General features: G+C 36.8%; 2 protein-coding genes and 1 pseudogene across 8 annotated transcripts; 1 reads left to right on the top strand and 2 right to left on the bottom strand.

Moving 5' to 3' along the window:
• Nucleotides 1-10,883: 10,883 nt before the first annotated feature.
• On the bottom strand, nt 10,884-18,994 carry LOC140518088 (leukocyte cell-derived chemotaxin-2-like). Its single transcript, XM_072629874.1, has 4 exons — nt 18,685-18,994; nt 15,771-15,870; nt 14,055-14,200; nt 10,884-11,322 (listed from the first exon to the last, which is right to left on the bottom strand). Exons 1-4 carry the CDS (start codon nt 18,728-18,730, stop codon nt 11,156-11,158), a joined length of 459 nt encoding a protein of 152 aa, XP_072485975.1. The 5' UTR covers nt 18,731-18,994; the 3' UTR covers nt 10,884-11,155.
• Nucleotides 18,995-49,314: 30,320 nt separating this feature from the next.
• Nucleotides 49,315-92,169, bottom strand: LOC140518089 (leukocyte cell-derived chemotaxin-2-like). 7 transcript variants are annotated; one of them, XM_072629880.1, is made up of 5 exons: nt 92,147-92,169; nt 61,814-61,930; nt 60,293-60,389; nt 57,051-57,196; nt 49,315-49,638 (listed from the first exon to the last, which is right to left on the bottom strand). In XM_072629880.1, the coding sequence occupies exons 2-5, from the start codon at nt 61,857-61,859 to the stop codon at nt 49,472-49,474; spliced, it is 456 nt and encodes a 151-aa protein (XP_072485981.1). In that variant the 5' UTR covers nt 61,860-61,930; nt 92,147-92,169; the 3' UTR covers nt 49,315-49,471. The 7 variants fall into 7 exon arrangements, with proteins under 7 accessions (XP_072485981.1, XP_072485982.1, XP_072485980.1 ...); XM_072629881.1 differs by lacking the exon at nt 92,147-92,169 and adding an exon at nt 91,914-91,953; XM_072629879.1 differs by lacking the exon at nt 92,147-92,169 and adding an exon at nt 83,704-83,727.
• On the top strand, nt 72,756-73,317 carry LOC140517513 (splicing regulator SDE2-like; annotated as a pseudogene).
• Nucleotides 92,170-144,179: the final 52,010 nt, after the last annotated feature.

The following is a 144,179-nucleotide window of genomic DNA, read 5'->3' as shown; positions in this document are numbered from 1 at the left end:
GTAATGAAGTAAAGATATATTTCTTGAAAATAGAAAACAAATTAGTGTTACTCAAGTCAAGAGAACAGGTGGGGTAGGAGCACAGAAGATTCTGAATTGTACTTTAATCTGGACTGGGAAAGGAAACAGAATGAAGAAAGAGACCACTAATGAGAGGAAAGTCAAGGAACTTGTATGTGGTCAGGGTATTGGGACATCAGGGATATCTACGGGAGGAAGCAGATCAAATTAGTGTTAAGCTATTCGAGGGCTTACTTAAATGAAGAAAAGGGTATTGGAAAGGATATGAAGGAATTAAATGAATCAAAATGAAGTCAATGAAGTAAAATTTTATATTCCTTATATAGAAAAGTAATAAACTCCTCAGTAAAATCAAATATAATTGCAAAATTGACAAGAAGACAAAACACGACAATTTGCTGTATTAAAAATATACACTTAAAAAATGAAAACACATATAGAGTAAAAATAAAAGGTTAGAATAAAATTTACTAAGCTATAGGTGATTCAAAAAAAATATCAGAAGTTGTAATAATATTTTCTGATAAAACAAACACAATTCACAACATCAATAGATAAATTGAAAAATTACATTGTACTTAAAAGGAACCCAGCTCCCAAAGACAATTTCATTATTAAACAGATATACCAGAAAGATTAATATCTAAATTATAAATGCAAAAAATTCAGAAATTGCAAAGACACAATTAGCAAGGAAATTGTAGGCTATCTTAATGCTTCTCTTTCAGAATTGAATAAATGTAACAAATATAAACAAAAAGGAAAATATATGCTTCCAAGTAAAGTGGTAACGTCAAAAACTTTAAAGGAGCCTCACTCTCCTATATAAATCCTGGCAAATACTTGGAAAGGGCTCCAAACAGAGTAATGAGAAACAGTAAGCTAACTAAACCAAAGAAAAACAGAAGCTCCTTTATTGCATAAAAGAGGCCAGAATCCATTGGAGGCTGGGACAGGGGTCATATAAGGAAAACCAGTGTGAACTCTGGTAAATGGACCAAAGGGCAACAGAAGCTAACAGATGAGCCATGCCAAGGAAGCCAGCATAAGATCTCATAAATCCTAAAGTCAGTCTGACCCTTGAAGTGATGGGTGGGGTTGAAAGATACTGCAAGTTTCAATATCGAAGAACTAAATTAATGGTAAACCACACCAGCATCCTTGCCAAGAAAACCCCATGGACCATAGTGACACTATGGTCCATGGGGTCATGAAGAGTTGGATACGAATAAATGATAGAACAACAGAATTCAGATTCCAGGCATGGCCTGTCAGAACAGAAGTGGATGTCCCCAGTGGTCACCACTGAGGGAGAAAGGAAAATACACTGTGCAGGTCATTAGGATTACTTAACTCTGACACATTCACAGAGGAGGTAAGTGGGCTTCAAGGAGAACTGAGACTATCATGATCTCCAAAATCTACCTGTTAGATCACAATACCACAGGAGGAGACAAAACCTATTTTAGATTGGTGAGTGTGAAAGTAGATGAGATTGAGTGAGATTGAAACTCTCAGTGGGTACCCAGGAGATTGAGAAAGCACAGGGAAGACCATTAATCCATTCAGAATGTCAATAACATCTAGACCACAACAGGGTCATGATCAAACAGAACTCATCACACACATTCAAAACTGTTGGATAGGACTGATCTAAGCAGAAAACCCCAGTCCAAGAACTGAGATTAGAAATGCAAATAAACAGGATACAACACTGAACTTTTTGTTCAGGCCATCTCCTCTGCATTGGCTACTCTCTCTTCTTTTCCCCATCTTGACTCATTGGTGGTCCAATTCAACTCTACCCTGCCCTCCTCTCTTGAATCTCTAACCCCGTTAATCATATTGCCCATTACACACAGTCAAACCTCTGCCTTGGATCACTCCCACCATTCACCATCTCCTCTCCTATGCACTTGCTGTTGAACAAAAGTGAAGAAAATCATGCAACTGTTCTAACTGGTTTCACTACAAATTTATGCGACATAACCTCAACTGCTGCTAGCCATTCCTACTATACCTACCTTGTCAACTCACTCTCGAACTCCCCACAACTGCTCTTCTAAACTTTTTCATTCCTCTCAGAGCCCCCTTGACTCCCCATCACCCCACCATCTCAGTCAAGAACTTTTCCTCATATTTTGCAGAAAAATTCAAATCATCCACAATGAACTCCTCCCCTCTTTCTTATCCCCTGTCACTCAGGTGCTTTTTGCTACTTTCTCCTCCTTCTCCTGAGTGTCATGTGATAAGGTGACCTTATTCTTTATACCAAAGCTAACCTTCATCTCCTCTAATAGCTTGCTTCCTCTGTCATACCCATTCTTTCACTTATTTTCAATTTCTCCCTCTCCCCTGGTCCATTTGCAACTAACTACAAAGATACCCATGTCTCCCCTGGTCTGAAAAACCTTTCCCTTGATCCTTCCATCCCAGCTAAATATTGTCCTATATCCCTTCTGCCCTTTGTAGCTAAATTAAAAAAGGCTGAATGCAACAGGTGCCTCCACGTTCTCTCCTCTCACTCTCTTCTTAACTCCTTACAGTTTGGTTTTTGACCTTATCATTCCTCCAAACTTGTGAAGTTAGCAATGATCTGTTAATTGGCAAAGTCAATGGACTTTTCTCAATCCTCATTCTCCTTGACCTCTGCTGCCTTTTACACTGTTAATCACTCTCTCTTTTCCTTGATATTCTCTTGTTTCTAGGTTTTTGTGTCTCCACTTTCTCCCATTTTCCTCCTACACATTTGACTGCTTTTTTTCTGTCTCTTTTGCTGGATCCTCTTCCAGATCATTCCGTTTAACCATAGGGGTCACTCGGTGATCTGCTCTGAACTCTCTACTATTCCCTGCATTTACTACTTCATTTGGTGTTCTCACCAACTTGTATGGATTTAATTACTATCTCTATGTTGATGACTCTCAAATGATAAAGAAGAAGAAAAAATTAAAGACCTGAATAGAATTTCAAAAATTTAGACAGCACTGATATTTAGGAAATACTAGATAAGAATGGTATTAAAATGCTTATTTCTTACTTGTATGTTCCATCTTCACTTGTTTGCAAAAATAGGGGAAGGAAGGAATCCTATGAAACTTCTTTCAAACAAATTAATTTTGTTATCTAAATCATATAGAGAGAAATAGAGAGGGGAAAACCCCTTTAAAACAATATCTCCAAGGATTGATATAAAACTGCTGAATAAAATATTAGCAAAGAGGCTACAACAACATATTAAAAAAATTATAGTATTTTAAGGTGGAAATTATACTAGGGATGCAAGAATAGTTCAATCTGAGGAAAACTATAGATAATAAAATACATTAATAACAAAACAATAAAAATCACATCGATTATTTGGGAAAACATTTCTATAAAACATCTTTTTATATTAAAAAAACTAAAATGAATAGTAATATGTAGTCCATTTTTTTAACATGGCAAATAATTTCTAAACCAAGAAAAGGATTTTTGAGGGAATGAGAATATGTAAATGAAACATAAAATTCTCTTTTTGCAAATGATATGATGGTTAATTTAGAGAAACGTAAATAATCAACAAAACTGATTAGCAATTAATAAATAATTTCAGCAAAGTAGCAGCATACATAATAAATGTACAAAACCATCAGCCTTTTAAATATCACCAACAAAACATGGAAAGAAAAAGATGAAAAAGAAATTCTATTTAGAAATACTACAGAATACTAAAAATATTTGGGAATTTATATATCAGTATAAATAAAGTAAAATATTTTTTCTGGGGTAGAGTCAAGATGTCAGAGTAAAATAAGGGACTCCCTTGAGCTTTCCCCCAAACCCCTCCAAAAACCTGTAAAAAAATGACTCTAAACAAATTCTAAGCAGCAGAACCCACAAAAAGACAGAAAGAAATGAAATTTCCATTACAAAACAACAAGGATGGTCACTGGGAAAGGTCTGCTTTGCTGGGCAGAAAGAGAGTTGGCACTGCTGGCACAGAACAGGCTGCAGCAAATCTACAGGGGACTGAATCACTGGCAATTGAGGTGGTTCCCAGACTTCTCAGCCAACAAATGCCAAACACAAGTTAGAAGGTCAGTGAGAAAGGTCTGTTGGACCTGGGTGAGAGAGGAGAGCAGATCAGGCCTGGTGGTAGTGGTTGGCACTAAGGCAAGATTCTGTTGTTTCCCCAAACTTAGGTGTGTGTGGCAATCCTGGGGCAATGAGGACCATTGGCATAGCAGAGATTGTGGCACCAGTGGAAAAGGAACCTTCCTCAGAGTTCCAGGGCAGAAAAGAGTGCTCGTGGTCACTCATGGACCAGAGAACAGAGCAGAAGAGTAGTAAGCATACCTCTCTTTAGAATACCATAGAAGAACTGAAAGCTTACAGGTCTCTAGAAAAAAAAAAACACCAACATAAAACCCTGGAAGCTTGGTACAGTATGCCTTCCACACTGGAAACAAAACACTACCTTAACAGAGACTTAAAAAGTCAAATAATTGGCTGGACAAATAAGTAAACAGAAAAGACTCAAACTACAGAATCTTTCTTTGGTGACAAGGAAGATCAAAACACACAATCAAATGAAGACAACAAAGTCAAAGTTGTTACATCCAATAAATTGATCTCAGGCCATGGAAAAGCTCCAAAAAGGATTTTGAAAACCAAGGAAGAGAAGCAGAGGAAAAATTGAGAAGAGAAATGAGTGATACAAAAAAAAAAAATCATAAAAAATGAGTTAACAGTTTGCTAAGGAGAAAGAAACTGAAGAAAATAACACCTTAAAAATAGATTAGATTAAATTGCAAAAGAGGTCCAAAAATCAAATGAGGAAAAGAATTCCTTAAAAAGCAGAATTGGAGGAGGAGACAAGATGGTGGAGTAGAAAGATACACATATGTTAGCTCCGAACCCACAGCCCATAAAATACCTGTAAAGAAGAACTCCCAACAAATTCTGGAGCAGCAATAGCCACAGAACAACAGAGTGGAGGATATATCTGCTCCAGAGAGATGTGAAAAACTGACCTGAAAGGTCTGTCGCACACCAGACCTGGAGCAGATCCCAGCAGGCTTCAGGGACAGAATCTCCAGCAACAGTGCAGGTCCCTCTACCCACAGGTGCCAAAGGTCAGTGAGAGGGTCTTTGTGGCTGGCCACGAGGGGAGCAGGGTGTCCCCATAACTCCTCCCATCATTTCAGATGAGGAAGAACAATGCTTACCATCAGGGAAAGATACAGAAGTCAAGGCTTCTGTATCCCAAACATCCAAAATAAATATTCAATGGGCTCAGGCCATGGAAGAGCTCAAAAAGGATTTTGCAAATCAAGTTAGAGAGGTGGAGGAAAAACTGAGAAGACAAAAGAGAGACATGCAGGTAAAGCATGAAAAGCAAGTAAACATCCTGCTAAAGGAGACCCAAAAAAATGCTAAAGAAAATAACACCTTCAAAAATAGGCTAACTCAATTGGCAAAAGAGGTTCAAAAAGCCAATGAGGAGAAGAATGCTTTCAAAAGCAGAATTAGCCAAATGGAAAAGGAGGTCCAAAAGTTCGCGGAAGAAAATAGTTCTTTCAAAATTAGAATGGAACAGATGGAGGCTAATGACTTTATGAGAAACTAAGAAATCACAAAACAAAACCAAAAGAATGAAAAAAAATGGAAGATAATGTGAAATATCTCATGGGAAAAACAACTGACCTGGAAAATAGATCCAGGAGAAACAATTTAAAAATTATGGGACTGTCTGAAAGCCATGATCAACAAAAGAGCCTAGACATCATCTTTCATGAAATTATCAAGGAAAACTGCCCTGGTATTCTAGAACCAGAGGGCAAAATAAGTATTCAAGGAATCCACTGATCACCACCTGAAAGAGCTCCAAAAAGAGAAACTCCTAGGAATATTGTGGCCAAATTCCAGAGTTCCCTGGTCAAGGAGAAAATATTGCAAGTAGCTAGAAAGAAACAATTCAAGTATTGTGGAAATACAATCAGGATAACACAAGATCTAGCAGCTTCTACACTAAGGGATCGAAGGGCATGGAATAGGATATTCCAGAAGTCAAAGGAACTAGGACTAAAACCAAGAATCACCTACCCAGAAAAACTGAGTATAATACTTCAGGGGGAAAATGGTCTTTCAATGAAATAGAGGACTATCAAGCATTCTTGATGAAAAGACCAGAGCTGAAAAGAAAATTTGACTTTCAAACACAAGAATGAAGAAAAGCATGAAAAGGTAAACAGCAAAGAAAAATCATAAGGGACTTACTAAAGTTGAATTGTTTACATTCCTACATGGAAAGACAATATTTGTAACTCTTGAAACTTTTCAGTATCTGGGTAGTTGGTGGGATTACACACACATACACACACACACACACAGAGCACAGAGTGAATTGAATAGGATGGGATCATATCTTAAAAAAAATGAAATTAAGCAGTGAGAGAGAAATATATTGGGAGGAGAAAGAGAGAAATGGAATGGGATAAATTATCTCTCATAAAAGAGGCAAGCAAAAGACTTTTTAGTGAAGGGAGAAAGAGGGGAGGTGAGAGAAAAATATGAAGTTTACTCTCATCACATTCGACTAAAAGAAGGAATAAAATGAACACTCATTTTGGTATGAAAACCTATCTTACAATACAGGAAAGCGGGGGATAAGGAGATAAGCAGGGTGGGGGGGATGATAGAAGGGAGGGCAATGGGAGGAGGGAGCAATTTGAAGTCAACACTTGGAGAGGGACAGGATCAAAAGAGAGAATAGAAGCAATGGGGGGCAGGATAGGATGGAGGGAAATATAGTTAGTCTTACACAACATGACTATTACGGAAGTCATTTGCAAAACTACACAGATATGGCCTATATTGAATTGCTTGCCTTCCAAAGGGAATGGGTGGGGAGGGAGGGATGAAGAGAAGTTAGAACTCTAAGTTTTAGGAACAACTGTCGAGTACTGTTCTTGCCACTAGGAAATAAGAAATACAGGTAAAGGGGTATAGAAAGTTATCTGGCCCTACAGGACAAAAGAGAAGATGGGGACAAGGGAAGGGAGGGATGGTAGAAGAGAGGGCAGATTGGTGATAGGGGCAATCAGAATGCTCGGTGTTTTGGGGTGAGGGGAGGGAACAAATGGAGAGAAAATTTGGAACCCAAAATTTTGTGAAAATGAATGTTAAAAGTTAAATAAATAAATTTAAAAAAGAAAAAGAAAAAAAAGCAGAATTGGCCAAGTGGAAAAGAAGGTCCAAAAGCTCACTGAAGAAGACAACTTCTTAAAAATTAGAATGGAGCAAATGGAAGCTAACGATTTTATGAGAAATCATGAAATAATAAAACAAAAACAAAAGAATGAAAAACTAGAAGACAACATTAATTATCTCATTGGAAAAATAACTGACCAAGAAAATAGATCCAGGAGAGACAATTTAAAAATTATTGGAACACCTGAAAACCATGACCATGACCAAAAGTAATGTGCCTAGACATCACCTTTCAAGAAATTATCATGGAAAGCTTCTTCTAGAACCAGAGGGGAAAATAGAAATTGAAAGAATCTGCAAATCACCTCCTGAAAGAGATCCCCAAAGGAAAACTGCCAGGAATATTACAGCCAAATTCTAGAGTTCCCAGGTCAAAGAGAAAACATTGCAAGCAGTCAGAAAGAAACAACTCAAGAACTGTGGAAACACAATCAGGATAACAGAAGATTTAGTAGCTTCTACATTAAAAGATAACAGGTCTTAGAATATGATATTCTGGAGGTCAAAGGAGCTAAGATCAAAACCAAGAATCACCTACCCAGTAAAACTGAGTTTAATCAATGAGGGGGGAAAATTGATATTCAATGACATAGAGGAATTAAATGCATTCTTAAGAAGTCAGAACTAAATAGAAATAGATTGGCTTTCAAATATAAGACTCAAGAGAAGTGTGAAAAGGTAAGCAGGAAAGAGAAATTATAAGGCACTTATTAAGGTTAAACTGTTTACATTTTTACATGGAAGGATGATATTTGTAACTCATGAGGCCTTTCTCAGTATTAGGATCATTGGAGAGAATACCTGTATCTATCTGTCTATCTATCTATCTATCTGTCTATCTATCTATCTATCTGTCTATCTATCTATCTATCTATCTATCTATCTATCTATCTATCTATCTGTGTGTGTGTGTGTGTGTGTGTGTGTATGTACAGTGGGCAAAGGGTGTGTTGAATATGAAGGGATGATATCCAAAAAATAAAATTAATGGATGAAAGAGGAATGTCCTGGGACAAGGAGAAAGGGAGAGATAGAATGGGATAAATTAACTCATATAAAAGAGGTAAGAAGAAGGTTTTACAGTGGAGGGGAATAGAAAGAAGGTAAGAGGGAACAAGTGAACCTTACTGTCATCAGATTTGGCTTAAGGAGAGAATAACATACATACTCAGTTGGGTACGAAAAGCTATCTTATCCTATAGGAAAGTAGGGGGGAAGAGGATAACAATACAGGGGCAATAGAATGGGGGGGGACAAATGGAAGGAAGGGGTAATCAGAAGCAAATACTTTTGATGAAGGACAGAGTAAAAGGAGAGAATAGTACAAATGGATGCCAGGATAGGATGGAGGAAACATAGTTAGCCTTTCACAAGATGACTATTATAGAAGTGTTTTGCATGACTACAACCTATATCAAATTGCTTGCCCTCTCAATGAAGATTGGTAGGAAGGGAGGAAAGCAGTGAGAGAATTTGGAACTCAAAGTTTTAAAAAACGAAAGTTAAAAAGTGTTTTTACCTGCAACTGCAAAATAAGAGGCAATGGGATATAGAAATCTAACTTACTCATTAGAAGGGAAAGGGGATAAGAGAAGGGGAAGTGACAGAAGAGAGGGCAGATTAGGAGAAGGGGTAATCAGAATTCATGCTGTCATGGGGAGGGAGAAGGGGAGAGATGGGGAGAAAATTTGGAACTCAAAATCTTGTGGAAGCGAATGTCGAAAACTAAAATAAATAAATTGAAATGTGGTTAAAAAAAGTGGGAAATGAAGGGAAACAAGATGGTCAAACTATTAGTCATGTGAGGACTTTGGCAGCTTTGGGAGGTAAGGTTTGTTTCATTTATATTTTCAATATGATGTGTCATCTTTATATGCACATATATAAAGAAATCAGATGTAGAAAGGTACAAATAATCAACATTTATTTTTCAGATCATCATATAACAAAATGATAAATGGAAACATATTTTTAAAGAAATAAAGGCTAATTAATACAATAGGAGAGACAGCTATTGATCATTTTTAGATCATATCAGATAGCAAAAATGATAATACTTGCTAAATTAACTTACAGATTTAGTGTCATACCTACAACTAAATCTCCAAAGTTTTTCTAGTTTCTAGAACTAGGAAAATAGCAAAATTCATCTTGATAGGGAGATGGTCAAGAATCAAAAGAAAAATTTTAAAAGAAAGTAATAGGGTATGGATAATACCAGATCTCAAACTATGCTGCAAAGTAATAATTATCAAAAGTACTGGTCAAAAGACAAAATAGGCTAATTAGTGTAATAGGCAATCTACACAAGACCCAGAAGCAATCATATATAGTATTAGAATGTTCACAAATCCAAGAATAGCAAATAGCGGGGACTCAACAAAATACTGAGAAATCAAAAAACAAATTGACAGAAGTCTAAATCATACCATATACCATAATATATTCCAAATGGATAGAGACAGAAAAAATATATCATAAACAAATTAGAGGAACAGGAAAGGAAATTCTTTTTTCAACTATGGATAGGGGAAAACCTATTGTCCAAATAAGAGATAAATAGGATTACATGAGATAAAATGAACAGTTTTGATTGCATATATAAACCCATCCATGTGATTGGGGAGAAATCTGAAGATGCCCAGGAAAGCCCCTTTAGGTGACCTAGGTATAGTCCAAAAGGCCCCATTACACATAAAATCACAAACTAAGTCAGTCATTATAATCAGAAAGGAAACAGTTAACCAGAGGGGAAAAATCTTTGCAGCATGTTTTTATAATAAAGGTCTAACATCTTTGATATAAGTGGAATTGATATATAATGACAAGAACCATTCCCCAACAGAAAAATGGTCATGAACAGACATACCTCAAAAGAAGAAAGGCAAGTAGCCAACAATGATATAAAAATGCTCCAAATCGCTGACAAAAAAAGAAATGCCGATTGAAACAGGTTGCTTAGTTCGAAGGAAGTTGTAATGAATTGGACCTGACAGTCCCATTCCCTCAGATTAAATTCAAAACTGGAACAAAATGAGATTCACAATTCCTGTAACAGCTAACAAAAGGGAGTTTACTCGGCCATGCAGGTACATATTCGGAGCGGGGAAGGGGATTTTATCCAAGATAAACTCAATTGATTCAGTTTAACAGTTTCCCATCTACAAATTACTTATCTATATGCATCTACGTATTCCCTGGTCTGTGAAGTTTGGATTCAGTCAAAGGGCTGCACTTGAGGACCTAGAGGGCCACATGTGGTCTTGAGGCTGAAGGTTTCCCAACCCTGAACTAAAGTAACCAAGAGTGGCTTTGGTTAGGAAGTTTGCTTCCTGCTTTTATTCTACATTTTAATAATAATCAGAGATACAATTATCCATTAATTGAACACAAGGAATCTTTGATCTATCCTTTTTATTATCATTATTAAGTGCATCGATAAGGGGCAAATAAATGCATCTTACTGGCCACAGTGATTACACTAAAGGTTGGGAACTTGCGGGGAGGGGACAAGGAATAGAAATATAAGACATCTAATATCCATTACAACAAACAAATGTAGTCCTAATGAAAGTTCTGTTTCAGATTTGATAAAAATTCACAACAGATAAAGTGTGGGCAGTATATTTATTTCATAAATGCCTTGGGAAAAAAAAAGAAAGAGTAAAGGAAAGCCATCCCAAAATCCCATCTGTGGCAAATAAATAGGATAGAAAGTTTAGGGGGGAAAAGGCTTTCCCAACAGCACCAAGGGAACAAAATGTTAATGCATTAAGACCAGCTTCTTATATGACCATGAGTTCAATGAAAAGCAAACAGATTGCATGGGGGAAAGTTTAATAAGTTGCTGCTAAAAAAACATTTGTCTTCATCTTTTCATTTACAAATAACCAGTAGGATCACTCAGGTCACAATTCTGGATGTGTACATGAGACTGGATACCAGGATAAACTCTCTGAACAGGCAATAGGACTCCTAGTTTTTCTCCCTTTTTGATTGAACCACTATATTTAATTGGTTTTATGTGGAATACTTTGACACAGAAACCTAAAAAAAAAATAAGAAAATTTAAATTACTCAATTTTCATGACTCAGTGGGATTAGTCAGTACATAGAGTTGGATCTGTTTGCTCTGGAATTTGGGACACTTTAAAGGAGAAATAAAGCACAATTATTTATGAACCATAGACCTTTGGGTTTGCCTTGAACTTCTAGCAAAATTCTATACTTTATTACCAAAGCGTGCGCTCATTCTTCGTTTCTGAAGAAGATCACACCATTAGAGAAAAAAGACTTGCACTTGACTTTTTTTGAGTGAGGGAGGGCTGTGCAGGTCACTAGCCTCACTTCTCTAGAACCATCTAAATCCAGTGACCAGATATTCATCAGGATGACTGGAGATGACCCAGGATGAGGCAACTGGGGTTAAGTGACTTGCCCAAGGTCATACAGCTAGTGACTGTCAAGTGTCTGAGGTGAGATGTGAACTCAGGTCCTCCTGACTTCTGTACTGGTGCTCTATCCACTGCACCACCTAGCTGCCCCTATTACCAGAGAGATAGTTAGTGAATACTAATTCATTGGATTCTAGCTAAAATACCTTGAAATAGCCTAAAATTGGGGTGCCTCATGAAAGAATGGAAAAAATTCCTTGGAGGAGGAACAGGTCAAGAAGTCTAAAAGTCAGCAAAAGCCACAGTTCAGGGGAATGAATGTTGGTTTTGAAGTTGAAGGACCTGGGTTTGGATCCTAGTTGTACCTGTCATGTAACACCTCTGGGCCTTGGATTCCTCAGTTGTGAAATGGTAGGTTGGTCTCAGGGACGTAAGGTCCATTCAGACCTAAGTCTATGATTCTGTGATCCTAAGTAGTAAATTAGAACTAGATCTGCGGTCACTATAGGTAAATGCATTTATTGTTCTATTATTATAGGGGGAAAGAGAATACTCGTTATAAGAAAAGGTCAGTTGGCTGGGGTTGAGGGCATCACACTTAGAGTTCATTCATAATGAATACTTTTTAAATGAGCCATCAAAATGGATAATTCAGTTCAATGTGTTCTGTTTTCAGAAGGACAGAGAAGTGTGTGACTCATTTTTAAAAATTTCCATAAAAATGATTAAAACAGTTTCAGTGTATTAAGAAAGAGATGAACCCTTAGAGGTCCTCAGACTTAGCTCTGTGTTTACTGTAGATAAAAGGGAACATAAAAGCCTCAGAGAACCATGCAGTTCTTGTAGAGACATTAGCATTTTCAATTGGAGAGTTTTGTTCAAATATTAAGGTTATAGTTATGATTGCTGAGTGATCCTTATGTATATATAATTGAGGGACATCATTTCTAAAGAAAAATAGTCACCTATATTGGAACAATTCAGAATGAAAATAATAACCTGAAAAATGTAATGCTTTACAAATTATAAAATGCTTTCAAATATTGTATTTCATTTGATCTTCGTAATAGTGAACTAAATAAAGCAGACATCATCTTCATTTGACACTTGAGGAAACTGAGATGCAGGCAAAGTGAAATGGCTTATTGGGGGTAACACAGGGAAGGAATCGAAGAGCCAGGACAAAAATTCAAATCTTTATTGGCTGTTTCCAGTGTATAATACTACTATTATGTTAAAGAAAATGAATAAAGAAAGAGCATAAAACCAGTTGATTTCTCAAAGGCTTAGTATCCTATATATATTTTATTTTATTTATTTTACATCATAGATTTTATCATTTGAAGAAAGTAGAAAACTCATTTCTACTAGAAATCTACTCCTCTGTCTCCTTATGACATAAAAGTGGGGGCAGCTAGATAGTATAGTAGATAGAGTACCAGTGCAGGAGTCAGGAGGACCTGAGTTCAAATCTCACCTCAGACACTTGGCACTCACTAGCTGTGTGACCTTGGGTAAGTCACTTAACCCCAATTACCTCATCCTGGGCCATCTCCAGGCATCCTGATAAATACCTGGTCACTGGATCCAGATGGCTCTGGAGGAGAAGTGAGGCTGGTGACCTGCACAGACCTCTCTCACTCAGAACAAAGTCAAGTGCAATTTATGTCATCATTTTGGCATGGCATGGTCTTCTTTGGCAATGAAGGACGAACACACACATGACGTAAAAGTGAACCTGCATCTTCAAAGTTTAGGCCTAAAATGGAAAGCTCTGATAGGTCCTACAAAGCTAGAAAGGCTTTAAATATGGGGTTAGTAATGGATTGTGTGTCTGTCATTTGAGGTCCTGCTTATTTAAGTTCAGAGTGCCCAGTTTGGCCTTGGAGTGAAGAAATCTGAGAGCACTGAAACTCTCAAAGACAACCATGACATTGTAAGGTTTCAATCATCACTGTAGGTAGTCCCACATCAGTAATATCACAGGTCCTTGGTGTGAACCCTCTAAGTATAGCTATGCTATGTACTCTAAAATAAGTAAAACCATAGAATGCCAGAGTTGTAAGGAACCTCAAAGACCCTGTAGTTTAACCCATACCTGGGCAGGAAACCCCTCTGCTTTATCCCTGAGTTGTGGGATAAAGCTTCACTTCACTACAGTGGAGGTTAATATGTATCTAACCCTAACCCTATCCACTTTGGATATTCTGTGTTGTCACAAAATGTTTTCCTTACATTGGAACTAAGTCCATCTCTCTAATTACCAACCAATAGTGCTAGTTCTACATCCCTGGGCAACGCAGAACAATTTGAAATTCATTTCCAGCCACAGTCCTAGTTTCCTTAAGGAAAAGTATTGATTCATCAGTACTTTGGTCCACTTACCTCCTCCAGATAACATTATGCCATTATTAATTGCATTGTTTTTGCTATAAGGTTTCACTTGACGAACAATCTTTCCAGTGAAAGGGGCATACACAGTTGATCCATCTGTGCATTCTACATCTACTCCATCATGTCTTTTTTGGCCTCTGGAACAGAGATAATACACAGTTTGTAGTCAAGTCATATCACTGAAATCACACTGTTAATTAGCCCCCTGACGAGTGTGTCACAGAAAATACATTCCTGATATATTCCTCCATCCTGCATTTCTTCATTTTGGTTTGCTCGTTTATGATCCCTTCTGAAGGTGTTGATAGCCATCATGGGGAGGAAGGAAGATGACTGGTGGTATAATTATACAGAGTAACACTTCACATTTCTAGTATTTGTGAAGGTATTCTATATAACTTTCCAAATAGCTTTTACATGGTCAAACCCTCACTCCCCCTTTTTGTAACTGAAAATTTATTAAAACTTTCTTCTTAAAGATGACTGACTATAATTGAACGCTTTCTTAATGACTTAGAGTCATTGTGAATGTCATTTATTATGTTGTTACGTAATCATTTTTAGTCGTGTCTGATTCTTCATGACCGCTTTTGGGGATTTTCTTGATGAAGATACTAGAATGGTTTCCCATTTCCATTATATTCAGTCCATTATACAGATGAGGAAACTGAGGCAAATGGGATTAAGCAGCATTTGGTAAATGTCAGAGTTGGATTTAAGCTAAATCTCCTTGACTCCAGACCCGACACTATAGCTGCTATGCCCACCTGCCCGACATTTATTATACTATACTGTAACATGACAATGGCACTCAAGAGATATAGGACTCTCTTCTATTTAACTAAATGGCCTCAAATTGCTATACTTGTAAATAAAATTTCATTCTTCTCATTGAAAGATTGTTAGTGTTGTACCTGAATTTATCAAGAACTCTTTTCAAGATTAATGACTTTAACCTTCAATAACTTGAAAAACAGTTCAACAGGTATTGTCTCTTTTATTTATTTATTTATTTTGCAAAATGTCTAAGTTGGCTTCAAGTAAAAGCTTGAAAAGGTCTCTTGGAAAAATGCATGAAATTAATCACAGCTGCTTTGGCTGTTCATGAGATAGTTCCTCCTTTCAGGTATTTATATAAGTTGTCTATGGTTAAGGTTGTTAGCTAAGTAACCTGTTGTTCTAAGCTGGAGGTAATGGATATGAATAGACAGATGACTTGATGTATAGCAAACTAGATACCAGGAAAGTGCCAATCCTTGTGAGTCTTAGTGCATTATAGAAAATTCACAAGAATTGTATGGCTTGAAACTTCCTGTGTCCAAATTAAGTCAATAATATAGCTGACATTCTAAAGTTCATAATGATCATTATGAATAATTGTCCATATGAGTAATTACCTGATGTAGAAAAGTAAACCTCTGATCTTATATCTAAGGTGTACTTAGCTATTCAGAGGAATTGACACCTCTTTCTTTATCATTTCCTTTACTCTAATCTGAATTTTATGTCCGATCTGGGCATCACAGTTCTTGAAATTTGCCCCAGGATCAGCAACACAGGTAGCTACATCTCTGAGTATTACCTCAGAGTCCAATAGCTTCCTAAAAATGGAACTAAAGGAGATAAATTTTGTGGAAATGAAAGGTGATGACAGCATGAAGGTAGAGCTGAGGACTAAACATCTATTGCAAATCTGGCAGAGCATACCTAGTGGAAGCACCATAGTGTCCACATCCATGACTATCACAGCTTCTGACAGTATTAGAGGGATTTCCAGCACATATGCTACTCCATTGTCCTGCCAAGGCTGAAAAGGAGAGAAATGAGACATTTATTTTCTTTGTTTAGGATGTTACTTTCTTGGGCTCTTTGGCTCAAAGATTACTTGTAGGTAGTGACTGCTGCCATGAAATTAGAAGATGCTTGATCATTGGAAGAAAAAAAAATGTAGCAAATCTGGACAGCATACTAAAAAGTGGAGAGATCAAGTTGCCAATAAATTCTGTTTAGTCAAAGTTATGGCATTTCCAGTAGTGATATATAGCTATGAGATTTGGACTATGGTTGGACTATAACGAAAGCTGAGCACCATAGAATTGAAGCTTTTGAGTTGTGATGCTGGGGAAGATTTTTGAGAGTCCCTCAGACAGCAAAGAGATCAAATTAGTAAAAAATAGTTAAAGAAATTAACTGAGGTTATTCATTGGAAGGACAAATACTGAAGATGAAACTTAAATAGTTGAGCCACATAATAAGTAGACAGCACTCATTAGAAAAGACCCTGATGTTGGGAAAGATTTAAGACAAAAAAAGAAGGGGATGGCAGAGGATGAGATGGGTAGATAGTGTCATGGGAGCAACAAACATGAGCTTGGTGAGAGAAATGATAATTTCTCTCATGTTAATAGTCACTTACTACTGAGTTTTCCATTCCCATTTCATCATTCTAAGTCCATCTTTCAAGGAAATCTCTGACCTTGCCCAAAATTTTACCTACCGATACCATCTTATCTATCCAACCAACTGGAAAAACTTTACACAGAATTTAATCTGGGTGGATTCTGATCCATTGTGTTCTACTCAGGCTTGGATCAAAGATAGATCCTTTGTCTAGATTACCCAAAGCTGAGATTAGTCTGGGAGTAAGTAATGTAATCACAGTCATGTCCCCCAGCCCTTCATTAGAATAAGTATATCTTTCATTTTGACATTCATTCTTGTCATTAATAGTTAACAAATCAGAGTTGATTGTCATTTGTCAGGAATATCCACTCTTCCAAAGGCATAAAAGCATCAATAGGTCACTATTTTTGGTCCATAAGAGATGGACAAATGAAGAATTCTTTTTATTAATTACTCACTAGTCATAATTGATAAAGCAATTACCCCAGAAATTAAGTCCCTCAAACTTTTCATATGTCACATTGGACAGGCTTCAGGAGATAATGGAGTCCAGAAGGTCTTGGTGCACTACAGCCCATGCAGTCATTAATAGTTAGGCACAGCTGAATGACTGAACAACAAATGGATGTTCCTTCTTTCTCACCTTGCTTCAGTCATTCGAAGAAGTGTTCAAATTCTATTTCCTGGAAGAATTGGTTGGTAGTTCACAACTGACTCTGGAAAAAATTTTTGCTTTCCAAAATTTATAAAATTCAGTAAAGACACATCAATTTGCCAGAGTTTTTCTGATTGTTTGTGAAGTTTCATCTTTTAACCATTTTTCTTCAACATTATATTTTGTCTCAGATTATAAATGGTACAAACTGTTTGATCTAATGAGCGCTGTTCCGTACCCTAATCTAAAGAGTAATGATAAAGAAGAAACAATTTTGAAATGTTTAGATAGCTTTGGAATGCTACATTGCTATATCCTGAAAGTGAAGTAAACTAAACATGTGAAGTATGAATTTATAAGGAATAGTAAATCCTGGACCAATAAACAACTTCACCAGCAAAATGTACTGGGCAAAAACTTACGGATCAATTTCACATAAGGGACTCCTTGGTAAACTAAATGGAAACAAAATGCACTTGTCTACTAAGAAGATGCACAAATGAACTATATGAGCTACATGTAAATCCAAGGGGTAGAGGCTGGACTGTTACACTGATAGGAAAATCTCTTGGAAGCATGGCCTCAATGAAAATAATCAGCACAAAGATTTCAGCTTAATCACCACCCAACATGATCTATTTTCTAAGTGTCAAAAGCTAACAAGAAAGATAAATGAATTTTACAGTTCTCATATTAAAAAAAAGATAACTTTTCTCAACACTGTTAAAGAAGTGCTAGTAATATGGAATACATATGATATGAAAAGAAATGCTTAGAATCTGGTAGTAACAAATGAAAGTGAATTTCACAAATCATATGGAGCCAATGACAGTCAAGGCCCTGAGAAGGTTGTTGTTTTTTTTTTTAAACTGGATGATTTCATTAGACTTCAGGCAAGAAACTTCTTCTACCAGTACAGATTGGTATTTTCTCTACAGCTTAGAATTTTAGAAAGTTCACTGGGCCATTGAGAGGTTAAGTGATTTCACCAGTCATACAGCCTGTATGAGACAGAAGATGGACTTAGACTCAAGTCTTCCTGACTCTGAATCCAGAACACTGTCACTCAGTGATACAACCTTGATAATTGAAAAAAACACTATAATTTAGATAATTAAACATTTTGTTTTTAAAATTAAACCACATATAGGAGATAAACTGCAAAATTAGTGATCAACCCTTCCACCTGTGACACCAAATGATCTTACAGGCTTTAATCTGTTACTTTAATGAACATTCGTCAGCAGTAGTTATTTTTCAAAAGTAAATCTAAAATGTTGGTTAACGAAACATTTCCTGAAATATAATAAAGAAAATTTACTGATTTCTGATTTTTTCTCTTAAATTCAAGGTAAATCAAAAGGATTTTCTGATGCTTTCACACTCCCTTTTCCTCCTTAAAGATCTAACTCATAGATGAAATTCACATATCACTAAGCTGTCCTTATTAACAGGGTAAATTAAAGAGCTTTGCTGTTGCTGTCTCTGTGATTGAAAAAGAAAAATAATAAAATACATTTTGAAAGTTTGAAGAAAATTCCTGAAAATTTCATTTAAACTTACCAGTTGAAATCAAAACAGCCAAAATGAGGGCCTTGAATGACAACATTTTGTTACTTCTCCTTTGCTGGTGTTGCTGCTTATGCTAGAATATTTTTCTTTTTGAGTACTAGTCAAGAGAGAAGGAAGTAATATTTTTCACCCACTTTAGCCTCAAAAATACAGATTGATATTGCTTTTAAGCATTCATTTAGTGAGAGACACTAGAGAGAGGATGAGAGAAAAAAAGAAAGTATGTGTGAGTGTGTGAGAGAACGTCTAAAGTAAAATCCTTCTAGGCTATAAGTGGCTATTTGATTCACTTAGAGAACATGATAAAAGAATTTGTTTGAGGAAGAGACTTGGCAGAGAAAGAAACAAAAAAGCATAAAATCTAAACATTAACAAATGGTTAACAAAGGTGAAGGACATATTGACATTCAGTTATGGAGATCAACTAGAACAAGTAAATGGCCAAAGTTCTATTTCTTGGAATATATTTATATATTTGCTATATTAATTGTTGAACTGCTGAATTTCCTGGTGGTAACTCTACATATTATTTGGAGGAAAGAATTAATAATTTCAAGGTTTCTACATTGTGTTCTTTCCTTCCTTTACTATGCCATATAATAATAATAGCAATCTTTTACAAAATACTTTGACATTTGAAAACTGTTTTACATGCATTATCTTTTTTAATTCTCAGTAATAAAGTAATCCTATATAGTAATTCTATTGTTATCTCTATTTTACAGATAAGTATACTGAGGCTTTGAGATGTTAAATGGACTTCACCATAAGTCACACAGTTATTAAGCATTAGAAGTGGTATTTGAACCCAGGCCTTACTAACTTCAAGTTCAGTGCTGTCTTCTTTACATCATACTACCTTTGTTTTTGGAAATAATATTTCATTCTTTCCAATACATGTAAAGATAATTTTAAACATTCATTTTTACAAGACCTGGAGTTCCAAATTTTTTTCTCCCTCACTCTCTTCCATTCCCTCCTCCCCAAGATGCCAAGCAATCTGATATAGGTAATACACATCTTGCTGCTTTTCATAGCCTGTATAGATTTAGAACTCACTTCTTGATTCTATTTTAGCTGTGTTCATGTATAAATAATTTAAATATTAAGATTACTTTATGATATTTTCCTTTAAATATGTTATTTTCCATACCACTAAGTAGTGGTATTAAATGGTGATCTGTTTGCCAAAGACATCAAAGAAAAGGGAAAAGGACCTATATGTACAAAAAATACTAATAGCAGCTCCTTTTGCGGTGGCAAGGAACAGAAAACTGAGGAGATGCCCATTAATTAGAGAACGGCTGAACAAGTTGTGTTATGTTTGTGATGAAGGTGATAGTTTCAGGAAAAACCTGGGAAGACTTATATGAATTGCTGCAAAATGAAGTGAACACAGATGATAAACTGAGAAAGACTTAGCTAGTCTGATCAAGATAATGATCCAAGATGATTCCAAAGGACCCATGATGAAAATTGCTATTTACCTCCAGAGACGAAACTGAGGCAGTCTGAGTACAGATTAAAGCACATTTTCTAATTTTCTTTTTATTTATTACCTTTTTTGCAACATGGCTAATATGGAAATGTTTGCACAACTTCATAGGTATAATGAGTGGCTATGATATTGTTTGCCTTCTCAATAGCGACAGGAAGTGCTAGGGAGAAGGGGAGAATTTGGAAATCTAAATTTTAAAAAGAATGCTTAAAAATTAATTGAAAAGAATAATATTCAAAAGTTATTTAAAATATGCTATTTTGTTTAGTATAATTTTATCGTTTCTTTTGATAAAAACTTTATGTATGGAGACATGCTTCCATTTTATGATTTAAGTTAGGAGAAAATAGATTTCTAAATATGTTACCACATTTCACTTAACATCTTGCTTTTCATGTCTGTGATTAATTTTTAAAATGACTATATTTTCAAATTAAACAAACTTACTAGTCAAGTTAATATCATAGAAAATGAAATTAAGCAGGAAAAAAGTACCTCAGCTTCCTCTCTATCATGACCAAAAATAGAAAGGAAAATTTTGGAAGGTTTAGGACTAGACCTCAAATTTTATTAGTGTGGGAAACTCTCAATGAGAAAATTCTCTCTACCAGTGCAAAGTGGTAACCATTCTGCAATCTATAGAATTAGAGAGTCATGTGGGGTCCTGAGGGGATAAGTCATGTGGCATCACACAGTTCTTATATGTTAGTCTATGTCAAAAGTGAGACTGAAACTCAGGTTTTTCTAATTTCTAGTCCTGCTTTCTTCCTACTAGCCTGTGTTGTCTTTTTGCCTTACCATGGAGAAAATTAACCCAAGTGAACCTGTAATCGTAGACCAAGAGGCCTATAATTGTTTTAATTAATTGAGTTAAATAAGATTAAAGTTAAGATAGAATAATTGTAATTTTTCATCTATTATAAGGCAAAATAATCTATTTTGGCATTCTGAAAGACCTATCGCAAATGCCGTCATCTCCTATCCTTTACAACATTGGTGTCAAAGTGAAATACAAATAAGAGTCTCTAAACCTCATCTTGGGGTTATTTATTGACTTAGAAAACCACATATCAACTTTAACAGTGTTCTATTGCATTTTTATTTATTTTGTTAAATATTTCTCAATTACATTTCCTGGTTCATACTGGGAGTGTTAGCAGCCACAATGGCCCATGGGCCATGTATTTGATTCCTCTGTTTTACAACTTCACATTCTCTCAGCATCTTCACTGACATTCTCCTTCAACCCTCTCATCTTGCAGTACAAGTCAATCTCCTTTGTTGCCAAGACAAACAATTCTATTTACTTCCTTTATGTGATCCACTTCTATCTTCTCTAATATCTTTCCCATCAGTCATTGAAGTCTTTCCATTGTCTCCAAATGTTTTTTCTTCTCATTTACCTTTAAGTATGTTAGTTTTTCCTATTCTCAAAAAATCTTACTTCTACTGGCACTGAGAATCAAATCAATTTAATTTAACAAACATTTACTAAACATCCCTTTATGAAGAGTGAGCATATAGAGGGAAAAGTAAAACATTCCTGCCCGCAAGGAGCTTGCCTTTCTCTGGAGGATGAATCAATCAATCAATCCATCAATTAATAAACATTTATTAAGTCTTTACTATGTGTTAAGCTGTGGATTTATAAAAAAAAATAGAAGTGAGACTATTCTCTGTCTTTTGGGAGCTTACATTGGAATGAAGGAAACAACACCCATGAATTTAAACATACACAGAATATATCCAATATTAGTACAAGGGTTTTTGAGAATTCTTTTTTAAAGATAGTGAAATTAGCAGGTGAAAAAACAAGGAAAGGCTTCCTGTTGAAAGTGAGTTTTAGCTAAGTCTTGCGAAAAGGAGAGATTTAAAGAAGGAGGTATGAGGAAGCAGTGCATTTCAGGCATAGAGAATATCTGCCAGTTCAAGTCTTACAGATGAGAGATGGAATGTTGTGCATTCAGAACAGGGAGCACGGCATATAAATGGATAGGTGACAGAAGAACATTTGAGGATGGAGAGAGGGCACAGACAACTATAGGCATCAGGAAAGATGTCTTGGGGGGATGGTAAGATGATCTCCACCTTGAAGAAAGCAAAGGAGGAAGCCGGGGAGTATTCCCATAGACAGTAGGTGCAAAAAGTACAAAGACATAAGATGGAATGCATTTGGGGAATAGCCAAAAGGTGGAAAGGAAGATTAAAAGTGTAGAAAGGCACAGAAATAAACAGAGCAATTTTTTCTGCTATTTAAAAATATATAAGCATATATATGTATATATATGTGTGTATATATACATATATAGAGAGAGAGAGAGAGAGTAGATACATATAGATGTGTGTGTGTGCGAGGGTATGCACTGTGTGTGTGCAAATATGTGTATGTGCGAGCATATATGTGTGTGTGTGTGTGTGTGTGTGTGTGTGTGTGTGTGTGTGTGTGTGTGTGTGTAAAACAGTACTTCTGAAAAGGCTTGAACTGACTGCCTTATAAGGGGATCCCAATTGCTAAAGACATTAGAAGCTATATATCTTTCTCACTTGACTCTTATTGTGGGATCAGGATGGGAAGGTGGAGTTTTCTGTTATGTTGGCAGTTTAAAAAAATGTCTTCCTTTTGGGGAATGTGATAGAAGAGTGGGAGTATAAGAAAAAAAACAATAAAATAGAGAAATTATTAGCTGATTTGATTTTTTAAAAGAAAGTAGAAAACCAAATTATCAATATCAAACTAAGATTTCACAAAATGAAGAAAAAATAAAGGAAATAATTATAAACTCTTTTGTCCAATTATATGCCAATAAAGCTGACAGCCTAAATGAAATTAATAGAACAAAAAATAGACTATATAATGAAATATAAGAAAAATCATTTGAACGAGCCATAAAATAAATTCTATCAAACATTCAGAGAAAAGAAAAATGAATTCCAATATTATATAAGCTTAGAAAACTGAGAAAGAAGAGGTCCTCCATTTGAATTGTCTGAGGAAGATTCTGAAGATCACCTGGCAGGATAAGGTACCAGACACTGAGGTCCTTTCTCAAGCTGAACTGCAAAGCATTTACACTCTATTGCAGAGAGAACTCCGATAGGTTATCCACATTGTTCTAATGCCAAACATACATTTACCAAAAAGACTATTTTGTGGAGAACTCACACAAGGTAAACATGCACGTGGAAGTCAGAAAAAAAACAATACAAGGATATTCTTAAAGTCTCTCTGAAGAACTCTGAAATCAGTTGTGAGACATAGGAGACACTGACACCTGACCACCCAGCATAGTACTGTGCTCTATGGGCAAAGCAGAATTGTTCATTGAATAGCTCAAAAGAAATGTGAGATGTGAAAATTTAGAGACATCTCCACTCCAAATGTTCATACAGACTTTGTGCCCAGCCTGTGGTAGAGCCTTCCAAGCTTATATTGGTCTGATCAGCCTCAGTCAGACACAATATACCTTGACCCCAATATAGCAATATCACTGGTTCTCTTCAAGCACAAAGGACAATTACCAACCAACATGCTCTCAAGGATTCTGCTCATCATTCCTACAAGTAATCTATTGAAGAAAATGGTGTAACCTATATTGTCCCCTGCCCCTGGTCAGAAGAAAACAGGAAGACCAACCAGTTCATACATGTCCTTTAGCAAGGGACCAGAACATCTGCCCTTTCACATGAAGCCAAAACATATATGCCTGGTTCCATGAAAGATGCTACGATCCAGAAGGTGGAGGGATGTCCCCAATCATTTTTGTTACACTAGAAATACACATATATTGGAGAGATTGAACAAGGAAATGCCCTCATCAATTTAATGAGCTCCCCAATCAATGTGATAAGCTTGTTGGCCGTGAACCTTTCCTTAGGTCCAGAAAAGGATTAAAAGCATGCTTATTTGGTGACTTGTTTAATTAAATTTATTTTTAAAAAATGAACAATAACATTTTCTCTCCCCCTCCATTGATAAAACAAAAGTAAAAACTTTGTATCGAATATATATATATATATATATATATATATATACTTCAAAAAATGCATCTGCACCATAGGTGCTTTGCTGAGAAAAGAGGTTGCAATATCTTCATGGTTTTTCAAAAACTAGTTACCCTTAGGATGACTGATTGGCTATACCTCAAAAGCTGCACCTCAGCAAGGAGTGAGCCAATACACTTGCTCACCATTTTTTTCCTGGTTCAACAAACAGACAAGCCTATGGTAAAGTAGTTCTGTGTTCAGACAGAGGAGATGGTATGAGGGATTGGAAGTCTTAAGTATCATAAGTCATTAGTCAAATAGAATACTATAAGGCAAATTAAGATAGACAAATACAGGTGTACAAGGAAAGATCTTTCTAAAATAATGCAATATTGTAGTTTTAATGCAAAAGTGGAAGAACAGAATAGATATTGACCATGAGAATATGAGAGGAAATAATGTGCTAAGAATTATTATGGATGGAAATTGAAAAGTGTCATGACATTTTAGATGTAGCCCACCTTTTGGAGTTCCTTCAAAAGTGCTTGGAACTAGAGCAAAAACAGTTTGGACCAGAGTGGCCTGAGTGTGGGTAAGTTCTTTATCCCCCACTCATCTCCTAAACTCCAAAGTTTTTCACACATTTCTTAAGAGAAAACTACCCAGACAGAGTACTGCCTTGTCAGTAGGCTGGACTTTGACATTCCAGGTATCACAGCTTCCTAGCAATAGACACTAGCATTGAGGATCCAGAAGCAGAACCACAGAGCTGGTCAGCAACCATCCAAGACACAGGAATAGGGATATTGCCGGTCCAGCTTTCCTTCATCCTATGCTATTCTGGGGAGGACAGAGACACTCTCACTTATCTACCCCTTTTTGTTGTTTTGCCCATATCTAAAGAAGAATTGAAAGGAAGAAGAGATTGCTGATTTTTCCTGACTCTCCTCTATCACACTTGTGTCCACAGACTGTGGACCACTTTAAAATTCCTTTTTTGTAAACTATTTTTTCACATTTTGTGTTTGCTAATGTATCAAAATTCGGATGTTCATTCAAGTGTGAGCCAGTTCTATTCACTTAAATACTTAGCCATAAGGTTAAGAACCAAAGGACAATGAAGCCTTGGGGAGGAGGTAAGAAGTACTAGACTTTATACCAACCATGATGATGACGATAGCATTTTAAGAGTGCAAAGTACTTTACATATGTCATTAATCCTCATAACACTGTGAGGTAGGTGCTATTTTTAACTCCCTTGAAAGATGAGGAAACTAAGAAAGAGAGTTTGAATGATTTGCCCAAGGTCACACAGCTAGTAAGTACAGAGGGGCAGGATTTGAAGTAGGTCTTAATACCAATCAAGCTTTCTATCACTGTACCACTAAGCTGACTTTATTACCCAAGTTAATGATGCTAGAGCAAAATTTCTGGATTTAAGGATCTAAGTTTTAAGAGACATGATGGTTTATTTGAGTGAGAAAGAGAATATTCTTCAAAACCACATTTTTCTAATACATATGGACTTCAGAGTTAACCCTTTGCTTTGACAGCTTTCAATGGCCTTGAAAGAGGAGACCATGCTTCTAAAAGGATGTGGTTATTAAGTAAGATTCAAAAGAGAAAGAGATAGTTATAGGAATATCTCCCCTTCTACTCCTGGCTCAATGAATGATTGAGTGGAGCTAACTGTGCTCACTAGTGCCACCAGGTGATATATATATATATGTATGTATGTATATGTATATTTGTGTTTATCTTTCTTTTTATTACCAACTAATAATTTTGCACAAATATAAACAAGTGAAATTTTAAAAGAACACAAAAGAGAGTGAAATTGAGAACTTTTAGGAAGTTTGAGTTTTTAATTGCAATTTCATTTAACATGACAGTAACAGAATTGCCCATTTGTTCATTGTACCCTTTCCTTGATCTTTGGTGGCCACTGTTAATTAGGTAGGTGAAGTTACAGAAGAAAGAAGAAGGTATTTTTTTTTTTACTTTAAAACAATATTTTATTTTCCACCAAATACACGTAAAAGCAATTTTTAATATTTGGATTTATTTTTTTTTTTAATTTTGAGTTCCGGGGGCGGAGCCAAGATGGCGAAGTAGAAAGACGCACATACACATAGCTCCGAACCCACAAAACACAGAACGGCAGAGGGGACTAACCCAGGGCGAATTCTGCACCCAGAGACCACGGAATATTGGAGCGAGGGAGATTTCTGTTGCGGAGAGACCTGCAAACCTCTCGAGGGGGGTCCTTCGCACCGTGGACTGGGCGCCGGGGCGAGAAGCAGAGAGCAGCCCTACCGTGGCAGCGACAACGTGGGAAGAAGATCCTAGAGGGCTGCGAGACGGGATCTCCAGCGGCCACGCGGGTCCCCCCACCCACAGAGGGACCTGCAAACCTCTCGCAAAAGGTCCCTCCCGCTGCAGACGTGGAGCCCAGCCCGGACCTGTGGCGGCGGCCGCGGCTCTGAGAGGCACAGTCCTAAGAGGGCTCCAGAGGCGGGATCTTCAGCAGCGGCACGGGCCCCCCCACCAACAGGTGACTGACGGGGGTAGGTGAGAGAGTCTCTTTGGCAGGTTGAGAGGGGAGTGAGGTGCCCCCATAGCTCGGGCCCCCCCGGGAGGTGGGGACTGAGAGGCTGCTGCGGCTGCGGCTGCGGCTGCGGACGGCGGATCCCCAAGCGGGCGGGAGCCTGGATCCATTGTGGAAGGTCTGTGCATAAACCGCCTGAGGGAATTGAGCCAGAGAGGCGGCCCTGCCCCTGCCCACCTGAACTTAATTTAACACTGAATAACAGCCCTGCCCCCGCCAAAAGCCCTAAGGCGGGAAGCAGCATTTGAATCTCAGTCCTCCCAAACGCTGGCTGGGAGGAGTAGGAGGCGAGGTGGGTGTGAGGAGAACATTCAGAGTTCAGGCCACTAGGTGGAGAATATGCCAAGAAAAGGGAAAAGAAATAAAACTATTGAAGGGTACTTTATCGCAGAGAAAAAAACACTTCCTCCCTTCCTTTCTGATGGGGAGGAACAATGCTTGCCATCAGGCAAAGACACAGAAATCGAGGATTCTGTGTCCCAGCCCACCCAATGGGCTCAGGCAATGGAAGAGCTCAAGAGGAATTTTGAAAATCAAGTTAGAGAGGTGGAGGAAAGACTGGAAAGGGAAATGAGAGGGATGAGGGAGAAGCATGAAAAACAGATCAGCTCCCTGCTAAAGGAGAACCAAAAAAATCTTGAAGAAATTGGCACCCTGAGAACTAGCCTAACTCAGCTGGCAAGGGAGGTGCAAGGGGCCAATGAGGAGAAGAATGCTTTCAAAAGCAGAATTAACCAAATGGAAAAGGAGATTCAAAAGCTTACTGAAGAAAATAGATCTCTCAGATCTGGAATGGTACAGATGGAAGCTTTGGACTTTTCGAGAAAGACAGATATCTCAGAACATACCGCGCAGATTCGAAAAATGGAAGATAAGGTGAAATATCTTATTGGAAAAACAACTGACCTGGAAAATAGAATCAGGAGAGACAATGTAAAAATTCTGGGACTACCTGAAAACCATGATCAAAAGAAGAGCCTAGACATCATCTTCCATGAAATTATCAAGGAAAACTGCCCTGAGATTCTAGAACCAGAAGGCAAAATAAATATTCAAGGAATCCGCAGAACACCACATGAAAGAGATCCAAAAAGAGAAACTCCTAGGAGCATTGTGGCCAAATTCCAGAATTCCCAGGTGAAAGAGAAAATATTGCAAGCAGCTAGAAAGAAACAATTCAAGTATTGTGGAAATACAATCAGGATAGTACAAGATCTGGCACCTTCTACATTGAGGGACAGAAGGGAATGGAATAGGATATTCCAGAAGTCAAAGGAAATAGGACTGAAGCCAAGAATCACCTACCCAGCAAAACTGAGTATAATACTTCAGGAAAAAAAATGGTCTTTCAATGAAATAGAAGACTTTCAAATTTTCCTGATGAAAAGACCAGAACTGGAAAGAAAATTTGACTTTCTAACACAAGAATGAAGAGAACCATGAAAAGGCGAACAGCAAAGAGAAATCATAAGGGACTTACTAAAGTTCAACTGTTTACATTCCTACATGGAAAGACAATATTTATAACTGTTGAAACATTTCAGTATCTGGGCACTGGGTGGGAGTACACACACACACACACACATGCACACACGCACACATACATAGAGACAGAGTGCACAGAGTGAATTGAAGAGGATGGGATCACATACTAAAAAAAAAAAAAAATTAAATCAAGCAGTGAGAGAGAAATATTGGGAGGAGAAAGGGAGAAGTTATATGGGGCAAATTATCTCTTATAAAAGAGGCAAGCAAAAGACTTATTAGTGGTGGGATAAAGAGGGGAGGCAAGAGAAAAACATGAGGTCTACTCTCATCACAATCCACTAAAGGAAAGAATATAATGCACACTCATTTTGATAGGAAAACCTATCTCATAATACAGGAGAGTGGGGGACAGGGGCACAAGTAGGATGGGGGGGAGGATAGAGGGGAGGGTATGGGGAGGAGAATGCAATACGAGGTCGACACTCATGGGGAGGGAAAGGACCATAAGAAAATAGAAGTAATGGGGGACAGGACAGGATGGAGGGAAATATAGTTAGTCCTATACAACACAACTAGTCTGGAAATCATTTGCAAAACTAAACAGATATGGCCTATATTGAACTGCCTGTCTTCCAAGGGGAAGGGGTAGAGAGGGAGGGAGCCAAAGAAGTTGGAACTCAAAGTGTTAGGACCAAATGTAATGTTATTACCACCGGCTAACAAGAAATACAGGTTAAGGGGTCAAGAAAGCTATCCGGCCCTACAGGACAAAAGAGAAGACGGAGACAAGGGCAGGGAGGGAGGATAGAGGAGAGAGAAGATAGGTCACAGGGGCAATTAGAAAGCTTGGATCTGGGGGGGGGGGGAGGGGAAAAAAGGGGAGAAAATTTGTAACCCAAAAATGTGTGAAAATAAATGTTAAAAGTTTAATAAAAAAAATAAAAAATTAAAAAAAAATTAAAAAAAAAAATTTTGAGTTCCAAATTCTGTTCCTCCCTCCTTTTCTCCCCTCCTCCCTTTCTGAGATGGTAAGCGATCTGACACATTATGCATGTGTAATGGTGTAAAACATTTCTATCTTTGTCATTTTGTGCAAGAAGACAAGAAATACAGACAGAAAGAAAAGAGAGGGCAAGAGAGAGGAAGGAAAAAAGGAAAGAAGAAAGGAAGAAAGGAAGGAAGAAAGGAAGGAAGGAAGGAAGGAAGGAAGGAAGGAAGGAAGGAAGGAAGGAAGGAAGGAAGGAAGGAAGGAAGGAAGGAAAGGAGGGAGGAAAAAGGAAGGAAGGAAGGAAGGGAGGGAGGGAGGGAGGGAGGAAGGGAAGAAGGAAGTAAGGGAGGAAGGAAGGGGAAAGGAAGGGAAGAAGGAAGGAAAGAAGAAAAAAGAAAGAAAAAATTGTTTGATTCAGTCTGTATTCAAACAATATCAGTTCTTTCTCTGGAGGTGAATAGAATTTTTTCAACAAGAGTCCTTTGAGATTGTCTTGGATTATTATATTGCTAAGAATACCCAAGTCATTCACAGTTCTTCATTATACACCATTGCTGTTACCATGTACAATATTCTCTTGGCTCTTCTCACTTCACTTTGTATCTGTTCATATATGTCTTTTCAGGTTTTTCTGAAATGATTCTGCTTATCATTTCTTTTAACAGAATAATATTCCATTATAATCATGTACTACAGCTTGAAGAAGGTGTTTTTAAAAGTATTTGATCTGCTATTGTAAGTAACTACATTAAGTAAATAGAATATATAGAAATAAATTGACACAAGAATATGAGATGTTACATTCAAGTCAAAAATTGTCTACTAAATTAAGATCATATATTTAAAGTTATAAGAGATCTCAAAGTTCATTTAATCTAAGCTCCTCATTTATAGAAGAGGAAGCAGAAGTCCCCTGAAGTTAGGGGACATGTCTAAAGTCACACAGGAAGTAAGTGAGCAAACCAGGTGAAAAGCCTAAGTCAGTGTGCTCTTCCTCCTGTATCACACTGTTCATAAATATACTCTTACATTAATTTATTTCAAAATCTTGGGTTTTTTTGAAACAGAAATTAAATTATCATTTTATTCCAGTAGTTCTCATAGGTTCCTGATATCTCAGTTCTTGAGATATACAGGTAGCACTATTTTTTATTCTATAAGGTAATGAATTGCCTCAATTCTGTGAGATGAACCTTTAAAAGAGGAATTCCTAATCTTTTTGTGTACGTTATGAGTCCCTTGGTGAAGCCTACCTAGAATAATACTTTTAAATGAGTAAAATAAGATACTTAGGATTTTTACAACAGAAACTAATTATATTGAAAGAGAGTTATCAAAATATTCTTTAAAAACAAGTTTATGGACCCCAGGTTAAGAAACTGTACTATAGAATACTTAAAACTTATGGGAATATTTTTGAGTCAGAAAATTAAGCAATAATAATGTTGCTAGGATTCCCACTGTTTCAGCGCTTACAATTGCCTGGAGCATGACCAGATCCCATCAGCTTGCTTGGCTGATACAACTTCTCTATGTGGAGAAGCTGAGATCATGGACATTCTGTAAGTGGTTCCACTTGACTGACCAAGGACATGCCTGGGAGGAGCCTAAGGAACTATTGGCATCTTCAAAAAGTCCTAAGTTAGTTTCAGCCCTTTCTTTGCTCCACGAATCTTTCTCTTATGACATCCAGTGAGAGACTATGCAGTAAGGAAAAAAGATGGTGGGAGTCTTCTCTCTTGGGGTCATACGTCCTCCAAAAAATGGGCCTGGATCCTTGGCTCATTCATTCATTCATTCATTCTTTTTCACTCTAGGTGCAGGGATGACTCTCCAAACTCAACAGAGCAAGCTAAAAGAATCCAGAAGAATCTAAATTGGATTTTGCAGTCAGCACCACCCTGAGGAGAAAGAAATGATCTTAAAGAGTGATATTCAGAGCCTCAGCCTAGCCAAAGGAGTAATCTGGCAGTCATAATTCTATCGAATATAAATGATATGTAGGAATTGAGCTAATATTTGAACTTACTACCCTAGAGTGGTGTAAGAGAATATACGTCCAAATTTTGGGGGAAATGTTTGTATAATTCTTCTTGTTATATCCATAAAGTAAATATCCCTTTACCAATGCTAATTTATGTTAAGTCCTTAAATAGAATTGGGATGCTAGTCTGTGACACCTAAACACATGGGGAAATGTAAGTATTAGGTCCTTGAGCTGATGGTAATAGAAACACTCCATATTCCTCAGAGTATCAAGGGCCCCATTCTTTCTGAATCTCTCTCTCTCTGTCTCTCTCTCTCTCTCTCCTTCCCTCCCTCTCTCTATCCTTTTCTCTCTCTCTCATGACTTGCATAGGCTAACACAATTTGAAGAAGAAACTCTGCTTATATTCCTCTCTAAATCTCCTTAGAAATCAAGCCCAGTTCCAGCTCCAGATTTTGGTGTAGCCTCTTTGAGTTCAGAGAGCTGATCTTAACTGAAATCTTCTTAAAACTCAGGTGGGTAGGGTTGGTCCATAATAATTAGAGAACTAAACCCATGAGTTAACAGGCATTTGAGTAATGAGTGCACTGTAATACATTTCCTTCTAAAAAATTGTATTTATTGTTAATATTTTTTAATTGAGTTCCAAATTTTATCTCTACCTCCAGGAACTTTACCCACCCATTTGAAAAGGAAAACAATGAAAGTGAAAAAAGTATGCTTCAATCTGTATTCAGAGGTCATGAACTCTGTCTCTGAAGGTAGATAGCATTTTTCATCCTTTGAAATTGTCTTGGATCCTTGTCTTAATCAGAGTAGCTAAGTCTTTCACAATTAATCACAATTAAAATATGATGGTTGCTATATACAATGTTCTCCTGGTTCTGTTCATTTCATTTTACATCAGTTCTTACAGATCTTCCCAATTTTTTCTGAAACTGTTATACTCATCATTTCTTCTAGCATAGTAGTCTATCACAATCATATATGATAACTTGTTCAGTCATTCTCTAATTGATAGGCATCCCTTCAATATCCAATTCATTGCCACCACAAAAAAATGGTGCTATAAATACTTTGGTACATATAGGTCCTTTTCCTTTTTTTTTTTTATTTCTTTGGTCTATAGACCTAGCAGCAATATTGCTGGGTCAAAGTATATGCAAAGGGTACATACCCTGTGGGCATAGTTCCAGATTGTTTTCCAGAATGGATGGACCAGTTCACAATTTTAACAACAGTGCATTAGTGTCTCTATTTTTCCCCATGCCCTCCAGTATCTGTCATTTTCTTGTGACATGTTAGCCAATCTGATGGATATGAGGTAATACCTGAGTTGTTTTAATTTGCAATAGGTGGTTTAGAGCATTTCTTTATATATGACTACTGATAGCTTTGATTTCTTCTTTTTAAAATTCTTTTGTGGTCATCAACTCTTCCCTTATTCATAGATCTGACAGGTAAATTTTTCCATACTCCCCTAATTTACTTATGCTATCACCATTTATGTCTAAATCATTTACTCATTTTTCCTTGATTTTGGTATGGTGTGCTGGTCTATGCCTAGTTTCTAGTTTCTGCCAAGCCACTTTCCAACTTTTCCCACAGTACTGTTCCCAAGCTTTCATCAAATGTTATGTTTATAATTATGCCTGACTGTGACTGATCAGACCAGTACAAACCATTGACTCCAACATAGTGATGTCTTTTTGGTCCTCTTCAAGAATGAAGGTCAGCAACCAACAAACCAATGTTTGTAATTAAAATGGAGAATCCTACTTATCAGCATATGGAAGTCTAGTTCAGTAAAAAATGAATGGTTTAATATTAAACCACCATTGTTTTTAGAAATAAAGGTTAAAGCAATTTTTCATTTACCTATCATTACCCTAACAAAGAATTCTCCAAAATAGTTAGGGTTAGAGCAAGAAGAGTGGAGAGGATGAGATACAAAGCAATAGCCAAAATTGCTGGACATTCACAAATACTACTTTTTCATAAATACATCTGCTTTTTTCAAAGTTCAAATCAAAGTCAATGTAAGCAGGACTAATACAAAGATATGTCATAGGGGAAATCATACCATTGCTAGGCTACATTTATTGCACCTCTTCGGTGTGGATAATGTCAATCCTCGCTTACCTCCCTGCTTTCTATTCTATTATCTGAACTCTCCATGAAGTCACTATAGCACATACTGATACTGATCTGATGTCTTCCATTGGTAAGTAAATAAACACTTATTTATGTTTAAATAAATAAACATAATGTCTATGTGCACATAGACAATACTTAATAAATGCTTTTTGATTGAATGACTTACAAATGGTATGAGTCTGAGGTGAGGAGGTGCTGTACCAGAGCAGAGACTGTGTAAATGAGGAGAAATGTACTTATACAAGAGATGTTAAAATGGTAGACATAAGTAAACTTGATGACAGATTAGATATGCAAAGTGGTGGCCTAAATAGTAATAGAGAATTTGGGAAGAGAAGATGGTTGGGGTGGGAGTGGGGGATACAATGTGTTCTATTTTGTGTATTTTGAATATGAGATGTATATGTTATATCTAAATCATGATGTCCAAGAGGCAGTTGGTAAAGTAGAAATTAGGACTGCATATATTAAAATATGGGAATCATCTGTGTAGGGATGAAAACTAAATATGTGGGAGCCAATAAGATCACCAAGTGGGATAGTACAGAGGAAGAAGATAAGAGGGTGTAGCACCAACACAATAGTCACAGTGCAGATAGCAGCTATGAATATGCTGGCATAGTTCTGAATCACAAAGTATAACAGACTCTCCATTTAAAAGGCAGAAGAAAAACATTTATTCAGAGACTGAAAAGTCAAATCCATCATAGGAACAAAGAAATCCATCATAGTAACCAAGAAGTCTATACACATTATCAGGCCTTCCCACAAACAGGATCCCCTAAGAAAAATGCCCTCTTCTCACTCACAGCCAGCTGCCTGCTTTCTCTGTCCTTCCCAGTTCTAATTTATCTGACCAATTTCCTCTCAGTTCTGCTCCAGCTCTGTCTCTTCCTGTTGCATCCATTCAGTAAGCTCCTCCCACCACAGACTCATTTGACTCAGGCTTCCATGTGACTCAAGCAGATGACATGGGCCTATTAATGGAAGAGAAAGATCTTCCCATTCCATTAAAAATACTTTAATTCCATTAAAAATGCATTAACAATACAGAGGTCTAAGAAAAGGCACTTTGAGAACACATTCAGTTAATAGGTATGATCTGAAGGAAGCTCCAACAAGGAAGTCTGACAGTTAGAGAAGGGGAAATGAAAGAGAGAGTTAGGAAAAAAAAAAACTAGAATAAAGAGTATCTGGAAGAAGAAGGTGATTGACGTTGCCAAAGGCTGCAGAGAAGTCTAAAAGGTTGAGGAATGAGAAGTAGTCTTAGCTGAACGATGAAACAGGTTGTAGAGGATTTAGAACTTTAAGAAAGAGAAAGAAAGTAGAGGCACTAAATGTAGATGACTTTCTCAAGGAGCTTAGCCATAAAGGGGGAAAAGCTATAGGATCATAGCTAGAAAAGATCATCTCTCTCCCTTCTAGAAATTCAAGGGAACAAGTGAGTTTTTAAGGATAGGGAGACATGAACATGTTTATAGACAGCAAAGAGAGACTGAAGAGAAGAAAGTGAAGACTTGGGGGAGGAAATCTGCTGTGGAAGATGAGGTAAGAAAGGATCAAGGATGTTTGTTGAGGGATTTACCTTGGCTAGGAGAAGAGCCACCTTTACATGGAAGACAGGGGTGAAGAATTGGATAAGGGAAGAATGAGTGATATGAGATAGAGAAGAGAGACTTCAGTAATGAATGACCGAAGCTTTTTCACTGAAATATAAGGTGATGTCCTCAGCTAAAAGAATATGGAAAACAGCACTATGAGAGGCTTGAGGAGGGATAAAAAGGATTGGAATGGTTGCTGTGATGAGTGGGATCACAAATTAACTTGGTAAGAGTAAAAAGAATGACTTGCCAAAGTAAGTGCTTAGTTGAGATTATGTAATGTAAATTGTTTTTGGACTCAGTGCAGTTTTGTCACTTCCTTCATTTTAATTCAGCAGCATGTGAATGAAAGCAAAGGCCACTGCTTTTGGTGGCATTAATGGTGGTATTGAGGTTGGCATGTAACCTAAGGTATATAATCTGAAGTATGTAATCCAGGAACTGTGGTAGTAATTCAAAGATGAGTTTGACTTGTCATGATTGATGATTGGTGATAAGACGAGAGAGCAAGAGATTTAGATGAAGAGATTGATATAGAGTTTAATTGATTCACCAATGGGTTGAGATGGAGAAGGCAGAAAAGTGAAATCTGTGCAGGGGTAATAACCTGGGTAAGACCTGAGGGGTAGAGGAAATGATGGACATCACAAAGAGGAAGAAGAGAAAATAAGAAATAACAAGAAGAATTAAAAAGAATGTGATAAGATAAAGAAATTTCAGAGTTCATGAATATAGAAATGGAATGCTTATGAGTGATAACAAAACCTAAGTTTTGATCCATGAGGTGGTGATATCATAAGAATTGATTATTTTGAGGAATTGGGAAGTTAAGGCATTTTACATGTGTTGAAGTCATCTAGTACAAAGGCAGGAGTACATTGGAAAGAAAGACTAGTAATCAAACACTTAAATCATGGAAGAAAGAAAATATTCTAGGGATTGATAAATAATGGCCACCAGGATCTGTACTAGATGATAAATTTGAAAGTGTGAGTCTCAAAGGAAGAGAAGTTATAGAGTGACAGTGGTAAAAGAGAGTTGGGCAGTGACAATAGTTGAGACGAATCTTCAAAGAAAACCAGGATTCCAAGACACAGAGGTGAAGAAGGACTATGGGAGATTAAAGTAATGGAAATGGGAGATGGAGCATCATTTGTGTAATATGATAACATGTAGGCCAGCATGATTGAACAAGATTTCCCAGAAGGGAGGAAGGCAGGGATCAAGTTGAGGCAAACTTTAAATGCCAAGTGAATGAGCTTATATTTGATGTTAGAAGCAATAGAGAACCACTGGAGTTTATTGAGTAGAGAGATGACATGGTGGTCATCTTGGTGACTGTGGATAATGAATTAGAGGGGGGAGAGATTTGAGGAACATGTTGAGTTTGAAATGCCTATAAACTTCTGCTTTGGTAAGCAGTTTGTAATATGATTTTGGAGCTCAGGAGAGAGAATAGGTATGAATATATACATCTTGGAATCACCAAGGTAGAAATGACAATTATACTCGTGAGCTAATGAAGTTACAAAGCAAGAGAATGTAGAGAAAAAAGAGAAAAAGATTCAGGACACAGTTTTAAGGTACTCTCGCAGTTAGTTGGTATTCCATGGATCAAAATCCAGGCAAGGAATGGTCAGATGTGCAGAGAGAATCAAAAAAAGAATCATGTCACCCAAACAGAGGGAAGAGAAAATTTAAGCTGTCCAGAAACTTGGGTATTTCTTTATTCTTTGAAGGTTTTCAGCAATAGAATATTTGAGATGCTAGGAGGTCTACACAGCTGTGGTATAAATGGCAAAATTAAAAATGTAGCTTTTTATGAAACATGTTGAAATATCACATTTAATATTAATTATTTGAAATTAAAATTAAATTAAATTTATTTAAATTTATTATAAATTTAACTATTAAAATATTAAAACTTATTTAAAATTTAATTAATTTGAAGTTAATCACATTTAACATTACTTAAAGTTGTTTTCATTCATGTGTAATTAAGGAATCCCATTTCTGAAAAAATTCATATGGAACACCTTACCTTGGAATGGAGATGACTCTGAATATATGGAAACTATGGAATCAGAAAGGCTAGAATGGATGTAAAGAGAACTTGGGGACATACTAGGCAAATGTTTCCTAAGGCCTGGTCTAGTTTAGCATCTCATCACAATTTGGTCATAAAGAGAAGAATATTTTGAACATCTGTTCAGATGTGTTCTACTTATGATCCCATTGGCCATACTATTCAAGGGGTTTTCTTGGCAAAAATAATGGAGTGATTTGCATTTCCTTCTCCAGTGGATTAAGACAAACAGAAGTTAAGTGACTTACCCAGGATCACACAGCTATGCTGGATCTTAATACAGGTCTTCCCTACTCCAGGTCCAGCATTCTATCCACTGAGTCATCTAGGTGTCCCAAAGACCATCTCCTAAATTGTAATGGGATTACAATATGACCAGTGAAGGAAATGTTATCTCTGACAAAACCACAGAACCTTCAAGAGTTGAAGTATGAATTTCTTCAAGCATCATAATCCTTATAAAATAAAGTCTAGAATTCAGACTTCAAGCAGACCTCAGAGGATATCTCATGGATGAGATATCCAGTCTGTACCTGGATAATCATCGTCCCCACTCCTTCCTCCACTACAGCACCTCTGACACTTCTAACAGGTAATCATTTTCTAATAGAGCATCTCAGGGACAAAGAACTTTTTACCTTCAGAGGCAACACATTTCTCTTTGGGGCAGCTCTAGATGTGAACAATTTACCATGATCACCTCCCTTTTTATCTTCCTCTACTCTCTGTCATTTCATCCCATTGGAAGTAGTTCGCTTTTGTGAGGGGCAATGACATAGAATTCCAATCTCTCTCAATCTGTGTAATGGGAATTATCTCCTATGTGTGTAATAAAAAGGATGTGTTCAACAGCAAGGCAGATTGCAAGGTGGCTATTGTTTTTGTGAAGCTTATCTGACCCATCATGCCAGTAAAAGAGACATTCAAGGTTGATTAATTTGTTCATTCCACAAATTTGGACCTAGGTCCTTTGACCTCTAAAAGAAGATTGAAAATACATGCTTTGTTTTTCTGGTCCCTCCAGAGTAAACCCAGCCCATGTATACTGGTTCACTGTATCACAGAGAAGGTGTTTTTGCTGTTTCTCTTCTTTCTATTTTCCTCATTCCGTTTTGTTAAATTGTGACCTTCCTGCTGTTAATAATGTCCATTTTGGAAAGGAAAATGGATGATTGACGTTCATTTGTATGTGTATTTTCTATACAGTAATATCTCATTTATATAACATTGCTGAGAGTGTGCCCTATAAGTTCATTTTCAAAACAACTGAGATATACCTGTTTAAGGACTAAAACTTATCTCTTGTTTTTACTATTTTTAGTAGAAAACTTTCGAAAATATGTTACAAGTTTCCTTCTCTCTTAAACAGTCTAGAGGATGTAATTTAACTTTTTCTCATTAGAATAAATGGTGACTAGAATCCTCAGTTATAAGCTAGAAGGAACCTTAGAGGTCATTTCTTCTACTGCCTTTCTTTTATAGATAAGGAAACAGTCCCAAAGAGGAAAGTTAGGAGACTTATTCAAGCTCACAAAGGTAAAAAAGAGTCAGGGTTTGGATTTGAGCCTAAGTACTCTGACCTCAAATCCTGAGTCTTTTATCTACCAACCAAACAATCAACAGGTACTCTTTGATGGTCTACTCTCTCTTAGGCACTTGTACTAGCACTGGAAATGAAAGCATAAAGAATGAAATAGCTTTACTAGAAATAGAAATAAACTAACTTTCTAATAAGGAAGCAACAAATATACACAAAATACAGGCAGCACAAATCTAAAGTGAAAAAATACAAATTACACATAAAAGAGTTAAATATGAGATGTTTTAGGAAGGAAGAGATTAGAAGTTGGAGGGATCGAAAGAAGCATCATGAAAATAGTGCTTGAACTGCATCTTAAAGAAAGTGAAGGATTTTATGAGATAGAGGAAAGGAGAGAGTGCTTTTTGAGCATGGAGGATGGAAAGTACAAGTGTATGAAGATGGAAGATGTAGCATTTTATATGAAAACCAGAAGGAAAGGCTGTTTGGTTGTGTGACAGGGTGCAGGAGGACCCTGCCATACACAGGGGGTTCTGCTATCACAGGTCCTTTGATTTGCTTTTCTAAAAGGAAAGGCAACTTGTGAGGGGTCAATAATCACTTTAATCAAGCACATGTGTCATTCACTTAGTTCAGGGGAAAAAGTCAGCACCCTGAACTTCAGAGAAAGTATAGAGAAATCAAAATCAACAGACAGGCTTCCAACCATCTGACATACACCACAGTTCAATAGATAACCATCTGACCACACATACTTAGTTACCAGAGAGGGAAGCACCAATATCTTGGTTTTCAAAGTCAGGGGGCTCCTTAGTGGTTTCCCAGGGTCTCATCTGGTCAAACAAAATACTTCCAGTCAGTAAACCCTAAAGTAAAGCCTCACCCTCAGAGTATTTATATAATTTTTAGAGTCAGAAGGCATCACACCCTTGAGAACCAGTGCCTCATTAGAAACTTAAAAGATATGGGCCTTCCTATAAATCTTCCCTAATCAAACTCCACTTAATGGGCAAGCCCATTAATGGTTGGGGAAGATCTTTAATCATATTAAAATAATTAACAATACAAATATGCATACTGTTTCTAGCTAAAGAAACTTTTGTTTCTGTACTTTACTCCTTTACTCCAGACTCTTGGTTGATAAAGGCAAGATTCAATAAGAGGCACTTGATTATACTAAAACAAAAACACTAAAAGATCTACTTTGCTTGCCATCTCAGGGTGTAAGACCTGATGAGTGGAGGGATAGATGAGGGTCAGGTTGTGTATTGTACTGCAGCATCTCCCAACAATTATTGAACTGTACTGTGTCTTGGGGGGAGGAGGGGTTGTTGTATAGTTGGTCCTTCATTCAGAAGAGGACCATGACATCAAGAAGATGATGACCTCCCTTGCAATTGAATTGGACTTGAGTGAAGAAGGGCTGTACAAAGTCACCAGCCTCACATTCTCCCCAGAGCCATTTGGGTCCAACGGCCAGATATAAATCAGGAGAACTAGAAATGGTCCCAGATGCGGTGGGGAAAACTTGGCCTTTTTAAACTAAGATTTTTTTCTTTCTTTGTTTTTTTTTTTAATCAATTTTTTTAAAAAAAATTTATTTTTAGTTTTCACCATTCACTTTCATATGATTTTGAGTTCCAAATTTTCTCCTCATCCCTCCTCTCCCCACCACCTCAAGATGGTAGGCAGTCTGCTACAGGCTCCCTATATACATTCATATTAAACTTATTTATACATTGGTCATGTTGTAAAGAAGATTTAGAATAAATAGGAGGAACTATGAGAAAGAAGAGACGAGAGAGAGAGAGAGAGAGAGAGAGAGAGAGAGAGAGAGAAAGAGAGAGAGAAAGAGAAAGAGAAAGAGAGCAAATAGTATGCTTCAATCTGCATTTAGACTCCACAGTTCTTTTTCTGGATGTGGATAATATTTTCCATCATGAGTCATTTGGAGTTGTCTTAGATCCTTGCACTGCTAACCAGAGATAAGTCTGTCAAAGTTAGTCATCCTACAATGTTGCTGCTACTGTGTAAAATGTTCTCCTAGTTCTGCTCACTTCATTCAGCATTAGTTCATGTAAATCTTTCCAGGTTTGCCAGAAGTCTGCCTGCTCATCATTTCTTATGGAATATAATATTTCATTACATTCATATACCACAACTTGTTCAAGCTAAGGTCTTTTCAAGTTCTCACTTTGAGTGAAGCAACAACCATTCAGTGATTAGACCTGTTTAAGAAGTAAGTCAAAGGATGGCCCCTATAATGAAGAAAAATCACATTTCAAGGGGAAGAAAAGAAGAAAAAGAGCTCCTATAGAAATCTATTGAATGACCCCAGATTGCTATGCTTTTTTTATAATTTTTCTTTTTTCTTCCACATATCACATTCTAAGCTGATATTTTTAACCATCAATAACTGGAAAACAAACTCAGTAAACATTAGAATTTTGTGCAAAATGAATATAACCTTAGTTAATAGATTGCTAAGGAAACGGTGTGCTGAAGTTTCAGGAACCAGGAAGTAATCACGATGAATTATGTCAGGAACAAGCTTTACTCAGAAAGTCAGCAGACTGGTTCAATTAAGAAAGTATAATAAGCTTTTTTTTTAATAGAAACAAATGATTTAAAATAGAAAACAACTGGTAAAAAAAAAAAGCTAAGACTAAGTAAATATTGGCTAGACAAGAGGTCCTTGTCTGAGCAGTTCTTGCACAAGCTGCAGAAATTTCCTGCAATGTTTGTGACCTATTCTGGGTGTCCTGTTTAGTTTTACTTGTGCAGTTAAGGGCAAAACACTTTTAACTCTTTAGGAGAGAGAGTTGGTTCTCAGAGTCAACTGACCTGGGTGCAAGTTTTGTCTCTGTAACATAGTGATAACGGAGCATGTAGGTGGCACAGTGGAGACAGCATCAGGACTGAAGTCATGAAGACTCATCTTCCTGAGTTCAAATCCAGCCTCAGACATTTACCAGCTGTGTGACCCTGGATAGACCATTTAACCCTGTTTGCCTCAGTTTCCTCATCTATAAATTGAGTTGGAGAAGGAAATGACAAACCGCTCCAGTATCCTTGCCAAGGAAAACCTCAAATGGTGTCAAGAGGAGTTGGACAGGACTAAAACAACTTGACAACAAGCATAGTGGCTATGTAGCTCTGGTAAATCACTTAAATACTTTTGTACTCCAGGCAATTCTCTTAAAATTTAAATTATAAAATATTGCTGATTTACATTGGCAGGTAAAATTTCCTCAGCAGAAGACAACATGGTACAACAGAGACCCAGAGGATCTTGGTTTAAATCTCACCTACAATTATTATTCCCTACATTATTCTGGATTTAACCTCCTTACATCTGTCCCCTCATCCATACAATGAAGGGATTGTACTAGATATCCTTTGAGATTCTTTTCAGCTTGACATCTATGACTTGTTCCCAGTTCAGTTTTTTTGTTTGTTTCTTTTTGTTTTGTTTGTTGTTGAGGTTTAAATGTTTTAGATAATGACCATTTTCTTCTTTCTTTCCTGACCCTCTCCCACCCTTCTGGATGTAGTTCTTAGAAACTGTCCTAGGCAATTAGCTAGTAACATATCTAGTTAAATTTCTGAGTATTGCCTTAATCAAAGTACTTTACCAAAAGAGAGATGAGAGGTTTACAGAAATAACCTGTGAGGACTATGTGAAGACACAACTGGGGCCTTTCAGTATATTGATTTTCTTGTGTTTCATATGATCACTTGTGAAGTTGGAACTTTTAGCTATTTGTCTTGATCATTATAGCTTGTCTCAGATTATAAATGTGGTTTTGTCGCTGTTCAGTTGGTTCAGTCATGTCTGACTCTTCATGATCACATTTGGGGTTTTCTTGGCAAAGATATTGGAGTGGTTTGGCATTTGGTCTCTAACTCATTTTATAGATGAGGAAACTGAGGAAAAAAGAGTTAAGTAACTTGCCCAGGATCATATAGCTAGTAAGTGTCTGAGGCCAGGTTTGAATTCAAAAAGATGACTCTTCCTAACTTCAGGTCCAGCACTGTATCCATTGTACCATCTAGCTGCCCAACTCATTGGCCCCGACTATGAATTTTTCCAAAGCAAGTATTTTAAAAATGCTGATGGATGATAGATTTCCTGAAACAGAACCAAAAATTTTGGAGATTTCTAATTCAGGTTTTAGTAAATTCAGATGTAAATTAAAGAGATTTTCTTATACTTACTTTACATTTCTCTCCTGTAGATACAAATTATAGTTAGGATTAATTTGCATTAAGCTGTTTTATTAGTGTCTTAAATAGCATTATTGTGTCTATCTTTCTAACTTTTAAATTCCCTCAGAAAAATCATTTTAAAAATATAAACTCTGATCCAGAAGTCTTCATTAAAATTACCAGTTGAAATCAAGGCAGCAAAAATCATTACGTTCTCTGAAAGCATTTCATTATCTCTGAAGGAATTAATGCTGTTGGTGGTTAGAATGAATGCCTCCCTCTCTGAACAGTGGTCAAGAAGGATGTAATATTTTCCAACCACTTTGGCCTCAGAAGTACAATTGCCTCTTCTTTCAGTCATTAATTTAGTGAGAGAGACAAAGAAAGCATTTAGAATATAAAGTGAAAGAAAACAAATACAAGTAATATGAGAGACAAGCAAACTAAAATCCTTCTGGACTGCATTGTGAGTGGTTACTTGTTTCACTTGTAGAATATAAGAAGAGCATTTTGCCAAAAGAAACATAAAACCTAATTAAATATAACAAAGAAATCCAAAGGTTAAGGGTATGTTGACACTCAATTAGAAGAGCAGCTGGAACAAGGGCGTGTTGGGGTGAAAAATAAATTTAAACAGGGTGGCCAGTAGGAGTTTGCTTTTATTGTTTATTAAATTATTAAATTCCCAGCAGATGGTGGCAATTACTTTGAACTTTTAAACAAAAGAATCAGTCATTAAGTCTATGAAGTCTTGTGAGGATTAGCAAACTCCTTTTTTTCACTAGGTTCATTTGCAAATAATTTTGAGCAATATGAATTGTTTTAGAATAAAATCATTTTTCTTTAAAAATATAGTTTAAAAGATTTGCTAGTTTTAAAGATGATTTGGTTGCTTCTCAGAATGATTTTTTTTATATATGTGCAGCCAGGCTAAATATAGAAATATAGTTTCATTTTTATGATGTAAGTCAATAGGAAATAGATTTCTTTACATAACATAACATTTCGTTAAATATAGCACTTTTCATGCATACAGCTAATTTGTATATTAAACATATTTAGTAGTAGAGTTAACTGTCATAGAAAAAGACGTTAACTAGGGAGGTCCTCAGCTTTGTCTCTGTAGGTAACTAAAATAGAAAGGAAAATAATTATTTCTTTATAATGGACGAAACCTTGAGAATTAAACAAGGGCCTATAATTGTTCACTTCTCTTTCTTAATTCTTTCCCCCTCTGTTTACTCTTTTTTTTGTTGGCTTATGAGCATACTCAGGTTATTCCCAATCTACAAGGTTCTTCCATTAACTCTGCTGTATTATATGATTTTAACCCTGTATTAAATGAGCAGGCATTATGCTCAGACTTTGCCATTTTGAGAGGAGTTTACCTCATTAAAAAATGTCGTCGTACTTTTCAACCCAGAAATCAAAGTAACGCATCCCCTTATGTGTCCTTGATTTACTTTGGTTCATCAACTGATCAAGAATTCATGGCCCAGCACAGTCTCGAGTCTCTTCAGTTTTGATCATCTCCAATATTCCTTTCTCATTTCTTGGTTCTGAATTATCTACAAAGTTCTTATGAAGAAAGCATGCATCATGGCTCTACTTTTGATCTTTCCTGCTTTGGGGATTCCTGTTCTAATGGCAGAAGAGAGAGGGAGAGGGAGGATTCATTACCTTTTACTTTTGGCTTTAGTATCTGTACCGTGGCACCTTTTGCCACCACACTTTCTTGAGAGTTTTCTACTTTAAACATATGTCTCTGAGCCATTGTGCCTTATAATTAATTAAGAAGACTGTGGGGAAAAAGATAGAGAATTTGACTAATTGTTCTGTCTAGGCAAATTATTTGGAGGCAGCCAGGTGGCTCAGTGGAAAGGGAGCTGAAAGTGAATTCTATCAAATATATTCTTAAAACATTTAGCCTTTATCCTTTATAAACAACAAAAAAAATCATAAAACTGAGATCCTCTTTTGAGATAAATATACCTGATTCCCAAACTAGAGAGAAGTAAAGCAGAGAAAGAAAAATTTTACAGTAATATTACTAATGTATACAAATGCCAAAATGTTAAATTAATAAATTGACAAAGAGGCTATAGAAATGTTTCCAACAAATTTTTTGCTTCTTTCACGTTGGATTTGTGCCGGGAATGCAGCTGGTTTGATATTAGGAATATATTTTAACCAGACCTACTATTTCAGCGATATAGGGAGCTTCTGGTTAGGTCCTTCCAAAATTGATGAAACTTGTTGGCATTTTCTCTGTAATTCACAATGTTAGAGAGTTGTCTTGAAATTAAAATGTAAATATATTAAAGTATATTAGTAATAATCACATGATTATATGGAGATACCAAAAAGCCTTTGATATAATTACATAAATGTATTAAAGATAGCAAAAAGCATAGGAAAAAGAACTATTATTTAATAAGATCAAAAGAACCTATCTAAATTGAAGAGCAAGCATTATTTGTAATAGAGAAGCACTAGAATTTTTCCTAATAGGATCTGGGGTATGGCTTTGTTGTTCTTGTGCAGTTGTTCAATCCCGTGATTCTTTGTTAATTCCATGGACCATAACATTCCAGGCTCTTCTACTATCCACGCTCTTCAAGCTCATGTTCCTGCTTTCATGACACTATCTACCCATCTTATCATCCTCTGTCCCCTTCTCCTTTTTCTTTCAATCTTTCCTGACATCAAGATTTCTTCCAATTAATCCTGTCTTCTCATTATATACCTAAAGTACTTAAGCTTCAGTTTCATCAATAAACTTCCAATAAACAGTCTGAATCAATTTCTTTTTAAGTATTGATTGATTTGATCTCCTTGCAGTCCAAGGGACTCTCAAAAATCTTCTCCAGCATCTCAACTGGAAAGTGTCAATTTCATGACACTCAACTTTCCTTAAGTCCAACTCTTATACAATGCTACTGGAAACAACGTGGTTTTTGACATATGGACTTTTATGGGTAAAAGTAGTGTCTCTGCTTTTAGTTTGCTGTCCAGATTTGCCATAGCCTTTCTTCCAAGCAGCAATAGTCTTTTAATTTCATGGCTGACATCACCATCTATAGTCATCTTTGAGGCCAAATATATAAAATCAACATTGCTTCCATTTCTTCTCCCTCTTTTTGGCTTGGTTGTCAAGATCTTAGGATTTTGTTTTTTATGTTAAGCTTCAAGCCATCTTTTACCCTCTCCCCTTTCAACCTTATCAAGAGGCTCCTTTATTCTTCACTTAGTGTCATCAGAGTGATATGATCTGTTTATCTGAGATTCTTGATATTTCTCCTGGCAACCTCAATTCTAACTTTCGTTTCATCTAACCTGGCACTTCACATGATGTACTCTATAAAGAAGTTAAATAAGTAAGGTTTGCAACATAGAGCCTCATGGGACTCCTTTTTAAAATTTAAACCAATCACTTGTTCCATATTTAATTCTGTTGCTTCTTGACCTGAATACAAGTTCCTCAGGAAACAGGTAAGATGATCTGGTACTCCCATCTCTTTGAGGACTTGCCACATTTTATTGTGAACCACATAGTCAGACGCTTTAGTGTAGTCAATGAAGCAGAAGTAGATGTTTTTTGGAACTTCCCTGCTTTCTCTATAATTCAGTGAAGGTTGGTGATTTGATATTTAGTTCCTCTGCCTCTTTGAAAACCATTCTGCTCTTTTGGTAACTCTTGGTTCAAATATTGCTGAAACTTAGCTTGCAGAACCGTGTAGGTGAGTGAAATCAGCTCAATTGTTTGGTTAATTTGAATGTTCTTTTGCATCATCAGTCTTTAAGAATGGGAAACGATGACCTTTTCTAATCCATTAGCCACTGCTGAATTTTCCAAACTTGCTGGCATACTGAGTGCAGCACTTTAAAGCATCATCTTTTAGAGTTTTGTATAGCTCAACTGGAATTCCATCCCTTCCACTTATTGTTAATACTTCTTGAGGTCCACTTGATTTCATTCTTCAGGATGTCTGGCTCTAGATCAGTGAATACATTATCACAATTATCAATGATGTTAAGATATTTCTTGTATAATTGTGCGTATTCTTACCACCCCTTCTTAATTTCTTATGCTTTGGTTAAGTTTCTACTTTGTATTTTATTATGCCCATTTTTTGCTTAAAATATTATCTTTAATATTTAATTTAATTTGATATCTTTAATTTTCTTGAAGAGATCTCTTGATTTCCTCTTTTCTATTTTTTTTTTTTGCATTGGTCATTTAAGAAAGCTTTCTTATGTCTCCTTGTTATACTCTGGAATTCTGCATTCTGTTGGGTATCTTTCCCTTATACTTTCCTTCTTGCCTTTACTGTTACTAAAACTTCATTAGACAGACACTTTCCTGTCTTACTCTTCTTTTTCTTTGGGATGTTTTTGTTGCTGCTTCTTATCCAATAATGCAAACCTTCTATCCACAGTTGTTCAGGCACTCTATCTGCCAGATCTAATCCCTTAAATCCACCCTTCACCTCCATTTGATACATAAGAGAATGTTATTTGGGTTGTACCTATATGGTTTGATGGTTTTCCCTGCTTTTTTCAATTTATGTCTGAATTTTTTTCAATAAGAAGCCGCAGAAGCTCCAGGTGTTGTTTTAAGTGACCTTATAGAGGTTCTCCACCTTTGGATACAAAATATATCATCAATATGATGTCAGTATTGATCATCTGGTGATATCCATGTGTACGGTTACCTTTTGGGTTGTTGAAAAAGAGGATTTGCTATGACCAGTGAGTTATCTTAACACTCTGTTAGTCTTGGCTCTCCTTCCTTTTGTACTCTCAGGACAAATTTACCTGTTCTTCCAATTATCTTTTGACTGCCTAGCATTTCAATCCCCTATGATTAAGGTGATGTCTTTTGGGGGGTATTACTTCTAGAAGATATTGTAGATAGAATACATACATTACAATACAATACAAACCATATTATAGGTCTTCATAGAACTGATCAACTTTGGCTCTTTGGCAGTAGTTGGAGGGTAGATTTGTATTACTGTGATATTGAATCATTTTTCCTGGGATTTGAACAGATAATCATTTTGTCATTTTTGAGATTATACCTGAGTTCTGCTTTTCTCACCCTTTTATTTGCTATGAGAACTACTCCATTTCTTCCAAGGGATTTTTGCCCATGGTAGTATAAATAATGATCATCTGAATTAAATACACTCATTTCCATCCATTTCAGTTCATTGATACTCAAAATATCAATGTTTAAACTTTCCATCTCCTGTGTGACTACATCCAACTTATCTTGGTTCATAGCTCTTAAATCCCAAATTCCTATGCAATATTGATCTTTACAGCATTGGACTTTTTTTTGGTCATCAAATATATCTGCAGCTAAAATTATTTCCATCTGTTTTATTAGTATTGGAGCTACTTGTAACTGTCCTTTGTTCTTCTCCAGTAGTGTGTTGCACACCTTCTAAGCTGAGGAGCTCATCTTCCAATGTCATTTTTTGTTATTTTAATACAGTCCATGGGTTTTTCTTGGCAAAGACACTGGAGTGGTTTACCATTTCCCTATCCAGTGGATCACCTTTTTGCCAGAACTATCACCTGTATGTCTTGGGGAACCCTGAACACCATAGCTCATGGTTTCATTGAACTACACAACCATGATGGTATGGCTAAGAAGCTCATTATCTCCACTGCTATTTGGCATAACAATAAGATGCTATATGAAGAAGAAGAAAAAGACCTGTCAATTAAAAAAAGTGTATTGAACTCTATAAGAGCACAAAATTAAGCACTTACTCCTGTCATTAGTCATCCATGTTCATGGGATTTTTATTCTATAGAGAGCCATGCACTTGACCCAGGAAGTACTAAAAAAATTAGAAAACATTCCTTCTGTTCTTGAGCTGACAATGTAGTAGTGAATACAGAAATTACATATACTATATATGTGTATATATGTATGTATATATACATATATATGACAAATTCATATTACAGTATACTAGCATGTTCAAATTAAACTCTCAAAGAACTTTGCTGAAATATATTTATTTACAAATAACTATAGAGGTAGGCAACTAAATTCTATCAAAGAAGTAAAAAACCAATAATCTGGTCCAAAAGTAATGCATTCATGTGCCTTAGAGAAATTCTTCAATGAATAATACTTTATTTGTTACTTCTTTCTTTCCTGTTGAAAGCAAGAGTTGGTCAGTCAATTTTCTTGTGTTTTTGTTTTGTTTCTACTTGCTGTTAATCAAAATTATTAGAATGCAACCGTTTTTTCAAAAGGATTTTTGACCTCTCCTGTGGGTAAGTACATTGGGAAGGAGACAAGAATAATGTTATGTGTGGACATTAATGTAGTAAGGAATGAGACTTGAGACTGGGAAAGAATATAAAACAAGGGAATTTAGTATTTTTTAAAACAAACAAAGTCCTGATGAAAGTCCATTTGTGGAGTTGAGAAAAATCCATACCAAACCAATTGCATTGATTTTGTTTATTTCAGATATTCATTGAAAGTCAGGAATACAATTTGAGACAAAAGAGATTAAAGAATATAGTAAAATGATAATCTGATTACAATTTAAAATTTTAAGGTCATTTTTAAAAAGTGAAACTGTAAATTATTATGTTTTCATTCACAGATATGAAGTAGGATTACTCAAGTTACAATTCTGAACATGTATATGCGATGTTATTCCAGGATAAACTTTCTGCATGGGCAACAGAACTCCAAGTTTCTGTCCCTTCTTGACAGGACCTCTATATCTAATAGGCTTTATGTAGAATATTTGGATGCAATAACCTAAAAAAGAAGGTGAAGTAAAATTACTCATTCATCCTATTATTGTCCAGCATACCAACTAAGTTCTGCTCCAAAACTGAAATTCAGGAGCTTTCAAGATATATGTGAATCTCATTTCAATGGAAAAGGATAACTATCTAACTGACCAGTTAATTTATCTGGCTATTTGAAGTAAAACTAAAAATCTTTCTATGTGAGACTTTGTTCTTAGGTCTTTCTATACTAAATTAATATGTACTTGGATACCATGGAAAATAACAACATACTGAAAGTAGAGTGTATCAGTACCATTATTCTGAATGTTATTTTTTTATTGTACTTTTGGTAGTTGTATATATTCTGAGAGTGCTATATAGTAGATTGGGCTGGTCTGGAATTACACTATGACTGTATCATGACCTTATGGATGGGAATCTTTGAAAGCTAATGGAAAACGGAAAAGGTATCACAGGATTGGGCAAACGTTGCTATGATTTTCAAAAAAAAAGAAAGAGGATAATAATACAAACCATAATCAAATGAGCTTGGCTTAGGCTCCTGAAAACATTTTTAGAAATATTTTGCTAAAAAGTTGGTTATTGAACATCTAGAAGAAGCGGTGATTACAAAGGGTTGGCATGACTTTAACAAGAACAGGTCATTCAGACTTCTAGGTTAGGTGAAGGGTGAGAAAGGTATTGGAAGAGTTTGTTCAATCATTTCAGTCGTGTTCGACTTTTATAATACCATTTGGGGTTTTCTTGGAGTTTAGCTTTCCCTAATACCCTTTAACAAGTTCTAAAAAAATGAGAGAAACCTGTTGGCATTCTTGTTGAATATATAGTTCAAGGGAGGAGGAAACTAGAACCACCATCTAGGGCCTAAACTCAGCAAGATCTTGACCCTGACTTTTTGGAACATCAGAGAGGAGAGTTAGCCCCCATGATTCTATGTATGGGGAGTTTCTGCATGCTTTCAAGAGTCCTAAAGCCATCACCTGAGCCATCACCTTGTAGTAGAGCTAGTAGAAGACAAAGCCATGGCAGCACACCAGACAGCCTGTGCATGAACCATATCAGGATATGGGGTCATTGAAGGACAGAAAGGGCAACAGTAATGAGGGAAGTGGAAAGGTGAGGGGGAAGGAAAGCCACAAAGAGGCCTGAAGACAGAGATCAGAGTTGCACTATCTAAGCAACACATGCTAAAGGCACAACAGAAGAAAATTCAGAACAGCATCATGACAGCCTAACTAGACTCATGGGAGAGAGAGTCAACTCAGTCCCTGACCAACTGCAGTGATAGGGAGCCATGCAGGAAACCTCAGGTTAATTTAATCTGCCATATCTGTTTGTGATACATCAGGGATACCATATGGAAAGTGGTCAGATTCCATTATGAAATGAGAAGAAAGAGACAGAGAAGGGCTGAGAGCAAAATATAAGGAGGCTACTAGAAGATGAATCCAGGAGCCAGGGATTCTAGCCTAGTTCTCACCAATAGAACCAGAACTATAGTAGTATCCATACTTCAGAGGAGATGGGACCAAGCATATCCTGATCCACGAGTATGAAAGGAATCAGAGTATGGCACTAACACAAAGTCACAGATTAATAATTAAGGCTAGAGATAGTGATAAACAGAAGAATACAATGAATATTATGAAGAAATATTATGCACCAAGAGAAAACCAAGATGCAAACACAGAAGAGAATAATTGTACAAAAAGTATAAACAAAGCCACAAGGGAAATGCCTAAATAACAAGGGCTCCAAGACTTTCTAGAAGTTAAATAAAAGATAAATCTAAAACAAGATTTGGAGAAAAAAACACTGTAGGGAAGGTAAATAACTTAGATCATGAGGTGTAAAGCTTTTCCCTAAGAATGAAATTCCTGAAAATAGAAAGGGGCAAATAGAACTCTATGAGGTAACAACAAATATTAAAATAAAGTTAAGTGATTGGAAAAAAATAGAAAAAAATATGTAAGACATCTACTATCAAAAATAGTGACTGGGAAAAAAATAAGTCAAGAAGAAATTGCTTAAGCATCATTTAACTCCATTAAAATCATGAGCAAACAAAAAATCTGGATGCTATATTTTCAAAAACAAAAAATAAAAAATCTACCTAGCTCTATTAGAATGAGAGGACAAAATGGGAATAAAAAACATCAACTAATCACTTCTTGAAAGAAATCCCAGACTAAAAGTCATTGTTATCTAGTCACTCAGTAGTGTCCAACTCTTCATGACCCCATGGACCATATTGTACATGGGGTTTTCTTGGCAAAGATATTGAAATGATTTGCCATTTTCTTCTCCAGTGGATTAAGGCAAACATAAGTTAAGTGACTTGCCCAGGGTCATACAGCTAGTAAGTATCTGAAGCCAGATTTGCACTTAAGTCTTCCTGACCCCAGATCCAACACTCCATCCAGTGAACTACCTAGCTGCCTCTTAACCTAAAAACCCAGAAGCTCTGAGTCAAAGAAAAATTACTGTAAGCAGTGAGAAGTAAACAAAAAAAAGGACCAAAGAACCATAGTTTGAATCACACAAGACTATATTGCAACGAAATGAAAAAGAAAATCTTGGAATATGATATGCCAAAAGGTAGAAGATAGAGTTTTACAACCAATAATAACTCATCTGGCAAAACTTAGTGTAATACTGAAAGGGGAAAAATTGATAGGCATCCAGTTCAAATTGATAGGCATCCAGTTCTTTAGAATATGTTGAGGAATTCCTGATAAAAAGACCACTGTTGAATAGGAACTCTGTAATGCAAACATAGACATTAAGGGAAACCTAGAAAGGTACACTACAATTATATTGCAGGGAAATACTTAATTATACTGAAGTGCTTATATTCTACTATATTTTCAAAATTCTACTGACTTCTAGGTTCACTGAGAGACTTAAGGAAGAAAAACACAAGGACTAGGTGTTATTTTTTCTTGTTTGATTGGTTTTAACAAAGGGAAAGGAAAAAGCAAAAAGAAATAAGACAGCAAAAGCACGAAGAAAAAGAGAAAAGAAATTGATCATTTCTCATATTGGGGTACAGAAGATGAAAGACATGGAAGACAGGATATTGGAGAAGGTATCTTATGAATCTTATTTTTAGCTAAACTAAACAATGAAGGATTGAATTCTCTCTCTCTCTCTGTCTCTCTCTCTCACACACACACACACACATACACACACACATACAAACACACACACACACTAAGATCTTGGTATAGAAATATACCAAATTCAACAGGGTTTAGATAAACAAGAGGGGAAAAAAAGAGAGGGAAAGGGGAATGGGAAGGTGGGTGAAAAAGCAAAGTCTTGCAGGCAATGTTACAAGTAAAACAAATGATAGTTTTGCAGTTTGCATTATAAAATATAAATTTGAAAGAAAGAAATAAAATACAAGAACCAAAAATAGGGCTCTGGGTATGATGAAGGGCAGTAGAATTGAAGAAGACTGCTTAATCAATAGTCTTTAATCACCTTTGTAAAGAGAGATATTATGGCAAAGAGAGGAAGAAAGACAAGATATTAAGATGGAGGAAAATGCATAGCATACAATCTTATGCCACTGTATTATGATACAATAAACTCCAGATGGATACATGAACTAGAAATAAAAGTTTATATCATAAACATATTAGAGGAGTAGGGAAGATGAGATCTTTTTCTATTATTTATAGAGAATGAATTCTTGACAAAACAGAGGTTAGAAAGGATCATGGGATATATAATGGAAATTTTTATTACATAATATTAAAAAGTTTTTGGACAAACAAAATCAATGTGGTTAAAATTAAATAGTTAGTGGAGGGAAGGGATTTTTGTGTCAAACTTCTTGGACAAAGAGCTGATATCCAAAATAGACAGTGAATCTATTCAAACGTAAAAGATTAAGATTTCCTAAAAGATAAAAAGTCTCATTACTAATAGATAAGTGGTCAAAGGATATGAACAGAACATTCTCATAATATCAACAATACAAAAAAAAGCTCCAAATCGCCATAAATTTTGTAAATTAAATGTATGTAAATATAAATTAAAAGATTTTTTAAAAGACCATGGCAATTGTTGGATGGATTTGGAAAAGGAAAATCACATTGATACACGAATAGGTAGACCTATAAACTGATCTAATCATTCTGGAAAGTCATCTGGAACTATAGTAGCCCCTCGACCCCAACAAGTCACAAAACTCTGCATATCCTTTAACCTAGCAATGCCTCTATTAAACATATACTCCAAAGTAACCAAAGAATGAGGGAAAGGATTCATATGTATAAAAATATTAATAGCGATACTTTTTGTTGTAACAAAGAACTCAGAACTAAATGGGTGTCAATCAATCAGTGAATGGCTAAAACAAATTATATTGTATTCATATAAAATAATACTATTGCAACACAAGAAATTACAAAAGGGATGGATTCAGTGAAATCTAGGAGGACTTATATGAATTGATGCAGAGTGAAATGAGTAGAACCAGAACAATTTATTTAATGATTACGACATTGTGAAGGAAAATAACTATGACTTAAGAAATGATCACTCTTCCAGAAGACTGATGCTGAATCATGAGGTGCATAATGAAACATATTTTTAATAAACTATAACAGAAGATCAGTTCACATTCAATCTTATTCATATTTGAAATGTTTGTGTTTATTTATAATTAAATTCATAATTAAAAGAATCTTTAAGAGATGAAGGGGAGATAATTGAAGGGGTAAACTCACAGAAAAGATGAAATCAAAGGCACAAAAGAACTTTTGCAGTTTGCATTAGAAAGTACAAATTAGAAAGAGAGAAAGAAAATACAAGAATCAAAAACTGGAGAGAAGTGTCACTTCTTTATCAGAGGAAAGAATGAGGAATGATATTGAGGCATTTGAGTTGTAGAATGGAGGAGAAAACGGAGTTACAATTTCTTTTCTCTGACATAGGGGAGGTTCTCTGCTGAGAAGGAAGTGATGTAGAATGCTAAAAGAGAGAAGGATGGGCCGGGAAACATGAAAATAATTATCTTCCATTGACATTCTAGTCTGATGCCCCAGCAGAAACTAGTAATTTGGGGGGGTAGGGCAAATTAATCTGAATGGTGGCACTGTTGGTGGCTGGGGCACACTTCCGTACATGCTAACAGTACATTGGACATAGAGGTCTTAGGACTTTCATACATTGAGGAAGTAGGAAGCCAAGATTTCCAAAACAGTAAGGTACTGACTTTATTGTAGAAGAAAAGAAATTGACTTGGGGATCCACAGATGATAGAAACAAAGATCTAGACAAGACGGAGGGAACTTTGAAGGAAGGAAGATGGTTATTGAGTAATGATGGCAGAAGGAAGGTATGAAAGTAGCAGTTAGGAGCAAGAAGTATGTCTACTTCTCCTTCTGGTTCCTAGTTAATGATTCTTCTTTAGTCTTTTGCAAAAATGATCAGTCACTGCATTTTTCATATTTCTTAAGTTGTGGCCATTTTCCTTCACAATATTATAATGATTGGGGTGTTGAGTGTGGGAAAGAAGAAGCAACACCAACTGGAGAACAGTAAATAATATTGACTGGAGAGGGTGGCAAGAGATGTGGCTTCTGCAGAAGGAAGTTCAGTTTCAGTGAGCACCAGATCATTGAAGGAAAGGAAGGGGGACAGGATGAAAGGAAATTTGTTACAATAATAAAGGAAAGCACAGATGAGGATAGGAATGGGAGGGAGAAATTTTAATAGAAGAAAGAAGAAGGATAGCACAGCTATCCCTGCACTTCCTTTGCAATTCATTGTATACTAATGTCAAGCATAATACCTCAAAAAGAGTAAGCCCCTAGTAAATATTTGTTCACTGTTTGATCGATGACATGGTAAGATCGTTGTCAAAGAAAATCCACCTCAAGAAAAATGGGTTCAAAGATAGGGGTGATGTCTATTAGATCCTGGGGGTGGGAGGGACAGCCCTCTATTAAAATGGAGGAATCAGAGTTCAATGAATACTTATTTCTGGGGCAAAGCCCTAGTTCCCCTTGCTAGTTCAGGTTATACATCTCATCATGAAGGAGATTTTGAATCCTTAACTGATTTGCTAAGCAGGAGGCAGCATGATACAATGAAGGAGACAAGGGATGAGGTGTTGGAGAACTTAGGTTTAAATCTCAGTTCTGACTCTTTAGGTCTGTATAATTTTGGGGAAATCTTTTTGCTTCTCTGGGCCTCCTCCAATTGCTCATCTGTAAAATGAGGAGGATTAGATTTGTTGACCTTTGAAGTCCTTTATAGCCTTTTATCAATGATCCTTTCATCCTGTGACCAGTTCCAACAGATACCACCAAGCTGGACAGACTTCAAATATGGATATAATGATTAACTCTGTTTTCTAAAGCTTAGCATAGCTAAGTTTAGAGCAACTCATCACTAGATTGGTTATAGGGTAAAATTTTTGGCCACAAAAGCTCTCACACACCACCTACTAAACTGCAAAAGTATTTGGTCCGGGTGCAATTCAACATGACATTCTTCATGAAATAAATAGAATCATAGAATGTTACAGCTGGAAAAGACTTCAGGAAATTTGGTCCAAACTATATCTGAAAAGGAATCCTTTTAATAACAGCTTTCAAAAGTATGCATACAGCCTCTGTTTAAAGACCTCTGCTGAAGAGGAATTCATTGCTACCCAAAATAACCTATTCAACTAATATAAGTGAATTTCTTTTTATGGATTCAAAATCTACCCTTCTTTGACTTCTGTTCATCAATCCTACTTTTGTCTTATAGAACAAAACAAAGCCATTTTAATCCCCCTTTCAGCAACATCCTCAATGGGGAGAGGAGAGGAGAGGAGAGTGGAAGAGAAGAGAGTGGAGGAGAGGAGAGTGGAGGAGAGGAGAGGAGAGAAGAGGAGAGGAGAGGAGAGGAGAGGAGAGGGGAAGGGAGGGGAGGAGAGAGACTGGACTACAAGACTCCACTTACCTAGCGCAGAGTGAATGTAAATACTAAATAGTAATTATTTCTCTTTTACCCAGAAACCCTGAGGGTTTTCCCCTCCCATTTTGATTTTTTTTTTTTTTATTAAAAGGGCCATCCCTTGAGTAACTACTTAAAGAAGCCTATTCATTGAATGGGTGTATCTCACTGAAGTGAGAATGTGTTAAGACCTTAGCCTGAAAGGGCCAGGGTCCCACATTGCATCTTGTGCCATCTCCAGTCCTCCTGATGAATATCAGGCCACTGGACCCAGATGGTTCAGGAGAAGAAAGTGCGGTTGATGACCCTGCACAGCCCTCCCTCAAACAAAACAAAGTCAACTGCAAGTAATGTTATCTTCTTGATGTTATGGTCCTCTTTGAGAACAAAGGACAAATACAACAACAATAACCTAAAGGAAAATAATATTCAAGGTCTTTGTTGTAGTTCACTTACCTTTTCCAGTTATCTGAACACCATTATTAATAGCATTATCTTTTTTATAAGGTTTTGCCTGCCTCACAATCATTCCATCAAAAGGGGCATACACAACTGATCCATCTTCACACTTCACATCCACCCCAGTGTGTTTCCTTCGACCTCTAGAATAGAGAAAAGGACACATGGTTTATGGTCCAGTGACATCAACGAAAACCCAGACTACTATTAACTAGTCAGTTGAGCAACTTGTCTCAAGAGAAGATATTCTCGATCTAACCTCACATCCTATACCTTCTTCCTCTTTTCTAATAATCTGTGACCACCTTATAGTTGGTGATAGTTATTGTGTAGAAGAAAGGTAAAGGCTGGTTTGAATATGTGTATCTGCAGACATATCATCTAAAACTTCTCAGGAATTATAAAAGTTTTGGTGACAGTGGATCATATAGACCTCAGTTAAATGGGAAATGTGTACGGAGATACATTTAGAGACTTCAACTAAATGGGAAATGTGCATGAACATACATTTCCTAGAATTCTGGAGTTTACACTTTCCTTTCTTAAAGAGTCTTCCCTGAGACTTTTTACATACTGTTGAGATGGAGAAGGAGAAAAAAGTGGCTTATATTTGCAGGGAGCAGAGTGAGTGTGCTGACGTCCTGCTATCACAAGCAGAGGAATTCAAAGAGTAAACTAAAATTTCTTTTGTGGAGCAACTGCATAAGCGGAGACATGAAAATGGGCATGTGAGAGAAGGATAGGAGAGAGACTGGAAGAAGTGGGGAGAACAGTCCAGATCAGGACTTAACTTGCAGCTACAAATGCAATAATTAATAGCTACTTTCTTCCCTTATTTTCCTTAATAAGCTTGTTAAAAAAAAAAAAAAAGTCCCACTAATTTGAATCTGCTCATTTCCTTTTCCCACTGACTAGAAAAAAAAAAGTTAGGGAGAAAAGGGGAAAAAGCCATTCAGGCTTTACTGATATCTGCTATTTGAAGTATTATTTCATTTGCATTTTGATGCTATCTTAAGATATTAATAGACAAGTAGGTGGCACAGTGGATAATGCTCTAGGTCTGCAATTAGGAATACTCTTCTTTACAAGCTCAACTCTGGCCTTAGATCTTTAGTAGGTATATGACCATAGGCAAGTCATTAAACCTTGTTTGCCTCAATTCCTCATCTGTAAATTTTGGAGAAGGAAATGGCAAACCATTCCAGTATCTCGCCAAGAAAATTTCAAATGGGATCATGAAGAGTTGGACATGACTGAAAAGTGACTCAGCAACAGCGTGATATCAACAAACTATTTTCAGTGAAAATGTTCTTAATATGTATCCTAAATTTCTCTCTTATTTAAACAGATTTCTGAACATAATTTAATATTTTTCAATCATTTTAGCCATCATTGTGAATACCAGTCATATAGTACAATAACACAGTGATAGAACTATTAAGAAATATAGATAGGGCTGTTTTCTGTTTCACTAAATGACCAGATTGATATACTTTTCATATGATTTTTTTGTGTTTTACTCATTGTTAGGGTATTATTTGTTCTATTTCATTTTTTCAATGTGTCTGCCTTTACTAGTTCCCCTAAATTTTTAACTGATATGTTTAATTAACAATAACTGGAAAATCAATTCAGAAAACATTAGAATCTTATATAAGGAATAAGTTATACAGTTGGAGGCATTTAGGGTTAGAATTGGATGGTTAGAGTCAGAGAAGGACTGCCTTAAGAATAAAGCAGATTGATCTTAGTGATAGAACTTTGTTACTTCGATTTTAGTTGTTTAAAAGCTTTTTTTGCTTACTAGTTTTTAATTCTATTCTCAGTAGGGGAGGCCATGAGGTAAATGAAACTTCACTGTATTGTAGATAATAATAGAGAGTATATATAAACCCATAAGTTGTCATTTTGATGACTGGATGTCAAAAATGGTCCACTCTAAAGTGTTATTGGTAAAAAAAGGTTGAGATACTCTTTTAACCCACATGGAGTTCGTCAATTCATTGATTGACAAATATTTAAGTATCTAATATATGCCAAGAACAGTGCGGTATACTGAATACAACAATATGAGAGAGTTCTTGTCTTCCAGTAGCTTACATTGTACTAGGGGATTGGAGGGGGACAACATTCATTAAATATGAGATCGTTATAAAACACATTCCTAAATAAATTTAGGATCATTATCAAATAGCTATCAAGTGATTAGATGGGAAACACTAACCACAGGAAGAATTTGGAAACGCTTCATGTAGAAGGGCAGCCTTGAAGAGTGTGAGGAGTTCCAAGCAACTAATCTTATATTTTCATGCTGATATTATATATCACTGAGACATAATACATAGAGTTATGAAGACTTTGCTTTACTCTCTACGTTGCCCTGGGAAGATTAATTAACCTGTATGTGCCCCAGACATTTCCCAGAGATACATTAATTTGCCTCAGTAGAGAGAGTTCCTGTATCAGGTGTCACATACTTGGGGGGGGGGGGGGGAGATTGCAAATTCTGTGTCATTCCCAGAAAAAAAAAATTCAGATATGATCAAAAACTTCATATGGAGGGATTTTATCTGTCACTAGTGCTATATCCTAGGGTATTCTACTCTGCACTAAAGGCAAATGGATAATAAACAAGTTTCAGCTCAAATGTTTCTCTACATAATCTTCTCCATTTTTCTCTTCCCTCTTCCCTGTCCAGATGACTGTTTTGTTTTCCATCTGGGAATTGTTTCTTGCAATATGCCTCAGGAACAAGAGCATAACTACTTATCTCAAAGTCTTAACTTGAGTTCAATTTTTGTTTATTGACAACCTGTAATTTCTTTGGCATAGGGGAAACTTTTGCAATGTACAGTATTAGAGATTTATTTTGGGATCACTCAAAGGCTAAGTTAAATTGCCCAGGTAGGACTGTATATAGATATGGAGATGATAGAAAGATGGATAGATAGATAGATAGATAGATAGATAGATAGATAGATAGATAGATAGATAGATAGATAGATAGATAGATAGATAGACGGGCAGGCAGGTGGACGGATGGATGGATGAATGGATGGATGGGTGGACGGATGGATAAGAAGTGGGACTCACACTTGGATTTTCCTGTCTCCAAGGACAGCTCCCCACTACACCATGCTGTCTCTCTTATCATCCTGCTACTTTCTCACAAGAGTGAAAAATAAGACAGACCTGGCAGAAGACTGAGGACTACTTCTGGCATAAGTTAACAACCATACCTAGGAGCACCATAGTATCCACAGCCTTGTTTATCACAACCCCTGATGGTATTTTCTTTTTTTCCAGCACATAGAATACCCCATGGTCCTGCAAATGCTAAAAAGAAAAGGCAAAATATGTTATTTTCTTTGTCTAGGTTTAGGATGCTCCTATCCTCTCAATCTCCAGTCACTTAAAGAATTTTTAAAATTATATCCCTGACTATTTATTTACCTACTGATGCCCTAAGTATGACATAGATTTTAAATTTTCCATGACACAAAAATTCCTACTATTTAACAGCACCCAAAATATTTTCCAGAATATTGAATTGCTGGTGGGCTTTTTTTCCAGGAATTTGACAGCCCTTTGACAGTATTATAGTCAACTTAATTTTAATTGTAATATACAAGTTTCTTTTTTAAAATGCTATTCAATAACAACATCCATAATGAAAAATAATTATTCTGAAATACTAGGTTAGTTTTAAAACATGACTTTCTCATTAAATCCTTAAGATAAAATCAAAGTCAGTATGCAAAGTTGGAACGAGGGTTGGGGTGGGGGAATGTCCTGGATAAGCAAGAAATTTCATCAGCAAAGTTTAGTTAGCATTATATAAACAAGGAGTGGAAAACAAGCAACGTCAGCATCTAGTGGCAATTTATTAACAAAACGACATAAAAATTGAAAATACTGAAACATATATACATAGGCACATATCTACTGATTAGTTTTATAAAAGTTCATATTTCAATTAAGTGTATTACCCCTGGATTTTATTAGTACACAATATATTTGAAATGTCCTAGGTAACTTCCACAAGAAAGAAAAATTATTAAATTCTATTTCCTCTTAAAAGGGATAATTTGTTAATATTTTTGAACGGTTCTTAGTAACTATATGTATATGTATATACAAATATGTGTGTGTAGAAACACACATATGTTGAATTTCATCAAATAGTTGAATTTCACAATATCTTTGACCAAAATGTAACTTGTAAAAACTAACATTTACTTTTAGAACAAAAGTGTAGATAAAAGAATATAGTATGGATTTACTGATTAATTTTTTCCCTTTTCTATGTTAAGTGGACTTTAATCTTTGATCTCAAAACACATAGTCTTTCATTAGGGATTTTTTCCAAGACAAATAGAAAAATGCTAGTGAACAAAATGTTTCCTGAAAAAAATTGACTTCCAATTCTCTTTTACTAAATTCAAGACCAAAATTAAACTGATTTTCTGATACTTCCATACTACCTTATACTCCTCTCCTTATCACACTAAGCTATAGATGGAATTCATTTAGCACTAAACTACTTTTATTAGTAACTTTTATTAGTAAATTAGTAAAGTTATTAGTAACTACTTTATTAGTAACTTATTAGTAACTGAACTACTTTTATTAGTAACTTTTATTAGTAACTTAAAATTAGTAACAGTACTATTTTTAGTTGTCTTCATGACTTTTAAAAACTCCCTTAAAATTAGTTTGAAGACATGAATGAATCTATGCAAGTTTTCCATTTGACTTACCAGTTGCAATCAAGGCAACAAAAATAAATATCTTGATAAGAAACATCTGGTCACCTTTTTCTCTGATGGTACAGATGCTTACAGTTGTTAGAATCTCTCAGTGTCTCTCAGTGATACCTGATGAAGTATAAGAATAAACCATGTTAGTCTCAGAAATATAGTTGTTCCTTGTTCTGAATACTAATTCAGTGAGAAAGATGAAGAAAATGTCTGAAAGACAAAATAAGAGTGTTGGAGAGGGCTGGAAGAGTCATAAAGAAACTAGGTAAAGTGAGATCTTTCTGGCCCAAAAATGGATGTGATTCATTTGTAAAGCTTAATAGGAGCATAAGAAAACCATAATGACTAAAGGCAAACAAAAGAATTAAACCTGACTAAAAGGAAAAAATGAAATGAAAACTTAAGGGCATTTTGGCAAAGTTAAAGACACTTGGATAAGGAATAAGGAAATGTATTCATGGAATAATGGCAGAGTGTAGTTATGTGTACAGAAATTTGTTTTTCTTGTTATATGATTCTTTGAATTGTTGAATTTCCTTAATAACTTGTCACAATTGCATATGTCTTAAAGGTTTAATCCATGACATTTTCCAAAGGCCACAGTCTAGCATGCATTATATTTGCGAAATAAAGAACAATTATAAATGAAACCTATTTAATAGCTGAGTTAATTATCCTAGAAAAGGAATATGGAAGTTTATCTTTATTAAGAGCAAAAACAAGAAAAGAAAATTATTGATGTATTGGAAGAAATCTAGAGAAGTAAATAGGGACTATGACAGCTCTGAGGGTGAACTGAGTTATATAAGAAGATTAAATTTATAATAGAAAAATTATATTTATTTTCAGTTTTTATAAAAGGGGATAGAGTGTGAATCAACTTACTTTGATACACTGAAGTACCTGTCATGAGCCACCTCATCTTCTATACTTCATATCTGAAATCTTTTCATTGTGGCACTTTTCTTCCATGATTCCCAAATAACTAAGAATGCAGGACTAATTCACATCTGTGCCAACAGTATATTACTGTAGCTATGTTACTGAGGTTTCTCCAACATTAACAACTTATTTTTTTTTCAGTTCTGCCAATTTTAAACGTTGCAGTTGCTTTCATTTGCAGTACTCTTACAGAGAGTGATTTTGAGTATGTTTTTGAATGATCATTTAGAAAACTAAGGATATTGAGGCAAGAGAGTAAGGGTGTATTTTCCACACCTGGGGAAAAACCTGTATAAAGATGATGGAAGACTAATCCTGGAAGACAGCAAGTATACCAAAATACTATATGACATATCCTCTGATATGACATATCAGAGGGATAATGTGAAATAATTTTGGAAAGAGAGGCTGGAGTCAGATTGTGAAAGGCTATAAAGACCAGGCTGATGTGCTTAGATCTTATCCTCAAGGTACCACGGAACTACCCTGTCATACGATTATTCTTTCTCCTCTCCTTCATTGTTGTTGTTTGTCCTGCATTCCCAAAGGGAACCATGACATCAGGAAGGTGATGCCATGACATTTAAGTGAATTGAATTTAAGTGAAGGAGGGCTGTGCAAAGTCACCAGCCTCACTTTCTCTGTCAGAGCCATCTGGGTCCAGTGGCCAGATATAGATCAAGATGACTGGAGATGACCCAGGATGCAGTGGGAGACACCCTAAGTTCTCTCTCTCTCTCTCCATCTCCCCCTCTCCATCTCCCTCTCCCTCTGTCCACATTAGGTATCATACCCTCATGGGTGCTCTCCTCAAAGGAATATAAATTTGGATGCTGAAACTTTTATTTCTTAAGTACTGCACCTTAAACTCAATTCACTCCGGTTCTCATTGATTGCACAATGATTGTTGTTGTGTTCATCCTTCATTTTTTGAAGAAGACCATGACATCAGAGAAATGATGACATGACTTGCACTTGACTTTGTTTTGAGTTGAGAGAGGGCTGTGCAATGTCACCAACTTCACTTTCTCCTCCTGAGCCATCTGGATTCAGTGACCAGATATTCATCAGGATGACTTGAGATAGCCCAGGATGCAATGGGAGACCTTGGCCTTTTTAGGTTAAGGCCTTTTTGGGTACTCACTTAGAGGGAGGTAATGCCCATTCAGTGAATAAGTCTCTTTAAGAAGTAGTCAGGGAATGACCCCTTTAATGAGCAAAAGAAAAACATAACTAAATCAAACTGGAAGGGAAAGGGAAACAGTTATTATTGATAATCACTCTAAGCCAGGAGCATCCAGAGAACAGTCATTAAGTGGAGCTTGGACAAGGGCCTATTGTTGTCCAGTCTGTGGACTTCAGATTGCACAGGGTTAAAGGTTTTGGAAAAGGAAAGAAAGAAAGAAAGAAAGAAAGAAAGAAAGAAAGAAAGAAAGAAAGAAAGAAAGAAAGAAAGAAAGAAAGAAAGAAAGAAAGAAAGAAAGGAAGGAAGGAAGGAAGGAAGGAAGGAAGGAAGGAAGGAAGGAAGGAAGGAAGGAAGGAAGGAAGGAAGGAAGGAAGGAAGGAAGGAAGGAAGATGAGCCCATCTAACAAGCCCCCAACTGTGAGAAACATGCTCTCCTTAAACAAAGAACAATACCTGTTGTGAAATCAGGAAAGCTTTCATTAATCTTTATGTCCATTTCCCCTGAATGGACAGGTAGATTCCTCAGTAATATTATACGAAGACTACAATATGTTCAGAATAACTGAAGCTTCTTATACTGTTCCAAATTTTGGATCTCCCACACACTGTCCTTTGCCACATGACTTCACATTCTCCTCTCTCATAGGTTTTCCCTCAAACATCTCGTCAAGCCTGTGCACAAGTTTCTGACCTCTAACCTGACCATGCTAGGTCACAATCCTGATCACCTCAAACCGTGGAAACAGAACTCCCTTGTTTCCCACCAACTCTTCCCTTTTTCTCTTTATTAAAATTTCTGTTCCCATATCTAAGTCCAATTAATACCCCCTCACTTTTTTTCCCATATGAATTCTTCCCTTCATCTATCTCCCCTTTATATGAATATGAGAAGGGAGTAAAGTTGACTGATGCATTGACAAATTACAAGGTGGCAGTCCTCTTTCATAAGTACAGATACAGAGACTCAGAAGAAAAAAGCAAATCAACAAATTGTCTTTTTAGATGTTCCATCTCATGCAATTGTCTAGGGAGGAACATCATCTGATGCAGTTTTCTGGTATGGATACTTGTTCAAGCCTTCTTCAGCACAGCATTTCAGCATCTTCTTCCCTTTATCTTCTTGTAGAAATCCAGATATCCACTCTCCTACCAAACTAACCTTGACACAATTTTAGATTGCCATTCCTAAGCTTTATACTCACCACTCTTACAAAACCAAAATTGGAACTTTAGCCCATTGTCATGTTTAAGAAATTCACATTAGAACCCAGTTTTTACATTCTATATTAATTCACTTTTTTATTTTCCCTATCAGGAGGATGAGATTTCACTAAAGAATTAATAATGGGCTCCAGAACATAACACAAATACAATAAATAACCAATTTTTAGCACAGTACAGATCACGTTATAAAATAGTTTCGACTTCTAGTTGATGCGATGCTTCTTTTAAAACATTTACAAGATAAATCACAAATCATTCTTCTTTTAACATTAACCAATTGAGAAAAATAATAGTAGCTATGTATGCTAACCTCACAGGCCCTCAATCTAACTGTTCCCACACTATTACTTAGAATTAAAGAGCCCTAACTTTTGTTGTTGGTCTAAAATCCTAACCCTAACAGCTTAATTTTAGACTTAACCTCAAATGTTCCCCTACCAACAATCTATTATTAAATAGATCTGGTATTATGCTTACAAAACTTTTGATTATAGCAAATTGTCACGAAGAGTAGAGATATTTCAGGGCAACAACATCTCTCCAACTTCATGTCAATTCCAGGCAAGAGTAGATTGTCAACTATAAAGTCTGTCAGTTACCGATGGGGAAATTGAATTAGGGGAATCCTACCTCAGCTCAGACAGAACAACATTCTTCCAACTTTCCCATGAGGTTACCCTTTTGCAGTTCATACCAGCATCTCATAGACTTGCTGGTATAATGGATCAGTGGCTCAGACAACCTTTCTTACTATCCACACCTGGAGTTAGACTCAGAAGAACAGTCAGTTCCATAAAATCTTAAAATAGCAAACTCCAGCAATCAGTTTCAGATATGACTATAATTTCATATCTCTCAGGAGCATCTTTAAAGAAAGCTGTCTTAAGAAGCTTGCATCTATACATGTTCTAGTTCCTAACTAAATAACAATCATAAAATTGAATTTACCATTAAAATCATGTTATCACTCTAATAGATTTACATCTTCTTCCCAAGCTTCTCTATGTCTTTCTAACCCTGCTCATTCCAAAAGAATGAGCTACACATGTGATAAATTCGAACACTAACTTCAACTTATGTTCCTGAAATGAATTCAAATAAAAAAAGAAACATTTAACTTTTCCACCAATGCAAATTATTAACAGAGGTTACCTGCCTCTAAGAAACTTAAACTGAAATTTTTTCCCCAAAATGAATGTCTCTTAGTTAGTCTCAGTAACTAATTCAATCAATTGTATTAATACATTACTTTGTAACATGTAAAGACCTTATTCCAAGTTGGGACCTTTGTTTCTTACACCAAAAGAGTTTTAGTCCCATTTGTCTAATAGGGCCTTGGAAAACCTCACATTGAAAGGTTGGATTTCTGGCTCTCTTGAGGACCACAAGTTTTTCCCTATCACTATTCCCAAATCTCTGTTCTATTTCCTACCCTTGATCCTATCAATCCAAATCTCCAGGTTACTGGTCACTCCCATCGAGAGCATCCCTGGAACCCCCAGACCACCTGGGGTCACCCCTGAACTCCTTTCTCAATCTTGTTTCCATGAAAGCACTCACTCTACCCAGTTGCTTACACCAGCATTACAAATACTCATATTCCCTGAAAGTGTACCCAATGTTGAGAAATCTTAACAAACTTTGACCTTCTTTAGCTGAAAGAAGGCTTAGGTTGAATTCATTTAAGCAGGACCCAGCATGTGGCTATTTTTGAGTCCCAAATGCCCCTAACTTCAACAATTCCATACAATTACAGTTAATTGTAAATCTCATTCTTGTTCTATGGAACAATGATTTAATATCACATTTATACTTTTGATTCTTTTTCTTTATCTAATTATTCCCATAACATTCAGAAAGAATGCTTTATTTCAGGGATTTTATCCTTCACAAGACCATACCAGAGTACCCATTTACTCAATGAATTGAAAACAACAAAATTCCATTACTTGCATTGTGCTTACATCTTAAACTATCTGCTTTGATTATAGAAACATGCCATGAAAATGAAAAGCAAGGATTTAATTAGATATCATCTCCACTTTATAGTCAGACTCAGAAAGAGTCAAGTAGGAAAACGTTCCTTTTCATAGGAACTCAATGGGGAAATTGAGTCAGAAGAATTCTGTCCCAAGCTGAGGACAGAATTGTCTCCTCAGGCAAACTTCTGCCTGTAACAGTCACATTCTATGAGCAGTAGAACACAATTAGTAATGGTCCCAGAGGCTCCTACCAGATAGCAGATTTCACTAATCAAAAAATTTACCAGGACTTACCTCTTACATCTTAATTTTTTCCTAAAAGTCAATCACTAGAGATCATTTATCACCAAAACAAGTTCCTTGTTTAGGAACTCTATATACAAAAAGTTTGCACTTTACAAAGAGACTACAACTTTAACAAAGCGAGGCGCTATGCTGCTTGGGTGATGCTTTCAGGCTTATCTAGCCTTAGAGGCCCAGGGTGGAGCTGGAGCCGCTCTTTTCCTTCCACAATAGGAAAGAGTTAACATCTTTTCTCTGAGTAGCTCTGAGTTCAGATTAGATCTTAAGAAGTTCTTCTGTAATAATGATTGGACTTCAAAAGGAAAGGGGATGGGGCCAGGAGGCTGTCTTAAAATATATCACAGAGCTTCCTGAAGCCATAAAATTCCTGCCACTTATCTTCCAACCCCACAAAGCCTCAAGTTATTATAACAAATTAGCTTATATATATATATATAAAACAAAAGGTTTTACAAAACATTTCTTCATACAACAAATGTTTTCCTCTTAAAAACAGTTTACAATTTATCACAAAACCCTCTTGCATCTAATTGACAAAAATTACGAAAGATTTAAAACCTAGGCCTTTGCATATTTACCAAGTTTTCTTTCACAAACATACTTTTGTAAATACTTAATTCATAGCAAAAATGATTTTGGTTAAAACTTCCTTCTTAACAGCAGAAATAAACTTTTTAACATACTTAATGCATCCTTAGATGGAATAGGCTTGAAAATCACATCCATATATAAAAATATATGTATATATATTTTCAAGAATTTTCATTTTTTCTATAGGAATTCTACAACAAAGAAATTTTTACACAGAATTCATAACCCATTCATCCCTTTCTTTTTTTAACAATGCAACTCTTAATATAACATTTAGATAAATTTTTTCAACAATATATCTCATTACATATTTAAAACTTAAAGCAATCCATTATTCATTCAGATGAATGCATTTCCACATCACCTTCCCAGAAATTCATCTCCTCACCAACATGTGGACACACTCTATCACCTGATAATTATTTAACATAACTCTTTGATTACAGAAATTTGCTATAAAAGGAAAAGAGGGACAATGTCATATATCTTAACAAGAAGGAAAGGCCTTCTTTAACTCTGCTTGATTCCAGTATCTGACAGCCAATCATGTGGTCACTATGTGCTGAAATCCTGGCTTAGGAGTAATCAGGTGGGGAATTTTTCTTTGTCAGAAAGAAAATAGCAAAGGTTTTGGAAAATAGAGTTGGGAAGATCCTGCCTCAAGATCTTCAAAACACTCCCCAAATATCCACCAATTGGCTTTATGGTAACTCAGACAACTCATTCCTGTAATCAGAGCTTAAAATAATGGTAAATTTTAGTCCCATAAAAGAATTAAATTACAAATACATATTGGATTGGTATCCTATCAGATAGTCATCTCAAATTTGATTGAGCTATTAGCTATTAAATCAAGTTAACCATAACACAGGATAACTCATAACTTATTACTTTTTAACTGTCTGTACTAGAATCTCATTCCAGCTTAAACAAAGCAAAGAGGTTTATGACTAACCATACAGGCGAAGGGATTTATGTCCTTGTTTCAAACCAAATATAAGTTTCAAATTGTCAAATTTCTATCACATCCTTTTAAAACCCCAGTCTATATATAACAAAATCCAGATTTAAAAACTGTGACAATTACATTAATGTTGTATCTCACATATGCCCATCCTTGTCAAGCACTTTACAATCATAAATGCCAAATAACAATATATTTTTCTTCTTAATCCTGATCAAAAGATCAGTCTCTTCTAGCTCGCCTCACCCCTCCAAGGCTCACCAGACAAGGAGCTCTCCCAGTCTCACTCCAACTTTTGAATTAGATTGGGGGAAGGGAAAGGGGTAACTTTCCCTGCTACACAAGGCAAAGAGCACATGTATAATCTTCTGTTCCACCCATATCCTCACTTCTTTTATATTTCAAATACACCAAATACAGTTTCTTTTAGCTTCTTTGTTCCTCAAAAAAATCCTTAGACATTAAGAGAGCCACATTCTTTTAAGCTGAATTCTCTGCAAAGAGTAATGTAAGGAGAAAAGATTTTCCTTTTTTTTTCATATTCAAAAACTTGGTCAGAGTTTAAAATGCAAAGATTTTTTTAAACAACTTTTAAAAAGTTTTCAAACTCTCTATTAACACCATTCATGCAACAGATCAAGCCAAACAGTAAAACATCTTTTTCTTCCTTTCTCTCTCTCTCTTTCTCTCTCTCACCCACTCACTCCTTTGAGACTGCTGTAATCAGGGAGGGAGGGAGAGGGGGAGATTAAGAGATAGCAGAATTCCAAGGGAAAGTTCAGCTACAGCCCTTGCTACTCTGGCTGGTTGCCTGGTTGCATTTAGAACCTTACACCACAAACATGAAACACTTCACAAACACACAGACATACACAGAACAGTAGAGCAATACAGATCCTCTCTTTTTAGGAAATAAACTAATTTTAGATTAGACTGGTCAAAATTCAACTATTCATGTCAATTTACTCTAATTCCAAGCCAATTTCAAAAGGATCCTTCCCAGAATCTAGATCCAACCTCCCCCTCGCTCCCCCCTTCTCTCTGCTCTCTTTCTCCAAAGGTCCTTCTGTAGGACTGTTCTTGGGAGCAGGCAAATGAAGGAATATAGCCAGCATTCCTTCAAACAGGCTTCAGAAGGAATACACAGAGGATTCTTTATCCCCTTCTTGGTAACAATCAAGAACTCACTTCCCATCTTAGGACTTGTGTTCCAAAGATTCCCAAAAGACTGATTGTGTCTAAGATCCTGAAACAGACAAAGCAGTACTTAGCCCCAATATTTTCCTGCTATTGCTTAGGTCCCTGACTTATACTACCTCCAGCCATTCAATCATTGTTTTAGCTGTGTTCCTGGGTTCACAACAATTCCAAACAATCCCAGAGAAGTTATCAGTCAGAAGAGGGGAAACTTGCCTGTGGGTGTTTGGGTCATTGAAAAACAATGGTCATGCTCCCATCCCCCACAAGCAAGAAAGCTTCCTTTCTGATACTAAAGATCCCAGATGAGCTCCCCAAATTGTGAGAAATGAGCCCATCTAACAAGCCCCCAAGTGTGAGAAACATGCTCACTTTAAACAAAGAACAATATCTGCTGTGAAATCAGGAAAGCTTTTATTAATCTTTGCATCCGTTCCCCCCGAATGGATGGGTAGCCTCCCCAGTAAGGTTATAGAAGACTACAATATGTTCAGAATAATGGAAGCATCTTATACTGTCCGGAATTTTGGATCTCCCACAATACTGTTCATTGCCACATGACTTCACATTCTCCTCTGGGATAGGCTCTCCCTCAAACAGTTCCTCATGCCTGCACACAAGTTTCTGAGCTCTAACATGACCATGCTAGGTCACAACCCTGATCACCCAAAACTGTGGACACAGAACTTCCTTGTGAAAGAGAGAGAGAGAGAGACAGAGAGAGACAGAGAGACAGAAACAGAGACAGAGAGACAGAGAGAGAGACAGAGAGACAGAGAGAGAGACAGAGAGAGAGAGACAGAGAGACAGAGACAGAGAGAGACAGAGAGACAGAGACAGAGAGAGACAGAGAGAGAGAGAGAGAGAGAGAGATCTAGCCAGTAAACCCCAATTTACCTGGTTTCCTGGCTAGATGTTTCATTGATTGCACAACAATAGGTCCCAAACCATGCGGTTTCATTCTGGGACTTCTCTCAGTACCTACATTTTCTTCATCCTGGAACATTAAAGTAACCCTGAAGCCTTCTTAACATGGAACAATCCTCTGTAAGACCCATACCTTTTTCCTATTGTTGAGTTCTTCCTGGAGCCTCCATTCTGTGAAAGGACTTTCATTCCCTCCCAGCCTTATTCCTGGCTTCTAGATTTCCAAATGAGGCCCCCATGCCACACACCTTCCCTTTCTACCCCCCCTTCCCTCATTTCTCAGCTGCTTTTGTCTATTATTTTTCCACATTAGAATGTAACCTCTTCAAATGCATGGACTGTATTTGGTTGTTTATATTTGTTTTCCCAGAACTCAGCTTATAATAAATGTTTATTTCCATCCTTCCCTTTTTTTACATTTGAGGAAACTGAGGCCTAAGTCTAAGTGACTTGTTTATGTTTGATTCTGAAAAGGAGAAATAGCTTGAGAAGATGGTAATGTCAAGTGAGGGTTTTTTTAAAAAGATTATGGAAAAATGGATGTATTTGAAAGCATCAGGGAAGGAGAAATAGACAAGTAGAGGCTGAAAATCACAGAGAGGGAAGAAATGATTACCAAGGTAATTTGCCAGAATAGAGAAGGGAAGGTGAAATCAAGGACAAAAGAAGGGTTGTAACCTTATAGAATAGAAGCTCCTTGAAGGTAGACTTGTCATTTCTTTTCAAGTCTCCAATGCCTTGCAGAATGCCCTACATATAAGAAGTTTCTTAATACATGTTTCTTGAATTGAATTCAATAAAATATTTTCATCGTCTAAGAACTCTTCTTACATATTTTTCTGTTTCTGTTTTTTTTCACGTTAAAGGATCTTTTCAGATATTTTTGAATAACTTCTACTTCTTTGCATTATAGAATTCCATTATAGTATTATGCTAGTATTATTGTTTAACCCTGTTGTAATTATTAGACACATTTTTTATGCGGTGGTGGTAGTGGTGGTGGTGGTGGTGGTGGTGTGTGTGTGTGTGTGTGTGTGTTTGTGTGCATGTATGTGATATTACAAAAATGTTGCTATAAACTTCTTTGTGTTTTGAATAATGCTTTCAAATGTGCTGCAAAATGAAATTATTTGATCAAAGATTTGAAGAATATTTTTGTGACTTTTGTTATATAGTTACATTGCTTTTTCCAAAAAGATTCTACTTTGCAATTCTATCAGCAATGAATACCTCTTCCACCAAAATTTCCCCCAAACTGAGTTTTCTTGATTGCAATTATTTTTGCCCTTTCATGGGTATGAAGTGTTATTTCTAAGTTATTTAATTGTATCTCTGACTATCAGTAAAGCTGAGTGTTTTTAAGTGATTATCAACAATTTGACTACTTACCTATTCTGGAATGAGAATCACTACTTTGACTTCTTTATACAATTCCTTATATGTATTTAGATGTCATATTTGTTGCAAATATTTTACTGATATTACTTTTCCTTAAAACATTCCATATTTACTGTTATAAGTAATAGCCCTATTTATTCTGTCATTCTCCCCTCATCATCCATGATATGACAATACCATACTCTCTACAGAGAGTGCAGTAAATTCCTATCTATCTTCTTGTAATTCTTTGAACTACTAAATATAATAAATAAGACAGATTTTATTTGTAATGGACAGCTAACTAATACTGAAGATATTGTTCAATATGGAGCAGTTTATAGTCTGGAGCCCCGACTCTGTGGAGAAAAATGGAGGTTTTGGATCTATGCTTCAAGCACTTGGTGCTCAGATTGAAAAGACAACTAATTGAGAAACATGTCGAGATCTCAGTAGAAGGAGACTTAGAGATGTCAGCCATGAAAAGGCAATGGCTGAATGGGTCAAGCAGCAAGCTGAGCGAGAAGCAGAAAAGGAACAGAGGTGTCTGGAGAGGCTGCAGCGGAAGTGGAGCCAAAGCACCATTTTACCAGTCCTGACTACCAGCAGCAGTGTCATGAGATGGCTGAGTATGTAGGCTGCTTCCAGCAAGATGGTGTCACCTGAGATTAGTGACAGTAGGAAATGACCTACTGAGCTTAAGATAAGTGGTGGAATCAAATCAAAGAAAAGGAAATGCTTTTGAATGGGCATGGAAGGCCTAGAGGATGCTGGAAGTTCAGATCTGAAATTTAGCTCCATTTCAGTTTAAAGAGAAGAAATTTGCCTTTGGAATTCTTGACTCCTTTCCATTTTTCCCCTTTCTTTTTTTGTTATTGTTTTTTAAAAAACCTTTTAGTAGTTGTTATGAATTTTTTGTATCCTCATTAGGTAATGGGGAGATTAGCCAGTGAGGGTCCATTCTGTACAGCAGACCCATTGCTCTCATCTGTTGCTAATCCATATGAGTCTGCTTCTGGAAATGGGTAATGGAGGATCTCTTTCTTTCTTTTCTGAATTCTCAAACTGCATGTGTATCCCTATGACTTTTTCCTTGTATTTTACTACAAAATGATGAAAAACCTTTTCATTGCCTGATAAGTGACCTGCAAATGAAAAGATGGAACAGATAAAAATCTCTCTCTCTCTTTTCAGATGGTAAGGAAGACAAGAAGTGCTGTGAGTTTCCAGGTAGGTAGCCTGTCCCATTCAGTTCTCCTATGGCCTATGGCTATGAACCTACAGTGCTTGCTTCTTCTATGTGCTATCTCTGCTTTCCTGAAATGAAGGGAATAAATATTGGAAGTGGGACAGACCAAGTTACAACTTTGTGAGCTCACAAGGCCTGAAGAATCATCAGAGGTCCAGCAACTAGAATCTGAGTCTGCTGATGCCCGCAGTAGCTGAGCCCAGGGAGGACTAACTCTAGAAGCAACCTGACTGACTTGGCAGTCAAACTACTGTGACTTGCAAGCAAAGAAGCAATTCATCCATTGGCTATGCCACCCTCACAAGTCAATTGTGTGGAAGGGATGTTTGCAGCAACCACTTAAAGTTTGAGCCCTCTCTTTTTAGAGATGATGAAGGAAATTGGCCACCAAATTAGGAGGGTTTGTACATCAATTCACATATACCCTAAACTTGAAATTGTTGTCTAAGCCAAACCTGTTAGAGACTTGGATCAATATGTAAAGACACTGCCCTCTATTACTCCCCTCCCATAGGTTCATATATCTATATAGATATATACATATGTATGCATGTATACACATACATACAAATATACATATAAGATGTATATGTATACATGTATGTACATACACATATATTTATAGGTATACATACACATATACATGCTCACTTTAACAGCAATATAACTGATAGGCCTCTGTGGACCCATAATAGGATAATATTTTAGTGAGTTTCAAGTTGACTATGGAAGAAATAGGAATTGGCATGAAAGTGGACACTATATGCCTTTGGAGATTATGTTTCGGACTATCTCCAGTTTGTTCAAAGTACTGGAAATATACTAACAGAAACCTTTGCCTTAGTACATAAACATGCTGACACAGTACAAAAACATCCTGGAGCTCATTATCTGAAAAGCTCTGTAGTCATTTACAGGAAGATAGAGTACAGGGCTGGCAGAGAGAATTGAGAAAGCGTTGAATCTTCCAAATTTGATGTAGATCCACAAAAATGTTCTCCAATGTCTGACAAATAGAAAAAAAATATCAATGTATGTGTCTGTCCTGGGACATAAAATGCACCCAAGTAGAACACACACAGTGCATGTCAAACACTCCTGACATTTTTGAGGAGAGTCTCATAAAATGACTCAGACATGGAGAAGACAGATACTAATTGACAAAACTATTAGTCAACAGAATTTTCAAGAAATCCCATAATCTGTAGGCCTCTGTCATTGTAGAGATAGGAAGAAGACTGAGGAAATTAGGACGTGGACTATTAGACTTTGAATACAAAAACTAAGGAAGATCATTATCGTGCTATGAGTCAGTGAATAAGCATTTACTAAGCACCTAGTATGTGCCAAATCACTTGGGGATACAAAGAAAGTCAAAATATAATTACTGTTTTCAAGGAATAGGGGGTTGTGCTGTTGTTTCTGTGTTTGTCCTTTGTTCTCAGAGAGGACCATGACATCAAGGAGATGATGACATGATTTGCAGTTGACTTGGATTTGAGTGATGGAGAGCTGTGCAAGGTCTTTGTCCCCCAGAGCCATCTGGGTCCAATGGCCAGATATTCATCAGGATGACTGGAGATGGCCCAGGATGCAATGGGACCCTGGTCCTTTTAGGCTAAAGTCTTTTCAGGTTCTCACTTTGAGTGAGGTAATGACCACTCAGTGAATAGGCCTCTTTAAGAAGTGAGTCAAGGGAAGTCCCCTTTAATTAAAAAAAGAAAAAAAGAAAAATCAAAACTGAGAAAGGAAGACACTCAGGGTTGCTGACCAAAAGAGAACCAATTGCTATTTACATTCACTCTGAGGCAGGAGGGCCCAAAAAATAGCCATTAAGTGGTGCTAGGGCAGGGACCCATTGTTGTCCAATCTATGAGCTCCAGATAATATGCAGATAGCTTTGTACAGGCAAAACATATATAAGACAAATTGGAAATAATCATCAGAGAAAAGGTACCAGAATTAAGGGGAAAAAAGAAAGGTTTCCTATAGAAGATGGCATTTTAGCCGTGATTTTAAAAGATCCAGGGAAGCCAGAAGGCAGAGATGAGGAAAGAGAATTCCAGGTATACAAGACAGTCAGTAAAAATGCTTAGAGTGAGGAGATGAAGTATCTGATGTGAGGAACAAGAGTACATGGAAGGTCAAGTGGGAATGGATTTACAGGGAAAGAATACTAGAACACTACAAAGGTAGAAGGGAGGGCAAATTATGAACAGCTTTAAAAGCAGAGCAGACCATTTTGTATTTCTGAAGGTGAAAGGGCACTCCCAGAGTTTATCAAGGCGGGGAGCAGCATGTGATATGATCAGGTTTATACTTAGGAAGATTACTTTAACAGCAGAAAGGAGAATGGATTTGAGTGGGGCAGGAAGAACAACCAGCAGGTTATTGTAATTGTCCATGAGTGAAGGGATAAGAGCCTACATCATGGTGGCGGCAGTGTCAGAAGAGAGAAAGGGCTGTATAAGAGATGGAATAAGATGATAAAACTGACAGACAGGTAGGTCTAGGGAACAGTGTGCATGGGGGAGGGGATGGTGAGGGAGAGTGAGGAGTCAAGAGTGACATTTAGGTCATCAGCCTGGAAGACAGAGATGGGTTTGTTTGAAAGATATTAGTTTGCATATGATAAATTTAAGATATCTACAGGATATGGGATTCAAAGTGTCAATAGATCATTAAAGGTGTGAGACTGGAGGTTAGTAGAAAGATTAGGGCTGATAAGGAGATTTTAGAATTAGCAGCATATTTGTGATAATTGAACTTAGGGGAACTGACAACATCACTAAGTGAAATAAGTAGAAATAGAAGACAGGGAAAAGAGAAGAGGGCTGGGGACAGAGCTGTGGGTCACTGGCAGTTAGCAGGTGTAACCTAGATGAAGATCCCACAAGGGAAACTCAGCTGAGATTGCCCTGAGGTGTCTGTTGGGCAGCCAGGGCTTTTAGGGGTTGGACAGGTGAGTCATAGCTACCAGATACTCATAGAAAAGGTTTGAGTGCATGACTCTAGGGCATTTCTGAGACACTCTTCCCCTGCCCCCACATCCCCCTCACATACCCCACCATTATTTTTAAGTACCTCATGGAAAAATGTTCATGGCCTTTCTGGGTGCACAGGTTTGCTTTCATGGTAAAGGAAAATATAAAAAAAAGGATGGTAGGCATGGCTGGGTTGCAATCTGTGTCACTGAGGGAATATCCAGACTGATGAGATTATTTAATTATTTTGAAAATAGAAAAAAAAAGTGACTAGTGGAATTTATTTGTTTAAGTTACTGATGTATGTGAATGATCTACTCATGTTTGGAAAAAAAATTGGAAGATCATGATAAAAGAGTTTGTCTTGGCATAAGATACGGGATGATGCTATATTATTCCTGTAAACTACTTTCTGGTTATTTCAGTAATTATTATCAACTAGAGAGTCCTTATCCTATTAACTAGGGTCTTTGGGTATATTGAACACTGTTACTGTTTGCTTCTGTATGTTGTACATATTATCTAATTTTTAACCAGCACCAAATTGTTTTATGTTATCTGCCTTGTAGTTTACTTTAAGATCTGGTATTGGTAGGCTGCCCTCCCCCTTCCTTCCTGTAATTTTTTTATTATTACTCTGATTTTTGACCTTTTATTCCTCCATATATTTTCTTTTTTTTCTAGCTCCATAAAGGGATCTTGGTATATTATATTGTCTCGTATATTATATATTCTGCTATTTTTTTAAATGCATTTTTTTCTTTCTAGTCTTCCAGCTGGCTTTTCTTGCTAATATATAGAAATCTTCGGGATTTATATGGATTTCTTTTATATCCAGTTACTTTGCTGTTACTCCATCAATTAAATTTTAGTTGATTTTCTAGGGTTCTAGAAGTAAACTCTTCATATCATCTATAAAAAGGGATCATTTTTGTCTTCTATTTACTTATTCTCCCAATTCCTTTTTCTAGGCTTATTGCTAAAGCTAGCATTTCTAGACGTTCATTAAGTAGTAGTGGTGATTTTGGATATTCTTGATTTATTCCTGATTTCACTGGAAAGTCCTCTAGTTTATTCCCACTATGTTTCCGTTTTAGATATATATACTTGTTACAATGTTAAGGAAATATCCACTTATTTCTATGTTTTGTAGTGTTTTAAAAGATATAGGTGCTGTGATTTGTCAAAAAACTCTGCCTTGATCTGTTGATACAACCATGATTTTTGTTGCTCTTATCAATAATGTGAAAGAGAGACTGAGGAGTAGTTAGATAGATAGGAAGAGAACCAGGAGAGCATATCATCATGAAAATCTAGAGAGGAGAGAATGTCCAGGAGAAAAAGGTGATCCAAAATGCTACAGAGAGGTCAAGAGGGATAAGGATTGAAAGAACAGTTTCAGTTGAGTAATGAGATAGGAAGCCAGATTTCAGAGGGTGAGAGAAGAAAAACTGGAGGCACCTAATGTAGACAGCTTTATCAAGGAACTTCACAAAGAAGGGGCCAGGGAAGAGATATAAACTTTTCGATTCATTTCTTAATTGCTATGTCCCTTGGCATGTGGGGTGTGCGTGCGTGTGTGTGTGTGTGTTCAGGAGTGATATTATTCCACTGTTTCGATGCATTTAAGCAAAATGTAATTTCCCTATTTATTTCTCTTAACTACATCTTGTTTTACTGTTACTATATATGAGATCATGATTGCGACCTCTTATGCTTTTTTTTTTAATTTGCCTGTTGCATAATAGATTCTGCTCCAGTCCCTCATTCTAACTCTGTGTGACTTTTTATGTTATAAGTTTTATGTGTATATGTAGGTGTGTGTAGTTGGCTTGTGTTTTCCAATTCATTTTATACTATTGCATTTTACATATAAATTCATCCCATTAATATTCGTAGTTACGACTAATTGTGAATTTTCATTCGTCATATACTTTATACTTTTTTCTTCTCTTTGCTTCAATCCTTTCTTTGCAAAGAGAAGAAAATGGTAGAAAAGAAATATGATCTATAACTGAAGTGGTCTGTCCCATTGCCTCTCCTCTCTTCTGCTCACCCAAACCTGAATTTTATGTCCTGTGGACTTCTGTTTCTCTATGGTTTGTAGTTTCATGGATATATAAGTTGTCTTCCTCTTTCCCCCATTTCAGTTCAAAGTTCTTTCAATTACATCTAAAAGATGGTAGCCTTTTTTTTTATCAAAAGCTTGTTAACATACATTCTGTCCAGGTTCTAGAGCTTTTCTTTCATCTGTTTTAAGCTGTGAACTTGAATTCCAAATACTGTCAGACAACATCTTCTTAAGCAGCTTTTCACTTACTAAACTTGTCTTTCTCTTCTGAATACTTTGCTTTTGATGAGCAGCAGTTATATAAATACTTTCTGTGCTTTTAATGTCTTTAGCTTCTTGACCAAGACTTCACGTACTCTGTCACTTATTGCTTATGGACCCCAGGAGGAGAGCAGACCTTTCCAACCTTAATAATTATGATTTTAAATTGAGTATAAGACATACTCTGCCATGTACCTCTACTCAAGGAATTAAGTTACTGAAATATGGGGCACCAATGAATTGTTTTATGTAGAGTAATAAAGCAGGAAAACCTGATTCTGTTGCAAATGTACAAAAGAATCTAGCTATTAAATATCTGTAGCTAAATTCTACATAGTGCTTTAAGGTTTGCAAAATGCTTTACATCTATTATCTAATTTAAGTCTCATATCAGTTCTTCACTTATCATCTCTATTTAGCAAATGCTCATAGAGGCAGAGGTAAGTGTGAGGCTCAGATGAGATAATGGCTGTAAAGCACTTTGCAGACCTTAAAATACCATGTAAATATCAGTGGCTGTCATCGTCATCATGGTCTTCCTACAGGCACATGGCCTGAGGTTTAGGGATGATTTTTTTTCATTCCTTGAGCAACTAAACCAGGGATGGGGAACCTACAGCCTGGAGATGCCATGTGGCCCTTGAGCTCCTCAAGAGGAGTTCTTTGACTGAATCCAGATTTCACATAACAAATCCTCTTAATAAAGTATTTGTTCCGTTAAACTTGGACTCAGTCAAAAGACCACACCTAAGGACTTACAAGGTCACATTTTGCCCAGGTTTCCCATCCCTGAACTAGACACTGCATTCCTGTAAAGTTCAAAAAGTGTTAACAAAACAACACGGAGTTATGATGGTAAATGTTTAACAGCTGGGCTCTCTGGAAATAAATAAATAAATGTATGAATAAATGAAACAATATCTAAGGGTATTTTATATATTATATATGTACACTCACACACACAAATATATATATAAACTTTTAGGTTTAATCTGCATTATTAACACTTTGTTAAATCTAGATAATGAACAAAACAATAAATCAAACCATTATTTATACCAATTACCAATTCCTGAGATATAAATGCTCACATTGAAAATACCCCTGCATAGAAGTTAAGTGATTTAGATGGTAGAGGTAACAAGTAAAATGAACTAAAGATCCTAATTCAGGAAAGCCCACTTGACCTCAAAAGAATTACTGAGACTTGGTGAGATGAAATCCATGATGATAAGAGTCTAAGGCAATATTTGAGCCCAGGTATAAGGGAAATGCTAGGTTTATTTATGGAGAGAATATGAATTTCTTCCACAACATGCACAGCACATACCTAATCTGTTCTCCAGTTGGCTGATCTTTATTTCCTTCCTGGTTATACTTCTGACTTGCTAGTCTTTAACATGGTACACTCCCTTTGGTACCTTCATCTTCCCCTTCTCCTACCTTTTGGCTCCCTGTTGTGGTGTCTTCCCCTATCAGAATGTAGGGCCCTTGACATTTGCTTTTGCTTACAGATATATCTCCAATGCTTAGTAAGCAAATAATAAACACTCATTGCCTTTTTTATTTGCCTAACAAAAGGAATAATTCTAAATACAAATAATCATCACTTGAATTCAACAATGGGATTTCAGTAAAAAGAACAGTGTTCAAGGTATATAGAGTAAGTGTCTAATTAAGCCACTGAGTTGAAGCCCTGAAAAAATGACAAAAGGCACCAAAATATTTGAACAAGTGAAAATCTCAATTACCAGTTTGATTGGGGCCTCCTTCTTTGATTGGAGGAGACTAGCTTCCAAAGGTGTTGTGATGGATGGTGGTTATACAGATGTACAGCTGATATTACATCAGTACGGCTTATAATGCGAGTCATTTTTCTCCACTAGTTGGAATGAGTTGGTATTGACCTATCCACACCTATCACATCTTATGACCAGTAGCAAATAACTGAAAGTCCTGGAGGGAGTAGGAAACTAGGACTGGTTCACATGACGACTTAACTTGTGACAATTATTTTATTTGCACTCTGTTCTAATCAATCAGTCTAGGTCACCCAAGAGAAATTAGAAGAACTAGACTTACAAGAAAAGGAGGTGACATGTAGGGCATTAGAATAAGGCAATGTAGTATAATGGAATGATTATCAAAGGATCATAGAATTCAAAGCCAAAAGGGACCTTGTATATCACGAACTCTTAAGATACATTGTATCCTGGACAACATGGTAGACTTTCAGTGAGGAAAACCTAGAGGTCACATTTGCTTGGTGGGTATAACTGGGCAACTGTGCTTAACTACTTCAAACATCCATTTCTAGTCTATAAAATGGGAATCATATTTCCAGTGCCTACTTTAAAGGGTTGTGTCAATTTTTTTTAAATTTAGATTAAGGGAAAACTAGGTGGCACTGTGAATACAGCATTGACCCTGAAGTGAGGAGAACCTAAGTTCAAATCAGGTCTCAGACACTTACTAACTGTGTCACCCTGGACAAGTCACTTAATCCCAATTGCCTCAAAAAAAATAGATTAGACTGGTGACTATATTGGTATAGGGAACACCTGGAAAGAAAACTACCTTTACCCATGTGATTTCAAACTTGAGCAGCAACTTAGAGTCTTGGGTACCTAGAGCACTGATATGTTAAGTGACTTGCCTGCAGCCTTAGACAAGACTTAAACTCATGTCTTTCCGATCCCAAAATTTTATCATTATGTTATGAAGATTAAAGGAGATCAGGCATGTAAAGAATTTTGCAAGCTGTAGAATGATATAAAACTCTCTGCTATCATTTTTTATCATCTTACCCAAGTGCTTTACTTTGTAGAAGAAGAAATTGAGGGAAGAAAATGGAAAAGGAAACAGTTAATAGAGGATGAATATAAACACAATGATCTTGTAAGAAGAATGGCAGGAGGTGAAGAGACTTTCTCAAGGTCACACAAATAGAAGAGAGTTGAGATTTGAATTCCGATCTTTAAAGTTCATTTACATAAATCACTTAACCTACCAGGTTCAGTTTCCTGCTCTGTAAAATCATGGAGATGGATTAGGGGGCTGAATTAGATGATCTCTAAAGTCCATTTCCATTCTAAGATTCTATGACTTATGTGAATAAGAAAGTTGCAAGACTTTATGGGTATGGCAAACTGTCCTATGGAGCCTATGAAATAGAGAGCTGCCATTTCTTTAGGAGCCTTCCACGTTGCCGCTGGAGGCTAACACAATGTACTAATGTACTAATGTAAAGAGAATGCTTGGTTGATGATCTCAGTTCGCTCCTCCTCTGTCCCTTTGGATTTGGTCTTTCCAGATAATTCTTGATGTTTTGGATTGCACACATTCTATTTTGTGAACTCCTACAAAGCCAAAGCTAAAACAAACCATAAAAATCCCCTACTCTAGTATTTAGATATAAAGAAACAAATCTGAGAGGTTAAGCATCTTTTCTAATATCTTCTGTTCCAAGAACAGTGTAGTTTCTACTATATTAAATTTTCTTACCAGTAGGAATATCCTTGGGATCACAGGAACTTCCCCAGTTCTCAGTTCAAAATTCTTCCTGGTACCGAATCAAAAGAGGAGAGTTCCTCTGAGTGAGGCTGATAATACTAGGGAGATCCTCCTGCAGACCTTGATATATATTTGCGTTCAGGTAAGGTTGACTCTATTGTACACATTCTTTGAGATGTGTGGATATTGGGTGGCTTACAGATGTTAGATTCTATCTTCCACAAGTGATAGACAGAACAAAGGGAAAACAATTACACCGAAAGATGAGGGAATTAGGTCAGACCCCAAATATCCTAGTGCTAGCTGTCCTAACTTCTGCACAACTCAGAGTTGTTAGACACCAGAATGTAAGGAAGGAATGTTCTTTTAAAAATCAAAATAAAAGTTTTTAGTTGTTGAAACTAGTTTAGATAAAGTCTGTCTAAAGATCAGTCAGGGTTCCTGACAGCATGCAAGCGTGCATGTAGCCCTGGTTAATAAACAGGCTATTCATTTACTGTCAGTAAATATAGATAGAGCCTCAGTAAGCATTTTTTTCACATTCATTCTCACAGTTCAAAGTTATCTCAGTGAATTTTTCAAAAGCTAGTTCAAGGTTGCCTAGGAAAACAAAGACCAAAGAGTGCTCTCTGTCCATGGTAAACAGGTGCTTGATAGAGTGAGTTTTGTAATATCACTATACACAGACCAGATTAGAACAAGTACCTGAAAATACAACAGTAAATCACAAAGAAATTCCCCGAACACATGTATTATCGGCACCATCATCCCACTAACCGAATACGCACCAGCTAGATTTCTTATATGAGTGATAGCTAACCCTTCACTGTGCAAAAAAGGATCCTCACTGCTCATAATGAACCACCACTAACCACTAGCATATCTCTCATGAAATCTTAAATGTTTTAGTGTAGATTACCCAGACTTTTGCAAAACCTCCTAATCCATCCTTGCTAATGTGATAATCTTAAAGCAGAGGTCTAAGTACATCCCTCCTCAAATTCCCAACATCCCCTTAGCTCAAAAGGCTCTAGGCAGCTCCCTATATTTTTTCTAAAAGAAAAGAAAAACAACTTAAGTCTAGCATTTAAAGCCCTCTCCATTTTGGATACCACCTACCTCTCCCAACTTACTCCCTCATTCAGCTCACCCTGTGCCTAGGTGGAATGTTATGTTAATTACAATTCCCCTCCCTCCCATAGGCCTCAAGTCCCTTTTGTTAATTTTCTAATGAGGTACTAGTTCTCAAGGGTTGTGATGCCCTTTGACTCTGAAAAGTGCATAAATGCTCTGAGGTGAGGTTTTCCTTTCGTGCTTACTCATTGGAAGTGTTTGTTTGGCCAGATAAGACACTCTGTAGCAGTTAGAGAGTCCCGCCCTGCCACTCCTTTGAAAACCCATGTGGTGGTGCTGAAATGGTCAGACAGTTGGAAGCTCCTGTCCATTATTTTCCCTTTGTATTTTCTTCCCCTAACTAAGTGAATGATACATGTGCTTGACTGAAAGTTGCCTTTCCTTTTAGAAAAGCAGTGTATGGCGGGGTCCTTGATTTTACATTATCCTCTCCATCATCACATGCAAACAACACCCAGGACATGTTTAATTAAGCATGTCATGGGTGACATACATGCCACACAGCATGCATGACATGGATAATATATTCATGGCACATGCATGAATAAAACAAATGGCATGAATATGCATGATATGAATAACACAGGTATGACTAGAATAACACACAACTAACACACGACATGAATAACACAAACCAGCATGGATGGCATGAATAACACGTGTATGACAAAACAACACACATGAATAACATGAACAGCACACGTATGGCAAGATACATGTATAAATGACACATGTATAAATAATGGACAACATGGGCAATACACATGTCATCAACAACATAAATAACACATGACTATGAATAACAACATGCGTGAATAATAACATGAGCAAAACAGAACATATGTATGACAAAATAACATGAATAAAGTACAAACCTATGTAGGGCATGAATAACATGAAGAACACATGTATAAGAACACAAATAACACACAGGAAAATCACAAATAACACAGAACACATGTATGACATGAATATATGGATAACACATATGCCTCAACAACACAAATAGCACCTGAATGACATAAATAACATGACATGCATGGAACACGACCTACATGAATAACATGAATAAAATAGAACACATGTTTGACATGATTGAAATGAATGACACATGTATGACAGGAAATAACACATTCTCTCTCTTCTTCTCTCTCTCTTTCTCTCTCTCCTCCCTCTCTCCCTCCTTTCCTCTTTCACCTCCAAAATAATTTGTGCTACTTTTTAAAGAAAATTTTTAACTAAATTGCCTATATATAGCAGAAAGTAAGTTACTTCTTTGTGGGCAGAATGATTTCCTTCTTTTTGTATTTGTGTTTCCTAGTACCTACCTAGAAACTTAGCAATTGAACCAAAATCTCTCTCAGACTAACTAAAGTTTAGTGCTCTTGTAGCTACATGAGGCTTTTTGGTAAGCTGTGATCACTCTAAAAAATTATCACAGGATAAACCTAGCCCCAAGAATGTCTCACTTGCTGCTAAGAATAAAACCATTATTATTGAGACCACCTAGACAGTCTCTATCTGGACCTATAAGTTCCCTCAAACTGAGGACCATTACTCTTTGACTTTCTGTTGAAAAGGAAGAAGGCAGCAAGGTATTTAAACATATTATTGAATACTGATACACAGAACCAAATAGTTTGGAGAGAGGAGTAGTGAAGGGACTTGATCCTTCCAGTTTGGTATGGGGAAGTGATGATTATTCTTGCAACACTTTTACAAACTGAACCCAAAGCAAATAATTATTTGGTTTTTCTTTTCTGTGGGAGAGAGTTCAAAGACAAAGAGTGGAAGAAAACAAGACTTAAACTGAATAAAGAGAAGGAAATTGTGAAAGTAACTGGAAGGTGTTTAGACTTGTGAAAAAGGCCAGAGATTAAAATTTAGGGAGAAGAAATATGGGAAAAATAGGAGAGAGACTTAGGAAACTATGAAACATTAAAATCTCTAGGTCCTCATTCTACTTCAAGGATCTGTGAGGCATTTCAGGAGAAGAAGGAAGGGAGAGAAGACCAGGGCTTAAGCTGAGGAAGGGGCCAAAGAAAATATGAAGTCATTTTTAAAGGATTGAGAAAGAAGAAGGGCAGATATTGAATCTGAGGGAGGGAATGAATATTCAAGAGAACTTAAGAAGAGTTTGAGGTGAAGAAAACAAAGAACTCATTACTAAAGGGAGATTAAATCTGTAGGAGGCAAGGGTTAAAAAGGACCAAAGGAAATTCAACAGGAGGGGAGAATAAAAGGTAGTTGGCAAGGCAAGGTAAATAAATATACGGGGTGTATCCCACACTCCAATTCCAATTAATGTAATTTTTAAAAATGCTCTAATCTTCATCAGGTGAAAATTCCTCTTTCATTGAATTAGAGACCCAATTAATCAGTGGTTTAAAATATGTGTGACCAGTTAATAAAAGGTAAGTGCCAGAGAGAAATACGTTAAGCTACTGGATGAAAATACAAAATGTATTAGAATTGTTTAGGAAAAAAATAGACACACTTCTGGACTTCAGAATGTCAAGGGGAGGGTGAATAGCAGGACAGGATTTAAGTTTGGGGAGCAAACCAGAAGCGATTGCTAGAATGCTTTTTCCAAACTCAATTTTTTTTTTTAAATCTAAGCCTAGTGATGTATCTAATTCTTTCCACCAATCCCAATACCTTTCAACTTTCATCATTTGATTTCATCCAGGGGCTAGCAGCACTTCACTCCTTTCCACTTGATTAACTAGGTTGTTCACACTTAGTTTATGCTTTTGATTTATTTCTGATGCTACAAAAATATGGGGCATAGAATATCTTGTTTCAGGGTAATGATGGGGGATATAAAAGATGTATGAGCCATACTTCAACACTTTTTTCTCTTATACTCTCCCCCAACAAGATATTCCACACCTTGGTGCCTTTATCAGGTGAGAATGTTCCTTTAACTTAATTATAGGATCAGTCAATTAAACAAGTGATGTCACTTGATAAAGTTATCATTGCATAGGGCATGTTAATTTCATTAATTGAGGTTGTAATGTAAGAGACATATTCCCTTACATAAAGAAATTGTTGAAAACAAATTGGTGAGAAAAAAATTGGTTAGAGAAAAAACAGGAAATAGAAAGGAAATAGAAGTGAGCTGCAAAGTAGTTGAGACAAAGGAAAGGAAATTGGGTGTGGCTAGCAAAATAAGAGATAATAAAAGATTGCAAAGGTCTTAATGGAGGTTCTTAGGAGGTGAGTTACATAAACAGCAGTAATAGTTAAAAAAAAACAAAACAAGGTCGAAGATCTCAATAGGGAAAACAGAAAGAATTTCATAATGACATAAAGTTTTGAAAATTATCTTTGTCCCAAGTGCAGACAAGTGTCTCTTCTAGAAGAGATGGCTGAAGTGAGGCTCCAATGAAGAGTTAGAGGAAGGGAAAGGAGGTGCTAGATAAAGGGGAAACTTATCCTTATGTGGAAGAATGTCACACAGGAGGAAGGAAAGGAAAAGAAAACTGTATACTTGGAGTTATAAAAACAGATTTAAGGCTCTTCTATTGGAAACTATTGGTTCTATTGGAAGCAGTTGCTTATCTTTCAAGAAATGATCAAATAAAGCCAGAGAAACTGATGTATCAGGTTAAAGATCATCCAGTAAGAGTCAAGAACCGGCAAAGGCTCATGATAGGTGGTGACCTCTTATTCAGAGACACTGAGGCAGACATTTATTGACAACAGTGGGGAGTTCTGTTGTCTTTCTTTGACATATCTCTAAGATGTAACAGAGAACTTCCAAAGATTTGTGAAAATGGATAATTACTCCCTACTCCTGGTGATCATGTGGGCACAGATGGCATAGTCAGAAGAAGCCCAGACAGTATCAACAAGAATTTGAAGGCTGTGTGAGTACACTGGTTGCATTTTCTTCATTGCTACCTAATAAAGGCAAGGGATACTGAAGACAAAATTGATTTGGAAAATTAAAAGTTGGGTAGGAATATGGTATCTGACAATGGGGATTTGGATTTCGGACCATAGCATAAGATAAAAAAAAATATTACAATTCATGTAACTGGCAAGATGTTGTAATAGTTGCTTTTTTTTCAACTTGCAGCAAGCCAAAAACCTCAGAAAAAAGTACTGTGCATGAGGCATAGGATAATGATAGCTGAAACCGAGAGACAATAAGATAGCATTCCCTCTTAACAGCCTCACCTCCATTGTGGCAGCATGGTATTAGTGAATACAATTGGATTTGGAATTCAAGCCACTGGTAGTTGAATGAAGACCTGGATTCAGATCTTGCCTCAGACACTTACTACAAGTATTACCCTGGACAATTCATTTAACCTCTTGAGCTTCAGTTTCCTTTTCTGTAAAATGATCAGGCTGGACTTGGTGTTCTCTCAGGTGCTTTCCAGCCCTAAATCTGTGATCTTCTGATCCCTCAGTGTACTCCCTGCAGCACAAGCAAACTCACAGTCTTAAGGATCCCTCATGGTACCGATTCAGCCTAAGTCCTTATGGTCCACTTATTTTGCCCAGCAGTCTGAAGGAAAGGGAAAGTAATTCAGGGAAAAGGAGTAGAGAATGAGGACCGGGCTTGGCACCACAGACTAAAGGTGAAAGAACATTAATATTTACGAGAAAGGGAATTGGAAAACCAGCTAAGGTCAGCGCTCTACGTTCAGAGTTTATTCAGCAAAGGAATTGAATTCAGCCCACCCCTGTAAATCTCCATCCAGATAGATGAGGATGCTCAACAACCCAGCTTGAGCAGGGTCTGTATAGCAGTAAAAGGATAGGGAATCAAGGAGTGAGAAAAGAACTGAGACTTGAATGAATAAGAAACTAAAAGACTGAAAGTTCAAGAGAGAAAGCCTGAATAAAAACCTAGCTTCCAGACAAATAAATGCTTGTCATAAAAAACAAAAAATGGGTAAAATTTCAAGAAGAAATATAACTTTAACTTTAATAACTTTAATATTAGACACTGAAGGAATGAACCAAAATTGATGAAAGAGAGAATACTGTAGACTTCCCAGAAATCATGGAAAATCAACAAGAATCTCCAGAATGGAATTCATTCTCTCTCTTTCTTCACTGATTCCAGTACCTGGTTCACAGTCTTCCCCTTTAATCTGAACCCATCCCCTTATAAGTTTAACATACCCACTGATATGCCTTTAAACACTTTTGCCGTCTCAGTTTCTCAATATAAAGTACTCCTATAACCTCTTCCTCCACTTTATCTCAGTTACATGCAGGGAGAGTCAGGCACATACTTGACCTTAATGTCACCCACTTTTGAAGTTCCTTTATTTAACCATAATCACTCAACATTTCATTTTTCTCTGTGATGTACTTTGGCTAAAGTTTTTCTTTGTCTTCACTGTGGCTTTCAATTTCTCTGCCTTTCATTAAGTTTCCAAATGATAAACCCTCTTCTAGCTACATACTCCTCAATTCTCAATCTCAAGCCTTTAGTTAACCACTTCAGCTTTACACTATTTGCCACTCTTGAATCTTTTATTTCCTTGACCTAACATTCCTCAACCCTTGCCAAACCCCTTTCCCGGACTACTCTCACTATCTAGTCTTCTCTACATGCTACTGAATGAAATTGGAGAAAGTCATGCAACTATACTTAAAATTTATGTTATTGTTGCTAGTAAAATTCAACAAAGGTAAATTGAAGTACATTTTTTTGAACAAGATATTATTTTATTAACAAGGGTGTTACCTGACAATAAAAGGGTCAGTAGCTTGCCTCCATTTATGCCAAAAGACTTAGAATTGAAGATCCAACTCATTTTTATGAGCAGGGAACAAAGAACAGAACAGAAATAATATCATCGGTTATGAGAATGACAGTATCATGGAGGTAAAAAATCATGATTAGTTACGTTAAGGAAAAGGGCTCACACACACACACACACACACACACACACATGCACATGAGACTTGGCCCATTCTACCCTTCCACTTTAGAGGAATACTTTTTATGAATTTATGGGACACAACTATATCCTGAGGTCATGGACAGCGGATAGAAGCAGCAGACTCACACATGCCTGGAAATGAGATAAGATCACTTTTTTAATTTGCAAGGATGAGGCTAAAATGGAACTTCAGCTCACTCACCCTGAAGTATAGCACACACATGTCATGGAGTTTCTCAAGAGCTGAAGTTATGAGGGAGAACAAGCTTCCTTGGCACAAAGTGATTTGCAGGTGGTGCTGAGATAAGCAGAATTAGAATGCTTTATGAGAGTACTGAATTTCTAAATTTGGCCCAGTTATTCTTTAAGTAACAGTGATTGTGGGGAAAGCTTAAACCCTTGCATCCAACTTGAGAGAGGAAGATTGAACATTTGAATTCCCGAGCATCCTCACTCAGAGACAGAAGAGATTTAGGCTCGTTACATAGAATACAGAATATGGTTATAGAATATGATCATTGATAGAATGAAATATAATATAAAATATAAGAACAATATTTAATTATCATGGTTATCTAATATCAACTGGGCCCTTAATGTAGCAAGGCAACTCCTTTCTAGTCCATTCTTTACTCAGTCCTTTCTGCAGGTGTTCCAAGCTTTCTCTTATCCCTCTCCCTTCTTATCTTGCCTTAGTGCCTCACCTCATACTTAACCACTAAAATCAAGATCATCCATTGCTATTCACTCTCTTATTGCCTTCATTTTGTTTTGCAATGTCTTGATGTTAGCCTTCTATTATGTCCTCCTTTACTCTAGTTTCTGAAAAAAAAAAAGGTAGCCCTCCTCTTCATTAAAGCCAGTCCTTGTACAGGTACACTTGATCCCATCTTCTCCAGTAGATTAACACCAGAAGCATTCTCTAAATTGTAGTCTGATGTATGGGTTTAGGGCCCGTACTTGGCGGAGCAAACTGTGAGCAATGACTGAGGCGGGAGATCGAGATGGTGAACAACTCCCATTTATTCCAGCTAGCTCATGCATTTTTATGGTCTCAATTATGTAAGCAGCTCGAACAAATTTTATGCCAGTTTAAGCAAGTTTTTACTACTACTTTCCAGGAAGTATCTTCTGGTAAACAGGGGCGGAACCCTTCCTCCCAGCACCATCTTGTTCATGCCTTACCAGTCTCCCCTCAGTTTACCTGAGCCACGACTAGTGAACACCATCCAAGAGGGCTGGGGGTTGGCAATTCCCTTACAATTCCCCCTTTTCGTTTTGATACATCCTTTCCTTAAGGACGAAGATATTTTGCTTGCTGGAAAGTAGAGCATCTCTTAAACTTTGCAATGCACATTTGATACACATGGGTACAAGCATTAAGCCCAAAAACATCATTATGACACCCATCAGTAACAGCGTAAACCAATTTTCAATCTTTCCCCATGGATCAATGTGCTTAAAGAAGTTAGCTAATTTTGAAGCTGTTTGTTCAGGTATGAAATCTGTGTCTGCTTCCTCATCAATTTCTTCTGCCAATTTTGTCAATTGCTGAATTTCTAAGGTGATATTGGCTGCAACCAATCCATGTAATTGTGCCCTAATTGTTTCCCATTGCATTTGTGACTCATATTTTTTCTTTGTCAGACAAAATGTATTATACCTATAATCACATTGTAATTTGTTTTGCAGCCATATCATGGCTACTTCTTTAAATGACACAGTCCTTTTTTTCTCTAACTGCTTTAACTTTTTGCTTAACTTTGAAAGCTCAGTCTCCAAATTATTAATTTTTTCTCTCTCTTTCCACTCTGTTAGTTCCTTCTGTAAATTTGGATATATTCTTTCTGGGATATGCTCTCTTGAACTCTCTGAGGAACTTGAAGGAGTTGTCTGTGTGGATACTGCAAATTGCCTTACTTGTTTGTCACAGCTTCCTTCTTCTGCCTGAAACGAACATTTTATAATATTGTACAGAAAGAAGGTGGATGGTGACAAAACTCCTGGTTTTTCCAATCCAAATGCGGTTAGCTGCTCTCCTACTATTTGCCAAGTATGTGTAGATACTGGCGGTCTGTCCTTCACCCAGGGGCACACTTCCTCAACCTGTTCCAAAAATCGCCTAATCACTTTTAACTGCAATGTAACTCCTTGGCTTTTAGCTTTCTTGTATATAAGATTTGTATAAGCCTTCTTGTCTAGTTTTTCTGCTGATGTTGTTAACCCCATTGTGCTAAGGACCTAGCTCACTGCCTATTTATGTATAAGCAGGTTACTCACAGTTTGTGGTTTTCTTCTTTTCCTCTCCCAGGTAGCTGAGCGCACGTCGTCCCACCTGTACTGCAGGGCACCGTCCAAGGAATGCAGGCTACGTCTTTTCTATGAGCTTATGCTTTTGACCCTGCACTGCCACTCCTAGGGCTGTTCTCTGGACCTTGGCTTCTGGCTCCACTTTGGGAAGCCAATTGTATGGGTTTAGGGCCCGTACCCCCCGACCAACAGGTCTTACTCACCAGCAGTGCCCGTCGGTCTTGGAGGTCTTGGAGGAGCGATCTGTGAGCAATGAATGAGGCGGGAAATCGAGATGGTGAACAACTCCCATTTATTCCAGCTAGCTCATGAACTTTTATAGCCTCAATTACTTAAGCAGCTCGAACAAGTTATGCCAGTTTAAGTAAGTTTTTACTCTTACTTTCCAGGAAGTATCTTCTGGTAAACGGGTGGAACCCTTCCTCCCAGCACCATCTTGCTCATGTCTTACCAGTCTACCCTCAGTTTACCTGAGCCATGACTAGTGAACGCCACCCAAGAGGTCTGGGGGTTGGCAATTCCAGTCTGACATCACCAATTGCCTTTTGGATATTTCACATTGGGTGTTCTTCAGGCATTTTAAACATCATTTCCTTTAAAAAATGAAATCATTATCTTTTACCAGAAATTCACTCTTCTTTTGAAGTTCCCTACTTTTGTTGAGGGTATCACCATTCTTTCAGAACATGCTTTGCATCCCTGGCTCCTCTTCATATTCATTCAGTTGTCAAATCTTGTTATTTTAACCTCTGTATCATCTCTTACATCTATCTCTTTCTCTCTTCTTACATAGACAAAGCCCAAATTCAAACTCTTTTGCATGGATTATCACAATAGTTTACTAACTGATCTCCCTGCCTCAAGTCTCTTCTCATTCTAAATCATCCTCCTTTTGGCTGCCGAAATGATTTTCCTAAAGTCTATGTCACTCCCCCTTCTTAATAAATTTCACTGGCTCCCTATTGTCTCCAGGATCAAATATAACTCCTCTTTTTGGGTTTTAAAGCCCCTCATGACCTAGTCCAACCCACATTTCCAGTAATATTAGACATTACACTCCCCCACTCATTCAAGGTGCCAGCCAAATTGGTTTTCTTGTTGTTCATTATATATGGCACACCATCTCTTATTTCTATGTTTTTGTACATATAGCTATCTACCATTCCTTGAATATATTGCCTCTTCACTTTGACCTCTTAGATTCCCTTCTTTCCTTCAAAACTCTGTTGAAGAAACCCCTTTTACATGAGATATTTCCTGATCCCTCCTGCTGCTAGTGTCTCCAGTGCTTCAAAATTATCCTGGCTTTATTGTGCATATATTTTAAAATTGTATATGCTCCTCTACCTTCATTAATAGACTATTCCGTCTTTGAAGACAGGAATTATTTTATTTTTGTCTTTTTATCCCCACCACCTAGCATACTATCTGGCAAATAACTGGTATTTAATCAGTCCTTTTTGACAAAAAAGTTTAATGAAATTTTGGGTTACACTAAGAAGAATTTATCCTTGACAGTTGTTATGAATATCAAACGAGATGTTATTTATAAAGCACTTTACAAACCCTAAAACACGATATAAATGCTAGCTATTACTACTATTACTATTATAAAGCAAGATAGCATACTGGTTTAGATACCCATCAACCCTTAGATTTCTTATTCCCTTCTCTTTTAAAAAATACAAAGAATTATGCGTCAGAGAAGTACTATTCTCTGCATTGGAGTTTGCCCATGTAAATTTTCTTCCTCTCATAGCAACTGACTTTTAGCAGAAGCATGTGGCAGAAGTCAACATGTGCTTACACCTAGACTGAGAGGGCAGGTCCAGATCATGTACAATGCTCTTGAACTACAGCTCCTGTGTTGAAGAGGGTGTGGGTGTTGAATTGTTTAAGGCAGCATTCCAGTCAAAGAAGGAAGATTTCCTGGGCAATAATAGCTTTGGGAACTGCCTCATTTGTAATTCCAAATTCAGGGATTTTTTGTTCTTAGTCCTTCCTTTCAAAGAGGAACAAGGAAATCATGAGGGTTATGTCTTAACTTGTGAGTGTACTGGATTTAAGTTAGGCCAACTGTCCAAAGTCATCAGCCTCACCCTCTCCTCTAAAGTCATCTGAGTCCTGTGGCAAGACATAAGTCAAGATGACTGATGATGGTGCAGCTCAGGGACTTAACAGAGAAAAGAAAGGGGATTTCTGGGTGTAGCATGCTCCTTTGAGAAGGAAAGGGATAGTCTACAGAGGATGATGGGATAATAGATTTAAGAATCTTGAGTTATCTCAGAGGTCATCAAATCCAATGGACTCACTGCATTGTTGAAGAGATTGAGATCTAGTCCTGTACACTGTACCACTTGGTGAGCAAAGACTGTTGGTTACTCAGACAATACAAGTCTTATAGGATAGTAATTGTTCATTCAGTATGCCACAAAGAACCTTCTGAGGAAGTCTACTTTTTTTCTTGGAGGCTTTGGATGTAGGAACTTTGACTTTGTTGTCTTCTGATTGTATGTATGTTTTCATCTTCCTTGTCACCAAAGTAAGATTCTATATTCCGATTTTTTTTTCTGCTGTTTGCTCATTTTCCCAGTCAATTACTTGACTTTTTAGTTCTTTGACAAGGTAGAACTCTGCTTCTTGTGTGGGAGTTGTGCTGTCCCAAGCGTCAGTGGTTTTGTGCAGCTGTTTTCAGAGATATTTAAACCACCACAGCAGTCAGTGATTCCTTCCCTTGAGGCCTGCTCCTGTCCCATTTGTGCGAGCATGGCCCACCCTGGACTGCACTTCTTTCCCAGCCTGCTACAATAGATCTTTCCTGTCAACCTTTCAGGTTGTCTTGGGTTGGAAATTTGTTTCACTCTGCTATTCTGTGGGTTCTGCTGCTCTAGAACTTATTTAGAGTCATTTTTTACAGGTATTTGGAGTGGTTTGGGGGAAAGCTCAAGAAAGGCTCTGGTTTTTTCATCTTGTCTCCAGTCCGTCTCAGAAGTCTAAATCATAGTATGGTACCAGTAATGTTGGGGATACAATGTGGGAATCTGTGGGAAAGAAGTACTGACTAATATCAAAATTTTGCTCCTTGAGGCAGTTCCCTCCTGGGGACAAGTGATAGGCTCTTTTGACTGGTGTGTGTGTTTTCTGAATTGGTCCTTGGTGGCTTTCTATGTGTCTTATGAATTTTCTTTGGAGCAAAATTAGGGTAATCCTGTACCTGAGAAGCATTTGGTACTTTGCATGTTTATATGGGAACTCTGTACCCTATTGTCCTCACTTGGGGCAATCTAAACAAAAGCTATAGTCCATACTGGGGGATTTTCCTCTAGCAACTACATATAAAGTCTGTAAGCTAAAGAAAATGAAACTAACCCTGAAAGACCAGACATCTGGGATTGAATCCAGCCCTGAGCCACAGGCTACATTTGCATTTCTGCCAGAAACTCTAGAAAATTACATTTTATTGGTTTAATTTGTAAAAACATATAATTAGCTATGTCACTGAAAACTTACAATAATAGTTATCTTTTTTATAGCTCTTCAAGGCTTGTACGTCTCATGAAAGCCTGGAGAGGTAGCATCAAATATAATCATTCACTGTTTATAGATTAGAAAACTGAGTCCCAAAGAGACCATGTGGCTAATAAGTACTAGAACAGAGCTCTGAATTTAGACCCTCCTAAGTCTAAGTCACTTGCTCATTCTGCAAGACTACAGCACACTCTTCTACCATTTTCCTTAGCAGGATGGATGATGAAGACAGGTAGAAAGGCCCATGTAGTAAGAACGAGCATTCAAGACAACTCAGACGTCTTACCTTTAACAGCTCCATGAAAATCCTGCCCTATCATATTATAAAGTAATTGCAGATTTAGAAGTAGAAGGGACCTTATAATCTACATAATAATCTAGTCCAACTCTTCATTTTTCAAATGAGGAAACTGAGGCAGAAGGAGGTTAAGCAATCTAATGAAGTGTTCTTTGCACAGCATAACATCTGATGACTGATTAGTGTTTTCAGATTACAACAGCTGTAGACCTCACAGTGGTTCTAATTCTTCTTTTCAACCTGACTAATGTGAAAATATGTTTAATATGAATGTATATGTAGAGCCTATATCAGATTGCATGTCATCTTGGGGAAGGGAGAGGGGAGGGGAGGGAAGAAAATTTAGAACTCAAAATCTTATGGAAGTGAATGTTGAAAACTAAAAATAAATTAATGAAAATAAAAGAAAGGAGGGAGGAAGAGGGAAGGAAGGAAGGAAGGAAGGAAGGAAGGAAGGAAGGAAGGAAGGAAGGAAGGAAGGAAGGGAAGAAAAAGGGAGAAAGAGAGAAGGAAGGGAGGGAGGAAAGAAAGAAAGAAGGAAAGAAAGGAAGGAAGGAAGGAAGGAAGGAAGGAAGGAAGGAAGGAAGGAAGGAAAGAAAAAGGGAGAAAGAGAGAAAGAGAGAAGGAAGGGAGGGAGGAAAGAAAGAAGGAAAGAAAGGAAGGAAGGAAGGAAGGAAGGAAGGAAGGAAGGAAGGAAGGAAGAAAGGAAGGAAGGAAGGAAGGAAAGAAAGAAAAAGGGAGAAAGAGAGAAGGAAGGGAGGGAGGAAAGAAAGAAAGAAGGAAAGGAAGGAAGGAAGGAAGAAAGAAAGAAAGAAAGAGAAAGAAAGAAAGAAAAAAGAAAAGAAAGAAAAAGGAGCCTGGAATATTGCAAAGAGCACTAGACTTGGATCCAGAAGGCAGGAAGACCTGAATTCAAATCCATCCTCAAATGATTACTAGCTCTTTGGCCCTAGGCAAATCCCTTAACCTCTGTTTGCCTCAGTTTCCTCATCTGTAAAATGGTGATAATAATAACACCTCCCTGGTTCACTGTGAAAATCAAATAAGATTATAATTGTAAAGTGCTTTAGCATAGTGCCTGGCACATAGTGAGCACACTGTAAGTGTTAGCTATTATTATCATCGTTAGTATTAATTATGTCATTAGTTGGCCAGCTGACTGCCTTTGACAATTAACTAAATATATTACCTTGGGCAAGTTACAGAATATTTCTGAGTCTGTTTCCAATTCCACAAAATGGAGAGAATCATACTGATTTTACCAACCCCTCAGCACTGCTGTCAGGAATGTATTTTGTAAAACCTGTAGAAGTGGGAGCCAGCTAGAGAAGAGAGTTGTTGACCCGGGTCCTGAAATTCTCCATACTGACCACAAGAGAGAGCTCCAACTTATAATTTGAATAGCAGCTCTCAAGTTGACTTCTGTGACTTTAGAAAAGCCTTTTCCTCTTCCTGAACCTGTTTTCTCCTCTTCAAAACAGGGGTGGTAAAGGAGAGGAGTTAGACCAGGTGACTCTAAGGTCCTCCTAGCTCTAACATTCTGTGCTACTATAAATCTGTGGAGGATATTGTTACAAAGTGTCTCTGTGAATGGTTGTAACTTCTCTTTTAAAAATTGTTTGCTGCTTTTAAAAAATATCACAGCTGTCTCTGGATAAACATCACCTTCACCCGAAGAATTGAACTGCCCCTTGTAATGAAATAAAATAATTAAGTAAAGATAATCAATGCAACTCCATGTTTTCAACATTATCCACCCCCATCTCCCCATCTTCTTCTACTTCCGTACAGAGAGGACGGAGGTGTGTTGAATTATTATTCTACAGGACCAAGAGTACTAACTGTAAGTGCTTAGAATTCAACTTCGTTTTAGTGTTTTCTTTTATTTCAGCTATTTTAAATGGTATTCTGACTGTATTGTTATTGGTTGTGTATATTAGCTTCCTATTACCTCTAGGATAAAAAAATAAAAAATATTACCTCTAGGATAAAATACAAACGTGCGATGTTTAAAACCCGTCACAATCTGGTTCCTGCCTGCCTTTACAGACCCATTATGCCTCTTCATGCACTTTAGGCTGCAACCAAATTTTCCTTCTTTCTGTCTCTCACACATGATATCCCACCTTGTCTCTTCTCACCTGGCTCTTAAAATGGTTAGCTTCCTTCAAAGCTTCTCCTATGAGAGATCTTTCCTGATTCCCCTAGCTGCTAGTGCCTACTCCACAGCACGGAACCACCCCCAAAATTGCAATGCCTTGTCTTTATTTTATATATATATTCTGCGTCTTCTTATGTAATAAGACCTTGGGGCATTAGAATACTCCCAGTTTGTCTAACATGGAGGCCTTGCACTAACATGGGTGGGAGTAGCCTCTTTCGCTTAGCTGTGAATAAGTTTCTTTAGAACTGGCCAATGAAGGCAATGTTGCTTTTACCTGCTGTGCCCAGAGGGTGGAGATCACACATAGCTCACCCACAGAGAGGGTATCATGAACTGAACAAGGAGAGGAGATGCCTTCCCCGCCCTGCCTTTTAGCCCAGCAGCTGTGAGAAATGGGCCTAGTAATGTTCTAGCTACTGCTTTGCTAGAGCTAGAATTCTAAGAGAGCCAGCCCCGCCAGAAGGGAAGTCCTAAAAACCAGCGTGCCTTAGACTTAGATCAGGTTGAACCGATTTCAACAATCCTAAAGGGAAAAAAGAAATCACAGGAACCTAATATCCCCTCAAGCAATCATTAGGGTCTATTTTTCCTTTACAAAGTCAAAGTTTCAGAAAAAAATACCTACTCACTGCTTCTTTTTCACTTCCCATTAACTTTTCCACCCCTTGCAGTCTGACATCCAATCACACCAATCTCTCAGAGCTGTCCTGATATCAGTAATGTCTTAATTACCAAATCCAATGAACTTCCCCACCCCATTCTTCTTAGTTATTGACCTTGTTGAAGCGTTTGACACTTCTGATCACCGTTCTCTTTCTGAATGATTTTCCCTCCTTGAAATTTCATAACCCTACAGTCTGTCATTTTCCCCATGCCTCTGTGGCTATTACTTCTCAGTCTCCTTTGGATTACCAGACATTTCCCATCTCTGCTCTGCTCTGACTTTTCTTCTTCTCATTTCTGTCCATTCTCCATTCTCTCTCTCTCTCTCTCTCTCTCTCTCTCTCTCTCTCTCTCTCTCTCTCTCTCTCTCTCTCTCTCTCTCTGTCTCACTCTCTCTCTCATCATCATCATCTCTTTACACGTGACTCCCAAATCTACATAACCGGCTCTCATCTCTGGCCCTTGAGCTCCTGTATACATTTCTAACTATCTACTGGACATCTCTACAATGATATTCCCAATGAATCTCCAACTCAACATGTATAAAACATAACTCATTTTCCTTCCCTCTAAACCGATCCCTCCCCTTAACTTCCCAATTTCAGAAAGTATCACCATCTTTTCATCCATTCAGTTTATAACTTGCTCAGCTCTTCCCTTTCCTTAGCATAGATACACACATATCCATTTGATGAGTCAAGTAAAAAAAACATTTATTAAATCCTCATTATATGCTAGGTACTGTGCTAAGCAAGAGAATACCAATCAAAGCAGAAATTTAGTCCCTGCCCTTAAGGATCTTGTATTCAAATGGAAGAAGATAAAACATATGTAGGAGGAGAATAAAGAAGAGATAAAGGTACCTGTCATAGAACAAGGTTTCTATAGCATGTAGAAATCCAGAGAATCAGGAGTACATCCTGGAGAGAAATAGAGTTGACCTAGGCATCCTCCTTAACATTGAAGTTCTGGGATGAACCAGAAAACCAGAGGGAGAATCTACATGGATGAATCTATCATGTGAAATCAAGGTGTGAAATGAGATTCCATTGTGCAAAGCTTTATATGGCATAGCAGAGAATGTGTAGTGTGTCAGACATACAGCCTGGGAAGGAATGATGAATCTTGTTGATTCTTCCTGCAAAATATATCTCGTGAGTGTCCCTTTCTCTTCATTCAAACCCAATCAGACACTTCATAATGTAGAAGGGCAATTTGTGGACAAGTGTCAGCTGGCTATGACCTGGTCCCAGACCTCCCTTCCCCTTGGGGACAGAGGAAGTTCCTGAGGCTGGGCTAGGGGCAGTCCCAATAGGAATGCTATATATATATATATATATATTTTGGGAAGAATTTTCCTTCATGGAGGTGAGCAATAAATAATTCTTTTCTCTACCCTCTATTCCTAGTGTGCCTATCAAAGTTTTAAGGATTTAAGAATCTTCTGTTCATTTTATTTTTTCCCTTCGCCTTTGAGAAGTAGAATGGTATAGTATATTAAATATAATATATACTGATATAAATATAAAAATATGCAATGTGCTGATTTGTTAAAAGTCCCAGGCTATCTTTGTCATTTCCTATTCGTGTTACCTTGGATAAATTGCTCTCTTTTTTTCCCCAGATTCAATTTTCTCACCTATAAAGAGATGTTTGGGTTAAATGACAGTGAAGCTTTTTTCCATTTCTATAATCTTAGGATCATATATCATCTTGACTACTACTATAGTTGCCTAACTGGTCTCTTTGTATCTAACCTGACCCCTTTCCAATTCATCCTTCTTCACACAGCTTCCAAAGAGTTATTCCAAAAGCATAGGTCTTACCATGTCTTTCATCTACTTCAAAATCTTCAGTGATGCCTTACTGACTCCAGGATAAAATGCAGACTCCTCTTTTTGGCTCTTAAAGCCTTTCACAGGTTGGCTGTAATCTATCTTTCCAGGATGATTACATATTATTCCCCCCACCCCACCCCTACAACTTCTAGACAAGATGGTCTATTTGATGTTTTTTGTATATAATGATCTATTTTGCATCACTGGCAAATCTTCTTTTCCTCTATTTCTTGGAACAACTAGTTCCTTCTAAGGATTAGCTTGAGCTAATCCACTTTATACATATTAGTGCTACCTTCCTAAATTGCTATGTCTGTATTTTGTATTTATTTATACCTGTTGTGTCTCCCAGGAGAATATAAGTTCCTTAGTGACAGAGAATATTTTTATTTTATCTTTGTATTGCCAGTCCTTATTACAGTGCCTGGTACATAAAAAATGCTTAATAGGTACTTGTTGAATTGAATTGAGGACAGGATCTAGAACTGTAGTATCATTGGTATAGAGCAATCATGGTTAAAGAAGCACCCTCTATCAATTCAAGTCATTGTCTTTGGGAAATCATTTTGTAATCCTTAAATATTACTCCTATATGTCTGATCATACTTATCCATTAGTCAATAAATTCCAGTGGCTCTCTCTTTCCCATAAGCTCAATTGAAAACTCTTGTCTTTAGCATTTAAAGCCCTTCCCAACCTGGTCCCAATTTAAGATTTAGGAAAGTCATATTAGTAGCTATGTGGAGGATGGATTAAAATGGATAGAAACTTGAGGCAGGAAAGGAGGAGGCCTTTGTGATAGTCCAGGTGAAAGATGATGAGAACCTGAACAAGGGTGCTGACTGTGCGAGTGGAGAGAAGGCTACTAGATGTTTCATATCATTCTTGTTAACTGAGACTCAGCTAGTGCTCTTTGTTCTGATTTTTTTTTAATTTAATATTTTATTTTCTCCCAATTTGATGTAAAAATTATTTATAACTTTTTTTTTAAATTTTGATTTCCAAATTCTCTCCCTCCTTCTCTCCTCTCCTCCTCCATTGAGAAGGCAATCAGTTTGATACAGGTTATACATGTGCAGTCAAGCAAAAATATATTTCCTTATTAGTCATGTTTTAAAAGAAAACACAAAGAAAAAAATGTCAAGAAAAATAAAGATTTTTGTTTAAAACATGCTTCAATCTCCATTCAGGCTTCATTAGTTCTTTCTCTGGAGGTGGATGGCGTTTTTCATCATGAGTCTTTTGGAACTGTCTTGGATCAATGTATTACTGAGAATAGCTGTTATTCACAGTTGATCATCATTCAATTCTACTGTTAACTGTGAGCAGTGTTCTGATTCTGTTCACTTTGCTTTGCATCGGTTCATGTAAGTCTTTCTAGGTTTCTCTGAAAGCATTCTGTTTATCATTTCTTAGTAATACAATACTATTCCCTCACAATCATATGTTACAATTTGTTCAGCCATTCTGCGGTTGAAGATGGATATCCTCTCAATTCCAGTTCTTTGTCATCACATAAAGAGCTGCTAGAATGTTTTATTCAGATCTTTTTCTTTTCTTAAAATCTCTTTGGGGTACAGACCTAGTAGTGGTATCAAAGAGCTTAGATCCAAATTACCCTCCAGAATGGCTGACTCTGCCAATAATGCATTAGTATACTAATTTTCCTACATTACCTCCAACATTTATCATTTTCCTTTTCTGTCATATTAGCCAATCTGATAGGTTTGAGTGATATTATTGTTTAGTTGTTTTCAGTCATGTCCAGCTATTTGTGCATGCATTTGGGTTTTTCTTTGGCAAACATAGTGGAATAATTTGCTATTTCCTTCTCCAACTCATTTTACAGATGAGGATGCTGAGGTAAAAAAAAAAAAAAAAGGTTAAGTGACTTGCCCAAGGTCACACAGCTTGTATCTGGGACCAGTTTTGAACTCAAGTCTTCCTGACTCCAAGCTCAGTGTTCTATCCATTGTACCACCTAGCTGCCCATGTGGCATGGTACCTAAGAATTGATTTAATTTTCATTTCTCTAATCAATAGTGATTTAGATAATTTTTTTCATATGATGATGATAACTTTGATTATTTCATCTGAAAACTATCTGTTCAGATCCTCATACCATTTTTCAACTGGAGAATGATTTGTATTTCTATTTGTATTCTAATAAATTTGACATAGTTCTCTATATATTTGAGAAATGAGGTCTTTATCAAAGACTCTTGCTATATTTTTTCACAATTATGATAACTTACTGTGTATTTTCTTCCATCCTCTATCCTATTTTCCACCATTTATACTATTTTCTATCTTCTTTAACCTGTCCATCCTCAAAAGTGTTTTGCTTCTGGCTACCATCTCCCCAAATCCTCCCTCCCTTTTATAGGCACTCCTGGGACTTCCCTTATCCCCTTTCCCTCCTACTTTCATGTAGGGTAAGATAGATTTGTATACCCAATATGTTATTCCCTTTTTGAGCCAATTCTGATCAAAGGAAAATTTAAGCAGTCCCTCTCCCCTACTTCCCTTATCTTGCCATCCACTGAAAAAGCTCTTTTGCACCTCTTTTATGTGATATAATTTACCCCATTCTATCTCTCTCTTTCCACTTCTCCTGATAAATTCCTCTTTCATGTGTCTTAATTTCACTTTTTTAGCTATCATCCCATCATATTCAACTCATATCCTCTGTCTATGTATACTTATTCTAATTGCCCCAATAAAATTCTTATGTGTTATATTTTCCTATGTAGGAATATAAACAATCTAGCCTTACTGAATCTCTTCTGATTTTCTTTCCTATTTACATCTTTATGCATCCTTTGTGTCTTGTATTTGAAAGTCAAATTTTCTACTCAGCTCTGGTCTTTTCATCAGGAATGCTTATAAGTCCTCTATTTCACTGAATGTCCATTTTTCCCTCTGAAGGATTATGCTCACTTTCCTTGGATAGATGATTCTTGCTTGTAATCCTGGCTCCTTTGCCTCCCTGAATATCATACTTCAAGTCCTCTACTTCTTTAAAAGGAAAGCAGCCAAATTCTATTTAGTCCTGATTATGGCTCCATGACATCTGAGTTGTTTCTTTCTGGTTGCTTGCAATGTTTTTCCCCTTGACCTGGGAACTCTGGAATTTAGCTATAATATTTCTGGGAGTTTTCATTTTGGGGTCTCTTCCAGGAGGTAATTGGTGGACTCTTTCAATTTCTATTTTACTCTTTGATTCTGGAATATCAGGGCATTTTAAAAATAATTTATTGGAAGATGATGTTTAGGTTCTTTTTTTTTCTTCATGACGTTCAGGTAATCCAGTAATTCTTAAATTATTTCTCCTGGATCTATTTTGTTTTCCAACAAGATATTTTGTAATTTCTTCTATTTTTTTATTCTTTTGATTTTTTTCTTTAATATTTCTTGAAGTCTCATGGAGCTTCTACATACCCAATTCTAATTTTTAAGGCATTATTTTAAAATTGTTTTGAAGGTAATTTGGGAGAACTCAAGTGTAAATGCCCGCCTTTTCTCTACCATCTTGGTTCCACCTTTTGTGTTTATTTTAGATCACTCAAATGATACTCTTCAATGTAATTAGAAAACTTATTTTGAGGCTTTGTGTATGGGGGGGTATATGTATGTGTGTGTATGTATACATATACATACATATACATATAAACACATATATGGTATATGTATATGTGTACATATATACATGCATAAATACACACATATGTATAGGTGTATATGTATATGTGTGTATGCATATTTATTATCTGGGATTCTTAACTATTCACCTTCCCATTTAGAGAACAAAATTGCAGCTGATTACATATTCATCTAAAATTGCGCTTTTAATCTCATTGTTGTTTATGACTATATTCAGCACCAAGAACCCTTATATCATGGAGATGTGGATGAATTCATGACCACCCAAAAGGTCTGATAGCCCTGGAAACAGAGAAAAGTCTTTCTCAGGCACAGTCAGTTTTATTAATATGAGTCTATTTATTCCCAGATAAGACTGATGGTTAGGGACATCATCATATCATATCCCTCAGCAACTTCTTTTAGTTAAAGTTTTACTCCTCCCCTTCCTCTCCTTAACATATCCCTCTCTTCCCCCACTCCATACCCATCTTTATTCTTTTTGACTTGGTTCTGGGAGCTGTTTCTATTTGTAGATTATTTGTTAGAGTTGTAGCTAATTTTTTCCTTCAAAGAAGGATCATGAAGCCTTTAATTCTGTGTCTTGGCTAAGTGCAATGAATTTACCAGAAACTATGCATTAGTCTTTTCAAACTTGTATTCAAATGTTTACAAGTGATATAATTTCCTCACTTTTGACACTCCTCAAAGTCACTATATTATATCCAGAGGCATCTGTCTGATTTCCCAGTGGTAGACTTAACACAAATGAGCCATATTCCAAACAGTGAGCAACATTTGCAGTTCAATGTCCTTTAAAGCTAAAAGCTTAGACTCTTGATATAAATAGCATACACAGTTGGACAACAGCATTACCATCGGCAATGAGATCACTTCCAGTAAAATCCTGAACTATAGTAATGGGAATAACATCTGGTTTCTCAACAGTTGCATTTGATTTAAACTTGGATGTCTTAGACTAAAATAGAGACTGTATTTATTAATGAGTGAGGTTTCCATGCAGTTGACTCATTTTAACATGAAAAGTGAGGCCTTCCACAACCTACTCATTAAAATCATCATGTTTGGGAGGATGCATACCTAATTCAATTCAATAATTCCTTACTTTGTGCTCCACCCTGTCCCACCCAACTCCTCCCCATACCACATGGAGGGAATATGAGCAGAGAAGGGTCATGTAGAAGGGAGTGGAATTTGCCTTGGTATATTTTCTGTGAAACAACTATGGGTGGAGAAGTTTCCACTAAGAGATACTGCATAGAAATCTTTGGAATGAGACTAAGCTGAATCATTTTATTTTCAGAATATTTGAATATCATTTTGGTTCTTTTCAGGGAGGTGGCAGAAAGAGAAAGGAAACTGGAAAATTGATCTTATAAAAACTGCTGCGTTTGGAATTTAGGAAAAATCTTTCAGCCTCTCTGAGACTACTTTCATCCAAGAATCCTATTCAGGCATCAGAACATTCATTGCATTATGGGGGAACTTTCCTAATAAGTCACTAATTCCAACCCATATGAAGAGGTGTTCTCTGTACCACATCTATTTAAGGATATACAGGGATGAAGGACTCATGAGTCAGCCTATTTCACTTTTGTATAGTTATCATTATTAGGAAATAGTCCTTAAATTGAAACCTAAATTTGACTTTTCATCTTTCAGTGATAGCAGCCAACCTATCATTATAGATTTAAGAATGGAAAGGGATCCCAGAAATCATCTAGTCTAATGCTCCCTTTTGTATATAATATGATTGTATATGAAACCAAGACTTTCTGTTATGTACAACTTGGTTTTTTAAAGTATATATTAAACTTAACATAATAGAACCAACACTGCCCTGTTTACATGATCCCTCCTATATTTTTTCTTTTTTCTTCTAGATGTTTTTAATATTTCATTGATGCTCTTATCATTCTTCTTTTTTTACATCACTGTCATTACCTTCAATATTCCCTACACACATAATTCTCTCTCTTTCCTACCCCACAAAGCTTTCCCTTATAACAAATAAGTGTTAAGGAAAACAAATTCATACATTGATTAGTTCTATAAAGGTCTGTCTCATTCTGTAACTAAGGACCCTTTTCCTTGCATTATGGAGATTTAGGCAAAGGACAAATTCAATTTTTTTCCAAGGAATTCCTGAGTGAGAGCATGAGCCAAAAATGATTCTCTGTGAGAAACCTTTAAGACTGAATGTAGTCAGTCAAGCATTTTATTTATTAGGCACTTAATATGTGCCAGGTAATATGCTGGGGATGAAAGATAGGAGAACAGGGAGGAGGATGTGTAAAAAAAGTTGGAAGTGGAGGTACCTATGTAAGCAAAAGGTAACAAAATCCAGAGAATAAGGGAACCAGCTAATTTGGGCCCTTCCACAAAATGGAGGTCCTGGGAAGAATTTACCAAATAGAAGTAGCGATACACAGGATCAAAGGAAGAAATTAGCTAAGTCAGAGTGGTAAAGAGAATGGAATGAAAGATGGCTGCTCTGTGCCCTTCCTCAGAATGGAGGTTCTAGTAAGAACTCACTAATAAGCAAAGGAGTCTGTTGGGTTGGAGGAAGAAGGGAGCTGAGGCATAAAAAAGAACAATGTTTAGGTTCTGGGGCATGGGTTACAAAAGATCCATTATTCATAACAGAATATGAAAAGTGGTCCCTTTGATATGCTTTGCTTCAGGAGTAAAACTTAAGTCCATTAAGGATCTTTAATTTGGCTGGTATGAGTCCTTTAGGGGCCACCCTTCTGACCACGAGCTTCCTGTTAGATGAGCTAGTCCTCATTTGACAGAAATGCAGGTAATTGCTGGGCCTCTACTTAGAATCTTTCAGCTTGGGGTAGAATCCATCAGTTGCAGCCATATTGACATAGCCTTTGAGACCTCAGGGTTACTTTCATTCTACAATGAATAGGAGAACCATAGGTGAACCTCACCTCTGCTAACTTTTCACAACTATTATCTCATCCTATCCAAAAGAAAGGCTGAGTGTGTGGATTGGTGGCTTTGGAATCAGGAAGATGTAGATTTAAATCCCACCTCTGACACATACTAGCTGTGTGACCCTGAATAGTCATTAAACCTCTTAAACTTTTATAGGCAATTCTTAAGTAAATAAAATTTGTAAAAAATGTTGACCAGCATTGGTAGAGGGATTTTCCTCACCCAGAAGTGCCCTATATGAATTAAATCACAGGTCTAGACCTTATCCTTGCCCTCACAAAAACTCTCAGAAATAGGTCATATAAGTGATATCAGCCCCTTTTATTTTATTTTTATTCTGAACTTGAGATAAAATATGCATTTCCATAATATAGTAGAATAGAAGAAAAAAAGATGATTGCTCATGAAACTGCAAATCTGTTATACACAACTTCCTATTCCTTTTAAATAATTACTAAAGTTATCATATAACTTTCTTTATTCTCTTTTTTTCTCCCCCCCCATTCTATACACAAATATGTATGTAAAACACAGTTTCTATAAATCAGTCTTACATACTTCTATGTATCAGGAAAGATATTAGCCCATTTTAAAATTTTTAAAGGAAACTGGAGACAAAATGTTAACTAATTTGTGCCCAAATCACAGGGACAGAGCCTTAATAAATGGTCATTTGCATCATTCTGATTGTGTCTTCTGGTAACTTGCATGGAGCCTGTGCAGCACATGATTAACCAGTGCTGAACTTGGATCCCAAGATCTTCGTATGAATCCTGACTCTGCCACTATCTACCTGTCTGACCTTGGAAATGTGACATTTTTCTCTGTGCCTCTAAGTTTCCTCACCTGGAAAATGAAAGTGTTAGACTAAATGGTGTCTAAGTTCTTTTTAGCTCTAAATCTGTGACCTTGCAGTTTTTCCTCTCTCCCTTTTGAAACAATCAAAACATTTTACCCAAAAGGACCTGTCTGTAGCACTAAGAACTTTCAGAGTTGATGTCAAGAAACATAAGCTTAATATTGAAAGTGAATGAGCCTGGAAGGCATTGTAAGGGGAGTAAAAGGAATGATGAGAAAAGCAGAAAAGGAAGTTGCTTTCCTGGGGTCAACTAGAAAGGCAGCAAGGTAAGTTGTGGAGAGTCCAAAGAGGAAATTGCAATAAGGAGGATAAAGAAAGTCTAAGGAATCCATGGCCCTGGGTTTTAACAGTGGAAATGGAAAGGAAAGCTTAGACTAGTTACTTTACAAGGACTTTGGGGCCCAGAAGCAAGAAATAAAGCATTGAGTTGGATTCATTCCACCTGAGTTCTATCAGAAACCATTCATGGTAATAAGCTTCCATTTTGGCCAATTATCCTTCCTCCTCCCCTTCCGCCCAATTAGGTCATACATGCTTTCTCTTTCCAGAGCCTTAGAAAAGAAGAAAGAAGAAAGAAAAAAAAGAAAGAAAGGCTTCCATATGTTTTTTTAATGACCATTACCCATAGTCCCTACTTTGGAGCTCCTTGCAGATAAGCAGATCAGTGAAGGAAATCATTTTAAAAGCAACTGAGGCATTTGGGAAATTTTTCCATAAGCAAAGCCCAAACTTTAATGAAAGCATCCTGTTGTGCAGCCCCTTTCTGGCTCTAATAAAGTCCCTTTATTCTTCCATCCTATCCATGCCTCAAGAAAAGGGATCATTAGTGTATGTGTAAAATATATATACATACGCACATATGTAAAATATGTGCGTATGTATATATATGTTTAATATATAAGTATATATTTATATATATTGCTATATAGGTATGTTTAAATTATATATTATATCGAATATATATGTATAAAACACTTGGAAGAAGCAAAATTAAATCTGTATACTTTGTGAATCACACATACATAGAATTGTGCTGAGATAGTCTACAGGTTAAATTGTTTGTTGTTGTTCTTCCTTTGTTTTCAAAGAAGACTCATCACATCATGGGGTGATCTCTTGACTTGCGTGTAAATTTGATTTAAGTGATGCAGGGTTACACAAAGTTATCAGCCACATTCTCTCTTGCTGAGTTATCAAAATCCAATGGCAGGACAAGAGTCAAGATGACCCAGGATATAGTGAATGACCTTGGCATTGATGCTACTTCACGGCTCTTGCTTCATTCAGCCACCTTCATGCCATTGGAGCAAATGGTTCTCATCAGCCCGTTCTGCTGGGTAACGTCTTCACATACTGGGGGTAAGTATTTAAAGAGCACACAGAGAAGGTGTAAGGGAGACAGAGTTTGTGACTTGCCCAAGTACACTCTGATCCTCATTATATAGAGTAAATATATTAGAAAGGGGTAAAAAAAGTGTTATAGGGGTTTTAGAGGAAAGGTCATTGGCAAGAGGTTTTATGGAAGAAATTGTACTTGAACTGGGTTTTAAAGATGGATAGGAATTCCAGAAGCCAAATAGCATAGTGGATAGAATAGATTTTGGAGTCAAGAAGACATAGTTTTATGAATAAATATGAGTTGTGTGACTACAGATACATCAATTAACATCTCAACATTCCAAGGCATCTCTCTATGGCTCTCATCTGCACTGGGGGAAAGTGTTAACATAAATAAAGTACTTTGCAAACTTTAAAACTCCATAAAATGCTGTTAGTAGTAGTATTATCATTAGATTGTTAAAGATCTTGAATACCAGACAAATGAACTGAACTTTACTCAGTCAGCAATAGGGAGCCATAGAAGATTTTTAGGCAAAGGAATGACACATAAGGAAATCTCCACTTAGAGGGAACCAAGATTGATGAAGTACAGGGACAGAGCTTTTTTTATCTTCATCTAGAGTATGAATAATTCCACAGACATCACATCTGAGATTTTAATAACATTTCCTTGCACATGATGCTTCAACTCCCATGCCTTTACACTGACTGTCACCCTGCCTAGAATGCTCTCTCTCTTAGAATCACTGTCTCCTTACAAGTCTCATCTTAACTTTTCCTGTTTGTCATTTTTCAGAGCATTCCTCTCTGACTCCCTTACACTTTCTCTGTAAGTACTGACCCCGAAACATGGGAAGACCTTCTCCCAACAAAATGGGCAAATGAGAACTATTTGTTGCAGTAACAATGAAGGCAACTGAAGCAGGCACTATGGAATATCACTGCACTGATATTCGTTCACTTGTCAAATTTTGTCCTTTCTACCTCCACAGTATCTCTCTGTTCACATAGCTACCATCCTAGTTCAGACCCTCAACACCTCTCACACTAATTATTGTAATAGTCCCTTAACTGGTATCCATATTTCAAGTCTCTACCCGATTCAACCTGTCTTCCCTCTACATAACTGGCAAAGTGATTTTATTTAAGTGCAGGTATAATCATATTCATTAAAATTCAGTGGGTCTCTTTTGCTTCTACAATCAAATATGAACTCCCTTTATTTAAAGGTATTTAAATCCCTTTACAACCAAGTCCCCACCTACCTTTCCAGCCCTGGTCCAGACAAATTGGCTTTTTTCCTGTTCTTCACATAATAGGACTCCATTTCCCATCTATATGCCTTTCCTCTGGTTATTCCCCATAGCTATAATTCATTCCCTTCTCACTTTTTTCTCTTAGAATCATCATTTTCCTTCAAGGCTCAATTCAAGCACTATTTGCTACATGAATCCTTTCTTGACCTTCCACACCTGCTAGTGCCTTCCCCCAAAATCATCTTTTATCTATTTAATATGCATTTTATGGGGGCAGCTGGGTTGCACAGTGGATAGAGTGATGGGCCTGGAGTCAGGAAGACCTAAGATCAAATCTGTTTTCAGGCACTTTTTAGCTATGTGACCCTGGGCAAGTCACTTAACTTCTCTTTACCTCAGTTTCCTCATCTCTAAATGGGGATAATAATAGGAACAACCTCCCAGGATTATTATGAAAATTGAATGAACTAATAATTGTAAAATGCTTAGTATAGTGACTGGCATATCCCAAGCATTATATAAATGTTAGTTATTATTATCATCATTATTTTATTATTATTTTGTGGATACTTCTACACATTCACATTTCCTCCCCTTATTATGTTGTTAAACTCATCAAGGGCAAGAAGCATTTCATTTTTGTCTACGTCAGGGATAGAGAACCTGGGACCTCAAGGTGTGGTACAACCTTTTAACTGAGTCCAGGTTTTACAGAACCAATCCTTTTATTAAGAGAATTTGTTCTGTGAAATTTGGATTCAGTCCAAGGGCTACACTTGAGGACCTACAGGGCCCCATGTAACCTCTAGGCCACAGGTTTCCCACCCCTGGTCTACCTGTTGCAGACTAGATAGTTAAAAATGCTGGTTGATTGATCTGCCCCCAAAAAAGAGGGAGCAGAGCCAAGATGGTGGAGTAGAAGCAGAGATTTGATGTAGCTCTCCCCTCAAACCCAGCCAAATGCCTGTAAAAATTGAATCTAAACAAATTCTGGAGCTGCAGACCCCACAGAATGATGGAGTGCAGCAAATATCCAACCCAAGATAGCCTGGAAGGTCGCCATGAAGCCTGTAGTTTGCCACCTTGGGAACAGAACACAGTCCAGTGTGGGCCACACTGGAACAGACAGGACCTGAGCAGGCCTTGGGGAGACTGACTCTCTGGCACCTGTGGTAGTTTCCAGACTTCACAATCCCTAAATACTGAGGACAAATTGGAAGATCAGTGGAAAAAACCTGTGGGACCTGTGTGAGAGAATAGAGTTGTCCAGCCCCAGCACCAGGGCAGGGGAGGGAGTATAGGAACCTACAGAAGCCACAGCAGCACCAGGGGCAGCAGCAGAAGTTGCTTCTGGAGCTCTAGGTCCATAGGTTGTGCAGAATCGATCAATTGATAGTACATACCCCACCTCCACTGGAAGCAGAAAGCTACCTTAACAAAGAGCTCAAAACTCCAGTAAATGGCTGAGGAAATGAGCAAAAACTGGAAAAGAATCAGACTGTAGAAGCTTACTTTGGTGACAAGGAAGACCAAAATATACAAGCAGAAGAAGACAATAAAGTCAAAGCTCCTACATCCAAATCCTCCAAGAAAAAATATGAATTGGTCTCAGGCCATGGAAGAGCTCAAAAAGGATTTTGAAAATCAAGTAAGAGAAGTAGAACAAAAATTGGGAAGAGAAATGAGAGTGATGCAAGAAAATCATGAAAAATGAGTCAACTGCTTGCTAAAGGGGACCCAAAAAATTGCTGAAGAAAAGAATACCTTAAAAAATAAATGAGCCAAATGGCAAAAGAGATCCGAAAAAAGTCAATAAGGAAAACAAAGCAGAACTGGCAAGATGGAAAAAGAGGTCCAAAAGCTCACTGAAGAAAATAATTTCTTAAAAATTAGAGTGGAGCAAATGGAAGCTAATGACTTTAGGAAAAATCAAGAAATTATAAAACAAAATCAAAAGAATGAAAAAATAGAAGACAATGTGAAGTATCTCAGTGGAAAAAAACAACTAACCTGGAAAACAGATCCAGGAGAGATAATTTAAAAATTAGGGGACCATCTAAAAGTCATGATCAAAAAGAGAGCCTAGACATCATCTTTCAAGAAATTACCAAGGATAACTGTCCTGATATTCTAGAACCAGAGGGTAAAATAGATACTGAAAAAATCCATCAATTACCTCCTGAAAGAGATTCCAAAAGGAAAACACCTAGGAATATTGTAGCTAAATTCCAGAGCTCCCAGGTTAAGGAGAAAATATTGCAAGCAGCCAGAAAGAATTAATTCAAGTATTGTGGAAACCCAATTAAGATAACACAAGATCTAACAGCTTCTACATTAAGGAACTGAAGGGCTTGGAATTTGATATTCCAAAGATGAAAGGAGCTAGCATTAAAACCAAGTATCACTTACCCAACAAAACTGAGTATAATACTTCAGGGGAAAATAGAGGGGAAGGAAATGAGAGAAGGGAGGAGTGTGATAGAAGGGATTGGGGGAAGGGGTAATCAAAATTTACAACATCTTGGGGAGGCCAGAGGGAATAGATGGGGAGAAAATCTGGAACTCAAAATCTTGTGGAAGTGAATGTTGAAAACTAAAAATAAATGAATTAGATTTTAAGTACCTTTCCTTTTCATAATATTGATATACATATCATATAGCCTGCGTGTAACACAATGTAGACAACATAATGTCTAATTTCATTTCAAAAGTTAAAACTTTCCTTCTTGCTGGTATAGACTTATCAGTAGCACCATTCTTAAATTACCAACCATGGCTGCAGTCACAAATGAGACAAGAAAGAGGTTTTTTTTTTTTTTTCCCTTGAGGTGAATAAGTTGCAAAAGGAGCAGAATCATTAAGTAGCATTTTGACACCCAAGGCAAGTTTCAGAAAACGTGCTGGAACAAGCATCTAGAAAAATCTCCTTATATCAGCTTTATAGAACAAATTCAACTGGGGGATGGGCATCCATCCTGTATACTGACCCTGTGGGCAGAAACTTTGGAAGACAGTGAAGCTTTTCTGAAAGCTCATTTGTGGTGTGGAATCCAGGGTAAGGAAACTCCATATCTGAGAACTTCTTATATTTCAACTAATTAGTTTTGTTAATTAAGTACTAAACTCAGGTATGCAAAGAGCCTGCTAATATCCTCTAAATTTCAATGTCCTGGGCAGGATCTCTGTTCATCCTGATCATCCCGTTCTAATTACAGCTCTCAAAAGGAGATGGAAAAGGTGGTGTGTGTTTGTATGTGAGTGTATATCTATGTAAATGTGTATTGTGTGTATATACATATATATGTACATAGATATACACACATATATTTATATGAATGTATATAAATTTGTACTTACATATGTACATATGTATGTAGAAAGAGATCTTTTCCGTTTTTCAATGTTTGCAACTCAGTTAATTTCACTTAAACTAGAGGGAGAGAATAGAATAGAACCTGTGGGGCTAGACTTTTTACAACCACATTTTTCTGCAGGTGTTGTACCCAATGTTACTCATCATTCTTCATGGTATAAACTGCAGTGTCAGGCAGATAATGCCTCAGGCTAATAATAAGATGATGAGCTGAGTAATAGCCTGATTACTGATTTCACATCAAGACTGAGGGTAGTGGGGAGCTCTGGGTAATTACCTATCAATTAAGAATAGTTGACTATCATCCCTGGATAGCAACTTCATTAGATGAGTGTATTTAATTGAATAAGCTCTGGGGTTTGATCTGCCCAAATGTTGACCCCTCTATGGTCTTAAGTTGCCCTTCATTAAGAACCCCCCTACTGGTCAAGCGATTAAAGTTGCATCATGAATTAGTATCTATTTGAAAAAGCACCTAGAGACAAAAGAAGCAAAGGAAAATAACTTTGTTCTTAATGTGATTTTTTTTGTATTGAAGAAAGCTATCTACAAAGTCTACATTTTCTTGCCATATCAAAGCTTTTCTCTCAGGAAAATATACAATGGAAAAAGGAATAAAAAGGAAAGCAGTTAAGGTTAATGATTACGTATTTTAGAATTTGGTAAGTAGAACATATATTTGTCTGTGGATAACAAGGAGAAATGGGGAAGGTTGGATTCCTTTAGCAAATTAACCCTCTTTCATTCTTCCTGTATGATATAGTATAGACCTGGAGGGGTGTAGGGTATGTTCAAAGAAGACTAGTACCTCTGGTTTGAGGGTTTGCCAAGACCTGTTCAGAGCTGCTTTTCACCTTTGGTTTCTACATGACCCCCCACCTGTGGCTCCAAGGAGCTGTAGCATGTCCAGTGGCTACACCATGGTAAAGTGTTTTGGCAGATGGCTACACTACTTGGAGGTTAGCCCAGTGGTCTTAAATTCTTTAGTGAGCTAAGGGAGTCTCTCCCCAAGCATGTGAAGATTTCCCTGGTGGAATGGGTAGATGAGAACGATTTGTTCCAGAAGTCATGAAGTCAGCTGAAGCACGTGCTTGGTTAGACATGAGACACCAAGGTCATTCATTGTATCCCAACCACCACAGATGTCTTGACTTTTTCTTGCCACTGGACTTTGAGGACTCAAAGAGAGAGTGAGGCCAACAATTTCATACAACTCTGCCTTACTTAAATCCATATTATGTATGAATGAAAAGACATCACCCATAACACTTTACCTTTTTTACCTATCTCAGAGTTCTGTGGTTACAGGCAAGCAGCAGATGGTGATACCCTGGAAGCTGTAGTCACAACCCTGCACACAGGTGGCCCAGGCCATAGGATATTCTTTTCACGGAAGCCACAGTGGGATTCAACAGCCCCCTGGGTGTCTGATTAGCCTCTTAAAGACTGCACTGCTCAATTCCTGGTGTGAGGAAGGAACTAGAAAAGTTGCCCTAAAAATTGTCTGCTTTACCCAACCCTGGCCAGGTGCAGATCATATCCTGTGCTTGAAACAAAAAAAAAAAGTACAAAAATTTCTGCAAAAGATGAATCTACTTACCATCAGTTGATCAATGCTGAAGCCATTAACTGTATGTTAGGTATACTAGGTGGAAGTCAATCCCTTTCTAGCCAAATTTTCAACTGAAGAAGAGGTTTTGAATGCCATGATTCCTCTCCTATGACAAAGCATCTGGTGCTGATCCTATTTCAGCTGAAATTTATGGTGGTGATGGGGGTGGAGTGTGGGGGGATTGCTCAAACAAAAGCTGACAAATATTCTGGGTTATATGGCAAGAGGAGATTATCCCCCAGGAGTTCAAGGCCTCCATCATCCATATCTATATAGGTAAAGGAAATGGATTGTCCTGTGACAATCACAAGGGGGTCTCTCTTGCAACTGCTGGCAAAATTCTTTCTGGAATTCTCTTTATAGGTTAATTCTTCACCTGGAAGATGGCTCTCTCCCTGAGGGCCAGTATGGCTTCAGAAAAAATCAAGGAATGGTTGATAAGGTGTTTGCTACCTGACAACTCCAAGAGACATGCCAAGAGCAAAACAGAGGTATATACACATTTGTTGATCTCACCAAGGCCTTCATATTCTGAATCATGAGGGTTTATGGAAAATTGTGTCAAAATTTGGTTGCTTGGAGTTCATCAGTATTGTACATCAATTTCATGATGGCATGCTTACCCAGATTCTGGATAATGGATGATGGTTTCATGCTTTCCTAGTCACAAATAGAGTGAAGTAAGACTATGTGCTTGCTCCCATGCTTTTTAGCATGATATTTTCAGCAATATTATCAGATGCCTTCAATAAGGATGAAAACACCCATTGGTGGTAAGTTATTTAACTTGAAAAGGCAGTATGTGATTTTTTTGTTCACAGATGATTGTGCACTCAGTATAGCCTCTGAAGCTGAAATGCAACAAAGTATGGATCCGTTCGATGCCACTTATGCTAATTTTGGCCTGACAATTAACACCAAGAAAACAGATTCTCCACTAGCCAGCATCTCACCATCCATATGTGAAACCGTGGGTTTAAGGTTTTTTCTGCTCTTCCAGATGCTAGCTTGCAGATAAACCAATCAGTATGAAATTAGATAGTCTCATCTGACAGAATTTATATATACAGAAGAACTAAAGAGCATAAATTTCAAGGTCCTGCTTTATCTGAGCATGGATACCTGAATTTTAGAGTTTATCCATTAGGGAGTAATCAGAAGCCATTTAAACTTTTACTTCCTCAAATTAACAAACTGCCATCTCTAGTGTATGATGTTCATTATAGGATTAAAACATCTCTCCCACTCCCCCCACATCTCCCTAATTATCACCTCTTGGGTTCAACAATTTTTTTCCTTTGTTCTCAAGTGCCTAATAATTGTAACAACAGAATTCTCTGGTGTTAATATAACTCTTTCAGTTTCACAAAGCATAATGCCTGTGTCATCTCCTTTGAGCTCTACATACAAATCAATTCAATTCAACAAGCATTTAGCAAGTTCCTACTATGTGCCAGACGTTGTGCTGGATTCTGGGAATACAGAAGCAAAAACGAAGAGGTCTGAGCCTTTAAGGAATTTATATTCACAACAATCTTGAGGTAAGACTGCTGAGAGCCTCTGCCTTTTCCAAGTTCTCTCTTTGCCTTCCTGCCTCCATTTCATGTTGCTTCTACGTTTGTTTTTGTTTTAGCCTGTTTTTTCCTTCTAGATTTTTCCTATCTATCATACGAATAAATGTATTGCAAGCTCATTCCATGTCAATCTCTTGTGTGGAAATTTCGAGAGAACCCTACAGGATGTGCTGGGGAAGTCATAAAGCCATGCTCTCGTTTCCATGGAAATATTACTCTGTTTTGCAAACATTATTAAGGAAATTTTTGCTGAGTCCAGCAAAGCCTGAGTTAGAGGTTGTTAGAAACCGTTTCTCAGAAAAGAAGCTCTCACTTATGTTTCAAAAAAGCTTTACTGCAATGTGGGGAAATATTTATAGAACCACTGCTGTGTTTTTTCCACCTTTGTTAAGGGAGTACTCAGATACCCTTTAAGTGGGGAAGAGGGACTGCCAAATTTGTTTTAGACACAGATCGCCTCTTTCTTGCTGTTCAATCTAATCAAACTGAATCTCCAAAACCTTCCATTTGTTACTGCTGTGTCTTCTTACAAAATATACCCTGGATGTGTATCAAGACCAGAAACACTTATACTAAGAGCCAAAGGACCTACTTCACAGTTTAATCAGTATTTATCTGGAGTTCACTTCTTGACCTCTATGATCAGTGATGTATGTCTCATACCATGTACTACTTTTCCAGTGGTTCTCAGCAGCAGGTGTTTCTGTATACCTTGGTGGATTAGGAATTATTCAGAGTTCATGGTCCTAATCTAAACTTGGTCCAAGAAAAAGATTAAAAGTATTTGAGTGATGTAATTTTCTGGATCTCTTTGTAGAAGGTTCAGTCACCCTTTTAGGAAATAAAAGAGTGGTTTATTTGCTGCCTTTAGAAAAGCTCTAAATTCCATTTTCTTTTACATGAAATAGGCAGGAGCTATTCCAAACTGTGGAATATAAATTACCCAAGAACATATCAATCAAAACTAATCAACAGGAATTTGTTGAATGCCTTCTATGTGTCAGGCACTAGCTAATGTCTCTTCTAACTGAGAATCTGTGATATTATGATCATGCAAAATATAAATGATCACAAGGAGCTGAGAATTATGTGATTCTAGAAGAAACCATGCTGTGTTGGCTCTAGGGAGATAATTCATTATCAGCATGACTGGCACTGAAAATTTTTTCCTAATGTGTGAATGGATTGTACCAAGTCATACTGACTTTTTTATCTAGACCTCATTTTGATCAGTGGCACCCTTTTACCAGATAACTATTCTGAATTAGGGATGCAGGTTGTGACAGTGCAGTAGATGTTTTCTTAGTGTAAAGCTAACCTACTATGTTTGTGTTGAGTTATCCATTTTGAACAGGTATCAAATCAAGTTGCAAAGAATATTTTATTGTTCATTTGCCAGGTGCCAATTCCAAAGAGGCAATATAGCATAGTGAATAAATTGGTAGAACGTGAGTCAGATTTAAATCCTGCCTTGCACATTTACTAGCTGTGTGACACTGGACAAGTTTCTCTTGTTCTGAGTGCTTCAGTAGTAAAGTGAAGAAATTGAACTAGACGAGGTTCCCTCTAGCTCTAAAATGATGAGCTTTTGATCTCTGAGGATTTAACGTCTTTTATAAACTGGCTTTCACCTACCTCCCCTTATAACGGATTGCTGTTCCCCATATATTCAATGATCCTACCAAACTGGTCTTCTTGCTTTTTCTCATACAGAATCCTCCATCTTTTTGTCTCTATACTTTTGTAAAGACTATCCTCCAGGTCTGGAGCACACCCCCTCCTCATTCCCTCTTAGAAGGATTAGTTCCATGAAGCCTTTTATGATATCTTCAATTTATAGTTCCTTTTCTCCTATTTCCTATTTCATTCTACATGAACATACATTCCATATAAACATTCTATAATCTTATTTCAATTAAAATTTTATATTGATCTTGGTTTCTTAACATAGTATTTCCAGCAGTTTCCATTCTAGAAAGCACACAGCATCTATTTAATTTGAGAAAAAGAAAAATATTAAAAATCAACCAAACTTATCAAGACATTGAAAAAGTCTGAAAATATGTGCAATATACTGTGCTCAGGTACCACAAAGGAGTAAGTTGGGGGTATTTTGTCATGTTTCTTCTTTGGAGCTGCTTAGTTTTTGCAATTTTGCAACATCTTTTCATTCATTTGTAGGCCTTCTTTCTGCTACGTTATTGTATTCCCTCTGTGTTTGTTTGTGTGTGTGTGTGTATGTGTGTGTGTGTATGTGTGTGTGTGTGAGTGTGTCTTTTTGGCTTTTTGCTTACTTCACCCTGAGTCAGATTGCATAAATATTTCCATACCTTTCTGTATTTATCACATTTGTTGATTCTAACAGCTTACTAATATTCCATTACATTTGTGAATCACGATTTGTTTATTCCAGTCAATGACGGTTTACTTTGTTTTCAATCCTTTGCTACTACAAAAAGTGATGCCATAAATATTTCCACATATATATATTTATATGGAGACTTTCTTTTTATCAATAATCTCCTGGGGCAATATGTCTAGTGAAATGTCTGAGACAAAGCATAGACATTTTAGTCACTTTGTGGTATAAATACAAATAGTTTTCTGAAATGATAATCCTAATTCATGGTTCCACTGACAGCATACTGTCTTTCACAAAACCTTCAATGTAGATTATTGACATCTTTTAGTACCTTTGTCAATTTTCAGGATGTAAGGTGAAACTTTAGGATTGCTTTGATTTGTATTTCTCTTATTGTTGGAGCACTCTTTCATGGGGTTATTAATAATTTGTAGTTCTTTTTTTTACACTGTTAATATCTCCACATATATGAAGTAAACAATTTGACCTTACTGAGTCCTTTATAATTGGTCTTCAATGTCTACCATATATTTCTCAACTAGATGTTTTTTGTTGACTTTTAAATTCTGGTGATTTTCTTGTCACAGAAACCTGAAGGTCTTTGAGGTCATTAAAGATCCATTTTTCTTCATTCAGAATTATACTTAACTTTGTTGGATAAATTACCCTTGGGCATAACCCCAGCTCTATTGCTCTACATAATTTAGTATTCCAAGACCTATGGTCCTTCAGTGTTACAGTGGCTAGGTCTTTTATAGTGGTTTTTATAGCTCCATGATACTGAAATTGCTTTGTTTTTGTTGCTTCCCAAATTTTCTCCTTTCCCTGGGAGCTTTGAAACCTAGTTTTGATATTCCTATAAGTCTTGTCTTGAGATTTCTTTCTGGTGTTGAACCACGGACTCTTTCTTTTTCTTTGTCTTCTTGTTCTAGAACAATTTTCCTTGATAATCCCTATGACATTACATCAAGATTCTTTTTAGTATCACACTTTTCAGGTAGTCTTGGCTATGTTTACATTATTTCTTCTTGATCTGTGCTCCAGATCAGTTGCTTTCCTGAGGAGATGTCTTAATTTTTCTTCTATTTCTATCATTCACTTGATTGTGTTTTTTCACACTTTTTATTAATTTTTAGTTTTCAACATTCACTTCCATAGTTTCCTCCCCATTTGTCTGCTCTTCCTACCCAAGACAGCATTCTTCCAATTACCCCTACTTCCAATCTGCCCTCCATTCTATCACACCCCTCCCTTCTCTTATCCCCATCCCCTCTATTTTTTGTAGGGTAAGATAAATTTCTATACCCCATTGCCTGTATGTCTTATTTCCCAGTTGCATGTAAAAATATTTTTTAACATTTGTTTTTAGAACTTTGAGTTCCAACTTCTCTCCCTTCTTCCCTCCCCACCCATTCCCTCTGAGAAGGTAAGCAATTTCACATAGCCTATACATGTGTAGTAGTGCAAAACACTTTGATAACAGTTTGTGAAAAACTAATTTATATTTCCCTCCATCCTATCCTGCCCCCCATTTATTATATTCTCTCTTCTGACCTGGTACCTCCTCAAAAGTGTATACTTCTAATTATCCCCTCCTTCCATTGCCCTCCCTTCTATCATCCCCTCAAACTCAACTTATCCCCTTCTCTCCTACTTTCTTGTAGTGTAAGACAGATTTTCATATCAAATTGAATGTGGATGTTATTCCCTCCTTCAGCCAATTCCAATGAGAATAAGTTTCTCTCTCATCTTCCCCATCTTCCCTGCCATTGAAAAAGCTTTTACTTGCCTCTTTTGTGGGAGAGATAATTTACCCCATTCAATTTCTCCCTTTCTTCTTCTTGCAATATATTCTTCTCTCACCTCTTAATTTTATTTTTTTAGATATCATCCCTTCATGTTCAACTCACTTATGCTCTCTGTCTATATGTATATAATCCCTCCAACTATGCTAATACTGAGAAAAGTCTCAAGAGTTAAAAATGTTATCTTTCCATGTAGAAATATAAACAGTTCAACTTCAGCAAGTCCCTTATGATTTCTCTTTCCTGTTTACCTTTTCATGATTCTTTGGATTTTTGTGTTTCAAAGTCAAATTTCCTATTCAGCTCTGGTCTTTTCATCAAGGAAGTTTAAAAGTCCTCTATTTCATTGAATGACATTTTTCCCTCTATAGTATTATACTCAGTTTTGCTAGGTAGGTGATTCTTGATTTTAATCCTAGCTCCTTTGACCTCTGAAATATCATATTCCAAGCCCTCAGATCCCTTAATGTATAAGCTGCTAGATCTTTTGTTGTCCTGATTGGGTTTCCACAATATTCAAATTGTTTCTTTCTGACAGCTTAACAATATTTTCTCCTTGATCTGGGAACTCTGAATATTAGCTACAACATTCCTAGGAGTTTTCCTTTTGGGATATGTTTCAGGAGTGATTGGGGGATTATTTCAATATCTAGTTTACCCTCTGGTTCTAGACTATCAGAGCAGTTTTCCTTGACAATTTCTTGAAAGATGATGTCTAGGCTCTTTTTTTGATCATGGCTTTCAGATAGTTCCACAATTTTTAAATTGCCTCTCCTGGATCTATTTTCCAGGTTAGTTGTTTCTTAATAAGATATTTCACATAGCCTTCTATTTTTTTCATTCCTTTGGTTTTGATTTATAATTTCTTGATTTTTCACAAAATCATTAGCTTCCATCTGCTCCATTCTAAGCTTTAAGGAATTATTTTCTTCAGTGAGCTTTTGGACCTCCTTTTTCATCTGGCCAGTTCTTTTTTTTAAGGCAGTCTTCTCCTCATTGGCTTTTTGGATCTCATTTGCCATTTTGGTTAGTCTATTTTTTAAAGTATTATTTTCTTCAGCATTTTTTGGTCCCCTTTAGTAAGCAGTTGACTTGTTTTTGTGATTTTCTTACATCACTCATTTCTCTTCCCAATTTTTCCCCTACTTCTCTTATTTGATTTTTAGCATCATTTTTCAGCTCTTCCATGGACTGAGACCAATTTATATTTGTCTTGGAGGCTTTGGATGTAGAAATTTTGACGTTGTTGTCTCCTTCTGTTTGTATATTTTGGTCTTCCTTGTCTCCAAAGTAAGATTGTATAGTCTGATTCTTTTTCTAGTTTTTGCTCATTTCCTCAGCCATTTACTTGACTTTTGAACTGTGTCAAGGTAATTCTCTGATTCCAGTGGGGTTTAGGAATACTCTTAGCTGCTTGATCCCAGCATAATCTGTGGTCTTAGAACTCCAGAAGCAGCCCCTGCTACTGTACCTGCTGCTGCTACTGTGGCTGCTGCAGGCTCATCTGCCCCCTTCCCCACCCTGGGCCTTGGATTGGACCACTCTACTCTCTCACACAAGTCCAACAGGGTTTTTCCACTGAACTTCAAATTGTCCTCACTGTTCTGGGGTTGTGAAGTCTGGAAGCTACCACAGGTGCCAAAGATTCAGTCCTCCTGAGGCCTGCTCAGGTCCCATCTGTGCCAGCGAGACCCACACTGCACTGAAATCTGTTCCCAGCCTAGTACAATAGATGCTTTCTGTCGACCCTCCAGCCTTTCTTGGGCTGGAGATTTGCTTCACTCCATCATTCTGTGAGTTCTGCAGCACCAGAATTTATTTAGAGCCATTTTTTACAGGTACTTGGCTGGGTTTAGGGAGAGAGCTCCAGGAAATCCCTGTTTCTACTCTGCCATCTTGGCTCCTCCCCTCAGTTTATAGTTCTTTTGAACACTATTTGTTCAGGCCCTTTGACCCCTCATTGACTGGGTGATGGCTTTTGATTAAGTAGACAGAGATAGATAGATAGATAGTGATGGATAGATTGATAGATAGATAGACAGACAGATAGATATGGATGATAGATAAAATATATAGTCCCAAAAGTCACAGTGCAGTTTTCAACTTTAATAGTTGAAAACTGCATTGATACTCAATATATTATACATATAAATACACACACACGTATATATGTATGTATTAAAGGAGGGAAAGTATGGTGTGCATGTTGTTGCTCATATATATTGTGTGTGTCATTCACGTCTGTCTAAAAGGGGTTTGAAGGGAGCTATGAATAGATATTTCTATAGTCTCTTCTCACTCTTCCTCAGGAAAGACATCAAAGAGAGGAAGCAGAAAAAAATTAAGGGAAAACATACAGTTGAATAAATTGCTCAAGAAGAGGAGTGATGGTATCTTATGGTATCTTATGGGCTCCTAAATTATATACATATTTCTCAGCACCTCATGGAACTTTTAACAATCTCACATTATATTAGGGCACAGAGATATTTCAAATAAATATAAAATGCAAGAAATAGTAAATACATCATTTATAGATCATATTTTAGTAAAAACAACATATATGTCAGTTGTTGCTTTTCCTAGTCTCTCTCCTTTCAGAAATCTAAAGAAAATCTGTAACCAGGTTTCTTCTCTCTCAAAGCTCAAAACCAAAAGACCAGAATCTCTCTTTTCACAAATCTCATCAATTCTTCCAATTTCACAGGTGTGGAGTGTGCAGTGATCAATTTTCACCAATAGGAAAAGTTCCATGCAAATAGACTTTGAAACACACAATCTTTCTCTTCCTTCAGAGACCAGAAGAGCATTTGGAACCACGTTTCTTCTCTCTCAAAGTTGAAATCCAAAATGTCAGAATCTCTCTTCTCTCCAGTAACCATCAACTCCACCCCTCTTGTGAGTAGACAACACCAAAAAAAATAAATCTCAGCCAATCTTGTTCAAATGATTATTTAAACAAAGTCTTATATTCATATTGTCAATGGTATACTGGCAGGCTCCAGTCATAAGCACAGAATATTCCTTCATCTGTTTAACTTGTTTGTTTGCTTGTTTAAGGATCAATTTGTAATTGCATCTATACAATTATTTTGGGTGCTTTTAAAAATATTTAACAGTATTGTATCTTTTTCCCCAGTTACATGTCAAGAAAAAATTTTAGCTTTCATTGGAGTTCCAAATTTTTCTCCCTCTCCCCTCCATTCTTTCTGAAAATGGTAGGAAGTTTGACATAGTTTATACATGTGCTATCATGTAAAAATATTTCCATATTAGTCACAGTTGTGAAAGAAGAAACAAATTAAAAGAAAAAACCCAAGAAAGAATACAGTGAAAAAAATATGCTTCATTCTGCATTCAGAGTATATCAGTCCTCTATCTGGATGTGGACAGCATTTTCCTTCTTGAGTTCTTTATATTTCTCTTGGATCATTGTGTTGCTGAGAAAAGCTGAGTCATTCATGGTTGATCACCACATGATGTTGCTGATACTCTGTACAATGTTTTCCTGGTTCTGTTCATTTCACTTTGCGTTAGTTTGTACTTGTCTTTACTGAAATATGCCTGTTCATCATTTCTTGTTGCACAACAGTGTTCCATTACACTGACATAGCAGAGCTTGTTCAGACATTCTGCAAATGATGGGTATTCCCTTAATTTCCAATATTTGCCCCCATGAAAAGGGCTGCTGTAAATATTTTTTGCACATGTTGGTCATTTTCCCATTTTAAAGATCTCTTTGGAATACAGACCTAGTAGTAGTATGGCTGGATCAAAGGATACATACAGTTTTATAGCCCTTGGGCAGAGTTCCAAATTGTTTTCCAGAATGATTGGATCAGTTCAAAACTCCATCAACAATTCATCAATGTCCAAATTTTCCCAGATCCTCTATAACATTTATCATTTTCTTTTTTTGTTATTAGCCAATCTGATAGGTGTGAGATGGTATTTCAGAACTTTTTAATTTGCATTTTTCTAGTCAAAAGTGATTGAGCACTTCTTCTTATGCCTATAGATAGTTTTGATTTCTTTATCTAAAACCTTCCTTTTCATATCTTTTGACCATTTATCAATTAGAGAATGGCTTATAGTCTTATAAATTAGACTAAATTCTCCATATATTTGAGAAGTGAGGCTTTTATCAGAGACACTTGCTATAAAGATTATTTCACAGTTCTTGGCCCCCCTTCTAATCTTGGTTGCATTGGCTTTGTCTGCACAAAAGTTTTTCTTTAATTTAATATAATCAAAATTGTCTATTTTACATTCTGTAATGCTCTCCATCTCTTTCTTGGTCATAAGTTTTTCCCCTTCCCATAGATATGACAAGTACACTATTTCTTGATCTTCTAATTTGCTTATAGTGTCATCCTCAGTATCTAAATCATGCACCCATTTTGATCATATCTTGGTGCACATTGTGAGATGTTGGTCTATACCTAGTTTTTGTCCTATTGTTTTCCAGTTTTCTGAACAGTTTTTGTCAAATAGTGACTTCTTATCCCAAAAGCTGGGGTCTTTGGGTTTATCAAACACAATTACTATGGACATTGACTACTGAGTCTTGTGTACCTAATCTGTTATGCTTCAGCTGAAGTTAAAAAAAAAAAAAAAAGCAGGAGTAGCAATCATGATCTCAGACAAAACAAAAGCAAAATTAGACCTAATTTGGAAAGATAACCAAGGAAACTACATCTTGCTAAAAGCTACCATAGACAATGAAACAATGTCAATATTAAATACATATGCAACAAGTGGTACAGCATCCAAATTCTTAAAGGAAAAATTAAGTACTCACTTAACTTATAGCAAGTTTTCTTATAGGAAGAAATAGATAGCAAAACTATACTAGTGGGGGACCTCAACTGTTCCCTCTCAGAACTTGATAAGTCCAAACAAAGAATAAACAAGAAAGAAACTAAGGAAGTAAATAGAATATTGGAAAAGTTAGATAGAACAAACCTTTGGAGAAAACTGAACAGGAACAGAAAGAAATATACCTTTTGCTCAGAAGTACATGGCACCTACACAAAAATGGAACATAAACTAGGGCATAAAAAAACCTCAAAACAAATGTAAAAAGGCAAAAATATTAAATGTATTCTTTTTGGATCTTAATACAATTGGAATTATGTTCAACAAAGGGCAATGGAAATATAGATTAAAATTAATTGGAAACTAAATAATCTAATTCTAAAGAATAAGTGTGTTAAAGAACAAATCATAGAATGAATCAATACTTTCATTAAAGAGAATGACAACAATGAGACCACATACCAGACTTTATGGAATGCAGCCAAAGCAGTGCTTAGGGGAAAATTTATTTCTCTAAATTCTTACCTCAACAAAATAGAAAAAGAATAAATCAAACAATTGGGTATAGGACTAAAAAAAACTAAAAAAAGAACAAATTAAAAATTCCCATTATTGGAATTGGATATATTGAATAATTCCCATATTTGGAACTCCTGAAAACCAAAGGTGAGATTAATACAACTGAAAGTAAAACAAATACAAAAAAGAATCAACTTGTTTTATGAAAAAATCAGTAAGATAGATGTCATTGGCTAATTTGATTTTTAAAAAGAAAAAAAACACATCCAGTATCAAAAATGGAAAAGAGTGAAATCACACCAAGGAAGAATTACAGCAATCCTTAGAAAACATTTTGCTCAGTTATGTGCTAATAAATCTTAGAATCTTAGTGAAACCAATGTATATTTATAAAAATATAAATTAACTAGATTACCTAGATCAGGAAATAGAATGTATGAATAACACTATCTTAAAAAAATAATTCAATAAGCTATCAATGAACTCCCTAGGGAAAAAAACTCCCCAGAGCCAGATGAGTTCATAAGTGAATTTTATCAAACATTTAAACAATTAATTCCAATACTATATTAACTGTTTGGAAAAATAGGTGGAGGAGTCCTATCAAACTCCTTTTATGACACAAATAGGGAGCTGGTATCTAAACCAGGAAGGACTAAAGCAGAGAAGGAAAATTATAGACCAATCTCCTCAATGAATATCAATGCAAAAAAAAATTGAACAAAATACTAGCAAAGAGATTACAGCAATATATCACAAGGATTATACACTATGACCAGGAGGGATTTTTATCAGGAATTCAAGGTTGGTTCAATATTTGGAAAACTACTAATATAATTGATCATATCAACAACAAAATCAACAGAAATCATATGATTATATCAATAGATACTAAAAGAAAAGGAAAGCTTTTGACAAAATACAGCACCATTCCTATTAACAACACAGGAGAGCTCAAGAATAAAGGGAGTGTTCCTTACAGTATCTCAAACCATCAGTAAACATTATCTGTAATGGGGAGAAGCCAGGAGCCTTCCAAATAAGATCAGAGATGAAACAAGAACAGCCATTATCACCACCATTATTCAATATTATACTAGAAATGTTAGCTATAGCAATAAGAAAAGAAATTGAAGGAATTAGAATAGGCAATGATGAAACAAAGCTGTTACTATATACAGATGATATGATGAAACAACCTGAGAGTGACAACTAAAAAATTACTTGAAATGATTAAAACTTTTGCAAAATTGCAGTATATGACATAAACCCACATAAGTCATCAACATTTCTTTATACAACCAACAAAGCCCAGAAGTAAGAGACAGAAAAAGAAATTCCACTTAAAATAATTGTAAACAATATAAAATACTAAGGAGTCTACCTGCCAAGACAAATACAGGAATTATATGAACATAATTAAAAAGCAGGTCTAAACAACTAGAAAAATATCAAATGCACATGTATAAGGCAAACCAACATAATAATAATGACAAGTTTGTCTAAAGTAATTATCTTATTCAGTGTCATAATGATCAACCTAGCGAAAAAAATTATAGTTAGAAAAAAAACAACAAAATTCACCAGGAAGAACAAAAGATCAAGAAAATAAAGGGAACTAATGAAAAAAAATACAAACTGTTGGCCTTGCAATATCATATATCAAAGTATATTTTAAAGCAGTAATAATCAAAACTACCTGTTACTAGCCCAGAAATAGAATGATGGATCAATGGAATAGATTAAGTGCATTTTGTGTGTTTTGATAGAGTGGCTCCCAAGTATTTTATGCATTTTATTGTTATTTGGAATGAGAATTCCCTTTCTATCATTATGTATTGGATTTTGTTATTAATATATAGAAATGTTGCTAATTTTTGTAAGTTTCTTTTATGATCAGGAAACTTGCTAAAGCTATTAATTCTATCTATTCCCTAGGAATTTCCTTTTTACTTATTTATTTATTTTTAGATTTTGACATTCATTTCCACAAAATTATGAGTTCCAATTTTTCTCCTCATCTCTCCCCTCCCCCTACCCCATAACACCTTGTATCCTAATTACCCCTTCCCTCAACATAACCTCCCTTCTACCACACCCCACCCTTCCCTTATCCCCATCTTCTCTCTTTTCTTGTAGGGCAAGATAAATTTCTATACCCCATTACCTGTATTTCTTATTTCCCAGTTATATGCAATAATAATTTTCTCAGTGTTCCTTTCCAACACTTTGACTTTCAACTTTCTCTCTCCCTCCCTTCCTACCCATCCCCACTGACAAGGCAAGCAATTCAATATAGGCTATATATGTGTCATTTTGCAAACGACTTCCATAATAGTCATGTTATGTAAGACTAACTATATTGCCCACCATCATACCCTGTCTCTCCCTTTTTTTCTTCTGTTCTCTCATTTGACCTTGTCCCTTCTCAAAAATGTTTACTTCTAGTTACTCCCTTCTCCCATGTGCCCTCCTTTCTATTATCACCCTCACCCAATTTGTTCTCTTCTCTTCTACTTTCCTGTAGTGTAAGATAGATTTTCGTACCAAATTTAATGAGTATGTTATTCCTTCCTTGAGTCATATGTGAAGAGAGTAAGCTTCACTTCTTCCCTCTCACCTCTTTCCATTTCTTCTCCATTGAACAAGATTTTTCTTATCTCTTTTACAATTTCTTTCCTTTTCCCATATGATTCCTTTCCCATTCCTTTCTCCCTTTCTCCTCCCAATATTTTCCTCTCTCATCCCTTACTTTCATTTTATTCTATTTTTTAATGGATATCATCTCTTCTGATTCAACTCAACCTAGATAATGTCTAGGCTCTTTTTTGATCATGGCTTTCAGGTAGTCCCATAATTTTTAAATTGTCTCTCCTGGATCTATTTTCAAGGTCAGTTGCTTTTCCAATGAGATGTTTCACATTATCTTCTATTTTTTCAATCTTTTGATTTTGTTTTTTAACTTCTTGGTTTATCTCATTGTCATTAGATTCCCTGAACTCCAGCCTTTCTTTTAAAGTACTATTTTGTTCAGTGAGCTTTTGAACCTTCTTTTCCATTTGACTAATTCTGCTTTTCAAAGCTTTCTTCTCCTCATTGGCTTTTTGGACCTCTTTTTCCAATTGAGTTAGCCTGTTTTTAAAGGTGTTATTTTCCTCAGCATTTTTTTGGTTCTCCTTTAGCAAGCTGCTGATTTACTTTTCAAGCTCTTCTATGGTTTAAATCTATTTCATATTCATTTTGGAGGTACTGGAGGCAGAAGTCTTGACTTCATCTGACAGTATGCCTTGTTCTTCCTCATCTGAAAGGATGGAAGGAGACACCTGTTCACCAAGAAAATAACCTTCTATGGTCTTATTTTTTTTCCCTTTATTGAGCATTTTACCAGCCAGTTACTTCACTTCTGAATACTTTGTCAAGAGGAGGGTCCTAGTGTTCCCCCTCTCCCCAGTACTGTGTTCAAGGCTGAGATTCAGACCAGCTGCTCAAAGGGGCTTTAGGTGGGGGCAGGGCCACCACTGAGGGCTGAGGTTCAGATCAACTGCTGAATTTCCCCACAAGCTTTAAACTGAGATGCCTGGACAGTGGACACAGGCTGCTTCTGTGGCCACAGCAGCTGCCAGCTGCTGCTGCTGCTGCTGCCACCACTGCCACTGCCTCTGCCACTACCTGGGGTCAGTGTTGGGGGGACTGCACTCCCCTCTCTCCCAGCTGGGAAAGCTCTCCCACACTGACTTTTGGAGCTTTCTTTGTCACTTGTGGGTTTTGAGGGATCTAGGACCCTCTCTGCTGGGAATTCTGTCCCAGAGGTCTTTTCAGGTCCTGTTCCTCCCACAGGGCTGGGCTGGGCTCTGCTCCACTAAGCATCTTGTGAGACAGACCTTGCCTGTCAGCCTTCCAGGTTATCTTTGGCTGGAAACCTCTTTCACTCTTGTTCTGTGGCTTCTTCTGCTCTAGAATTTGTTGAGAGTCATTTTTTTACAAGTGTTTTGTAGGCTGTGGGAGAGCACTAGAGTATATGCATCTTTCTACTCCACCACCTTGGCTCCACCATTTCCCAGGAATTCCTAAGCAAACCAACATGTCATCTGCAAAAAGAGATAATTTGATTTATTCTTCATTGATATTCCATCACTATTACTGACATTTGTAAAATTATATAAGATAATTTGGGGGAGATTGAGAATATTTTATTTATTCCTGTATTTATTGGGAAAATGTCTGGTGTATCCTCATTGCATAAGTTGCTTTGTTTTGATTTTACATAGAAACATTTTATGACACTAAGGAAAAGAACCCATTATGCTGATACTTTGTAGGTTTTAGTGTGTGGGTTTTTTGTTTTTTTCTAGCATAAATGAGTATTGTACGTTCTCAAAGACTTTTTTTCCTCTATATATTGAAATAATGATATGTTTGGGGATATTTTTAAAAATATGATTGTGTTGATTTTTTTTCTAACATTAAGCCATTCCTGCAATCCCTGACATAAATTCAACTTGGTCATAATGATTTCTTCGGTTGTATTATTTAGTCTCTTTGATAAATTTTGTTTAAAATTTTGGAATTGGTATTCATTAATGATGTGGTCTATAGTTCTTCATTTCTTTATCCTTCTCTAGTTTAGGTACTAGGACTACATTTGCCTAATTAAAGGAGTCTGATAAAAGTCCTTTCTCAGTTTAAAAAAAAACAGTTTGTGTAGTATTGGCACTATTTGTTCACTAAAAGCATCCTAGAACAATTCTCCTCTGAACTGATTAGTAGTAGTTTCTCCCCTCCCACCCCCCTGCCCCAGTCTTTGGTAGTACCTTCACAGCTATTCCTTGTTTCAATATTGAATTATTCAAAATTTCTGCTCCTTCTGTTATTTTGGGTGTATTTTGTTTTTTATGTTATTTCCCTATTTCTTTTGGGTTTCAATTTTGTAAGCATATAATTTTGCATAATAGGTCTTGATAATTTTCTTTTTTTATTTTATTAATATTATTTATTTTTACAGAGGGCAAAATAAATAAATATTCTACAATTGTTCAGTGCTCTACAATCACTACCATATAGCTTAGATTATTTTTCCCCTCCTTCCCCCTCTACCTCCCTGCTCCCTCCCTGAAATGGCATACAATTTTATATAGGTTCTATACATACATTCCTATTAAATACCTTTTCACTATAGTCATGTTGTGTAGAAGAATTAAAATGAGTGGGAGAAATCATATAACAAACCAAAACATAAAACAAAAGAAAATGATCTGCTACATTCTGAGATTGAATCCCAAAGTTCTTTCTCTGGGTGTGGAAGACATTTTGCCTTAAAAGACCATTGGGAATTTTTGTAAGTCCTTGCATTTCAATGAAGTTCCAAGTTTACTGGAAAAAACTCTCCCACACTGTGGTCCTTACTGTGCATAGAGTTTTCCTGGTTCTGCTCCTTTCACTCAGCATCAGATCATATAAGTCTTTCCAGGCCTCTCTGAAGTCTTCCTGTTCATCATTTCTTATAGGGCAATAGTATTCCATTACATTCATGTACCATAATTTATTCAGCCATTCTCCAATTGATAGGTGATAATTTTCTTTTAATTTTATGTTGTTGTGTTGTGATTTCACCTTGTTCATTTGCTATCTTGTAAATTAGATTTTCTGCTTTATTTCTTTTAATCAGGTTGGCTACAGGTTTATCCATTTTGTTAATCTTTTCAAAGAAATATCTTTTAATTTTGTCTGTAATTTCTATAGTCTTTTTAGTCTCTAATTTATGTTTCTCCTTTAATTTTTAGAAGAGCTCCCCTTAAGAGAGATGTTCCCTTTTGGGCTTATTTTAGATATGTTTATTTGCTTGTTTTCTAAATAATTTATTCAGTTCATTAATCTCCTTTTTAGTTTTGTTGATGTTTTAAGGACATGATTTTTCCTATGAGGACTGTTTTAGGCACATCTCAGAAATTTTCTGACTGAATTCTCCAAAACTGAGACATTAAAATTTTCTGCCAATATTACATTTCTGTCTGTCTTCTTCTAATTCAGTTAATTTTTTCTTTGTGAATTTAAATATTAAGTTCTTTAGAGTATATGTTTAAGATTAATATTGGTTCTTTGTGTACGGTTCATTTGATTACAATATAGCTTTCTTGTTTGTCTCTTTTCAAATTATGAGGTTTTTGTTTGTATTGTCCAATAACATGATTGCATGTCCTGCTGTTTGGTATTCATCTGATGAACGTAAATATTATTTCTTGTCATATATTTTTATTCTATGTATCCTTTTGCTTTATAGGTATGTTTCTTATAAACAATATTTTGAAGGATTCTGTTTTCTTTTTTTAAAATGTTTATTCATTTTTAGTTTTCAACACTCATTTCCACAAAATTTTGGGTTCCAAATTTTCTCCCCATCTCTCCCCACCCCCCCACCTCATTACACCTTGCATTCTGATTAGCTCTTCCTTCAGTAAGCCCTCCCTTCTATCATCCCCCTCACCCCACTTGTCCTCTTCTCTCCTAATATCCTGTAGCGTAAGATAGATTTTCATACAAAACTGAGTCAGCATGTTATTCCCTCCTTAAGCCAAATGTGAAGAGAGTAAGCTTCACTATTTCCCTCTCATCTTTTCCCCTTTCTCCTCCATTGAAAAAGCTTTTTCTTGCCTCTTTTATGAGAGATAATTTGCCCTATTCTATTTCTCCCTTTATCCTCCCAATATATTCCCATCTTACCCCTTAATTTTATTTTTTTTTTTGGATATCATCCTTTCTTATTCAACTCACCTTGTGTTCTCTGTCTCTATATATGCATGTGTGTGTGTGTGTTTTTGTGCATGTATAATCTGTCCAACTACCCAAATACTGAGAAAAGTCTCAAGAATTACTAATATTATATTTCCATGTAGGAATGTAAACAGTCCAACTTTAGAAAGTCCTTTATGATTTCTCTTTCCTGTTTACCTTTTCATGCTTCTCTTGATTCTTATGTTTGAAAGTTAAATTTTCTATTCAGTTCTGGTTTTTCCATCATGAATGCTTGAAAGTCCTCTATATCACTGAATGACCATTTATTCCTTTGAGGTATTATCCTTAGTTTTGCTGGCTAGGTGATTCTTGGTTTTAATCCTAGTTTCTTTGACTTCTGGAATATCATATTCCAGGTCCTTCAACCCCTTAATGTAGAAGCTGCTAGAACTTGTGTTATCCTGATTGTATTTCCACTATATTCAAATTATTTCTTTCTGGCTGCTTGCAATATTTTCTCCTTAACCTGGGAACTCTGGAATTTGGCTACTATATGCCTAGGAGTTTCTCTTTTTGGATCTCTTTCAGGAGGTGATTAGTGGATTTTTTCAATATTTATTTTGCCCTCTGGTTGTAGAATATCAGGGCAGTTTTCCTTGATAATTTCATGAAAGATGATGCCTAGGCTCTTTATTTTTTTATCATGGCTTTCAGGTAGCCCCATAATTTTTAAATTGTTTTTCCTGGATCTATTTTCCAGGTCAGTTGTTTTTCCAATGAGACATTTTATATTTTCTTCTATTTTTACATTCTTTTAGTTTTGTTTTGTAACTTCTTGGTTTCTCATGAAGTCATTAGCTTCCATTTGCTCCATTCTAATTTTTAAAGAACTATTTTCTTCAATGAGCTTTTGAACTTCCTTTTTGATTTGGCAAATTCTACCTTTTAAAACATTCTTCTCCTCATTGGCTTTTGGGACCTCTTTTTTCCAATTAAGTTAGCCTATTTTTAAAGGTGTTATTTTCTTAAGCAATTTTTGGGTCTCGTTTTGCAAGCTTTTGACTCACTTTTCATGATTTTCTTGCATTGCTCTCATTTCTCTTCCCAATTTTTTCTCCACATCTCTTACTAGATTCTCAAAATCCTTTTTGAACTCTTCCATGGCCTGAGACCATCATTGCATATTTATTTTGGAGGCCTCTGATGGTAAGCATTGTTCTTCCTCATCCAAAAGGATGGAAAAAAAATACCTGTTCTCCAACAAAGTAACCTTCTATAGTCTTATTTCTTTCTCTTTTGGGGGCATTTTCCCAGTCAGTTAATTGACTTTTGAGTCCTTTGTCAAGAGGAGGGCATACTCTGGGGACCTGTAAGTTCTCAGTTCCTCCAAGGTGGCACAATCAAGGGAGAGGAATTTACTCCTCTCCTGGCCTGTGCACTAGTCTGGGAGCAACCAAAAACTTTTCTGCCCAGAATCTGCAAGAAGAATTCCCTCACCACAGGGCTGGGATTCAGATCAGTAGCTCAATTCCCCCAGCAGCTTTAGATGGAGGGCTGGGCTGCCCCTCAGGGCTGAGATTCAGATCAGCTGCTCAATTCCCCCAGGGATTCCAGGTAGAGAGATCCAAAAATGGCTGCTGACACTGAAGTGGCCACTGCCAGGGGTCCAGACCGAGCTCCCCTTTCCTGGGTGAAGGAGCCCTCCTCCTGACCTTTGAAGTTATCTGTAGTATTTGTGGGTTGAGGAATCTGAGAATTGCTGCTTCTGATGGCTCTCTGAAGCCCATTCCTAGTCCTGTCCTTGCTGTGCTGCACGGCCCATGCTGGTCTAGCTCTGCTCTGCACCTTGTATAGTAGACCTTTCCTATTGGCCTTCCCAGCTGTCCTGGGCTGGAAATCTCCCACACTATGTAGTTCTGTGGCTTCTACTGCCCTAGAATTTGTCCGGAGTCATTTTTACAAATATTTTATGGGCTATGTGGGGGAGCTTCTACCGGTCCCTCTTTCTGTTCTTTCATCTTGGCTCTGCCCCAGAGTTCTGTTTTCTTATATAATAGTTCACTTTCATTTTTTATATTATTTTACCATTCAAATTTAATGTCATGTATTACAGTTTTCTTTTTTAATTTACTTCTCTTTTTCTCTGTTTTTTTCTGAATTAGCGTTTTAAAAATTTATCTTTTATAAAGATAGTTCTTTGCTTCTTTAAATATTTTTGCTTAACTTATTTTAAGATAAGCTTATTTCCATTGGTTCTCTTTTCTTTATCCATGTGTTTCATCTTCACTACTTTCCATTTATCACTTCTTTCCTAATTTGGGAGTTTTGCTTTTCTGATTCTTTTTGTCAATTGCCTTTTATTTATTTATCTAATTCTTCCCTTTTTCTTGCTATTAAATAGTCAAAATCCCCTCCCTTTTTTCTTCTCTTCAACTTGTTCTGTTAGGGATTTTTTCCCCTCACAGTTCCTTCATCCTTTTCTCTAAAGTATTTCTTTCACTCGTTCTCTTCATTATTTCTCCTCTGCCTATTTTAGACTTTTATTATTTGATCTATGGACCTCACACTTATTCTTTCATTTCTTTCTGTATTCCTCATGGAATTAAAGCTTCTGTAGTACCAACAAGAGTTTTCTCTTCTTCATAGTATATTTTTATATTTTCATAGGTCTTAGCCCTTTTTTTCTTTTGAGCCTCACACTTGTAACTATTTCCTAAAGGAAAAGGAAAGGATAGAAGTGTTGCCACATGTTGGAAATTGTCCTTTGTTCTTAATTATGCAGCTTGTTACCACTCCCTGTCCTCCACATGATCATCTTTTTTTTCACATTTGTCGTGAAATATCTTCCCTAGATGACATTTGCCCCCAGAAGCTCTGATTCCTTTTTTCCTGAAATAAAATGATATCTATGGAGACAGAATGCTTGATCAGAACTTATCATCTCTCTAAACACCAAATCCCTTCAGATTACATTGATTATAAATTTTCCATCTCCCATTAGAGAATATCTCCCTTTAAGGAAATGTTCTTCAGTGGGACCCCTCCCACCACTGATTCAAGATTTCTCACTGTCTTAGTCTTACCGTTTCTACCTCACTTGTTTTCTTATAGGCTTTCTTCTTCCTGAGAGACTACAGAGGTTTATTTCTCTTCTTAGATGAAGCTAGGTGGCAAAGTGGATAGAGTGCTAGACCTAGAGTCAGATGACCTGGGATACTAGCTGTGTGACCCTGGGAAGTACCTCAATTTCCTCATCTGTAGTAAAGAGGATAATAATAGTAACTACCTCCCAGGGTTGTTGTGAGGATCAAATGAGATAATAATTATAAAATACTTACGACAGTGCATAGCACATATTAAGTGCTGCATAACTGTGATAATATTGTTATTGTTATTACAGTCAGGCTATTATGAGGTTTAAACCATGGTAGTATGGGCCATTCACCCACCATTAATTGTTTGTTTCAGTTCCACTTTCAACCATGTCTCCTTGAGTGCTTTGAAAAAGAAGTCTCTTAATATTCCCTTTGTTGTTGCTGTGGCGGTTGTTATTGTTATTTTTAGCTCTATAGAGGTCTTTCTCTTCCTGTGTGTTTTTTCCCCTGTTTTTCTGGGGTAATTTACTTCATTATTTGTGCTTCTCTTTATTGTTGTACTTGTTTACCTCTCTTATGTTTCAGTTATCTGCATTGAAACAATCTCCTTTCATGTCTTTGTAGGATTGCTTCTATTGCCTCTTTTTTTGAATGTCTATCTATTTCCACTGATGATTAGGCTCACGTTGAAAGATAGATGACAATTAGATTACTTCTTAAGCTCTTTGGAACACATTCTGCTCCCTTTTCTGGTTTCTGTTTAGTACATCTTGTGTTGTTTGAATTGTTTTTTCTTTGTGTTTGAAAGCTTTTCTCCTTCTGGCTTAAAGAATTTGTTCCTGGTTGGAATTGTTAAATTTAATCACTATGTGTCTTTGAGTTTACAGCAAAGAGTTTGTTTTTTCTTAAAGGCAATCTGCAGATTCTTTAAATTGTCACTTTGTTTTCTGTGTTTGAAAATTTTGGGCTTTTTTCCTATATCATTTCTTGCATTATGATGTTCATATTTTTGACGTGTCAAGTTCTCCAGGAAGACTTCTAATCCTTACATTGTCTATACACATCCTCTCTTCAAGATCAATATATTTTTTCTTTAAAAAAAGTTTTCTTTCTGATTCTCTACTTCCAATTTGTCCTTTACTTCTCTGTGTTTGCATTCCCAATCATTTACTTTCTCTCTCTCTCTCTCTCTCTCTCTCTTTTTTGGTGAGGTTTGCTACCGGGGATTCAAATTTTTCTATCTTGTCATTTATTTCAGCTATGTAAGCCACAAATTATTTCAGTATTCCTTTTTATGTCTTGAACCATGTGGGAACATGCTACTGTTGTTCCATGATCTTTTGAGAATTCACATGGGCGTCTACCTCCCCATTTTTCTTTCAATATTAATTCAGAGATCTTTGGACTCATTTGGAAAGGAGGATATATTCCTATCGCTTATTTTTATTTTCCTTTTAGGCATATTTTCTTGTATTCAAAGTTTTTAACTGAATTTGCTTCTTTCTGGGACCTTTGGCAATTCTTTTCCTTTTATAATTTCTCTGTCACTCACTTTCTGATTCCTTCCTCTTTAAATGGCAGTTTCCCCAAGGGCTGAACCTCAAAGCTGTCTCAGCCTCCTCCCTTGCTGGGGAATTCATTTTTTGCCAGCCTCAATCTCTTCCTCAAGTGACTTCTAAGAGGTTGGAGCTGATCTCAGCAGGATGACAGACCCTTTTTCCTCTAGACCTGATAGAACTCACATGCATGGTAGCATGGTTCCAACAGTTCCCTTTGTTCTTCGGGTCTATGACCAAGCACTGATTCAGCACAGCTTTCCCACACTACTACCTGCACTGCACAATGTGAAAGGCGGGGGGGGGGGGGGGGGGGGGGGGGGGGCGGGAGGAGAGAAGGCCAGAGTTGATTTTCATTGCTTATAGCCTCAGAATTGAACATACAAATGGAGGTGGGAGGAACAGGGAGGGGATTCACTAGCAAAGATTGTTCCAGCAAGGGAATTTCTATGCGGAGCCTAGAGAACAAGTCTATGGGTCAGATAATGCTGTCCCAACAGAGAATAGGGATTCACTTTTCATTCATCAGGTCATTACCTTGTTAGGGAAGGCAGCTAGGTGGTGTAGTGGATAGAGCACCAGTGCAGGAGTCAGCAGGACCTGAGTTCAAATCTCACCTCAGACACTTGACACTCACTAGCTGTGTGACCTTGGGCAAGTCACTTAACCCCAAATGCCTCATCCTGGATCATCTCTAATCATCCTGATGAATATCACTGGATTCAGATGGCTCTGGAGGAGAAGTGAGGCTGGAAACCTGCACAGCCCTCCCTCACTCAAAACAAAGTCAAGTGCAAATCATGTCATTATTTCTCTGATGGCATGGTCTTCTTTGGCAACAGAGGATGAACTCAACCTTGTTAGGGATCTTATTGTGTTAGATCGTAGAAACAACTACAATTACTGTTTCTCTTTCATAATTCTTATTTTACTGAGAGTTGAGTGCTTATGAGGAGCAGAGTAAATGTTTACAGGACTCAGAAAAAAAACCACTGTATTCATTTTGCATAAATCTTTTATATATTTATGCATTATGTTGTTGCTTTTGTTTAGTACTTTTCAGTCATTTCTGACTCTGTGACCCCTTTTTCAGATATTCTTGGCAAAGATACTACAATAGTTCACCATTTCCTTCTTCAACTCATCTTATGGATAAGGAATTAAGGTAAACAAGGTTAAGTGACTTGCCCATGGTCACACATCTAGTAAATGTCTGAGGCCAGATTGGAACTCTGATCTATCCACTCTGCCCCCTAACTGTTATACATATTATATTTCCCAGTATGATAGTAGTTCCTCTAGGAAAAGGGTTACTTAATGTTTGTATTTTTCCCCCAACGTTTAGCCCAGTACCTGGCATATAGAAGACATTTAATAAATGCTTGTTGATTGATTGATTAAGCATTAGGTGGAAGATTTGTAATCATGTACTCTCAACCCAAATCTGCCACTCTTTCTCCTAACACCACACTGTCCTAAAACAGTTTAGTGTGGAGGAAAGAAAATGCCTCTGGGCATCAGAAGGTTTGGGTTGTTAATTGACCTTCCCCTACAATCTTACCTTGGACAAATTGCCTGGCCTCTGAACTTCAGTTTCTTTATCTGTTAAATGGGAGTAAAATGCGAAGCAGCGAAACCCTCTATGAAGCTTAGGGATTGATTTTATTTGGCTACCTCTTACCATATCCAATTTAACCAAAGATACATTGAGTCTTCAGAAAATAAATTAAGCCTACCAGAACTTGATTCTAGCCCTGTAGATTTCTAAGCTGCCTCTTTGACACTGAGGCCTCTCCACACCTTAAATTAGCAAGGTGTCTATAGACAACACTGGATCCCATCCTTGCTTACTGCAGTGTGGTTGGTGCCTCATTATGCATCCCCCATTTTCTGTCTTCTAGTGATGATCAAATGAGTGTGTAAGTCATCCCAGTAATTTTTTTTTAATTACATGAAGTAGTTACTCAATATCACAGTGTCATTTTACTTACTCTAAGTATTTAGCTGAACTTGAGACTAGAAGAATTAAGGTGACATTTCTGTTGAAAAATCTAATTGAGCTAATTTTGAGTCTTTTTTAAGTCCATTTGTACACCAGATTTCCTACATTGAACAGTGAAATGCTGCTTTGTTTTTTCCAGATTAAAAAAAATACTGAAGTTTGTCTCTATGACAATCCATACCATATAATATGAAAGGAAGAAAGAAGAGCGGCAGAGTCCAAATTTATATTAAGCAAAGCAATCCCTGACTTTATCTGCAAGACACAGGCATTTGTCTTGAGGCCATCCTTCCTCCCTAGAGAATTGTGTTGCAAATTGCTTGTGGCTAAGTTGAAAATGATGACTTAAGATGAAACAGACCAGGAAAAGTGTAAGCCAGCTGCAAAGAATTTCCAAAAGCTCTGGCTGCATGCATATTGCAAAACAGATGTTTCCGGAAGTCTTCAGAGATTTTAACTCTCATTGACCACTTCTCCTTTTAGCAAGAATTTCAGATATTGCAAATCCACGAGACTGCTGTGAAGAAGTCGGGGAAAGCCCTTCTTTGAGCAACAAAGGAGCTGAAAGAATCTAAGGACCCAGTTCATCAGACAGTTACTACTGGTGGGTTCCTGAGAAGTATTCTCCTTACTGGTGTGCCCATTCCCTGCCATCTGACTCATCTGAAACCAGACAGGAAAGCAGTCACATCTGATAATAAAAAGTCAGGCCAGCCAACCTTACCCAGATTCCTTTTAAGTAGCTGCATTACCGTATCCACAAGGCATGTTGTAAGTCTGCTCTTTGTCAGTTTTCCATGAAAATACACTCCAGGCAGGAGAATTACAGCTACACTATAACATCTGCTCCACATTTTCTCTTGATTTATGTGGTCATATGGCCAATTCCACATATAAATACAGATAGACAGTGAGGAGACCCCCAGAGATGGAAAATATCATGCATACAAAAAAGGAAGAGAATTGTGTTTCATTTCATCATCAAATGTCTGAGAAATGAAAAAAAATCTTTTTGTTATCCAAGCCCTTGTATATTATTCAACCATATCATTTGAAGTCAGTTAAACACAACAATATCTTAGACTGAACATATATTTAAACCTGGAGGGGGTTTTAAGGTAATCTAGGTCAATTCTCTCATTTATGAATGAAGAAAATGAGGTCTAGAGAAATGAAGTGACTTCCCCAAGGTCCCACAGAACATGAACAGGATTCCAATGTAGGTAATCTGACTACCAATTCAACTGTCTTTCCATTATACCATCCTGGGAGGTAGATATTCTTGCCATTCAATTGTTTCAATCATGGCTAACTCTTCATGACCCCATTTGGGGTTTCCTTGGCAGATATACTAGAGTGATTTGTTATTTCCTTCTCTAGCTCATTTTAGAGATGACAAAAATGAACCAAACAGGGTTAAGTCATTTGTACAGGGTCACACAAAGTGTTTGGGGCCAGATTGAAACTCAAGAAGATGAGTTTTCCTGATTCCAGGTTTTGCAGCCTATCTACTGTGCACCTAGCTACCCTGTAGACATCTTAAATTTAATGAACTTTAGGTAACATCTTTAATTAATATTAGATTTATAATTTTTTTTTTTTTTTGTGATGTGGACCTGTAGATCTCTTGTCATAGTCCTCTTCAAAAATGAAGCACAAACATAACCTGTGAGTAGACCAAGTTGGCTGAATGGGCACCCAGCCAGTTGGGCAATTCAGCTCATCTTCTCCTTCTCTCTCTCCTTCTCCTCTCCAAAGGAAGGTAAATTTTCATAACCAGAAGCTGCACAGGGATTAACTGGCTAGATTTTTCTTTCTTTCCTCCTTCCTTCCTTCCTTCCTTGCTTTCTTGCTTTCTTTCTCACAAAACCTTAAACCTAATTCACTCTGAAACTCAATCTGAAACCACACTAGGTCCCTGCCCAAGCTCCATTTAATGGCTGCATTTTGGGTGCTTCTGGTTCAGAGTGAATGTCAATGGTAACTGTTTCTTTTTGGAACAGCAACCCTGAGGGTCTTCCCCTCCCAGCTTGATTATTTTTTTCTAATTAAAGACGCCATCCCTTGAATCATTTCTTAAAGAGGCATTCACTGAATGGGTGTTACTTCACTCAAAGTGAGAACCTGACAAGACCTTAGCCTAAAAGGGCCAGGGTCTCCTATTGCATCCTGGGCCATCTTCAATCCTCCTGATGAATATCTGACCACTGGATCCAGATGGTTCTGAAGGAGAAAGTGAGACTGGTGACCTTGCAAAAAACACCCTCACTCAAGAAAGTCAACTGCCAGTCATGTCATCATTTCCCTGATGTCATGGTCCTCTTTGAAAATGAAGGACAAATATAGCAATAAGGCACCTTAAGCTTAATGAATTTTAGGTAATACATTTAATTAATATTAGTTTTATAAATCTTTTTTTTGTGATGTATACCTGTGATTTTATCAGCATAGAGGTACGCCAGGGTGAAAATTTCCTCCACCTTTACAGAGCAGTAGCACATATGTAACTTAGAATCTTAGAATGTATCTCTATGATCCAAAGATCATACAGACAAATAGTATATGTCAGTCAGGATATGATCTCAGATATTCCTGCCTCTAAGGCCAGCTCTCTATCTACCATGCCACACTTGCTCCCATCTTTACCATGGGAAATTCCATGAGCTTCATGTGCCTAGAACCTAAGTTCTTACTTAAGTTTTTACTCCCAACTTCAAACTTGATGTTCTAATTTAAAAAGCCATTGGTATTTACTTATGGGCTCTGAGACTTAAAGCTTTGAGTAACTTTAGAGGCTATCTAATCTAATCTCCTTATTTTATAGATGGGGAGGAAAGCCAAGGGCGGTTGTGACTTGCCCAGTTTTGACAGTTGATGTGAGAAGTGGGATTTAAAACCAGAACTCTATCCATTGCATGTTATCTCCCCCTTTAGAAGGTGAGCTCCTTAAGGACAGTGTCTGGCTTTCTTTGTATCAGTGCTTAGCACAGCGCCTACCTAACACATGGTAAGCGCTCAGCAAATACTTGTTGACTTGTTGACATGACACTATGATACCTTTCAATTAGTAAATAGGCAATTATTGTCACAATCTAAAATGTCAGGATGCTGCTGCATTGTTATTGGGGATTGTATGTGTGTTATTCAGTTTGAATGCTTAAAATTTTAAAACCATGCATTCTAAGAATGAAATTAAGGTGTTCTAGATAAAAATACACTCCTCTTTTATGGTTATGGGCAGCTAGATGGTGAAGTAGATAACAGTACTGGGCCTGGAGTAAGGAAGACTCATCTTCTGAGTTCAAGTGCTAGCTGTGTGATGCTGGACAAATCACTCAACCCTGCTTGCCTCAGTTTCCTCATCTATAAAATGAGCTGGAAAAGGAAGTGGTAAACCATGCCAAGTAAAAAGACTTAGGTTCTAGTTGCTTAATTTTCTATGTGACCCTAAGTAGTATGTTTAATCATTCCATATCTCAACTTCCTCAGTCATAAAGTGGAGGTAATGTTTGCTGCTCCCTCCTTGTATCACAATGGCATATGAAGTTCATGGAATTTCCTGCAGTAAAGGTGGGAGTAAGTGTGGTACAGTAAGTAGAGAGCTGGTCTTAGAGGTGGGAACACCCAGATTTACTTCTTGATTCTGACATATGCTGCTATCTATTTGATCCTGACATCATATAGATACGCTCTAAGATTTCTTGGATTTATCAAGAAAACCCAAACAGGGTCATAAAGAGTTGGAAGTGACTGAAACAACTAAACAACAACAAAAATCTTATGGATGCCTGAATGAAGAGTCATCAAAGAAGCCTAGAGAAAGGGGGGGAGGGGGTACTGCTGATGTGAGATGGCTCAATAATTCAATCAGTTCAGGTTATGTCAACCATCTTTGTCTTGCCAATCTGGGATCTGGAATATCCTTCAGATAGGAAAAAGGAGCTTATCTTGCTAGACTCCTCTTGTATTGCATAGGATTATGGAACTTAGACCTAGAAAGAACCTTAGAGGTCACCTGGTCCCATTCCCTAATTTTAAATTAACTGAGACCCAGAGAGGTGAAAGACTCTGATCCAACACTTGATATTCCTCTCATCTACCCCCTTCCCCTCCTACTGAGCACTTCCTTCTTGGATTTACCATAATCTGGAGCTACCTCTTACAGCTATTACATTTTTTCTTATGTGTTTCCCCTACCTAGATTAGATTGGAAATTCCTTTAGAACAAGGATCAT

This window comes from Notamacropus eugenii, chromosome 1 (assembly GCF_028372415.1).
Source record: "Notamacropus eugenii isolate mMacEug1 chromosome 1, mMacEug1.pri_v2, whole genome shotgun sequence".
Taxonomy (NCBI): domain Eukaryota; kingdom Metazoa; phylum Chordata; class Mammalia; order Diprotodontia; family Macropodidae; genus Notamacropus; species Notamacropus eugenii.
The sequence above is the reverse complement of the archived record's forward strand: the minus strand, read 5'-3'. Positions and strand labels throughout refer to the sequence as shown.

What these genes read in the sequence shown, in the direction of transcription:
- LOC140518089 (XM_072629880.1), bottom strand. Translation starts at nt 61,859, where the DNA reads ATGTTTCTTATCAAGATATTTATTTTTGTTGCCTTGATTGCAACTG. An exon ending in TGTTGCCTTGATTGCAACTG is followed by an intron (nt 60,390 to 61,813) that starts GTAAGTCAAATG and finishes TTTTCTTTTTAG; the next exon opens with CATTTGCAGGACCATGGGGT. An exon ending in TGTTCAGATAACTGGAAAAG is followed by an intron (nt 49,639 to 57,050) that starts GTAAGTGAACTA and finishes CTTCTTTTTTAG; the next exon opens with GTTATTGCATCCAAATATTC.
- LOC140518088 (XM_072629874.1), bottom strand. Translation starts at nt 18,730, where the DNA reads ATGTTGTCATTCAAGGCCCTCATTTTGGCTGTTTTGATTTCAACTG. An exon ending in GGCTGTTTTGATTTCAACTG is followed by an intron (nt 15,871 to 18,684) that starts GTAAGTTTAAAT and finishes TCTCCTTTTCAG; the next exon opens with CCTTGGCAGGACAATGGAGT. An exon ending in CATAATGTTATCTGGAGGAG is followed by an intron (nt 11,323 to 14,054) that starts GTAAGTGGACCA and finishes TTTTTTTTTTAG; the next exon opens with GTTTCTGTGTCAAAGTATTC.